The sequence below is a fragment of the Parasteatoda tepidariorum genome, chromosome 10, assembly GCF_982258835.1.
Source record: "Parasteatoda tepidariorum strain Cologne lab strain chromosome 10, Ptep-v5.0, whole genome shotgun sequence".
NCBI lineage: Eukaryota > Metazoa > Arthropoda > Arachnida > Araneae > Theridiidae > Parasteatoda > Parasteatoda tepidariorum.
Window position 1 is genome coordinate 72,705,729 of NC_141764.1, and position 139,959 is coordinate 72,845,687.

Genomic DNA, 139,959 nt, shown 5'->3' on the forward strand with positions numbered 1-139,959 from the left:
AAACAATTTTACATATAGATAAAAAAGAACTATATCTTTGATCGATGATTTTTCTGATGAAGACAAAACACAAATGCTGTTGATCTATTGCAATAATGTATTTTACAACAAAAAAAACAGGCGTATGTCTTGACATCCTTCACCATGTTAGGCGACGTAGACAAGAGGTTAAACACAACCTGCAACCTCATGTGTTTATTCTTTTGACAATAATTCTAAAAATATATATTAAAGGAGGTAAGTGCGAAACATCCTGCATTGAATGTATAAGCAGATTTATGATACAGAAAAAAGGACATTATCAGAATTGCTGTATGTATTTTTAAATAAAAAAAAGTCATTTCTATTGTTTTATAAGCCACTTATACTAATTTAAACTAACACAGCTAAGCTAGGAAGTACTGATTAGACAATAAATAAATATAAAACATTTTATTTTTACCTTTTATGAATGAAGTACAAATAACAAACAATATTCATATTAAGTAAATAAGAAAAAATTATTGTTGATTTATAGAAAAGTCTTTGGGTAAAATCAAGTGCTTTTTTAGAACTTAACCAACGCACAAAAGTTATGTAGAATAAGTACTTGATATTTATAAAATAAAAAAAAATATCCCTATAAATTAGGAAAATTATTTCCACACATTTCCAAATTAATTCTCCAATAAAAGTTCTGCATCATTTAATTTAAAGTAATAGGCGTTCAGAAATAACAACATTCGTTATTTTAAGGAGAAAATATTTGTATTATTAATCCTATTAAAAAAACTATGATTTCAAATTCAATCAAATTGATTTGTATGTAACTTTCTTAAAATTCGGATCTGAAGCTTCAGAATGAAGGTGCTTCTTGAAAAACATTCCTGAGAAACTCTGGGTTTTCTTTTATTTTTCTAATGAAATAACATAAACGATTGTGAATATTGTAAGCTTGGTCATCATTTATTTTTGCAAGCAAGTTGTATTCCTTGTTAAACAAATAAGCAATTTTCTTTTGAAAAACAGCAGTTTTCAGCTCTTGGAGTGCCTAAAATACAAATAAAATAATTAATATTAATACATTACTGTAATCTTTACAAGTATAAAATTTTGCAGTCAAATCAAGTTCAAACATAGTTTAAAATTAAAGTGAAATTTTTTTTCACTTATTTGCTCAGCTTTAAAAATCTGGAAAAAGTATACACGGGGTGAAGTTTTATTAATCTGGGAATTATTTTGTGCCTTTCAAACATAAAAATAATGTACAGCGTAGTGGATTTATATAGATTTTACATTTGTGTAGTAGATTTGTATAGATTTGGTTTAGATTTTACAGCACATTTCATATTAAGTACTCTCAATGGGGAATTTATATAGAAGATTTAATATTATGCGTATTTTGAAAACTAGGTGCAGGACGCAAAAAATAAATATGTAGATATAAAAAAGGAATTACTCAGAATAACGTTTGATCTAATGATCGTATCTTCACATTTTAGAACTCGATTTTAATGATTTGATTGAATGACCTCAAGCATACTAATTAATTTGTACAAATGATATTTTAAGTTACAAAATCAGACGCAAAAAAGTTTTTTCTCTGAATATACATACTTTTTTATTTTATTTTTCATATGGATTTGGATTTCTGACTCTCAAAATATTAGGGGACGCCGCAATCTGAGAAATATAGTCACAATAGCTTGTCAGGAGAGCGGTCCAAAGTTTGGACTTATTATTGTTAATTTTATTTTATGAACATTTCGCAATATCTCGAAAATTTTTTAAGCGATTTGAAAATTTTTTGCGCTCAGAAATAAAATTAGTTTATTCCAAGATAATTCCATGCAAAAAATAACTATTAAAAATTATTCATTCTTATTTTATTTAGTAACAGTCGAAAATCATTTTAAGGAATGTAATTTTACATAGTAACAAAACTTGAGCAAAATTTGAAAAGATCGAAATCAGTCGAATAGTTTGTAAGAAATCCAATTTTAAATATCTAATTTTTTCAAAATTCAATTTCTTAAGAACTAGTCAACCGATTACGTTCAAATTTTGTATTTTACCATTTAAATTACATTCCTTAAAATGAAGTAAAAATTTTTATATTTAAAAAATTAAAAAAAAAATTTTCGGCTATTATTAAATAAATAAAAAATAGTTTTTAAAAATTTTTGTTTTTGCATAGAATTTTCTTTGAATAAACGAATTTTATAATTGTGTTCAAAATGTTTTCAATTATTTAAAAAAGTTCTCGAGATATGACGAAATACGCAAGAAGTAAAAATAACATTTAGGGATCTAAACTTTCGTCCGCACTCCTGACAAAACTATTGGGACCATATTTTCTAGATTGCGGCTACTACAATATTGTGGGGGTTAGAAATTCGAATTAATCGGAAAAAAGTCATGTTTTACCAGAGAAAGTAAGTTTTTATGGGTCTGATTTCGAAATTTAAAATATTATCCACACAAATTAATTAGCATATTTGAGGAAATTCGAACCAAGAGCGTGAAGATCAATTATAAAATCAAAAGTTATTCAGGGTGGTTTTTTTGACGCACTATAGATAAAAAATATAAATATTTTTCAATATGCAAGTATCATACAATTTATAAAAGGTATTAAAGTATTATAAGAGTTATAGAAGTGTAAATTTAAAAAATACATCAAGAAAGCGATTATCCATTTTATCTTCCTTCCAGTAGTCATCATCATTGTTTTCTATAACCATCCACATAACGACAGTTTTCAAGTAATAAGAGGCCAAAATCTTCCAGTCTTCCTTATCTCTCAGAAACTGAATAAAAATTATAATACAACACACTGTAACAGCAGAATTGAAAAATCAATGAACAAATCTACCTCATTTCTTTTGAATTTTTAATAATAAATAATTTTTGACTTGCATTAAGTTTTGAAAATAAATAGTATTCCTTAATCACCGCCTTTAACATATATTTTTAGAATCGTTGCCAACAATAAAGTAAGTTTCAATTATGCCTGGTTATGCATTTAGCGTTGTAAAAGCAAGAAAAATATTCTTTCCTACGCATTTTTACCTTAATCTAATTGAGATTTATAAAAAGTTGAGAAGATTACTAATTCGAATATTATAAAAGTTATTAATCAATGAAAGACTATTAAGTATTTGGAAAATTTTCATCTTACCGTTTTATTAAAATGGGGTTTTATGTCAGAGAGTTGAATTTACAGGTTTGGAGCAGTATTTAAACTAACTCCTAATTTCATTTTAATGTATGCATAAACTAAAAATGAATGAGCTAAAATTTGGTTGTTGTTGAAAAAAATAATAAATAAAAAATCGTGATAATAATCGTTGAGAACATTGAACAAACGTTGAATCATACTTCGACATTGTTGAAAGTTGGTTATTTTTGTTTGATGCGATAATGCTAAGGCAAAATTTAATAAAAGCATACCCTTGTCATGATTCATTCTATATATTATTGATACAAAAAAAAAAACTTTTTTTTAATCTTGCTTTTCTTTACAAGTATTTTAATTATATAATTTCATATAAATAACGAAATTCATTAATAAATAATGGTCAATTAATAGGATAAAAATTTAACTACATTTTTCGAAAATCAGAACTGGCTAAAAAAAGTATCAACTCTTGGAACCCTAGTGTTCTGCGGAACTCCATTTGGGTACCGCTGTTCTGGCGTATGTGCACTGTGCAGTCTAGTTATTCGAAAATCGTAAAAATTTGATTTTTTTTAAATTGAAATTTTGTTTAATTTTCTATTTTGTTTATGTGGATTTTTAAACGTATGAATAATTTCCTAAATAAAAATTTTTATAAATAAAATATTTTACAATTATTTATAAAACTGTTTATTTATAAAATTACTTATGCATGAAAAATCCACAAAAAAAAATTAATCAAAATTTCAATTTGAAAAAAATCAAATTTTGACTATTTATTAAAATTTTATAATTTTATTTTTGATAAATTTCAGTAAAATTTTGATTAATTTTGAAAATTTTATTTACGATAAAATTTGATTCCTTCATCGATCAAATAAAACTAAATTCTACTAGTAGCGGGCAGAAAATTATTCAAATTCGTATCCTCCCTGAATACAGAGTTCCAGTTAAAATGTGAGAGCGAAATTAAGTAACAGAAATTTCCCTTGGAGATAATATTGCCATAAAATCCGTTACTAGCAGTCATGTAACTCTTTAAAAACTTATTTTTTGTTTTGTATCTGTTAGTTTGTTTACGTCGGAAAGTAGTCGAGGATAGTCGACAGTAGTCGAGGTTAGTCGAGTAGTCGATAGATGAAAAAATTTACTTGCTTTTAAGCAAAATGTCAAACTAAGAATTATAAATTAAAATGTTTCAAACTAAACTTTAATTTGTATAAGTATTATAATAAACTAAACTTATAACACTTCAGATTTAAACTTTAATTTGTTTTGTTTCTAATTGGAGTTTGCTAAAAGAAATGAAATAAAACAACCTTTAACAGCTTGATAACAGGTTTAACACAGCCTTTGTTATAAATGATTTTCTTTTCAGCTTTCGAAAAATGGGATCGCCACAAACGTTTCGCTTCCTTTTCATTTATTGGCATCTGTTTTCCAAAACTCGAATAAGGTTTAGGGACAAGATATGCCTGTAAGCATAAATTGCAAGAATGTTATTAATTTCTTTTTTGTTTTTCATAAAGGGTAATTAACGATCAATAATAATTTTAAAAAATTGATCCGCCAGTCTTTGCACCTATACTCATGGAAAAATATGTTTAAATTAGACCGATTATGTGACACTTTACACAGGTAACATTTAGTTTCTATCTGAGAGAAAGGGAGAGGGAGATAGAGAGAGGGAGGAAGAGAGAGGGAGGGAGAGAGAGATGATGACGATGAGAATTTGGAACTATTTTTTTCAAGAGAATCTATTCGTCACATTTAACAAAATATTGTAAAAATTCAACATATAAATATAGGTAAAAAGAGTAATTACTTTGCTAAAGATTGTTATTTTCATAAAACCATCAATAACAAAATCAAGCTATAACGTTCCCAACTTAAAATAAGGACAGTTGATTCAGGATATTCTTCTTACATGGTTAACAATTATATTGCATTAAGAGACCCTAAATCTATTCAGACAGAAATCGGTTTGGCAAAGAAATCTGAAGTCACGAAAGCAGAATATATCAAATCTGAAAGATGCATTCTGAAAAAGGTGTGTTTCACGTTCCAGATTTAAGTAAAAAATTCTCGTCAGTTATTTCCATAACAGAAAATGATGGCGTAAAGAAAAATTGTTAAGGGTAATGTGGAAATTTCTAAAGATGGAAACGTTGTTTTCGAAGGCACAATAAATAATTTAAGGCAATAGGAAGTTAGAAAACTGGACGAAAAGATGCATTAGTCACCAGCGAAGAAAATAATGCAAATTCGAATGATAGAAAATTTAGAAATTTAAACACTGAGAGGAATAAATTAGTAAAACATTTCAACCGCGATAAATTTGAAAACTGATGAAATTAAAAATATTTCTAATCCTTGTGAAGTCTCTGTAAAGGCAAAGCAAATTAGACGTCCATTTTCAAGTGATCGAGAGTAACTAGGCCATTAGAGCTTATAAAAACGGTTTGTTGACTAATAGAACTTAGCACGTGGGGTATGAAGAAACATTTTGAAACATTTCTAGATGACTTCTCGCATTTTTTTATTGTTTATCGAACTAAAAATAAATCAAGGGAACGATAAATTGGAAGAACGATATTAAGGAGCAAAAGGGTTGTCGAGTGTTTCAAAAATTCTCGTTGTGGTAATAGAGGTGAATGTGTATCAAAAGAATTTAAAAACTGTAGTAAATCAAGGGAAATTGATCTGGATTACACCATTCCATATTCTCTTCAATTAAATGGAAAGGCTGAACGCTTGTCTCCTGTATAGGACAAGAGCCTAATTATTTAACTTTGGCATTAAAGGAAGAAATGAGGGGAGCAGCTTTGTGGATTGCAGCTCTGTAGATTGCAGCATGTTTGTTATATTGAAATCTATCAAATGCAGTAAACATAACTCCAGCTGAAATGTAATTTAAGAAAAAACCTGGTTCAACCTGATAGTAAAGTCTGTGCAAAGAATTTGTGTAAATTAGAGAAACTATAAAGCTGAAGTACAAAACGCATATTTGTTGATTATGCGCTAAATGGTTATAGATTATGGAATGAAAAAAACATAAAAATAAGAATTTCTGGCGATATAGTACTTTGCGAACATGCAATATAAGTAATTCAAAAATCGAAGAAATTGAATCTCATGATGAGCATGTACACCTGATAATGATTGTAGAATGTGAATGAGAATGCTTTGGTAACACTGGTTTTAAGGGAAGAATTTAATTCTGAAGAATTAGGGGATAAAAGAGAAAGAAAACATTCGGCACGTTTATAAGATTTGTAAGTTCTTTTCAATTTTTGCAGTAAATAACAGTAACTAATACAGTTAATAACATGTTGAAAATCCATGTAAGGAAAGTTATTTAAAAGAAGGGCAAAAGTTGGAATTCTTTATTCAAAAGATGGTAATGATGATGAACTTCTTGCTTATTGTGCTTCTGACAAGTAGAATATTTTGCAGCAACGGAATGTTGTCGAAAAATAGTCTGCATTAAAACTAGGAGAAAAGAAATGATTGGAAAAAATTTCTGCAACTTACAATGTAGGTAAGGAAAAGTTTAATAAAAAATGGTGTTGTGAGCGAACAGAAAAAAAGATATAAATATGAGATTTCATTTCACAGAAGAAAAGGTTGATGAAGGTTTGATGAATATTAATTATTGTGCTCCGGCAATACACAAATATATCTGTACTAAAGTGCTTGGATCAATTAAGTTTAATGAATTTAACGATAAATCAGCAAAATTAGATTTTTTAAGCAAATTTTTTTTGTATAAAAAATTTAGCTGTTCAGATAAAATAAATTAAAACGTTAATAATTACAGAAGTGTGTTATAAAAATAATTATTAAAGTTTTAATTTTATAAAATAATGTTGTCGTAATGTTCTACAATAGTAAAAAGTAGAACAACCTAAAGTAAAATCTATTCTACGTATGTTTATATGTGTAAATGGTATTTTATAAAATGTTTACCTACGAATAGTGTAAAGTAATCGTACTAAAATACGTTAAACAATACTTACCTCTAAAGTACTTCCTACTCGGTTTTTGACTTTGTCATCAAGACTTGATTCGGGCAATTTAAGAAGACATTTCACAACTGGAACAAGATCAATATCTATTTCTGTGTCATCTGTTTTTGTTAATATTATGGTTCTGGCTGGCCCGGCTTCTTTCGTGCGTATCCTCTAAAATAATTGTAACTGTGAGACTAAAAAAATTGTAATTCTTTTACAATTCAGCTGGTCGTTCATCATCATTAAAGAGTTAGAATAGCACAAAAAATGATAAGTTTTAATGTATTTTTATTGCTAAATATTAAAAGAACTAATAGTAATAAACTTGCCTTTATAAAGAATGCTTTCCGGGTGTATGTTCTAAGAGCTTTGTCTACAACACTTTGAAGCCACTTTCGTACATTTTCTGGAACAAGATAACCACCATCAAATAAAGTTTTTGCAAGTTTAGGATATTTTTCTAAAGCAATTGTGCGGTCCTTCATGTAAATTTTAGCATAGCTTGGTGCTAGTGGTTGATGTACAACCTGAAAGAAATTATTTTAATAGAATAGACGAAATATTCAAAGTCAGTTTTTTGATATTCTTTGGTAATCAATTTTTATTTTATTTCATGAGAGGAGGAAAGGAATTATTAAAAGTATACATTGAGGTGACAAAATTCATGGGATAGCAATAATGCAAAAATACAGATACCAGTAGTATCGCATACAAAATGTATATATGTCTAGTGCACTGGCTGGTCTTATATATGTTTTCAGGTTATCCAGACTGTACTGAATGAACTGAGAATGTTTCTGATGTAATTAGGACCGCAAGGCGAGAACTAGCAGACTTCCAACGAAACATGGTCGTTGGAACTAGATTGATGGGACATTCCATTTCAGAAATAGTGAAGGAATTCAACGCTCCTAGATCCATAGTGTCAAGAGTGAGTCGAGAATACCTTATTTCATTGATAACCTCCCACCATGGACAACGTAATGGCTGACCGCCTGCATTTAATGATCGAAACTGCCATTGTACGCCTAGAATATTGTCAATACTCATTATTGTAGAAAACAAACAAGCTTTCGTGAAAGAACCGCAAGCATCAATGAGGCAAGTGAAATGGACGTGTCCACTAGGACACTGTGGCGAAATTTGGCTTTAAGTAGAATACGGCAGCATGACCGATTCGAGAGCTTTTAGTAAAAGGACGACATTACGCCCAGTGTCTCACTTGGGCTCGTCACCATATTGGTTGGATCCTAGATGAATGGAAAAGTATAACTTGGTAACATGAGTCAAGATTTCAGCTGGTCAGAGTTCATGGGAAAGTTCGAATGTGGCACAGAACCCTATGAAGAGAAGGGCCCCATTTGTCAAAAAGGCTTTGCGCTATCTGGTGGTGGTTTCATGATGGTATGGGCTACTTTTTCCGGGTCCTATGGTCCAATTGCACCGATCATTACCTGCAAATGGGAAATGGTTATGTTCAGCTACTTTGAGACCACTTGCAGCTATTCGTGGACTTTTTGTACCCCCCAAAAAACCATTTAATTTTTATAGTTGACAATGGATCTTAATTATTTACGACTGGTGTGAAGAACATTCTGGATTATTATTGTAGAAAACAACGGATTCATTTCAGCGAATGATTTCACCGTTTAGATTCCCCGACATGAAACCGACTGAACATTTATGCGATATAATCGAGAGGTCAGTTCGTGTAAAAAATCCTGCACCCTCAACACTTTCGAAATTATGTATATTTATAGAAGCTGCATGGCTGAATATTCTTGCAAGAGACTTCCGATTATTTGTTGAGTCCATGTTATGTCGAGTTGCTGCATTTAATAGAGCTAAAGGAAGTCCGACAATGTGTTAGGAGGTATCCCATGACTTTTGTTACCTCAGTGTAAATGAAAGGGTTATTTTGATAGAAGAAACAAAGCAGTAGTTGTTACATTGGAATGCTGGGTATGAACAACTGAAATTCACAATTAATGGTTTTTCAAGGAATATGGCCAAAACAAAGCTACCGTACAGTGTTTCAACTACAAAGACATTGTAATAATCCAGTACAACTTATAGAAGATAACAACAAAAAACATACCTTTTGAAGAACAGAAGATCATCCTCGATTATTCTAAGAGGACAGATTTTTTTTTTAAAAACAGGAACATTAAAATAAAGAGTCACGTATTTGAAAGCTGTTAGTTTTTCTTTATTGGTTTCTTACGTTGAGGGAGTTGCACAACACTTATGAAAAACAATCTGACAGAGGTACAGTCATCAGGTGGAGAAGGGGGTTAGGAGCGACCGGTTTCTTTCCAAACATCTTTTTGTTTTGTTGTTTAGCAGAAAACCTTTGTTACGGGAAATGGTATGGTTGGTTATCTATGAAACATTTCTTTTCGAAAATCGGAATATCGTCACGTCCAACGGCACAGAGATTCACCGAACAACACTGGTTGTCTTAGCACAAGACTGGGATCATGAAGCACAGGAAAATGACAGCTTCATGTCGTTGAAAACCCTATCTCACGGGGGAGTGATGGAGTCGACCCCTTCTTCAATGTGGATGTCACCACACTGATAGAGATGTTGAATACCTCATTCTAGTTCCAGTAGTAAAATCATATGGTTTTATAACCAAATACTGATGTAACGTTAACTGATAAGAAGCATAAATGATGATTAAAAGTTAGTGGTTAAAAAAATGACAAAAATAGAAAATCCAAAAAATCAACTTGATGAAAAGGGTAAAGATGGCGCACGAGGATGCCATTTTTCCAACAAAAAGAATTCCCACCTCATCAAGGAGAGAAGGAAAAAATAAACTCCGTTAAGCGGAGGGCCGCAACCAGTTGACGATTAAATATCGAATGCACCGATCGCCTTGATGCTTGATATTCTTGTGAGCTCGGCATTTGGCCCGAAGGGCCACCAATCGTCATAATCTAGTTGACATAAGCTAAAAAGACATACATAAAAAACAGGAAAAATATACTAATAGAAAGAGGTTAGGAGCAAGCTCCATTTAAAAAATGATGATAATGAGCGCATTTACATGAAGCTGCTTGTCAAAAGTATAAGTGAAATAGCAAATAAGTAAACAAATAATTAAGATGAGCACAGTAATTATATACAGAGTTAGGGGATATTAACACTGGTAGAGGATACAGCTATGTACATAACTAGGACTAACAATGTGTATTTGGTGTTGCTCTGCTAGCACAGCGACCCGGCCGTCCCGGTAGTCACCGCTCGTGCCGGGTTGCACCGATCGCCTTTCACGCTCTCCCTTTTATCCTCTTGCTTAAAGTTAAAGTTAAATTACTTATTTTCAAAAAGTTGAGATGTTATCTCTATTATTTTACCAGCGTTACGGTTGTGACAAACTGACACTGGTCGAATCCTCATGGAAGATGAAAAGAAACCGCAAACAGCTGTTTTCCAAGAAAATGGGTAGGGCTGGAATGTGAACGGAATTTCAGGAAGAGAAAGTCCCCATTGCACTACAGATTAAGGGGCGAGTAAGAATTGTATCAGGAATTAAAGTAATGGATCAGGAAATATTTAAATTGTATCAGAAATTAACAAATTTGGATAAGGATTTTAAATAAGACTTGTGATTCAATAAAAAAAACTGTGACTCGCTGTCACAGTAGTATTGATTGTCAGTTCGTTCCTGATTTCAACGAGATAAATTTAAACAACTGAAATGCTGCTTGTGGGTAATAGTAATATTGAATTGATGCTAGGGCGATCAATAATGTCAGATTGTCAACAGGATTAAAGTAAGTTCTAATATATTTTATACAATAAATACTGTTTCGGATCTTCAAATTTCGTCATGACTTTCACACCACACTGGAACAAGGGATAACAATATTACCGGCATGTCCTATGTGATGTAATTAAGTGCAAGAAATAAGTTAACGTTGTTGTTGTTGTTGTTAATTTACGTCGCACTAGAGCTGCACAATGGGCTATTGGCGACGGTCTGGGAAACATGCCGGAGGATGATCCGAAGACATGCCATCACAATTTTGATCCTCTGCGGAGGGGATGGCACCTCTGCTTCGGTAGCCCGACGACCTGCGCGCGAAATCGAGCACTTTACGGTAGCACAGTTTAACGAGGACCAATACCGCACACCCTCGGTCCCTACGCAGACTGATCCAAGTGGTCACCCACCCGCACACTGACCGTAGCCAGTGATGCTTGACTTCGGTGATCTGCTGAGAACCGTGTCTTAACGATCAGTCCACTGCGGGATAGAAAGAAGTTAACAAAACGAAGGAAGTGCAAAAACTCTTAAGAGGAGAAATTTCGGTATTTCAAAGCAGGAGATATGATGTGCTCATGAAGATTTACACAAAAAGCGGAAAATGGAGGGCTGACAAGGTAGTGCAGTATACTAGGTAGTGCAGTGTCGCTAGGTACTTTCGTAAGACTTATTATGGAAAAGAAATAAAAAAATATTACTAGACCGAAACCAAATAGAGGTAACATTTTTCATGTTTTTAGATACTGTATGTTATAAATGTTTGAAACTTACTTCAAATTCTGATTCTTCAAAAGGTGGTTTCAAAATCAAATTAATGTCAAATTCATCAGGCGTGGAAACGCGGAGATTCAGGTAATAGCTACCTTCGTAACTAAGTTCTTTGAACAAAAGGTTAAACAGTTCATCAACTTTTTTTAGTTCATCTATAAAACTTCTCAAGAACTCCTTTAGAATTTCATTGTTTACTTTTTCTTCTTCCTTATTCAACTTGATCCCTCTTAAAACTTCTTTACATATAGTAACCCCAGGTTGCTTTAATCTTTGAGCTTCAAGAACCCATTTAACTTGCTCCTCAAAGGCGTCTGATTCTTCCTAAAATGTATTAAAAAAATATGCCCATGTATTTCGATTTCATTATACTATTATAGTATGTGAAGAGAGCAAAATGAAAAATGAAATACACTAAATAATTTTTCTAATGATCAGATTTTCACTCATCAGAACTCAATCTTCTAGGTCCCGACGTCAAATATGCTAATGAGTGCAGACGATATGTTAAGTTACAAAATCAGACAAAAAAAACGTGCTTTCTTTGAATAAACATGATCTTTCTAAGCCGAAATCGGTTTTTGGACCCTCTAAACGTGGGGATTAGCCGTGATCTGAAAATATGGTCCTAATAGTTTGGTCAGTACAGCTGTCGAAACTTTCGACCCCGTTTAATGTTAATTTTACTTTTTGCGTCTTGAGAACTTTTTAAGTGAATCGAAAGAATTTTTATCACACAATTTTGAAATGCATCTATCCGAAAATAATTCCATGTGCAATATATATATATATATACTTTTGTTGGACTTTTTATACTTTTAGAATCCTCTTCAAATGTGAAATTTTTTTTCACATTAGAATTTAGTAGTACGTAATGAAAAAAAAACACGATACTTTTGAAATAGTGCTAAAAGCTACTGAGAAATAGCGTTATTAGTTCTAGGCTTGTCAGTGTGGAAATGTGGCAGTGATTCCACAATCCGAACGAAGAATGGTTTTACTCTGAGTGAAGTCGCTTGCCTTTGTGTTGAACAGTGCGAATTATTTTGTTTTGTTTCGTTTATCATCAATGAATTAAAAAATATATGCTAAGATCAGGATTATAGCTAAAATTTTTATTCAGAGGAGGAGGGGCACCCGCTTTTTACAGATGTGCTATCTCACCATTGGTAATTAAAATCAGCAAAAAATAATTTTCAAAAGCAAAAAATAATTTTCAAAAGTTATACTATTATTTTCTTTAATAGTGGTCGAAAAAACATTGAAATAGTATGGTATAAAATTTTTTACTCAATTTAAAGAATGCAATTCTAAATGGCAAAATACTAAATCGATCGAATAGTTCTTGAGAAATCAAAATTTAAATCTATGATATTTTTAAAATTCGATGACTCAGAAACTATTCGTACGATAGCTCCAATTTTTGCATTCTGCAATTTAAAAAAGTGTTCTTTAAAATGATGTAAAAAATTGCATACATTAAAATTCTAATTTTTTTTCCGTCACTTAAAATAATAAATATTTTTTAAAAATTACTTTTTCTGTGGATTACTTTTGGATAAAAGAATTTTATAATTGTGCGCAACGGTTATGGCAAAATGAGCAAAAAGTGATAATGGCATGAAGATGTCTAAACTAAAGCCCGAGATTACTTAGTTAAATAGCGTAATGTGATAGGCTGTCGCCGATCACATGTCGTCTCATGACGTCAATAAACAGTCGCCATTTTGTTGAATGGTTTGTGCAGAGAAGTATATTTGCACTCGATCTTTTATTTTTATTTTCGCTTTTCTTTTTACTTTATTTGTTTCATACTCTTAAATTAATAATGAGAGGTGGTTGCGCATTTGGCGGCTCCAATAAGTCAAAATTAGGTTTTAAATTATATCACTTACCTGTTGAAGATTGCAATAAAGAACGATGGAAAGTATGGCTGCATAGAATTTTTAATAATATTTAAAGTACTGTAGTGATTGGCTCACCGCTAGAGGGCGAGTTAATCGCTAACCCAATTAAAGATATAAGATGGGGGAGAATGAAGAGGAGCCGGCGCGTAGGCTGGTCTTTCCTCGATAAGAGAATATTTTTATAATTCTATGTTGGCCGCTGAGGGCCCTTATTATATACTCATAATTGTTTTGTTTATCGTTGTAAATATTAATAAATAAATATTATTTTGTTGCTGTTACATTGGATATATTTCTAAAGCAATAGTGCACATGACATTGGCGCAGTAGGCGCCAGGATACGAACTGAATCACGTGAGTAACTTTTTTTTTCATATTTTATGGAAAATGGCTTTCCTAGCGAAAGGTAGGAAAGAGGATTTGCAGTTTATTGCTGCTGAATTGGGTGTTGAGAACACCCAAGATTTAAAACTTTATGAGTTAAAAACAGCGATTATTCAGAACACTAATTATGAAGAACATTTTGTTAGAGAAATGTTATCTTCAATAATGGATAGACGAAAAGAAGAAAATGAAGAAATGAAACGAAAAGAAAATATGGAGTTAGAATTGCGAAAAGCTACTTTAGAATCAGAAAAGGCGAAGCTCGATTTGGAATCCCAGTTAGAACGCGAGAAAATAATTTTAGAGAAAACAAAACTTGAGAAAGAATCACTTTTGGAATTAGAGCGTATTAATTTAGAGAAAGTTAAATTAGAGAGTACGCTTAAGAACCCAAATAGTGTAATGATCTCCGAAAATGTAAATATAAATTCAGTCGAGAATTTCATACATAGCATTCGCACTTTAACTCTGCCGATTCCTAAAAGAGCAGAAGGGTGGAATTTATTTTTTTTCATCCCTAGAGAGAGCTTTTAATACAAAAAAGGTGCCCGAAGAATTAAAGGGAGAAATTTTGTTAAATTTAATGGGGGAGAAAGCTGCCAATATTTTGATTTACATTAAGGATGAGGATATAAAGGATTATCAAAAAATAAAAGACACTATTCTTAGAGAATTTGAACCAACGCCGTTAGCTTGTTTGCTAAATTTTCAGAGAGCAAAACGTTTACCGAATGAAACCCATGTCCAATTTGCTTCACGTTTGGCTACCGGTTTTGAGCAGTATTGTAAATTTCGAAACATTAAAAGAACTAATAGTTAGTGACAAATTATATCAATCACTCGATCAGGAAACAGCGACGCACGTAAACATAAAACAGGAAAGAAATTGGTTTAAGCCTTTGATTTTGGGTAAGGAGTGCGATTTATATTTTACATCAAAAAATAAATCTTTTTACGAAGTGCATTCACCTAACGCTAGATTTATCACAAACGAATATAATTCGCGAGACGAAAGGAAATATATTCCCCCTCAAAAGCGAAGAGAGGAATTGAAATTAAAAGAGAATAAAAGAGAGATAAGAAAGTTTTCATGTTATATTTGTGGTGAAAGCCACATGGCCCGTGAATGTAATAAGAGATACCTTAATAAAAAATCCCAAGTCAAAACAGACCCAGCTGTAGTGGCGAAAATCAACGCACAGTACTTAAAACCAGAGCCCATAAGTCTTCACCCATTGAAAAGAGCGATAATAAACGTAGGCGAGCAGAGGATTGATTGCGTAATTGATTCTGCTTGTCAATTATTTGTTATTAATGAGAATATTTTCAAAAACACAGAAGGATTTGAGTACGGCAATATAATTTTAACATCTGCTTTTGGAGAAAAAATTAAAGCTAAATTGATTAAAACTTCGATCTCCTTAGGAAACGTTAATACCTCATTAAATCATCCCATGGAAGTAGTTCTGGCTTTGACCGACAAATTATGTGTGGATGCACTTATTCCACAATCTCTCTATGAGTCCTTATGCGAAATATCTTCGTATAATAATGAAGATAAAATAAGTAATATCGCGGAGAAAGGGAATCCCTCTTTTTCAGAAGAGAAGGCTAATATTTTTTGCCAGATGCCCTCAGGCGAAGAGTTATCTGAGGAGGGGGGAGGGAATGATTCCATTTCTTCGGAAGAATGTTTTATTGCCTCTGACGCGATAAAATTAAAGCAAGAACAAATCGAGTGTTCTTCTTTAGAAAATGTTCGGCAAGCCTTAAAATTAAATAAAGGAAATTTTATTTTAATTGAGAATTTAATTTATCATAAAGATAAAATTCTTAATGAGCCTGTAACTCAATTAGTGTTACCGCGTAAAAGAATAGAAAAAGTAATGAAACTCGCTCACGAGTCTGTTTTCGGAGGACATTTCGGTGTTAAGAAAACTAAAGAAAGAATAAAGTATAGTTTCTATTGGCCTAATAGGGCAAGCGATATTTCGAAATTCGTATTAACATGTGAGGGTTGTCAATTGAGGAGAAAAGAAAAAATAAGTGATAGGTCTTCAATTACACCTGTTCTTCGACCTGAACTTCCATTTGAAGTTGTGAACGTAGATCTGATAGGTCCAATTGAACCTCCATCTGGTCGTGGGCATAAGTATATATTGTGCTTAATGGACCAAATGTCTCGTTGGCCCGAAGCGGTACCACTTCGGTCACTTTCCGCAAAAGTAACGTGTGAGGCGCTTTTAAACATATTTTCGAGGACGGGGATTCCAAATGTGATAGCTAGTGATCAAGGTACTAATTTTACATCATCGCTAACACAAGAGTTTATAAAAAGAATTGAATCGAGTCCTAGATTTTCTTGTCCTGGATATCCTGCCAGCAACGGTTTGGTAGAACGCTGGAATAAAGTTTTAAAAGACATGTTACATCACATCATTAGAGAAGATCCTCGAAATTGGGATAGACAGCTCCCATTTTTACTTTTTGCTTACCGTGAAGTCCCAAATGCAACGACTGGTGTGTCACCGTTCAAATTACTGTATGGCAGAGAAGCAAGAGGACCACTTGCCATTCTTAAATCCTCTTGGGCAGGTGAGATTTTTTTACCTACAAAGGTCACCCAATCAGCCGTGGATTACTTGCAAGAAATGAAAGTAAAATTAGAACTGGCCGCTGAAAATGCTTCATTAGTAGCAGCTGATAAGCAAAAATCTTACGGTGATTATTTCAATAAAAGATCTTCAGTTAGAAGATTTGACATAGGTGATCAAGTAGTGCTGTTAATTCCGGATTCCAATAACAAAATATATGCCCGATGGACTGGTCCAGGTGAAATTGTCAAGCACTGTCCCCCACATTCTTACATGATAAAATTACCAGATGGGAGAGTAAAACAAGTGCATGTAAACAAGATAAGGAGATTTCATGCTAGAGTTAATTCAATTGGCGTGATTTTTGATAGCGAGGACGAATTTGGTGAAATTATTACAGTACCTGAAACGAACATTGGAAAAGTTGTGTTTGATTCACAATTGGACTCAGAACATTTGAGTGATGATCAGAAAAGAAAATTAGTTTCCTTGCTGAGTAAACATCAAGAACTTATGACTGGAAAATTAAAGAAAGCAAATGTTGAAGAGCATAAGATTCGACTCATACCTAACAGTGAGAGGAAGAGGCCTTATATATACCGTATTCCGGATGCTTTAAAAGGAAAAGTAGATGAACAGATAGAAGAGCTTTTAGATGCTGGTTTAATAGAAGAGAGTTCAGCTGAAATTGCCTATCCAGTGGTGTGCGTTAGTAAAAAAGATGGAGGGATGCGGATGTGCATCGACTATCGAGCGTTGAATGCTGTGACTATAATTGACGATTTTCCTATGGAAGATACTACTGAGTTAATCCATACTATAGGAAAAGCTAATGTAATCTCAAACCTAGATCTTCTAAAAGGTTACTATGCTATACCTATGGAGGAAGCAAGTTATGATTTAACTTCCTTTAAAACTCACAATTCTCAATACAGATTTCGAGTTATGCCGTTTGGACTCCGAAATACTGCGGCAACGTTTCAGAGAGTCATGAACAAGGCCCTAGCGCCATTTAAAAGGTTTTCACGAGCATATATAGACGATATTGGTATATTTTCTGATAGTTTTGAAGAACATCTAGTACATTTGGAGTTGATTCTGAAAAGATTAGAAGAACTCAATTTCACTGTTTACCTGAAGAAATGTTCTTTCGCTAAACCAAGTATCAAGTTTTTGGGACATATCATTGGGTCAGGTGAACTCCAGCCAGATCCAGAAAAAGTTCGAGTCATTAAACAACTTCCAAGACCAAATACTAAGAAAGAATTGAGAAGCGTGCTTGGATTATGTGGTTTTTTACCGAGAATATATTCCGAAATATGCTGAATTAGTGTACCCTCTGACAGAATTGACAAAAAAGCGAGTACCGGAAGAAATTCCCTGGAGTGAAGTACATGACTCTGTGTTCTCTCGTCTTAAACAAGCCCTTGCTGAAGCCTCATCACTTCACACACCAGTGCCTGGTAATCCTTACATTATTTACTCAGATGCATCACAGATTGGAATAGGAGCCTGTCTTTCTCAACGCCAAGGGGATAAAACTTCCCCAGTGTCTTACGCTAGTCACAAATTGACCAAAACACAACAAGCCTGGTCAACTACAGAACGAGAAGCTTACACTATTGTGTGGTCATTAAAGAAATTTGAGTCGTTGATATTTGGCTCGGACCGACCACAACCCTTTACCGTATTTAACGAAATGTGCTCCTCAGTCATCTCGATTACAGCGATGGGTGTTCGCTCTTCAAAAGTATAATATAACTTTAAAACATTGCCCTGGTTCCAAAATACCGCATGCGGATGCATTATCTCGTCTGTTTCCAAATACTATGACTTAAATATTGACTGTTTACTTTTTGATAATTTAAAGTTTTTTGATATATATATATATATATATATATTTTTCTTTTTTAAGCTAGTGCTTAAAGAACAATTCTAGTGCTTAAAGAACATTAATTTGTTTATTTGTTTTTCATAAAGTTATTTGAAAACATTATTTTTACTCATTAGTATTATTACATATAATATATTAATTTTGGGTAATGATTAAAATATATTGATATATTGATAAATTTATTAGTATGGCTATTAATCTGTTTTATTAACAAGAATTTCCAGTATCAAGCATTGTTTTACGTAGTTTTGATGGAAATTGTAAAACTTGTGGTATTTTCTTTTACATATGTTTACATTTCATTAATTATATATATTATTTTGATTTTATAAGCAAGTTATAAATTTTAATACTTTAATGCTATGTTATGTTAAATAATTGAGTGCATTATCTGCTTATTGGAAATGTTTTATTACTTGAAGTAACTACATATTATTTGCATTATTTGAAATATTCATTAATATTAGTTTTATATATTAATTTTATTTTAATAATTGGAAAACTTGTTTTAAAATTTTATAATTTTTGTGTTAATATTTGATAATTGTTGCTTTCATGTGATTAATTATAAGCTTACTTTTATATATTTTACAAGCTATTTTATAAAAATATTCAGTGTTCACTTTGATATTGTATATCAGATTGAAAGTATAAATTAATATTTCAATCTTGGTTGGGGGGTGTAGTGATTGGCTCACCGCTAGAGGGCGAGTTAATCGCTAACCCAATTAAAGATATAAGATGGGGGAGAATGAAGAGGAGCCGGCGCGTAGGCTGGTCTTTCCTCGATAAGAGAATATTTTTATAATTCTATGTTGGCCGCTGAGGGCCCTTATTATGGGTCGCATTCATTTCATCGACAATCACTTCATCGACACACCATTTCATCGACACCACTTCATCGACAGGCCGTTTCATCGACTAGGTCATTTCGTCGACAGGCCGTTTCCTCGACAGGGTCATTTCGTCGACAGGGTCATTTTGTCGACAGGGTCATTTCGTCGACAAGTCATTTCGTCGACAGGGTCATTTCGTCGACAGGGTCATTTCGTCGACTGGGTCATTTCGTCGACGGGGTCATTTCGTCGACAGGGTCTTTTCGTCGACAGGGTCTTTTCGTCGACAGGGTCATTTCATCGACAGGGTCATTTCGTCGACAGGGTCATTTCGTCGACAGGGTCATTTCGTCGTCAAGTCATTTCATCGACAGGGTCGTATCTTCACCTAGGTTATTACATCGACAGGGTAGTTTTGTCAGCAGGGTCATTTCGTCGACTGGGTCATTTTGTCGACAGGGTCATTTCATCAACATGATCGTTTCATCGACAGGGTCATTTCATCGACAAAACATTTCGTCGACAGGCCGTTTCGTCAACAGGTCATTTAGTCGACAAGTCATTTCGTCGACATGATCGTTTCCTCGACAGGGTCATTTCATCGACAAATAATTTCGTCGACAGGGTTATTTTGTCGACAGGGTCATTTCGTCGACAGGGTAGTTTTGTCGACAGGGTCATTTTGTCGACAGGGTCATTTTGTCAACAGGGGTCATTTCGTCGACAATATTAAGAGAAAATTATTTTGTAGGCAAAGTCATGCGTAATTTTGAAACTAGTCTTATGATTCTTTTACAATAGACGTCATGCCCCTTGCACTTTTTTGTAATTTAGTATATTTATGATGAAATTTTTTAAGCCTAGCCTGATGCAAAATCTTAATAGTATGTTGAAGTTGCCGGAAAAAAGCATTTCATTTGAAAATTGCCTACTCCTCTATTCATATCACGTTGCAAAAACGAAACATTAATTGTATTTTACACATTTAAGTTGTATATTACACAATTTTTTTCTAATCATATTTAACACATTTGTTTCTAAGATTAATTTTTAATGTACATTATTGTAGATTATCATCGCAAAAGCAATTGCAACAACTATTGTGAATGATTCTTGATGTAGGGAGTGAATGACGGGTGAAATTAGGAAGGAAAAAAAGACGGTATAAAATGAATCTGTAAGATAATGAAACCATGTGGTCGATAGATAATTTCAATGACAAGGTTTTTTCGTTAACAGGCCATTTCAGCTGCAAAAATTTTCTGTCGATAAAAAAGAAAATTATACTTATATAACGTTCCTCCGCAATGAGTAAAACGCATTAATACAGTTTAAAATCTTGTCCAAAAAAAAAAAAAGAGAAGGAAAAGGAACTAACTTTTGCAATGATAACAATGGTGATGTTTACGAAGAATTTAATCCGAAAAACACAAACCTTTTAGATAATTAGCTAGTAAGATTACTTCTTGTTTTATCAAAAATTTATATATTCCCTGTGTTTAGATATTTATTTTTTTCAAGCTCAGTTGATTTTTTTTTGCAAGTAATCGTTAATTTTGTTACTATTGACATATTAATAAAATTTTCTTACATGAAATTTCAATATTTATATATTTTCTCTTTAAAAGAAAGATCGATATAGGAAAAAAACAAACCAAGTTGTATGAGTGGCTATTACGAAGGTTGGCGAGCGAAGTGAGCAACAGGCTGAACTTTATAGTATTATAAAAATCTTGGGAAAAAAATGCATGAGGGGAAAAATAAAATGAAAATCCAACTTGGAAAACATATTGGGAAATAATGTTGATAAATTTTTTGTTCTAATCCTCTTCCTCATGTCTTTGTAAGCTATTCTGCTGAAGAGGGAAGTTTCTGACAATTCTTGTGAAATTTAAATGAAATATTATTTTAAACAAAAATCTTGTTCTCGCATTTCCAGTTTATTTTATTTCTTATTTAATTAATTATTTATAACGTTGTGGCGTTTAATATGTATTTTATCCTATATGTTCCCTAAACATTTATAAGTTCTTTTACCTTATAAAATAAACTTCGTTAAAGTAAAAAAAAAAAAAAAAAAAAAAAAAAAAAAAAAAAAAACTCACAATGACTCCACATCATCGGTATGCGATGCAATCGAAATGATCTAAAAAATGGTTCTAAATCAGAGGAGGGGAGGAAACCTGTCTAATTGGTTTTTATGATCTAAAACATTTGGGGGAAAAACGCAATTTACTACAATATAACAAATAAATTGACTTTTGAGTTTATAATTGAGGAGAGTCATCTATATGCATCTGATTTTATTCCCATTAATGTTTTATTAAAATAAGTTTAGCAAACTTGTTTTTTTACTCAACTATTAAAATGTTTTTCTTTTCGATTTGCAAGAGAATAAAGATTTATTTAAATTAATAAAATTTGCAGGGAGAGTATATATTTTAAAGGCGAGCAATAAGTCCTTTAAAAAATGTAAAAGTGTAAATTTTTAAATATCATGTTTGATATGTGTCCTGATAAAGAAATGTAAATTTTCGTTACCAAAACGAAAAAAGTGGAATTTTGAATGTTGATAGAATATTTTGTAAAATTTTGCCCTTGTGGTTTTTGCTATGCGCGAAAATTTTTATAAATTGTTTTTCTCATTTGTAGTCTATTGAACAAACTTGATATTTTAAATACATATGCATTTTTTATTTTCATTTTTTCTACATTTTAGTTTTGAGCCTCCTGGCTTGTTCAGGCAGAAAATAATCAAAATTTTGATTGGCGATAAGTCGTGCTAATAGTGGTCAGTAAGTGTTTGAAAATTGTGTTTTCATCCTGTGTAGAAAATCAGTTAAAAATTTCAGCAATTATTCTAGTAAAAAATTGGTCAAATTTTAATTGCAAATTTTTTTTTTCTTTTTCGTAGAGTAGGAGTTATTTATTCTTACATTTAAATTCCAAGCTTGACTTTTTGTTAATTTTCTTTTAAGCAAAATGTGTCTAATTTAAATCCTGCAAATAAAAAATGAATTAATTCATCATTTACTTACTACTATTATTATTCTTATTAAATTATACTATTATTATTTAATTATAATAATAGTATAATGCAAAAATAGTATAATTTGATAGTATTAGATTAGAATTGAATAATTAATACTATTATTAAATTCACTATTCATAGAAAAAACATATTTTGTGAAGACCAAACACTAACAGGCTTGCAACGTTACGCCCGTGCTTCTAAACAATTTTGGTAAGGTGAGTAGCCCTTTAAATATTGTGGGAATCTGCAACCGCCTCGGTAAATACCTAAACATCAAGCTTGTGTTCCTATTGTTCTTCGAAATCTCTAATAGTAGTAACGAAACTAAGACTCAATTCGATTGTTCGAATACGCATATTCCTGTCCTAATGTTAAAGATGCTGAACAAAAAGTTCAAAATTGCAATTATAATAATAGTATAATGCAAAAATAGTATAATTTGATAGTATTAGATTAGAATTGAATAATTAATACTATTATTAAATTCACTATTCATAGAAAAAACATATTTTGTGAAGACCAAACACTAACAGGCTTGCAGGCCGTGCTTCTAAACAATTTTGGTAAGGTGAGTAGCACTTTAAATATTGTGGGAATCTGCAACCGCCTCGGTAAATACCTAAACATCAAGCTTGTGTTCCTATTGTTCTTCGAAATCTCTAATAGTAGTAACGAAACTAAGACTCAATTCGATTGTTCGAATACGCATATTCCTGTCCTAATGTTAAAGATGCTGAACAAAAAGTTTAAAATTGCAATTAAAGTGAACATTAAGAAATTACTTTTCCATCATAAAAAACCTAGAATTTTTTTTCTACTTAAGCAGATATAATAATTAGGTTTATGATTATTTTCATTTCTGTGAGAATTCGACTGATGTCTATGTTTTTGTTAAAATTTATGTAAAAATGTTGAAAATTTTTACAGCAATAAATTTAGCTTTCCTCTCCTTGAAATAGTGTCTAAATTTTCATTGTAATATATTTTTATTGCTTTCAATTCTAAAAATATATTTTATTAATTTGATTTGATATTAAAAACAATTTGATTGTTAACGTCACACTATATTAACTGTAACCACGGTTCGGATATCATGCTTGGTAATGTTCTGAAGACAATCCTTACCTATCCTAAAAATAAGTGTCGAGCTATTACGATTTAGATATAGAAAAGTAGATTTCGATACATCAACCGTTTAAACGCTTCTCAACTACCTATTAATTAATTTAAAAAGCGAACTTCTTTTAGTGCAATTGGAACAATAAACCGCCATAAAGAATTTTACTTTAGTATAAAATTAAATAAGTGCATTTTTCTAATTAATAATAGAAATATTTAGATTAAATCTCTAAAATAGTTTCAGAATTACGCATGACACTAGCAACGAAATGACCCTGTCGACGAAATGACCCTGTCAACGAAAAGATCCTGTCGACGAAATGACTTGTCGACGAAATGACCCTGTCGACGAAATGACTTGTCGACGAAATGACCCTGTCGACGAAATGACTTGTCGACGAAATGACCCTGTAAATGAAAAGACTCTGTCGACGAAATGACCCTGTCGACGAAATCACTTGTCGACGAAATGACCCTGTCGACGAAATGACCCTGTCGACGAAATGACTTGTCGACGAAATGACCCTGTCAACGAAATGACTTGTCGACGAAATGACCCTGTCGACGAAATGACCCTGTAAATGAAAAGATCCTGTCGACGAAATGACTCTGTAAATGAAAAGACCCTGTCAACGAAATGACTTGTCGACGAAATGACCCTGTCGACGAAATGATCTTGTCGACGAAACGACCCTGTAAATGAAAAGACCCTGTCGACGAAATGACTTGTCGACGAAATGACCCTGTCGACGAAATCACTTGTTGACGAAATGACTTGTCGACGAAATGACCCTGTCGACGAAATGACCTGTCGACGAAATGACCCTGTCGACGAAATGACCCTGTCGACGAAATGACTTGTCGACGAAATGACCCTGTCGACGAAATGACCCTGTCGACAAAATGACCCTGTCGACGAAATGACTTGTCAACGAAATGACCCTGTCGACGAAACAAACCTGTCGAGGAAACGGCCTGTCGACGAAATGACCTAGTCGATGAAATGGCCTGTCGATGAAGTGGTGTCGATGAAATGGCCTGTCGATGAAGTGATTGTCGATGAAATGAACCAGACCCCTTATTACATACTTGTGGTGTGATCATGGGATCACCACAATATTTTCTTTTCATACTGGGCTGTCTCCAACAGGAGCGCCCTCTTCATTGCCTTTGCAGGATCTCTAGGGCTCGACTCATAGCTCGTCTTTAGAGATTCTTGCAACCGCTAAGGAGGGGACGCTATCTTTTGGAGATAGACCAGTATTCCCCGTGGATCTCGAGCAGTTGGTTGCTTTCTTAAGCAGCAGGATAATTTTTGTTTTTTTATCCCCCTGTGTGCTCTAGAGTTTAATCGTTGATTTTTACCATAATAAGTTTTTCCTTATCTTCTAATTATTTATTTGATGCATCATGTAAATTCAGCAAGAAAACAATTATTATTTCAATGACTTAAATTAAATTACTATCTACTCCCTGGAGCACACAGGGAGGATCCAGCATCCACGTGGTGGATTTAGGCTCGTGTGAATTGATGAGCCGCATACTGAAATGAACATGTTTCTTGAAACCGAAATGAAATAAAAATGCAGAATGAATGCCTTCGTCTACAAAAATCTGTGTTTTTCATTTGAATGGGGATATACAGCATCTAGCACAAGCAGTTGGCGGATGATCTACACCTCATGGCCCTTCCTTCAACCACACCCCTCGACAATACTCATAATTGTTTTGTTTATCGTTTTAAATATTAATAAATATTATTTTGTTGCTGTTACATTGGATATATTTCTAAAGCAATAGTGCACATGACAAGTACTATTTGAGTTGACTTTAAATAGATAGTTTTACTAGTCACAATCAGGTATTTGCAAATTTTAATCTTTTTATTTCTATTTTGAAAATATTTTGAGTGTATCCGGATAATATTCATTGTAAATTTGAGTTGGGAGACTTTATCTCTATATTGGAATTGGCTCTCTCTCTATTATAAACTTGGTCTGTTTATGGTCTGCCTCTTCTTTAAAATTAAAATTTTGAAAATTAATGTTTTTATTGCTTTTCAAAATTATTTATTGGTCTATTTTTGGTTACCAACGGCGATGACGAGAGGGAAGGAGGATCCATTAGGTACTGCAAAAATTTTCAGCTGGTGTGGCCACTCCAAGTGGACCCAGGAAAGAGAAAAGTCCCAAGAATCTCTTCTAAACATTCCTTAGAACCGAAAGAAGAATTAAAGTTTCGATTCTATTAATGCTGTTTCAATGATCAGTCTCGAAGCGGTGGTTGGTTATTGGTTATTGCAATTTTTTAAATTTTCAGGCTTGTTTGCTCAACATAGGCTTATAAACCTTCGTCGAGTAGAAGAGGACAGATAGCACAATAGGAGAGACAGCACCAAGCAGTACCGCCCCCTCTCGAAGCGGAGCAAACGAAATCTCGTTTTCTTCTCTTTGATGTTCTTTCTATGACAGCTCCATTCTTTAATATAGTAGCAGTGTGCTCTTCGGTTACTTTTTCTTTTCCTTTCATTTTTTATTTACATATTTGAAAGGAGCATTTTATTAATCCTGCGCAGGTTTGCATCAGGTCTTAATATCCAGCTCTGTTTCTAATGGTGGCAGTCGTGTGAGCACACACTTTAAAAGGCAGAACAGGCACAGGACTTTAAAAGGAGCAAATTAATTTTATTTAATCATTATGTGATGATGGACGAGAGAGAGTGTGTCACAAACTCGTCGTGCTGCTCCATAAAAGTTAGGGAAAATCTTGCAAAGAAAATCCGTAAAATGTTTGGTGGAATAAGGGAAATCTTAGTAATTGCAATTGGCTTATTTTATAGGTCTCGCGATTCCCATAACGAGCAATGGGAAATATCTTACTTTTAATATAAATGCATACTTCAACCAAAAATAGATGAAAGGACAGGATGTGAATTTAAAAGTATGAGAAAGCGTTTAGTTCTGAATAATAAATCATGAAAAAGATTTGCAGAAAAGGAATAACATAAAAAGATTAATTGAAGCTTCTTATGTTATGTTACATATATCGCTCATGGCGATAGCAGCACAACTCAAAAAATCAAGTTTTTAGATAAGTGGGTTTAAAGTTTTCATTGCTAAGCAAAATGCATAAGAAATGCTTTCGCTTGCTTAAACGAAGATTACCTTCAAGTTGAATTATGAATTGTGCCACTATTGCAGCCTATGAGCTTTATATATATATATATATATATATATATATATATATATATATATATATATATATATATATATATATATATATATATATATATATATATATATATATATATATGGGTCATTCTCACAAAAACAGTCATTTTCATGTCCCCAGTATATTTTATGTTTGTTTTACAGCTTACGAAAAAAAAAATTCAGGGAAAGTGTCCTTCAGAATGCAATCTAACAAAAGAATAAGAATAAAAATAAAATTATCAATTTTTATTTTTTATTTATTTTAGGTAATTAAAATATACCAATATGTCATTCCCTCACTTGTCCCCACTGCTGATTTAAAAAAAGAAAATAATTGTTTCTGAAATAAAATTTTTTTTTTTTACAAATTCGTGTCTTTTATTTCAGAATACTGTAATATAGAATTCAGAAAATCAAGTTTAAATTTAATTTCTGATAAAAATATTTACACAGTACTATTTTAAACTTTGTCCCCAGTGTTTCGCGTCATTCCCTCACAACAATGTTCTTATCACCTGCAATCTTCTTAGAATAAAAATATTTTAATAAAAACTTCAGAAGTTAACAACTGGCATCATAGAACAAAATTGCAGTATGTTTCCATCTTCAACTTAAAGAAGCTTTGCTGTGGAATAAATTTGAATGAATCAAACCAGGTAAAATTTTTTACATTTGTCATTCCCTCATATCATTTTTTAGAGTAAAATAAAATACAACTTCATCGAGAAAGTGGATAATAATATGTTGCTTTCTTGTATGAATATAACTGTATGTGATTGGCTTCAGAAATTAATTAGGCCTAACTGTTATTTTTAAATTTTATTGAATTCGTCATTCCCTCACTAGTGTATAAAGTGAGGGAATGATTCAAGAAGAGTATATTATCAAATTTTTCTTTGTTCTATCGTGCCAGCCAATTTTATTTCCCAAACCTGTAAAAACTATTAAATATATAAGACTAAATTATAATAAATATTAGATATACTTAGTATGTTATCATTTTCAAACTTTAGGTAGATGTAACTTAGATAAAAACATGTATTAAAATAAAATATCATTCCCTCACTATTAGTGTCATTCCCTCACTTTTTAAATAGTGAAAATAAGTAATTTACTTATTAATTAGTTTGAAAAAGAAATTGAAAAATTAAGAAATTAATTTATTAAATTAATTAATTTATTAATTAAATTAATTAATTAATTTTTAATTATTATAAATTAATTAATTATAAATTAATTATTTAAAAAATTAATTAATTTAAATATTAAGTATAATTTATAGGATATATACTTTCTTTATAACGTTATTACATATTTCTATTAATATAAAAAGTTTCAGAGCTTTTTATTCATTTTACTTTTTTGAGATTTTATGAATTGAAAAATGACAGTTTTCGTGAGAATGACCCATATATATATATATATATATATATATATATATATATATATATATATATATATATATATATATATATATATATATATATATATATATATATATATATATATATATATATATATATATACAGTGGTAGCCAAAAGTGTAGAAATTTTTTGAAAGTTTCATGTTTTTCAACTTTGTGTGCTTGTAGAATTTAATAATAAATACAGTATTAAAATATCTGGATTACAAAAAAAGTTATGCAACTAATAGTAAGATCTATCTTAGATTTGCATTTTTTTAAAGTTAAACTTACACAATCAATACTTAGTAGGATAACCCTTATTTTTTAAGACAGTTTCACAGCGTTTTTTCATCGAGTGAACGAGTGTTTGGAGTTCATCTTTCGTAATCACATGGTGCCAAGAATTAACTATAGCTTCAATAAGTTGTCTTTTATTGGATGGACGTTTTTTTTCGTACAAGAATTCTGAAACGTCGCCACAAATTTTCAATTGGATTGAGATCAGGGCTGTTTCCTGGCCATGGTAATATATCTATGCCTTTATTTTGAAACCATGCTTTGCATACTTTTGATGTGTGGCATGGAGCTGAATCCTGCTGAAAAATAAATAGTGCGCTGTTGGGGAAGAGTCCCCTGATGGAAGGTATCAATTTTGGTTTCAGGACAGTTTCGATGTATTTTTTGGCATTTAGGATGCCATCAATTACTTGAATTCGGCCCGCACCATGACATTTGTTGGATTTTTTGTAGTCGCTTCAATGAAATCAGGATGAAGTGCTTCACCTACTCTACGTCTCACGTATTTTCTACCATCACTACCAAAGAGCGATATTTTACTCCAATCGCTCCAGATTACTTGCTTTCATTGATTTTCTGACCATTTAATGAAAGATCATACAGTACAGTACAGAAAATCAATGGAAGCAAGTAATCTGGAGCTTCTAAAATATCGCTCTTTGGTAGTGATGATAGAAAATACGGGAGACGTAGAGTAGGTGAAGCACTTCATCCTGATTTCATTGAAGCGACTACAAAAAACCCAACAAATGTCATGATTTGGGCATGCATGTCTGCAGATGGTGTGGGCCGAATTCAAGTAATTGATGACATCCTGAATGCCAAAAAATACATCGAAACTGTCCTGAAACCAAAATTGATACCAGGGATCTCTTCCCCAACAACGCACCATTTATTTTTCAACAGGATTCAGCTCCATGCTACACAGCAAAAGTATGCAAAGCATGGTTTCAAAAGAAAGTTGAAAAACATGAAACTTTCAAAAAATGTCCACACTTTTGGCCACCATTGTATGTATTAGATAACAGTTATTTTTTTCAAAAAAGCATAAAAATTGATAAATAAAATAGCTGAAATTTGCTTACCCCGGTGAAAGGAAGAAGTACCATTATATATTTTAACTAAAATATTTTTTCGATTTTGTCATTTGTATGTAAAATTTTTATTAAGAATTCATTTTAAATATAACTAATTGTACTTAAGGTTTTAGTAATATTTTTTTTGTAAAAGATCAAATAACAATTAGTATTGATTAAGAAGGAAAAATTTGAACTATTGAGAAAAATGAACTTTTTATTTGAACACTGTTAATAATGTCCATTATGATTTAAATCTCCAAATCATACCACCCCTTTAACCTCATAAAAAACCAACTGCGAAAATTTCAATGAGTTAAAAAAAGTTATAGCAAATTACGAAAGACGAAATGAGAAAGTTTTAACTTATAGATAAGGTATTCTTTTCACTGAATAGAAAAAAGGAAAAAAACATACAATTTCGGAGAGAAAAAAAATTATAGAATAAATAGTATTTATTTATGTTACCTTCAAGAATATGAAAGTAATGATCAATAAAAAGTTGCGTTTCAGAATAGAAACTCCGCATTTCTACGTTGAGAGCTTAGTCACCAAGATGGCGGCGTGTCGCTACTTAATCTACGTACTCAGAGCTTTAGTCTGAACAGAGTGCAGCTACTCCCTATAATTTGAAGGTCAATAATCCGAATTCATCGGGAAAAAAAGTTTTTCTTAAGGGAGAATACGTCTTTGTGTCTGATTTCGTGACTTAGAACACAGTCTGCACTAATTGATTAGCTATTTTAAGGTGAAGCATTCCATCCATCAAAATTGAGTATTAGTGCTTGAAAATCCAATAATTTGATCTTAGGTTATTTAGAGTGTTCACTTTTTTCTGCGTATCGAACATTTTTAAAATTAACTCCTCAGTTATAAATGTATCAGATAATAAAATTATTTCTTACTTCTTCTATCTCTTCACTCCAATTCGACCCCATTACGAATTCTGCAATATTTTAATTGTGTATCCTGTAAATAAGTCAATTTTTTTTTATTATGGTTAAAAAATAATTTAACAAAAATAAATAAATAAATAAAATAAAATGTACATTGAAAACATTAAAATTGTAAATTCATCTAATTAAGTGGCAACCTTAAAGGAGAAATATAAATAGAGTTTGCCCATCATGATAGTTTTTGTCCTCAGAATAAAACCGTGTGATTGGAGGGTAAATCAAGAAAGAAAGTTTCTACCACCCGTTTCTCTTTGTTATTTTAATGGCAGAAAAATCGGTGCAGGAATTCTTAAAATGGGGTGGTTTACTAAGCCGCATTTGGTTGTACAGAAGAATTTGATAAAGAGATATCTTATACATTTCATAGGTAAGTAAATTTTTCCCTATTACATTTTTTTTAATTTACTATAAAAATGAACTTCAAACAAGTGAATATTTTCTTCGAAACATCATATTAATGCTGATTATTCCATTTTATTCATACCAAACTCAAAACTTATGCTTTTAAAGTATCTACCAAATAAATATTAACAAATCGGAACAGAAAGTAACCATGAAGTAATGATTATATAAAGTTATTAGCTTTTATTTTCATCAATAATACATATTTTTTTGTTTAAATTTTAGTGCTAAAATAAAGCAGGCGTAGTGCGTTTAGTCTTAACTCCTTCGTTTAGTTTTATTGCATTTTTTCACTCCATTTAATGTTTTTGAAAGAAATTCTTCAGTATTTTTTTAGTTTCAGCAACTTTCGTTGAATTAATTTTACTTATGAAAATATAATTGCTAGCAGAGAATAGGGGTTCTGAAAGATTGTTACAAAACTATTTGATATATAGTGCAAGGTTTGTTTAAGACTTAAATGTAAGTTCTTTGATTAAAAAAAAGAAGTATTAAAATTGGAAGTATATTCTTAAAATTGAAAGATCGTCAGATCTTTTTAAACTGAAATCGTTTACTCTTTTTTTTATTTATTTATAAAATTTTTTTTAACAAATAGGGATATTAAAGCTGGTTAATCTTATCATAGCATTGATGTTAAATTTAAATAAAACCGGAAAGCTTCAACAGTGAATCGAATTCTTTGAAAAGTTTTTTACGCTATTTTATATTCCCAATTTCTATAGTATTGACTACTAGTCCCGAAGAAGAAGAAATATTACTCTGTAAAAAAGTGTGTATGCTAGTACTATTGTTGAATATATAAAAGATTAAAGCTTAAACGCTTTTTTTTATGTATTTCAATGTCGATAAATCAACAAAAACAATGTATACATGGATGTTTACAAAATAAATTCAGATTTTTCTGAAAATTACTGAATCAAATTGTAATTCCTTCATTTTTTGAAAATTTAAGCAATTTTACAGAGTTTTTACATATTAAAAATTAAAACTCTGAAATAATTTCTAATCTAGTAAATTATTGTCGAAAAATGATACAATTTTTTGTTCCGGTAATCTTCGAAAGCTCTGTCATCTCTTGAAAAGAAGATTTTTTGCTAAATAATATCCTCTTTTTTTGAAAACTGCTGTGAGTTTGCAACAGTTACTCATTACGCCAAGTTTAGCTTAACTTTATCCAGTGCTCTCCATGTTTATTATGAAATTTGAGCAAAATATTAATGTGATATTTTTCATCACACATTATTTTCCACTGCCTTATTTCTCTATGCAAGCTGCAAGCTGACCGTGATATCTTTCGGGCTTAAATGTTTCCAGAATTTTCGCGATGTCCACAAACGGATGTGTTCGTTAGAAAAGTTTTTAGTAAATTCTTTGTTTATAAATATGAGCTATGAAAGCTTAAATAGAATATTTAAAAAAAGTTAAAACAAAATTTAGTTTTGAAAAAAAAATTCTTTTGCAATAATACAAAAATGCCAGTTACATAAAAATTTCAACGTTGAATTTTCTGCTGCTCACGAAGATTTTTTTTCTTTGTTTGAACGACAGCATAATTTTAAGGTTTTTTCTCTAAATTTAGAACAAGGTGCACAAAAATCAGTACCAAAGAAATAATAATTATTGAAATAGCGAATTAATCATTTAAAAAGATACGGAATAGAAACATAACACCTACCTTTAATATTCAACACAAAATAATTTCTAATATCTCTCCCTTATTTTATACTTAAGTAAACGTTTCGTTTTTAACAAAAGATAAAATTTATCTTAGAGAGTTTTAAGATAAGAGAATTTAATTGTGTGAAATTATAATCGCGAAAGCAGTTGTCCATTATTTTAACTTCAGTTAAGAAAAGAAACCTTTATTTTATCATGTAAACGTATTACCATTTAAGAAATGACAGTTTTTATAAAATGATTATGATAAATTTAAAGTAATATTATTCTAAAATTATAAATGTAGAGAAATAAAATGAGAAGGCATCGAACGCTCGGCTTGAATGACAACTGTCGTCGGAATCAACTGCAGCTGGATAAGCAACTGCGGACAACAGCCAACAGAGCATTGAAATCAGCAAAGATTACGATTTCGCGGAGAAATTAATCTCTGTAATTAAAAAAATTAGATAATTTGTATAATATAAAATCTAAATCTTACAAAGAGTAAAAACAATCTGTGGTTGCAGATTGAAATGTCATTTTCCCCCTCTAAAGCACTGGTCGACAATAGCAGATAAAGTTATAAGAACGAGCTACAAAATCAAAATAAATATTTGTTTACGTAATTAACGCATGCGCAATGCAAGATAATGTCTGCGTTGGAACGGCTGTTTAAAGAAACCATGCCTTTACTTTATACTCAACTAAACGTTTCGTTTTTAACAAAGGATAAATTTAATCTTAGAGACTTTTAAGATACAAGAATTTACATGTGTGAAATTATAATCTCGAAAGTAGTAGTCCATCGTTTAAACTTCAGTTAAGTATAGAAACCTTTATTTAACACGCAATGGAAAAATTATATGACTCCATTTAAAAGATGACAGTTTTTATGAAATAAATATGATAAATTTGAAGTAATATTATTCTAAAATTATATTAAATGCTAAAATATTTTTTTTTAATCTGTTAAAATTTATTTTGAATTTTGTGATAAATAAAAACTTAGTTGTAAATATGTTGCAAGTAAATGTCTTTTAAATTAAAAAAAAATTATATTTAAGTAATAAATAATTATTATGTGTTTTGTGAAATTTTTCATACGCAACAAAATTCTAAATGTGGAAATAAATGAACCATTCCTGAAATTAGAGAAAAATTTATAGAAAATCGAAAATTTGATATTGTTGGGATCTTCCATGTAATTCCACTGGCGCTAGTATCGAGGTTGTGATGTAACTGCAACTGTGTTTACATTGTATGTTTCAGTTTCGATTTCCAGTATGTTCTTTTGTTGATGTGTTCTACGTACGTATTGTGAATAAAGTTATTGTTATGTTATAAGTTATCAATATTCGTGCTATTATTGTCAATCATCCTAAATACATATCCCATGCCTTATAATAAACGGTCACAACAGTTTTGGCGACGAGGAGAAAAATAAGAAGAAATAATCAATAGAATTTCAAGATCGTTCAAAAACGAAACTTCAAAATGGATGAAATTTCAAAACGGAAGTGTTTCAAGTAATTGAATTCAGGTACTGTAATTAATTTAAATTTTCAACTATTTTTTCAAACTTTCAATAAATAAATAATGAATGCTGAACAATTCCAAACATTTATTGCTGCATTTAATCAGCAACAACAAGCAATGATAGCACAAATTGAAAAACATTTTTCAAAACAACAGTCTATTGATTCATCAGTAAATCTTGTTAATGTGCATCCTTTTGAAAATTATGATTCAAAACGCGAAAAATTTTCATGCTATTTAGAACGATTTGAAAATTATTGTTCTATGAAGGGTGTTATTGATAAAGTCAAAATTGCTCAACTTCTATGTGTATCTATTGGTTCATCACACTATAATAATTTGGCAGCTTTTCTTGGACCAGAGAAACCAGTCAAACAATTATCACATGATAATCTTGTGAAAGCTTTGAAGCAAATGCTAATTCCTAGAAAAAATGTAGTTGTTTCTCAACATTATTTTTTAAATATATATCAAAAAGAACATGAATCAATTTCAGAATTTGTAGCTGCTTTGCAACGTGATATAGTTGAATGCGAATTTTCTGTGAAATGTGACTGTGATAAATCAGTAACAATTGCAGATGTTTTTCTCCGGGCTCAGTTCATTCGAGGATTGCGTGATGACTGGTTGCGCGAACAGGTGCTACAATCAGATTTAATAACTTTCGATGATGTCTTATCAAAGGCGATTGCTCTGGAGGCGTCCAAAATCGAAAGTAACGAACTCACTCAAAAAGGTTCTCCACGCTCTACTTCTTACGCTTTAAGTGACAATAATAAAGTTTCAAATTTCTCAGCACGTCATAGAAATCGTTCCAGTTCACGATCTAGTTCTCAACGCCAGAAACCAGATTATAGAGCCCTTGGTATTGAAAATCTATGCATCAGATGTGGCAGAAATAATCACCAAGTCAAAAATTGTCGAATTAATAAAACTAAACTAAAATGTGATTCATGCAAAAAAAATAGGTCATGTTAGTAAAGTCTGCATTTCAACTTTAATTAAGATGCCACGAAAGTCAATGAATTCCAGTCCCAGACCTTCTCTTCATGCTGTTTCAACTGAAGTACATGATCAAAATATTACATTTGGTGTCAACTCTATTCACAGCTCTTCACCATGCTATAAAGTTATAGATTTATTTGAAGTTTGCCATGACTGTGACAAATATATCGTCTCTGTATACCACAATGGGAAGCTACAACATTTCGAAGTAAATTCTGGAGCAAAGTTTTCCCTACTTTAAGAAACTGATTTTGAACGTTTAAATTTAAGTGTGCCCTTGGAAAAATCAAGCATTGCTTTTCGTACTTATTCTGAAGATATCATTCAACCCAAGGGGAAAGTGCATGTAAATGTTGCATTTCAAAACAAAAACATTACAGGTGAAATTCATATTGTTCCAGCTGGATGTGCAGCTATTCTAGGCCGTCAATGGATTCGAGCCTTAGAAATCGAACTTTTACAAATAGATGCTAATATATCAAACACTTCAATTCATAAATCACCAGTGTATCAAATCAATCCTCTCAATTCACTTTTGGAAAAATTTTCACCCCTCTTTAAAGAACGAGTTGGTTGCGTCCCTCATTTTCAAGTATCACTTCAACTTAGGGATGGAGCAAAAGCCATTTTTACTAGGGAGCGTGACGTTCCTTATGCTCTCCGGGACCGCGTCAATAAAGAATTGGACTCTCTTGAGGCAGATGGAATAATATCCTTAGTACCTGCGAGTGATTGGGGGTCACCATTGGTTGTCATTCCAAAACCAAACGGTGGCGTCCGATTATGTGTTGATTACAAATGTGGAGTCAATGAACGATTAATTCAATCAAATCATCCAGTAAGAAGGATAGATGATGTGCTTCATAGTCTTCGAAATTCAAGATATTTTTGTAAACTTGATTTATTTAAAGCCTACCTACATTTAAAAGTTGATGAAGATCGATGGTATGATACGGACCATTTCAACACATCGTGGTACGTATCGCATGCATAGGCTTAGTTTTGGAATCAAGACAGCACCATCAGAATTCAATCGCATTCTTTCGCAAATTCTCAAAGGGTTACCAAAAACAGAATCTTACTTTGACGATATTATTATACATGGTGAAACACTTCAAGAATGTACTGAAAATTTAGAAGCTTGCTTACAAAGACTTTCTGACTATGATCTGCACATAAATAAACAAAAGTGCTCCTTCTTTCAAGAAAAAATCGAATATCTCGGACATGTTATTGAATATAATAGGATAAGTAAATCGCCAACAAAAATTCAAGCTGTTCAAGAAATGCCAAGACCATCAAATATTGAAGAAATCAAACGATTTTTGGGACTTGTAACTTACTACTCCCGTTTTATACCAAATTTTTCAACTATATCATACCCCACTTCGACGGTTGCTAAGAAAAAACCAGCCTTGGTTATGGACCGCAAGTTGTGAATCTGCATTCCTGAAACTGAAAAATGAACTTACCAGTGATAGAGTTCTTGTTCCTTTTGATCCTAGTTTACCAATTGTCCTGACCACAGATGCCAGCCCTACGGGAATTGCAGCAGTATTGAGTCACTCTAAACAAGGTGTAGAAAGACCTATTGCTTACGCATCTCGTTCACTTACCAACTCCGAACAAAACTATAACCAATTAGATCGAGAGGCTTTAGCTATTATTTTTTGTGTTACACAATTCTTCAATTACTTATTTGGTAAACATTTCAAACTTATTACTGACAATGAGCCACTAACAAGAATTTTTCATTCTCATAAGGCACTACCACGTATGACTTCAGCACGATTACTTCGCTATGCTTCCTACTTATCAAGTTTTGATTACTCAGTGCAATTCAAAAAGGGATCTGAAAATGAAAATGTCGATAGCCTGTCTAGAGCTCCAATTCAAAAACTCGAAAACTCAGTCGATAAATTTATAGGGGAAGAAGCAAATCAAATATGTGCCGAAAACATTTTCCAGATTTCAAGAGAAAAAATAGCATCTTTAACAATCCAATCTGAAACAAAGAAAGATCCAGAACTCAGCGAAATAATTGAAAGGCTGAACAACAACTCTGAACATTCAGAATTTCCATTGTTTGATGGCATACTTTTTCGAAGAGAAAGAGTAGTTATTCCAAAAAGCTTACGTTCAAACATACTAAAGGAACTTCACGAAACTCATCTAGGAATAACTAAAATGAAGCAACTGGCAAGACAGTATGTTTATTGGCCTGCCATTGATCGTGACATTGAGAATTTAGTCAAAGGATGTGAAGGCTGCGCATTGACAAAGTCTAATCCTCCAAAGGTATCTGTCCATCCGTGGGAATCTCCAGCAGATAACTGGGACAGAATTCATATAGATTATGCAGGTCCATTTGAAAATTACTATCTTTTGGTGTGTGTTGATGCTAAGTCCAAATGGGCGGAAGTCGAAGTCATTAAAGATGCCCCAACTAGTTCAAAAACTGTCCTTTTGATATAAATTTTTTTTTCTTTTCATGGCTATCCACAGGTTATTGTATCTGATAATGCTTCAATATTTCAAAGTGAGGAATTCCATTGTTATTGTTCTAATCGAGGAATATTTCAAAAATTCATCGCTCCAGGACATCCTGCCACCAATGGCCTTGCAGAGCGAAACGTCCAAACCTTAAAGCAAAAGTTAAAGGCTTCTTTTCTTGAAAAATCCTCAATCCCAAGTAAAGTTCAAAACATATTATTCCGTTATAGAGCAACACCTCTAGCTTGTGGACAGTCACCTGCTGAATTATACTTACATAGAAAAATCCGCATACGTTTAAACTCAATCTTTCCTTATCATCCAACACCATCAACAGTTTCCAGTACTCCTGTAAGATCTTTTTCAGTGGGGGAGAGAGTCCAGGTGAGGTTGTTCATAAATAACCATAACGTATGGCAGTTTGGCAAAGTCGTGAAAAAGTATGGTACACGTCATTATTTGATTTTACTGGACTCAGGTCGGCAATTAAAGAGACACATAAACCAATTAAGATCAACATTAATTCCAGAGAAAAAAAAGTGTGTGACTTTTGGCCCAAACCAGTCTTTTGACATTCCTAAACCATCTAAGATCTCCTCACCTACTCAGCCTAGTATTCCAGAACTTCCAACAAATTCCAAACAGGACGTTGTGACAAAACCAAAAAGAAAGAGACAATTACCTATACGCTTTGGGGACTTCGTAATGTCATAGGCATATTTCAAATCTGTTTTAAAAATTTTCAATTAAGTGTATTTTTCAATTATATATTTAACATATTCAATTTTTAAGTAGCTAATGTTTTCAATTAACTGTTATTTCAATTCTAATTAAGTGGGGGAGACTGTTGGGATCTTCCATGTAATTCCACTGGCGCTAGTATCGCGGTTGTGATGTAACTGCAACTGTGTTTACATTGTATGTTTCAGTTTCGATTTCCAGTATGTTCTTTTGTTGATGTGTTCTATGTACGTATTGTGAATAAAGTTATTGTTATAAGTTATCAATATTAGTGCTATTATTGTCAATCATCCTAAATACATATCCCATGCCTTATAATAAACGGTCACAACAGATATTTAATTTATTTGAAAAAGACAAGAAATAAAAATAAACTTATTTTAAATTCAACATGTTTAAGTTTTTTTTTATTTTCTACTCCTTGATTTCTTGATACGCTGATTACTTTTTTTTTCTTTCGCGTTGACCTGCTAATTCAATAATTTGTGTCTAATTTTACGAATCACTGTTTTTTCTCATTCATTTGTTCATTAATCCGGGACTTTTTACTTTAATAAGATTTTTAAACTTAATTTCGATTCAATTTATTTTTTAAGTTTAAAGTGTTCGTTTTGAAAAAACGTTTTGAATTCGATTAATGGCCCTTCTACAAATGATTTACCACTCTATTTGTGGGAGAGGATTAATGAAATCGTAACAGTTTGGGAAGGGGTAAAGGAGAGTGGTATCACGCATTTTGTTTAAAATAAAATCGGTTAACATCAACAAATTTAATATTTTTTTAAACTTACGTTATTTCAAAAGGAAAAAAATGCCATTTTCTTTTGATGGTTTTGTTTTGTATTCATACTTATTCAATTTTCTAGTGAAACATTTTTTATTGCATTAACGCTTTATGGATTGAATAATTAAAATTTAAGAACAATAAACTGGATAATTTCAGATTGGAGCTAATTTATTTAAGCTTGATATCTGTACTGAGTTTTTTTTAAAACTTAAATTGTGAAAGAATTATAATTAAAATTAAATAGAAATAGATTTTAATTATTAGTTACACAGATTTTTTTAATTTCATTCTAATTTGACTGTCTCTTTTATAAGCAATGAACTAATTAATTTAAATATTGTAAGCTATTCTTTTAAGAAAACTGCAAGTGTTACCATCTAACAACAATTAAGGAAACCTAACTAAAATCTGATTACGAAAATATATTTAAAGGATTAAATGCAATGGTTATATATTTTATATTAAAGATTTTTATAAATATATTGATTAATTAGAGGGTTTGGATTTTGAGGCTCTTTGAATTAGAGGGCAAAAATGATTAAGACTATATTTTCTTCTGATTCAGATTTATTGTCAAAATTATTACTCTTATACGAAGAATGAATTTGGGATTTATTACAATGATAAAGGATTAGGTGTAAGTGTGTGTAACGTTATTTTTATTTGTATTTTTGCAACAAAATTAGAAGTGTTTGATTAGTTTTCTAAGCTGCTACTAATCAAAGACGGAACTTTAGCTAGCTTTTACACAGATAGGACACCGGTGTCCTTTTTATACATTTATTTTTCTGACCTGACCAGCAAAAGTATATTTCGGTATTTTTTTAATTATAGAAACAGTCTAATAGTTACTAAAAAAACTAAGATTAACGGAATTTTATTTGTACTTAAAAATAAAATTTCGAAAAAAGTAGTTCGATTTCTTTTAAAAATTCATATTAAAAAATTTATCAATAATTAATTTCGTAAATCAAAGAAGTTTCAACAATGAAAAACTGTTTCACTTAGATCTAATCAAGTGTGAATTGCTTGTAAATACTATCTGGAAGTGTGGAAGATTTTATTTTCAATGCAAAAAGAAACACCTATGTTTCATGTTGTAATTCATAATAATAAAATTTTTAAAATGCTAAATATAGTATTTATCACTTATTTTGATTTAAATTAATATAAAATAATGAAAAAAGAATGAAAAATCTTACTATATATAAAATTCTAATGAAGGTGTCGCAGTTTTCCATTGTTGTCGGTGCATTTTTATTGGCCAGAAAATCACGTGGTGTGATCCAGTTTTTCCTCATTCGTCTCCTTATTGTTTTGGTTGTAGTCAGCATAAAATTAATAAAAGTCATGCTTTTCTATAAATATTTTTGAATCCCTAACTTAAAGTTATTTTCTTGTACTGCTATTATAACGCTTTTAATTCAAGAGTTTAAAACTAAGAGAATTGCTGTCTTTTTATTAGTATTATAATGTAAATCTGCCTTACATTTTAAGATAAAGTTATTTAGAAAGGTGGTCTAACAATTATTATTTTTGAGCAAATAACATTAATATACTGTTATAAATTACAGTTAAAGAGATCTGTTAAATGATTTAGACCTTAAGGATCAGCTTCAATGAGATGCAGGCAAAAAAAAAAGTATTTAATGTATCCTACCATTTGGTAAGTGAAAATATTAAATTAAGGATGTGAACTCATCAAATTTGTTTCAACAATATAACGTTATAACAACATAAATGTTATTTAAAAAAATGATTACTTAGAAAAATCACTTCTGTTTACCAATAGATCTAAATATCTAATATATATAATTCTCTTACGTGGCTCCCAAATTTTGGCTGTATTTCTTTTCCGCCGGTGGCAACGTTTGCTTTGTTTTGCTTACGCTGCTATTTCTGTTACACAGCGAATCAACCCATGATTGCCGCTAAAAATGTCACATGCCAAATCTATCTGAGGTGACTCAACATATAGCGCTTTTAAAAACGGAAACTGAAATAACCAGAGAGCATCAGCTGCGGCAATCTCATACTATTAAGCTAGGCAGAAGTGAGTAGTCTTTGTCGATAGATCTCTATTTTAGTATTTTGTCGAAAGCGCTTTTTTTTCACGAATTTATACATTACGAATTTATTTGACGATTTTTGATTTACATCACGAATTATACTATAGCACATTTCTAATAGGTTTAACGAATTACATGTCATTTATTTGAATTCAAATTTATTTTAATGACTTAGTATTTACTAAAAAGATGTAATTTTTTTATATGGATTTGAATGATTGTTTTGAATTCTTAGAATTGTGTGCATTTGCAATGTACCTAAGTTAGTAGCGAGCGAAGTGAGCTTGGTACGCGAAGAAAACCATATAAGATTGCGTAGCAATTTTCGGGGGTTGGCGAGCGTTAGCGAGCAGGGGGCGCAGCCCACTAGTATGTTTAATAAGAATTCTGTGTCAAAGGGTTAAAGAATTATTTAAAGAGAATCGACTATGTGCATCTCTAACCGTACGGGAGCGTACGAAAACTAACATAAATTTGCAGAATCTCCCTATTGTCGGTCCCGTAATTTTATGTTTTTACAATTTAAATTCAATCTAACGAAAGCAACATTGCTTTTGTGACAGTTCATTCTAGTATGTTGAGGCAGCCTTATGAATGGTTGATTATCTGTAAACAATAATCGGATAAAAATTTAGAAAACTTCCTATGTATCCTTTCGCTTATGCTTCGCTTGCGCGGCGAAGAGTGAACAGGCTTAATGTTCTAGGAAATTTATATTTACGAGTAATTTTACCATTCATGAAAGTTTCAGTAATTTATAAATTCTAACAGGCCGTAAGCCAAAAATAAATTTACGAAAAATTATGTTACAACATACATAAAGCGTAAAGTTTTATTTTATAACCGTCGTTGTGCGAACAGCCGAACCAATTTAGGGTTTACGACTTCTAGTGTTCAACTCCGTAGTCTTGTCGTTTTTAACCCAATCCAGAAGATAAGGGAATTCTTGGAACAAGTATTGAAAAAAATTGCCTTTGTAGAGTACTTTTTGATGGAACTAACCAGCATTTACTCTACATGGAGAGGAAAACCTCGAGGACCTCCCATGATTAGTCTGATGGCAAGGGGACTCTAACCCATGATACGTCAATCACTTAGGATATTTTACGTCAGCACTGCTGTTCGTGTGAACCGGGTGCGGAATTCGTATGAACCAGAGCCATCGCTGGGATTCGAGCCTGGTTCACCTCGTTGGGAGGCGAACGCTCTGTAAAAACTTTGAAATTTTGTCACAAAGATTAGTAGCCGGCATCTTGAAATCATTTATTCAAAAAACTATTAATGCACATCACAGACATATAAAAATATTAGCAAAGATACATCATTTAAAGAAAATCGCCATCCATCTTTATTTACTCTCGACTCCTCTTCTCTTTAGGAATAAAAGAAAGGTAAAAGAAAGTTTTCTGCGCCATCTAGTGGCCATTTTCTTACAGCTCTATCCCCAGAGCCACCTTGGCTAAAGCGAAAGGTTTGCCATGTTCTGAGTGTTATCCCTTATTTAGCTATATTTGTGTAAAATGTCGCCGTTTGTTAATTATAGATAGCTTCACAGCATGCTTGCGGAGTTTTCCGAATTCATTTGTTGCTTGTTTTATTGAACGTTAAACTGAAAGAACGCGTTATATTGTTCACACAACAGTTGGAAGACTTAAGACGAATTTTTATTCTCAACACCATTAGACGAATTATTCCTTTTATTATTATAGATTCTATACAACGAACGGAAATTCAGCTAGCATTTAATAATTATAAAAATCAAAGTAGCACCAGAAAACTAGTAAAATTAAAGTCACGACTTGTTCACCAATGATATTCAAATCAATTAATTCGAAACTAATTAGTTTTCAACACCAATCATTTTATTAGTAATGTTTATATTAACCAATTAAGTTCTTTATTTCATTGGGAGGGAATTCGCATTATATATACAATTCACAATTTTAGACTCAATACAAATCAGTGTTGTTTCATAAGTTCATAAGTCATTCTTTAAACTCGGATATTCCATTGCAGATGAAGTCTTAGAATAGAGGTGTTTCTTGGAAAATACTCCAGAGGAAACGTGGATTTTCGTTTATTTTTCTGATGAAATAAGCTAAACGACAATGAATATTAAAAGCTTGAGCATCATTTAATTTCTCCAGCAAGTTGTACTTCTTGTTGAAGAGGTAAGTTATTCTCTTCTGCTCAACGGCTCTGTCCAGTTTTTGAAGAGCCTAAAATGAAAACGGAATGATTCAAAATAATGCAAGTCTGCAATAATGAGCATTTAAGACACGTTTGAATTGAATAAGTTAAGACTCACGGTGCATCTAAGACACGCTCGGATTTAATGAGTATCTAAGACACGATTAAGATTTATGAGTATCTAAAGACACGATTGAGTTTAATGAGTATCTAAGACACGCTTGAATTTGATGAGTATTTAGGACACACTTTAATTGAATAAATTTTGAAGGCATGCTTCAATTGAATAAGTGCCTGAGGTACACTTGAACTGAATAAAATATAGAAGGCACGCTTGAATTTCATGAGTACCTAACACACACTCGAATTGAAGTATAGAATACACTTTTGAATTGAATTTGTATCTAAGATGCGTTTGAATTGAATAAATATCTAAGTTGCGCTTTATTTGAATAAGTATCGAAGACATGCTTGAATTGAATTAGTATCTAAACCACGCTTGAGTTGTTGAAAGTATAAGAAAGAATGATCCCAATCGATGTCAAGATGTTGGATTAGATGTTTAGTTTTTGGTTGACACTGTTTTTAGGTTGACAATAATGAAACAAGTAATGTATTATTTTAGATTTTATTATATAAAATTATGTATTATTATATTAATGTATTATTTAAGATTTATATTCCTGAATGATTGTTCAATTATCGATTTCATCAACAAGTCAGATACATAAATAAATATAAATCAAGCATTGCACTTTTTGTTCATAAAATCATTATAACTTTTATATTGTCCTATCGTCTCATTCGGTAAGAATAATTTAATTCTCACCTATTTTCCCTCTCCTAGGAAACCTGACAGGAAGGTCGTGCAACTTTTTACCAATTATTAAAAAGAGGGTACATAATTTTTCGCCTCCGAGTATTTTTTATTTCATTTCTTATTTTAAGTTAAAATCCTATGAGACCATTTATTTTATGCTTGTTTCTTTTTATCATATGAATGAGAAAGAAATTACGTTTTCCTTATATTATTATTATAATCATCATCATTAACACCCAAATGAATCAACTAAGTGGTCTCAATTGTTCTTTAAATAATTTTCAGTTGTTCTCTCCCCTCAAAGCATTGTTTTTATGCTCATAAATATAATTATTTAACTTCTTTTCTGCTGTATTTAGATTTTGTACCTTCGACGCAAATAGAACACCGGGCTCCTTTTTAAATATTTTTTTCTGACGCTCTAATTACAAACGAAAATATATTTTGGTATTTTTTTAGTATAAAAACTGTCTAATAGTTACTGAAAAAATATGATCTGCTAGATTATTGGAATTATATTTTTACTAAAATATAAGATCCAAAAAAAGTAGTTTGAATTTTTTTTTGTATTCATATTAAAAAATGCATCAATAATTGATTGATGTATCAATAATTGACTAGAGAAATTTCAATGATGAATAACTATTTCGTATTAGATATAGATAAGTGCAAATTAAAAAACTAATATTATATTAATTAATAAATCATATTAATGTATATAATTAATATAATATTTTTTGATACGTTTAAATTTGTTTGACAGAGAGCGGTGTTTGAAAGATTTTAATTTTAAAGCAGAAAAAGAAACCGATGCTTCATGCTGTATTTCATAACCATAAATTATGATATTAAAATACTAAATATAATTTCCGCTTATTTCAACTTAATGCGAAATAATTAAAAAAATACGAAAAATATCTTTAATAAAAATTTTGTACCAAAGGGAAAACATCACGTGCTTTGTTACAAAACAGATCTGAGACGAATCACACCCCGAAATCGACGCGAACTTAAAAGTTTTAAATAGTTTCTTAGCACTGTCACAAGATTTTTCGCTAACTTCAAAAAATAAATAAATTTGTTTTTGTTTTTTGCCTTTTAAATACTATTGTTTTCTATGTGGCCACTTAAAGATTAAGAAGTCAACGCGAATTCGATTTTCATTTGTCTGAATGCGTTGTGCTCTTTCGAATTTATGACATACCGCAGCATATTAATCCTTTTGACGTAGATTTTTCCTTAAACATATTCTTCATACTTTTCTCATTATTTTGATTCATTTTAAATCAAAATAAGTGAAAAATATTATATTTATCATTTTAATAAATTTTATGAAATACAGCACCGGACGCCGGTGTCTTTCTATGCTTTAAAGGTAAAATCATCCAACGCGCCTCACTTCCAAGAGATTTTTCAAATATTCACTCATTTGCTTCTAATTAGATCTGAAAGAAGCAGTTCATAATTGAAATAATTAATTTACAATCAATATTTGATTGACAAAATCAATTATTGATAAAATGAATTATTGTTAAAATGAATTATTGATAAAATGAATTATTGATAAAATGAATACGAGTGAGAAAAAAAATTCAAACTATTTTGTTTAGAATTTTATATTTCAGAGCAAATAAAATTCCGAAAATCTAACAGATTATTTTTAATGACTATTAGATTGTTTTTCTTAATTAAAAAATATCAAAATGTATTTTCACTTGTAATTAGAGCATCAGATAAGAATGTATAAAAGTGACAACTGCTCCAAAACGTTAAGTAATAACGGTTATAAGTACACAGAATTGTGGATTCAGGGAGGTTTTTTTTGACGCACTATAGATAAAAAAAATATACATCTTTTTCAATATACAAGTATCATACAAATTATAAAAGGTATTAAAGTATTATAAAAGTTATATAAGAATAAATGTAAAGAATACATCAAGAAAGCGCTTATCCATTTTATCTTCCCTCCAGTAGTCTTCGTTATCGATTTCTAAAACCATCCACATAACGACAGTTTTCAAGTAATAAGAGGCCAAACATTTCCAGTCTTCTTTATCTCGCAGTAGCTAAAAATAAATCATAATACAACATATTAAAGCAACAGTATTTATAAAAGTCAAGAATACTATTTAGGCCGGGGTAGCCTGGTTGGTAGGGCACTGGATCCATGCCCAAGAGTTCGAGTGTTCGATCCCTCGAATTCTTGGAATTTTTTACGACGATTTTCTTGGAATTATTACGACACGAGGAGTCCTAAGGCTCCTCGTGTCGTAAATGGTGACTGATGCACATTAAATCTATCGAGTAGCTAAGTCCTCCATGCTCCCATACATATCAAAAGCTCTTGGGGTACTGATCCAGGAGTTTCCTTGTCTTTTGGATTAATTCAAAATTACAAGGCTATGGAGTTGAACATTAGTAGTCGTAAACCCAAAATTGGGTCGGCTGTTCAACGACGGATATAAAAAAAAGAATAGTGTTTAATACTCATTTGAAGACGGAAATATCCGGGCCGTGGTAGCCCAATGATTAGACAATCGGACTTAATTTGCTGAAGTCAGTGTAATGGCTGGCTAGCTTGGCTTGTCCAAGTGTCAGTAAAAACAACAGAAATTATCAAATCATTAAAAAGTTTAAAATGTTAAAAAAAAACTACTTTGTTATTAAATTTCTTTTTAGTCCTTAAATTCCAAAATAATGTTATACTTTGTATCAAATATAGAAAATATTTCTCGAAGTTATTAATTTCTATTTGTAAAACCATTTTGGGACTTGTAAAGTTAGATCTCATCATTCGGCTTCGATGAGAGAACCATATAAGATTTCTTTTGAAATTTTCCTCATAATTGTCTCTCTAACTGAGAATTAATAACCACTTATGAGTTGCCCATCTGTGGTTTGGAGCAAAACACCACGGATTTTATTTAGGCAATGAGATAGATTTATTTTTATTTTGCTTTTATCTAGAAGTAGTTTCATAAACCTTTCAATTATTGAACAAGGACCAGTATTAAGGGGTAGTTTGGCACTGTTTTCAGATAAGGAAAATATTGCCTACATTAACCTCAAGTTCTGCAGCGATACAATGTGCGTAACTGCAGCTCTTAAGAGGACGTTATACCAAGAGAGAAACTTTTCGTCGCAAATTCTCTTTCACCGTCATTACTACTTCAAAATTAAACAGAAAGAAAAAGTGAGTTGAGGCACACCTAAAGAAAGACACGAAGTTTCAATTTCTGAAATAATTTGTTTTTTAAATATCAAAATGCAAACAAATTATTGGATGAGAACTTCTTCTTTGCGTAATCCAAAAGTTGTATTCTCATAATTTTCGTTTCGATACTTTAAAAATTTCTTTTTTGTATTTGAAACTTCATGGTATACTTTAGGTTTGAACTAACTTTTTTTATACTTTAAATTTTAAACAACTTATGAAGGTGAAACTTCATAACCTTTCAATCTCTTCAGAGAATCAGCGACGAAAAGTTTCTCCTGTGGTATGGCGTCTTCTCTGCGATTCTTTGACTAATGCCAAGTTTAAGGAAAGGGGTCGAATTTGTTACCATTGAACCGGTAATTAAGATTATCAAACACATCTCATTTTTATTTTTTTGATCTGACATTTATTTATTGAGATACCTCCAATTAAAATGATTTTTACCCATTTTCGTTTAACGATTGCCGCGCCATCTATTAATTAAATAAAAACTGTAATCAAATTGAGGTATTTTTTTCTGAAAAAGCGATATCTGCAATAAAAAAAGAGGTTCTTACCTAAGATTTCGGGGCTCTTGGCATTCCCGGCAAAATTAAATTCCTAGTGCACTTTAGCATCCAAATAGAGTCTCGGTGCTGCCATCTAGTGTGGCAGAAACTAGACGTCCAAATTAACATGACTAATGGTATCTCACCCATTGTGGTGGTCTTGAAAGAGTGGATACCACCTCTGGAGAACGCACTAGGTCTGCTCATCGGCAAGAGCGATTGTGCAGCTCTTTGGAAATAATAAAAAAACCTAAGATTTCAAAGATACCTACGGGTATTGAGATAAGGGATATAGTTTGGTATAACTGAATGCCTCTTTTAAAAAATATCTCACGCGTCTTTTCTTTATATTTTTGATCCGGTGCTTGTTTTTAAAATATTTCACTGTAATAGACTAAGTTCGAAAAATAGGGTAAATCTAAAAAAAATCATTAAAATTGGAATTTAGTTTGATAAACTTTTATATAAGTATTACTATTATTAAACTTTTAAGTAATTAAAGAGAAAAAATTACCTTCAAGAGCTTGATAACAGGTTTTACACAACCTAGATCATGAATAATATCGTCTTCAGGTTCAGGAAAATGGGATCGCCACAAACGACTCGCTTCCCTTTCGTTTATCGGTCTCTGTCTACCGAAACTCGAATAAGGTTTCGGTACAAGAAATGCCTATAAACATCAATGACAACAATATTATTTGGATTTCTTTTGGTTTAATTTAACCATTAAAAAATTGTCCGAAATTCTTTCGATTTTATTCTAACTTAGCGGTTCGCAATTTTTTTTCTCCATCTATGGAATCTTAAAAAGACCACCCTCTTCAAATCGAACTCAACTGTCAAAGGGTAGGAGACGGACTGTCAAAGGGTAGGAGATTCTAAATATGATTTTAATAATTTTTATTTTATTTTCACAAATAAACTGGATATTTACTCTATTTGCTAATATCTATTTGGTAGCATTACTCTATTTGGTACGATTTTCCACGCCATGTCAGAATTAATTAAATTGCAGCGCATAAATACAATTCAAACTCCTTCACTTTCTCATACATTAATGAGTAGTACACATATTGCACATTTTTAATTTAACCATTGAGTCGACCTGGTGGCCGAGTTGTTAGCGTGCCTGACTGCGGAGCCGCTGGTCGCGGGTTCGAATCCTGCTCAGGGCATGGATGTTTCTTTCTCTCTGTGTTCTATGTCCTTTCTCCTTTGTATGTGAATGCGATCCGTCCTATAAACGGGTTTGTGGTTGTGTGACGTGGCCGACGCTGCTCCACCGCCGTGGCTTCGCCACAGGTTCCCACTGGGTAACGAGAAGAGAGTAGCAGTTTTAGCATTTCTGTGGCCAATGGGACAACCCCCAAGTGCCCGCCATTAAAAAAAATTTTTAACCATTGATTGTCTTATCATGTTAGTAAAAAAAAAAGAGAAATGTCTGAAACCCTTTTTCGTTTCTACAATATGCAAAAAAAAAAAAAAAAAAAAAAAAAAACGCACACTGAATAACTTTTGATCTAATGATCGCATTTTTACGTTCTAGAACTCAATCTTAATGGCTCCAGGCGGTAATCACTAAAGTGCAGACTGTATTTTAGGTTACGAAATCGGACACAAAAACATACTTTTTCAGAAGACATACTTTTTCCCCCCAACAGATTTGAATTTCTGATCTCCCAAAATATAGGAGGTAGTGCAATTTGGGAAATGATCCCAATAGTTTGATCAGGAGGGCGCACCAAAGTTTGGACCCTTAAATGTTAATTTTACTTTTTACGTATTTCGCTATATCTCGAAAACTTTTAAAGCAAATAGAAATTTTTTTGCATACAATTATAAGTATGTGAAATTGGAATTTAGTTTGATAAACTTTTATATAAGTATTACTATTATTAAACTTTTAAGTAATTAAAGAGAAAAAATTACCTTCAAGAGCTTGATAACAGGTTTTACACAACCTAGATCATGAATAATATCGTAGATATTAAGATAATTCCATAGAAAAGATAATTCCATAGAAAAATAACTTTTAGTAAACATATACTATTTTTTCAAATTTTTTTTTCACTTTCATAACTAATTTAAAATTTTAAGTATAGAAAAAGTGAGTTTAGACGAAGTGATGAAGTTTCAAGAATTGAAACGAAATTTTTAATATATCAACAGGAAAATAATTAATGAGAAGATAACTAACAATTACGCAATGGCGAAGTTCTCTTCCAACAATTTGTTTGCATTTTAATATCTCTAAATTTTTTTCCAGCAAATTGAAACTTCATGGATTACGTTAAATTTGCCTAAACTCACTTTTTCACTTCCATAACTAATTTAAAATTTTAAGTATAGAAAAAGTGAGTTTAGACGAAGTGATGAAGTTTCAAGAATTGAAACGAAATTTTTAATATATCAACAGGAAAATAATTAATGAGAAGATAACTAACAATTACGCAATGGCGAAGTTCTCTTCCAACAATTTGTCCAACAATTACAATCTCCATTGATCTTTATTTACTCCGTCATATTTACTCCTGCCATCCATCTTTATTTACTCTCGACTCCTCTTCTCTTTAGGAATAAAAGAAAGGTAAAAGAAAGTTTTCTGCGCCATCTAGTGGCCATTTTCTTACAGCTCTATCCCCAGAGCCACCTTGGCTAAAGCGAAAGGTTTGCCATGTTCTGAGTGTTATCCCTTATTTAGCTATATTTGTGTAAAATGTCGCCGTTTGTTAATTATAGATAGCTTCACAGCATGCTTGCGGAGTTTTCCGAATTCATTTGTTGCTTGTTTTATTGAACGTTAAACTGAAAGAACGCGTTATATTGTTCACACAACAGTTGGAAGACTTAAGACGAATTTTTATTCTCAACACCATTAGACGAATTATTCCTTTTATTATTATAGATTCTATACAACGAACGGAAATTCAGCTAGCATTTAATAATTATAAAAATCAAAGTAGCACCAGAAAACTAGTAAAATTAAAGTCACGACTTGTTCACCAATGATATTCAAATCAATTAATTCGAAACTAATTAGTTTTCAACACCAATCATTTTATTAGTAATGTTTATATTAACCAATTAAGTTCTTTATTTCATTGGGAGGGAATTCGCATTATATATACAATTCACAATTTTAGACTCAATACAAATCAGTGTTGTTTCATAAGTTCATAAGTCATTCTTTAAACTCGGATATTCCATTGCAGATGAAGTCTTAGAATAGAGGTGTTTCTTGGAAAATACTCCAGAGGAAACGTGGATTTTCGTTTATTTTTCTGATGAAATAAGCTAAACGACAATGAATATTAAAAGCTTGAGCATCATTTAATTTCTCCAGCAAGTTGTACTTCTTGTTGAAGAGGTAAGTTATTCTCTTCTGCTCAACGGCTCTGTCCAGTTTTTGAAGAGCCTAAAATGAAAACGGAATGATTCAAAATAATGCAAGTCTGCAATAATGAGCATTTAAGACACGTTTGAATTGAATAAGTTAAGACTCACGGTGCATCTAAGACACGCTCGGATTTAATGAGTATCTAAGACACGATTAAGATTTATGAGTATCTAAAGACACGATTGAGTTTAATGAGTATCTAAGACACGCTTGAATTTGATGAGTATTTAGGACACACTTTAATTGAATAAATTTTGAAGGCATGCTTCAATTGAATAAGTGCCTGAGGTACACTTGAACTGAATAAAATATAGAAGGCACGCTTGAATTTCATGAGTACCTAACACACACTCGAATTGAAGTATAGAATACACTTTTGAATTGAATTTGTATCTAAGATGCGTTTGAATTGAATAAATATCTAAGTTGCGCTTTATTTGAATAAGTATCGAAGACATGCTTGAATTGAATTAGTATCTAAACCACGCTTGAGTTGTTGAAAGTATAAGAAAGAATGATCCCAATCGATGTCAAGATGTTGGATTAGATGTTTAGTTTTTGGTTGACACTGTTTTTAGGTTGACAATAATGAAACAAGTAATGTATTATTTTAGATTTTATTATATAAAATTATGTATTATTATATTAATGTATTATTTAAGATTTATATTCCTGAATGATTGTTCAATTATCGATTTCATCAACAAGTCAGATACATAAATAAATATAAATCAAGCATTGCACTTTTTGTTCATAAAATCATTATAACTTTTATATTGTCCTATCGTCTCATTCGGTAAGAATAATTTAATTCTCACCTATTTTCCCTCTCCTAGGAAACCTGACAGGAAGGTCGTGCAACTTTTTACCAATTATTAAAAAGAGGGTACATAATTTTTCGCCTCCGAGTATTTTTTATTTCATTTCTTATTTTAAGTTAAAATCCTATGAGACCATTTATTTTATGCTTGTTTCTTTTTATCATATGAATGAGAAAGAAATTACGTTTTCCTTATATTATTATTATAATCATCATCATTAACACCCAAATGAATCAACTAAGTGGTCTCAATTGTTCTTTAAATAATTTTCAGTTGTTCTCTCCCCTCAAAGCATTGTTTTTATGCTCATAAATATAATTATTTAACTTCTTTTCTGCTGTATTTAGATTTTGTACCTTCGACGCAAATAGAACACCGGGCTCCTTTTTAAATATTTTTTTCTGACGCTCTAATTACAAACGAAAATATATTTTGGTATTTTTTTAGTATAAAAACTGTCTAATAGTTACTGAAAAAATATGATCTGCTAGATTATTGGAATTATATTTTTACTAAAATATAAGATCCAAAAAAAGTAGTTTGAATTTTTTTTTGTATTCATATTAAAAAATGCATCAATAATTGATTGATGTATCAATAATTGACTAGAGAAATTTCAATGATGAATAACTATTTCGTATTAGATATAGATAAGTGCAAATTAAAAAACTAATATTATATTAATTAATAAATCATATTAATGTATATAATTAATATAATATTTTTTGATACGTTTAAATTTGTTTGACAGAGAGCGGTGTTTGAAAGATTTTAATTTTAAAGCAGAAAAAGAAACCGATGCTTCATGCTGTATTTCATAACCATAAATTATGATATTAAAATACTAAATATAATTTCCGCTTATTTCAACTTAATGCGAAATAATTAAAAAAATACGAAAAATATCTTTAATAAAAATTTTGTACCAAAGGGAAAACATCACGTGCTTTGTTACAAAACAGATCTGAGACGAATCACACCCCGAAATCGACGCGAACTTAAAAGTTTTAAATAGTTTCTTAGCACTGTCACAAGATTTTTCGCTAACTTCAAAAAATAAATAAATTTGTTTTTGTTTTTTGCCTTTTAAATACTATTGTTTTCTATGTGGCCACTTAAAGATTAAGAAGTCAACGCGAATTCGATTTTCATTTGTCTGAATGCGTTGTGCTCTTTCGAATTTATGACATACCGCAGCATATTAATCCTTTTGACGTAGATTTTTCCTTAAACATATTCTTCATACTTTTCTCATTATTTTGATTCATTTTAAATCAAAATAAGTGAAAAATATTATATTTATCATTTTAATAAATTTTATGAAATACAGCACCGGACGCCGGTGTCTTTCTATGCTTTAAAGGTAAAATCATCCAACGCGCCTCACTTCCAAGAGATTTTTCAAATATTCACTCATTTGCTTCTAATTAGATCTGAAAGAAGCAGTTCATAATTGAAATAATTAATTTACAATCAATATTTGATTGACAAAATCAATTATTGATAAAATGAATTATTGATAAAATGAATTATTGATAAAATGAATTATTGATAAAATGAATACGAGTGAGAAAAAAAATTCAAACTATTTTGTTTAGAATTTTATATTTCAGAGCAAATAAAATTCCGAAAATCTAACAGATTATTTTTAATGACTATTAGATTGTTTTTCTTAATTAAAAAATATCAAAATGTATTTTCACTTGTAATTAGAGCATCAGATAAGAATGTATAAAAGTGACAACTGCTCCAAAACGTTAAGTAATAACGGTTATAAGTACACAGAATTGTGGATTCAGGGAGGTTTTTTTTGACGCACTATAGATAAAAAAAATATACATCTTTTTCAATATACAAGTATCATACAAATTATAAAAGGTATTAAAGTATTATAAAAGTTATATAAGAATAAATGTAAAGAATACATCAAGAAAGCGCTTATCCATTTTATCTTCCCTCCAGTAGTCTTCGTTATCGATTTCTAAAACCATCCACATAACGACAGTTTTCAAGTAATAAGAGGCCAAACATTTCCAGTCTTCTTTATCTCGCAGTAGCTAAAAATAAATCATAATACAACATATTAAAGCAACAGTATTTATAAAAGTCAAGAATACTATTTAGGCCGGGGTAGCCTGGTTGGTAGGGCACTGGATCCATGCCCAAGAGTTCGAGTGTTCGATCCCTCGAATTCTTGGAATTTTTTACGACGATTTTCTTGGAATTATTACGACACGAGGAGTCCTAAGGCTCCTCGTGTCGTAAATGGTGACTGATGCACATTAAATCTATCGAGTAGCTAAGTCCTCCATGCTCCCATACATATCAAAAGCTCTTGGGGTACTGATCCAGGAGTTTCCTTGTCTTTTGGATTAATTCAAAATTACAAGGCTATGGAGTTGAACATTAGTAGTCGTAAACCCAAAATTGGGTCGGCTGTTCAACGACGGATATAAAAAAAAGAATAGTGTTTAATACTCATTTGAAGACGGAAATATCCGGGCCGTGGTAGCCCAATGATTAGACAATCGGACTTAATTTGCTGAAGTCAGTGTAATGGCTGGCTAGCTTGGCTTGTCCAAGTGTCAGTAAAAACAACAGAAATTATCAAATCATTAAAAAGTTTAAAATGTTAAAAAAAAACTACTTTGTTATTAAATTTCTTTTTAGTCCTTAAATTCCAAAATAATGTTATACTTTGTATCAAATATAGAAAATATTTCTCGAAGTTATTAATTTCTATTTGTAAAACCATTTTGGGACTTGTAAAGTTAGATCTCATCATTCGGCTTCGATGAGAGAACCATATAAGATTTCTTTTGAAATTTTCCTCATAATTGTCTCTCTAACTGAGAATTAATAACCACTTATGAGTTGCCCATCTGTGGTTTGGAGCAAAACACCACGGATTTTATTTAGGCAATGAGATAGATTTATTTTTATTTTGCTTTTATCTAGAAGTAGTTTCATAAACCTTTCAATTATTGAACAAGGACCAGTATTAAGGGGTAGTTTGGCACTGTTTTCAGATAAGGAAAATATTGCCTACATTAACCTCAAGTTCTGCAGCGATACAATGTGCGTAACTGCAGCTCTTAAGAGGACGTTATACCAAGAGAGAAACTTTTCGTCGCAAATTCTCTTTCACCGTCATTACTACTTCAAAATTAAACAGAAAGAAAAAGTGAGTTGAGGCACACCTAAAGAAAGACACGAAGTTTCAATTTCTGAAATAATTTGTTTTTTAAATATCAAAATGCAAACAAATTATTGGATGAGAACTTCTTCTTTGCGTAATCCAAAAGTTGTATTCTCATAATTTTCGTTTCGATACTTTAAAAATTTCTTTTTTGTATTTGAAACTTCATGGTATACTTTAGGTTTGAACTAACTTTTTTTATACTTTAAATTTTAAACAACTTATGAAGGTGAAACTTCATAACCTTTCAATCTCTTCAGAGAATCAGCGACGAAAAGTTTCTCCTGTGGTATGGCGTCTTCTCTGCGATTCTTTGACTAATGCCAAGTTTAAGGAAAGGGGTCGAATTTGTTACCATTGAACCGGTAATTAAGATTATCAAACACATCTCATTTTTATTTTTTTGATCTGACATTTATTTATTGAGATACCTCCAATTAAAATGATTTTTACCCATTTTCGTTTAACGATTGCCGCGCCATCTATTAATTAAATAAAAACTGTAATCAAATTGAGGTATTTTTTTCTGAAAAAGCGATATCTGCAATAAAAAAAGAGGTTCTTACCTAAGATTTCGGGGCTCTTGGCATTCCCGGCAAAATTAAATTCCTAGTGCACTTTAGCATCCAAATAGAGTCTCGGTGCTGCCATCTAGTGTGGCAGAAACTAGACGTCCAAATTAACATGACTAATGGTATCTCACCCATTGTGGTGGTCTTGAAAGAGTGGATACCACCTCTGGAGAACGCACTAGGTCTGCTCATCGGCAAGAGCGATTGTGCAGCTCTTTGGAAATAATAAAAAAACCTAAGATTTCAAAGATACCTACGGGTATTGAGATAAGGGATATAGTTTGGTATAACTGAATGCCTCTTTTAAAAAATATCTCACGCGTCTTTTCTTTATATTTTTGATCCGGTGCTTGTTTTTAAAATATTTCACTGTAATAGACTAAGTTCGAAAAATAGGGTAAATCTAAAAAAAATCATTAAAATTGGAATTTAGTTTGATAAACTTTTATATAAGTATTACTATTATTAAACTTTTAAGTAATTAAAGAGAAAAAATTACCTTCAAGAGCTTGATAACAGGTTTTACACAACCTAGATCATGAATAATATCGTCTTCAGGTTCAGGAAAATGGGATCGCCACAAACGACTCGCTTCCCTTTCGTTTATCGGTCTCTGTCTACCGAAACTCGAATAAGGTTTCGGTACAAGAAATGCCTATAAACATCAATGACAACAATATTATTTGGATTTCTTTTGGTTTAATTTAACCATTAAAAAATTGTCCGAAATTCTTTCGATTTTATTCTAACTTAGCGGTTCGCAATTTTTTTTCTCCATCTATGGAATCTTAAAAAGACCACCCTCTTCAAATCGAACTCAACTGTCAAAGGGTAGGAGACGGACTGTCAAAGGGTAGGAGATTCTAAATATGATTTTAATAATTTTTATTTTATTTTCACAAATAAACTGGATATTTACTCTATTTGCTAATATCTATTTGGTAGCATTACTCTATTTGGTACGATTTTCCACGCCATGTCAGAATTAATTAAATTGCAGCGCATAAATACAATTCAAACTCCTTCACTTTCTCATACATTAATGAGTAGTACACATATTGCACATTTTTAATTTAACCATTGAGTCGACCTGGTGGCCGAGTTGTTAGCGTGCCTGACTGCGGAGCCGCTGGTCGCGGGTTCGAATCCTGCTCAGGGCATGGATGTTTCTTTCTCTCTGTGTTCTATGTCCTTTCTCCTTTGTATGTGAATGCGATCCGTCCTATAAACGGGTTTGTGGTTGTGTGACGTGGCCGACGCTGCTCCACCGCCGTGGCTTCGCCACAGGTTCCCACTGGGTAACGAGAAGAGAGTAGCAGTTTTAGCATTTCTGTGGCCAATGGGACAACCCCCAAGTGCCCGCCATTAAAAAAAATTTTTAACCATTGATTGTCTTATCATGTTAGTAAAAAAAAAAGAGAAATGTCTGAAACCCTTTTTCGTTTCTACAATATGCAAAAAAAAAAAAAAAAAAAAAAAAAACGCACACTGAATAACTTTTGATCTAATGATCGCATTTTTACGTTCTAGAACTCAATCTTAATGGCTCCAGGCGGTAATCACTAAAGTGCAGACTGTATTTTAGGTTACGAAATCGGACACAAAAACATACTTTTTCAGAAGACATACTTTTTCCCCCCAACAGATTTGAATTTCTGATCTCCCAAAATATAGGAGGTAGTGCAATTTGGGAAATGATCCCAATAGTTTGATCAGGAGGGCGCACCAAAGTTTGGACCCTTAAATGTTAATTTTACTTTTTACGTATTTCGCTATATCTCGAAAACTTTTAAAGCAAATAGAAATTTTTTTGCATACAATTATAAGTATGTGAAATTGGAATTTAGTTTGATAAACTTTTATATAAGTATTACTATTATTAAACTTTTAAGTAATTAAAGAGAAAAAATTACCTTCAAGAGCTTGATAACAGGTTTTACACAACCTAGATCATGAATAATATCGTAGATATTAAGATAATTCCATAGAAAAGATAATTCCATAGAAAAATAACTTTTAGTAAACATATACTATTTTTTCAAATTTTTTTTTCACTTTCATAACTAATTTAAAATTTTAAGTATAGAAAAAGTGAGTTTAGACGAAGTGATGAAGTTTCAAGAATTGAAACGAAATTTTTAATATATCAACAGGAAAATAATTAATGAGAAGATAACTAACAATTACGCAATGGCGAAGTTCTCTTCCAACAATTTGTTTGCATTTTAATATCTCTAAATTTTTTTCCAGCAAATTGAAACTTCATGGATTACGTTAAATTTGCCTAAACTCACTTTTTCACTTCCATAACTAATTTAAAATTTTAAGTATAGAAAAAGTGAGTTTAGACGAAGTGATGAAGTTTCAAGAATTGAAACGAAATTTTTAATATATCAACAGGAAAATAATTAATGAGAAGATAACTAACAATTACGCAATGGCGAAGTTCTCTTCCAACAATTTGTTTGCATTTTAATATCTCTAAATTTTTTTCCAGCAAATTGAAACTTCATGGATTACGTTAAATTTGCCTAAACTCACTTTTTCACTTCCATAACTAATTTAAAATTTTAAGTATAGAAAAAGTGAGTTTAGACGAAGTGATGAAGTTTCAAGAATTGAAACGAAATTTTTAATATATCAACAGGAAAATAATTAATGAGAAGATAACTAACAATTACGCAATGGCGAAGTTCTCTTCCAACAATTTGTTTGCATTTTAATATCTCTAAATTTTTTTCCAGCAAATTGAAACTTCATGGATTACGTTAAATTTGCCTAAACTCACTTTTTCACTTCCATAACTAATTTAAAATTTTAAGTATAGAAAAAGTGAGTTTAGACGAAGTGATGAAGTTTCAAGAATTGAAATGAAATTTTAAATATATCAACAGGAAAATAATTAATGAGAAGATAACTAACAATTACGCAATGGCGAAGTTCTCTTCCAACAATTTGTTTGCATTTTAATATCTCTAAATTTTTTTTCAGCAAATTGAAACTTCATGGATTACGTTAAATTTGCCTAAACTCACTTTTTCACTTCCATAACTAATTTAAAATTTTAAGTATAGAAAAAGTGAGTTTAGACGAAGTGATGAAGTTTCAAGAATTGAAATGAAATTTTAAATATATCAACAGGAAAATAATTAATGAGAAGATAACTAACAATTACGCAATGGCGAAGTTCTCTTCCAACAATTTGTTTGCATTTTAATATCTCTAAATTTTTTTTCAGCAAATTGAAACTTCATGGATTACGTTAAATTTGCCTAAACTCACTTTTTCACTTCCATAACTAATTTAAAATTTTAAGTATAGAAAAAGTGAGTTTAGACGAAGTGATGAAGTTTCAAGAATTGAAATGAAATTTTAAATATATCAACAGGAAAATAATTAATGAGAAGATAACTAACAATTACGCAATGGCGAAGTTCTCTTCCAACAATTTGTTTGCATTTTAATATCTCTAAATTTTTTTTCAGCAAATTGAAACTTCATGGATTACGTTAAATTTGCCTAAACTCACTTTTTCACTTCCATAACTAATTTAAAATTTTAAGTATAGAAAAAGTGAGTTTAGACGAAGTGATGAAGTTTCAAGAATTGAAATGAAATTTTAAATATATCAACAGGAAAATAATTAATGAGAAGATAACTAACAATTACGCAATGGCGAAGTTCTCTTCCAACAATTTGTTTGCATTTTAATATCTCTAAATTTTTTTTCAGCAAATTGAAACTTCATGGATTACGTTAAATTTGCCTAAACTCACTTTTTCACTTCCATAACTAATTTAAAATTTTAAATTAGTTACGGAAGTGAAAGAGAATTTGGACGAAAAGTTTCTCTCGTGGTATGGCGTCCTCTTAACTCTTCTATTAACTTGATAAGATTCAAAATTCATGATATCTAAAAATTATAATAATAATATTTTATTTAAATTGGATTTTTTATTCATATCACAATTTTTTTCTTTCTTTTAAATTAGTAATGGAGGTGAAAGAGAATTTTCCACGAAAAGATTCTCCCTGAGTATGGTGTCCTCTTAATATGTGAAGGATACTTACATCTAAATCGTTTCCGACTTCGGATTCCACCCTGCCATCAAGACTTGATCGAGGCAAGAAAAGGGTACACTCAACAACTGGAACTAGATCAATATCAATTATTGTGCCATCTCTTTTCAATAATATAATAGTCCTGGCGGGTCCTGCTTGTCTTGCACGCACCTTTTGAAACAATTGTAAGACATTTGAATTGATTTGCATTTCAAGAAGTTAATCATTATTAATCACTAGGGGGCTAAACCCCCTTTTCACTAACGCTCACCAATCCCGATGATTGCAATAATTGTTGTTTCTTGGCATAAAACAGTTGAAATTATTCAACTCATTCAACTTATATGTACTAAAAAAAGAACACTTGTGCCGCCACTTCCCAAGTCCAAATCTTTCCCTTATGATACTGTTAAGATCTATTAGTGGACATAAATCGTTTTTCTAAGTATAATCAATTTTTGAAATAACATTTAAAATTGAAAGTATATTGCTATAACAAATTTAGTGTGTTTACAACTGTAATTTAATATTTTTGCTTACCAAGCGGACGGATGTATTTTAAATACAATTTTTGCATTCATCACTTTGTGCGTGGAGCTGAAAGTAAAGTTCTAATTCATTAACGAATCTCTTTAACTGTAATTCATGATAGTACATTAAAGTAATTTGCAGTGGGCCGGGACAGCCTGGTTGGTAGGGTGCTGGGCCCATGTCCGAGAGTTCGTGAGTTCGAACCCCGCCGGCCGAAAACTCCTCGTGTAGTTGGTGACTGATGCACGTTAAAATTCTATCGAGTCGCAAAGTCCTCCATGTTCCCATAACAAATCAAAACCTCTGGGGGTACTGGATTGGAGATCAATCGCTCTCTGATTCAGGTCAAAATTACGATCTGTGGATGAATGAAAGGATGCATGCATGGATCCGCTTTTTAAACAGGTGTGACTTATGATGTGGCTGAAGTCGAATTCTTGGCCACAAATGGCGCCACTGAAAAAACAAGAGTCGCACATTCTGCCTTATTTTGCTCGGTTTCACCAAGCAGGCTTGCCCGTGTGGAAAGTGGCATTAGAACCAACCAACCAGTAGTTTGCACAAAGAAAAACCCGAATTAACCAGACACCGAATTAAATAACTTTTATCCTAAAATGTAACTTAAAATTACGTTATTCTTATAAATTTAATAGGGTAGACTATATTTGAGAGAGCTCCTTGATTCTCGCCAAGTTGTGATAGCGGTTGATCGCCAAGCTGGGCGATGTTGAAACCCAATCGTGATTCTGATTGGTTTAGATTTTAGCGCTATTTTTAAATGTTTAACGGTATATGTAATTTCAGAGGTCCGTTAGTTCTACGTTGGATACCGGCCGGAAGGTTACTTTTGCTTCTGGTCAATAAGATCGGAGGTATGTGGGCAGTCATAAAAAGGGACTTTAGAAAAGAATGTCACCGCCAATCCTGTACGACACACGCCATTTTCGATTCGTATTTCGCCGAATTTTTATGTGGCGATAGAGATACACAGATTCTATTCATAATAAATTTAGACAGAATCCAACTGCTATTAGAAAATTCTTTACATCTAAATCTGAGGATATTCAAGCCTAATGAAGAAGTGAGTTGTTTTTTTCCTTTTCTTTCTGCGCTTACTTCATTAATTTTTGTTTCGATTCAAAATGCATTTTATTTATTGGGTTTATTAATTTTGCTTAGATTGGGTTCATTGCAATTTTATAAAGATTTGGCCGATGTTTTGTTGAAATTTTCCAATGTTTCATTGAAATATCATTATGCTTTGATCGCTATTACTGTTACCCCGGTGTTCCGAGCAAACAGGAATGGCGCCAAACATAAGTCGCCAAATTCGCCAAGGGGCTTATGTTGATGCCAACGAAACTAATATGAAAATTAATGTGGGAAAACTGGATTCTACCATGTGATTTTCTAGGCAATAAAAATGAACCGACAACAATGGAAAACTGTGTTAGATCGTTATGTTTTTACGTTATAGAGAGATAAATAGTTTAGAATATTACATTCAAACCAGTTTTACTTCGTTATTTTATAGCTAAATGTTGGAAACAAGTTTTAAACTTGCCTGTGTACACGATCTTGGAGGAACGTATGTTCTCAGTGCTTTGTCAACAACACTTTGAAGCCACTGTCGTACTTTTTGGGGAATTAAATATCCATCATCAAAGAAAGTTTTGGCAAGTTTAGGATATCTCTCGAAGGCAATCGAATTGTGTTTCAAGTAGTATTTAACATAGCTTGGTGCTTGTGGCTGATGTACAATCTGAAAGATAATGAATCTGCTTCAGTAGAATGGAATAAGATATACTATAATTTCACAAATATAGAAATTCAACAAATACAGAATACCATCAAAAGATGACGCAATAAGCCTGGTTAAAAATGTTTCTAACAGAGAAATTTCATCCTTATAATTATTACTTAAAAGTTCTTGTAAAAATATTTTTAAAAAAACGATGTTGAAAATAGCATTTTCTTTTTCATTTTAAAAGACTTAAATCACTAAAAATCTGATAAATCTAGAATAATCAAAAATCATAATAATAAATAAGCAGAAAGGGGAGATGTAATGGAGCTTTTCCTAAATAGTAAAATTAACACTTTAATGAAAGACAACAAAAGTGACGTACACTCCAGTATAATTACCATGAGCTGAGAGATAGCGAACATGTGCTACCAGAAACTTTAAGAAAATTATGTAGAATTCAGGAGTGTACATAAAGATAGGTGCACCCTCCGAGTATGCCCCATCTTAGATTTACCCCAAAAAAATTTGAATTATAATATGGAACAAAAACATAATAGTGAAGAGATATTCTATTATTCATTTTTATTTTATACAACGGAGGTACGGTTGCTCAGGGGACAGAGCATTCGCCTCCCAATGAGGTGATCCAGGATTGAATTATGGATTTGAAACTCCTTGCCATCATGCTAATCATGAGTCGTGGTTTTCCTCTCCGTGTAGCGCAAATGCGGGCTAGTTCTATTAAAAAGTCCTCCACGAAAGCTGGATACAGGAGTTTCCTTGTCTTCTGGGTTGGATTCAAAATTACAACGCTATGGAATTGAAAATTAGTAGTCGTAAACTCAGAAATGGGCAGGCTGTTCAACGCCAATTAAAGTCCATAAAAAAGAGAAATTCCGGAAACTTGTGAAGTTCCTGCATAAAAATAATGCTAATGAATAATTTGATGTAATATTCCCATATTGAAAAAAATGCGGCTATTGACAGAGATCCTCCAATTGATAAAGAAGTTAAAACTACATAAACTTAGGAGTTAAAAGTTTTTTCCCATGTTAAGCAAACACTTAGTGTATATACAGACCATAAAGTGAACGTTTCAGTTTTTCGCTAAGAATTAAAATTTACAGTTAGACTAAAGAGATGTGCAAGCTGAATCTACCAACGCCATTAACTTCAATCCTATTAATTAACTGGCTGTCAATAGCAGCGTCACGTTTTTGGTGAGACGTTGTAAGTAGGCGAAGAAGAAAAAAACGTTCTGTTGACGTTTGCATCTAAAAAAACACAGAATATTGATGTAAGTAAACAACTTAGTCCCGTTGTTTGAACAGCATCAATTATGGGGAATTTTCGAATGGAGAAATTAAGCGACCGAACCAAATAGTAGATACAATTGTTGATAGGTTTGAGCATAACGATATTATGCATGCATATTTTATTTAAAACTTACTTCGAATTGTGAATCCTTGACAGGCAGCCTGAAAACCATATTGATATCGAATTCATCAGGCGTGGAAACTCGAAGATCCGAGTAAAAGCTGCCAAAGTAACGACACTCGCTGAATAAAAGGTCAAACAACTCATCAACTTCCTTTAACTTATATATGAAAGTTCTCAAGAACTCCTGGAGAATTGCATTGTTTTCTCTGATGAGATCCTCGTCTAGCTTGATGTTTTTTAAAATTTCTTTCAAAATAGAAACGCCAGGGTTTCTGAACCTTTGAGCTTCAATAACCCAGTCATTTTGCTGTTGAGGAGGGCTGAATTCTTCCTGAAATTTAAAATAAAAATATTATACTCTTTAGGAAAAGAATTGTCGTCTCAAGGATTTCTTCACTCTTCCCTTCGTTACCATGGTATAAGCTGATCTTGTTTTTTTCCCACGACAATCTTTCTTCTTACTAAAACGTACTGCCAAGAAAAGAAAAGCACAATTTTCCGTAACCATGGTAACGGAAAAGCGTGAAGAACTTAATATAATAAAATTTTATTACATTAAATTACATTTTCTGAAATCTCTGTATGTAATATAACTTTGAAACAATGTGTTAAAAGATAGGCTTGATAAGATATCGATATTAATAAGCTAAACAGGTTATAATGCATGATTAAGTCGGTAAAGAAATTAAATCACTTTTCTAATCAACTCTTTCGATCAGGGTGTTACAAAAGTAATGATCAACATCATAATTGAAAGTTGTAATTTAATCTACCAATTCAAACAAATTTTACTATGGTTGGAAAGCAAAGATAAAATTGTCATGAAAACGTCTGCTGAGAGAAAAGAAAGATTATATTACAATAAAATAAAAAAGGATAAATAATATTTATTAACTAAAACTTAACAACAAATGATCAAATACGCGGCCCCCATCTTCAATACAGGCATCACATCGGCGACAAAGTGAATCATTCAGGCGAAGGAAAATTTCCAGAATTCAAGAAAATTCCTAGAAATTTCAAGACCATACATGATCACACGATTTTCCCTTCATGGCCCACGTTTTCAAAAACGAAACGAGAATTATCGACTCTAGCAGTCCAAAAACACGCGGGCGTGATCGCAATATGGTGCTCTCGTATTGCATGTCGTATGAGCACGTATACAAACTCTTTTGAATACGTATATTCTCGCGGAAACTCTGTTTGAATTTTGTTAAATAAAATTATATGTTATCAGAAAATTCATACGTTATAATTTAAAAAATTAATGGTTATAAAAATGAATTTTTTTATGCAATTATCATTGGATAAATGAATTTTATAACTGTGTGCTAATATTTTTAAAATTGTCTAAATATTTCCAGAGGTATGGCATTATACGCGGATAGTGAAGTTTGTTTTAGGTGGCTCAAAGTTTTGACTGCTGATGGGATCCTATTTTTTTAATTGCGGCTATTCCCCCTGCAATCTTTTAAAAGTTTGAAATTCAATTTTGTCGGGAAAAAAAAGTATGTTTATCCTTCAAAAATATTACAATTTTTTGTTTGATTTCGTAACTTTAAAATTTTTCATATTAATAATTGGTATATTTAAGATACGCCCCGCAAAGAATCGAGATTGCATGCTAGTAAGCAAAAATTCGATCATAAGATTAAATGTTATTCAAAGAGTCGGCTTATTTTACGACTCTTTTGATTGACTCCTTTCATAGTAAACATTCCAATTCATAAACTAGCAAAAAAATGATATAATTTCTTACCTCATTTTTTTCTTCACTCCAAAACGACCCCATTACAAATATTGTTGTATTTCAGCCCAAAATCTACAAGTCAAAGTTTGGATTGTTATAGCACAATTCAGAATTAATAATTAATTAAGAATAAGAATGTATGAAAAAATAGAATTAATGATAATGGTCGCCAAGCATCGCCACGTCGGCAAAAATGCAACAAAACCGAGTTTTTCATAAGAAATATATACATATGGCGTTATTTTCTCTCTTGAATTACATTAGAATTACGCGACTTTCTAGTAAATTTTCTAATTTAACTGTTTATTTAGAGTCCGTTTTTGATATTTAGTCTCATAACAAAAGAATATTTACAAAATTATACTCATATTTGTAAATTTGCAACAGTAACAATATGATGTGTTTTTTTTTCCAAATATGTTCACTTGACCTATTGTGAAAGTTATTTTAAAATACCAACTTTTTAAACAAACAATTTTTTGCTTCTAAATACAATATTTCATCATCTTTGATTGTATTTTTCTTCACTCATCAAGATAGTCTGTAAGTTATAATAATCATCATCTATCAATTATCCTCTATCATCATCATCATCTATAATCATCATCTATCGCTAGTATATGTAGTTTTTCTAGCAAGAGAATTCATACATGAATGCCTTGACAATTTTCCCAAATTGTTGAGTATTTTATTCCTGATTTTCGGCAACTGATTTTCGTTTGTATTATATTATGTGTTATTTTTTCACCTCGAGATCTTTACTTAATAAGCTCACGCTAAAGTGAGAAACAGCAAGTTTAAAAAGAAAAAAAAATTGGAGTGTGGGAGAGATTAGATGTTGTCAGATATAAATCCTAACATTTATATTGAAATTTTTAAAAATAAAAAAATAGAAAAACTTAATACAATAGAGATAAAAACCCTCCCTATTTGAACTGTCTAAAGTCCCATTAACAAGTAAAATTACTTCTGACATATTTCTTTTTATCAAGAAACACAGTATATATTCTTTAAATAATTTTTCATCTAGTACGGAGGATTATTTTTAAATCCAGGTAATTGTTCACTGTGTTACGATTGACACAATGACAAAATGTTCTTATTATACTGAGCACAGGGGTTCGTTTCGACTGGAGATTAATAAAATAGCAATTAAGGCTCCAAAAATTTATTAGAAGAATCTTCCAGTGTACACAGTTCAAATAACAGTGTAGTCACAGGCTTTACAACCTCAGGCGGTTCGATAAATCACTAAAGAAAATTACAATGTAATAAATTATATAAATATTCATAACAAATATTTTTTTAAGTATTTTTTATAAGGTCGAAGATTTATTTTCTTGTTTCAACCTATATAAATAAGGTTCAACCAATCATGGTCGTGCAACCAATCCGGTTTGAGCTTTTTAAAAAGATGGCAAAACTTGCGTAAATCTTAAAATTTTAGTCTGCAGATCTCAACCGCTTTTTTTTTTTTTAAATTTTGTTGAATCCGGTGCAATTGGCATCTCTGTATATATTAAAAGCTGCAAACATGTATTAAAAAAAGACATAATGTTTAAATTTAATTTGAATTTCTCAAAATAATATTTAAAAAACGGAACATATCACGATACCGTAAAAGCCTGTAATGATTTTTTATTACTTGTTCTATGACGTGTTTTGTCATTATAGCTTTAATTTTGATTAGAAATAAGTTTAGAGACTGTTTAAAAGTAAATAGCTCTGTTCAAGAAAAGGAACAGATGCTTACATTAAGCACGATAAAGAAATTAGAGGAAAAAATATTTGAAAAAGGATTTGTAAATGAATTAAGGTTTTTCTAATATTATCGACCAAAATGTCAAATAAATAATAATGATTGGCATAATAAATTCATCGAGTAAAAAAAATGCTTACGAGATAAACACATAAAACCTACCTTTTGTGGGCCACACAAAATAATTTTTAAGCTTTCTCCTTTCTTTACTATCAACTTAATGTTTCGTTTTTAGAAAACGATAAATTTTATCTTAGAGACACATAAGATATGATAATTCAAATGCGTTAAAGTAGAATTGCAAACGTAGGTTTCTATTGTTTAAATTTCAATGAAGAAAAGAAATCTTTATTAATCTCTTATGGAAATATTATCAGGCTCCATTTTAAATATATCAGTTTTTCTTTTTCAAAAATAAAATTTTATAAAATTATGATAATACTATCATAATTTATTTAAATTTATTTTTGAAGCAAAACAAGTTGATTATAATCATCAGCAAATTTATAAATTAAAATTTAATTGTTTCCAAATTTTTGACTTATTTAAATGCATAAGAACTGATCTAAAACTTTTCTAAATAAATAAATTTTTAAAAAAAAGTGATGAAATTATTATAATAGTATTATAATTTATTTAAAATAGTTAAAATAAACTAAAACACAATCATCAGCAACTTTAGAAATAAAAATTTTAATGTTTCAAAATTTTCGACTTATCTAAATGCATAAAAGCTTATCTAAAAGTATTTCTAAATAAATAAGTTTAAAAAAAAAATAATGACATGTGATAATAAAACAATAATACTGGAATGAACCTTAAATAAATCAAAAGATTATATAATGGAAAAATCATAAAATTAAATAGAATATCATAAAAATTTATAGAAACTAATATAATGTGAGAAAATGGAAATAATGACAACTTAGCACAACAAATAAGTTTTCAAAATCTTACCGGACATTTACTTTTATTTCCTTGATTGATTTAACAGAGCATGACTTGTAGATAGCATTGAAATATTTTTAATTGAATTATAAATGAGTATAGTATTATACCAATATATTATAGCGAATAATATTTCAATGGCCATATTGCCAAAACATAAAATATTACTCGTCTACCAAAATAGCGAATAAAATCTAAACTGAAACTGAAAAAGGGAAGAAAAAAAATAACAAAACAAAATCTTTCTTGATTAACAGTACCAGTGGCGTCATCTGTTATTAAAAGTATGAAAAAAAGTCAAAGCAAATACTATTACAATATATTTAAAAAAAGTTTTGTAGCAAAATGAATTAAACATAATCATCAGCGAATTTATAAATTAAAAATTAGTTGTTTCAAAATTTTCAACTTATCCAAAAGCATAAAAACTTATCTAAACCCATTCTAAATGAATCAGTTTTTTTAATGAAATGTGATTATATTACAAAAATACTATTACAATATATTTAAAATAGTTTTTGAAGGAAAATGAATTAAACATAATCATCAGCGTTTTAATAAATTACAAATTAGTTGTTTCAAAATTTTGAACTTATCTAAAAGCATAAAAACAATGCTATTCTAAGTAAGCGAGTTTTTAAAAAACTAAATGAATAAAAGGTGATAACATTATTAAAATATTATTATAATATACATAACATTATTTTTGAAGCGAAATAAATTGAACCTAATCAATCATCAGCAAATTTATAAATTAAAAACTAGTGGTTTTAAAATTTTACTAATCTAAAAGCATGCATTGAGAAATAAATAAATTAAAAACAGTGAACTTTGGAATAAAAGAAAAATACAATCATTAAGAAAATAATATAAATACTTGAACTTCTGTTCTGATCTTCGTGATTCGGAGATTCATAATTGAAATGCATATTAAATAGGGTTTAATTATTTTAACTACAAAATTAAACGCTATATTGCGTTCTACAAATGTAAAAATATGTCTTTTTATTTTGTTAAAATTTATTTTGAACTCCAGGAATTTATCTTACATTCTGTGATAAAAAATTAAGAAGGTTACTAAATGTTAAATAAATTTTTCTTAAATTTATAATTAAAATATATAAATTTATAATTAAAAAATATTAAGTTAAAATAAAAAATTAAAAGCATATTTTTAAGTAACAGTTTTTTAAACGCGTGCAAAAAGAGGTCACTCTTTAAATTAGAAAAATATCAAAGAATATTACTATTAATAAAAAATATTAGAAAAATATTACTTTTGGCATAATTCACTTTACTTGAAAGAAGGGAAAAAAAGAAATAACCGCAAACACTTAAAAAAAGTTCTACTGTATGTTATATATACTGTTCTTTTGTTAAAAAAAAAAGAAATTATTATTAAAATTATTTATTTTTTTATAAAGTTCCATGATTCCGCTTATTTGAGCTTTCCGTTTATTCACTTATTTTCTGTATATAAATACAGCTGTGATAAAGTTATAATACACAATAATACAATAATGTAATTTGTAAATATGATTTTAATTTTAACTAATAGTTATTGGTTCATATTGAAGATCTAATAGATATACAGGGGTTCAAGTCCCAGCGTTGACACCGCAATATCTCCCCCATTCAACACATGAAGAATTTTTAGTGTCCTGCACTCTCCGATTTGTGACTCTGGACTATTAGAATACGATACTCTCACAGATGGAAGCACCATAAAGCGGAATAACACAAAAAGTCTAGTATTTCTCATTTAAAAAACCAAACCAACTACATTCTACAGTTCATTCACAACTCAACTATAACCTAACGAAAAGCCTAGATCCAATGCCCGGTTAAATTTCGTTTTTACGTAAAAATCGTTGGTAAAATAATTAAATTTCGTTGGTAAAATATGGTTTGTTACCCCTAGACCAAACTAGGAATTTAAGGACCCAGTCAAGCACTATGGTAAGGGCCCCGTAAAACAGAATAATTTTCAATTTTACCATAACTTTAGTAAACTAACTATTCGTTTATTATTCTGTAGCTTGATTTACATTATTTATTAAAACTTTTCTGCGAGCTAAATATAATATTTTAATTTTAAACACATTTTTAATAGACCTAGTAAATGTTCCATTTCAGATTTGTAGAATTTATTAAATTTAAATTATGGGATTATCTTTGTTATTCCATAATATTTTTATCCTTAAAATAGTAACAAGGTCACTTTTTTTCTTAAAAAAAAATAATGTTTAAGGACCGAAAAAAGAGGTCAATTTGCAGACTAAGTGATCAATTTCTCTTTTATCCAATTTGTTTTGCTTCCTTCAAAAATAAAATAAAACATTTTAAATTTTGTATTTCTTTTCAGTTCTAGTTTTTTTCCTCATTCCATTAACTTTTTAATTATCACAGTTTTTTTAGTATATGGTCGTAACTAGAAAATTACACAAAAAAAAAAAAAAAAAAAAATCAAGGGTGAAACTTTTAAATCTTATTTCATCTATAGATTGTTATGTATTCAGTTATTACATTACTCATATTTTTCAATTCGTCAAATAAAAGTTAATGTTGTGACAATACCAAATTTAATAACTTATTTAATAATAAAATATTTTCAGAAAGTTTTTCCAAAAAGCACACTTTTCTAATTCAATTTTTAATAAGGACAGTTTCTACATAAAGAAGCAAATACGTTATTAAACGTAATTCAAATAATAATAAATAAATAAACAAATAAAAGATATATACTTACTTATTGACTATGTCACTAATCATTTTTCAAGCGGCAGTATCTCAGAAACCATTTTATTTACTAGCAGATGAGTGCGAAAGCCACAACAAATATTAAAATGAAAAACAGCGTTGCTATGTCATTTAAAAACTAAACAAATCACTTCAAATAAAAAACCTATTTAGAATAATACATGTTTTATTGCTCATAAGCAGGATCAGGTTGTTGTTTACATAATTCCGCAATACATTCGAAATTAAATGATTAAATAGAAAACTTATTGCCGACATAAGAGAACAGGTAAATTGATATCACACAAGATATAAACAAGGAACTATGATCGACTATTTTGGGAACAGAGATTTAGGTCAATCACAGATAAATAAAACTGTGTTCATATAAAGACCTTGATTGAATGATGGTCCAACTATTTTTTTTGTTTTGTTCCTTTTGAAGACGATCCTCCCTTACTTTATTTTGTTTTAGTCGAAATAATCCAAAGGCTGTACTGTTTCAAAAATAAAATAGGAAAATCTCGTAAAAGCATGCTACTACTACATTATTTTACTAAGTAAGTTTTAACCACTACTCCAAAAAAAGCCTTCATTTATTTTAAAATTCAATTATAATTCACAAATATTGAATCATTATTAATAAGGTAACAAATAATTATTTAAAATGAACCAACTTATATTTCAGATTTATGACTTTATGATTTTTTGCAAGCGTTTCTCCGTTCATGCATTTAGTTTTTATGATAACGCAAAAATAGCATTAAGAAGTTCGAATCATCAGTTAAAACTCTTCCAGTTATATTATTGAGACCATTAGCTACCATCCCTCAGATATTTCGAGAAGTGAAAATGCGAATCCGTTTAAAAAAATTTTTAAAAATACAGAAGAAGTACGTTTTTGTGTCGGATTTTATAAAGTTAAATTAGCATTCGCTTTAGCTAATTGGCATATTTTAACTATTGAAATATTATGGTAGTACCAAATGAGGGAGGGGTTTGTGCTTTGCTTATTTTTGCTGATAAAGGGGAGGTCGAGTTCATAAATATTCTTATGTAATATTTGAACAGCCCTTTAACAGGCATCTCAAACCATAAGAGTAATAAAGAAGAGCAATTATTTTTGAGTGAAATTATCATTGGGTAAAAGAGTCCTACAGAAAATGAAAATCACTATTTTCAAATTGCACCTATAACTTCCTTTTATTTAATTGATAAAAATCTGGATCCATAAAAAAAGGAAGAAGTGAGTTTTTTTTATAAATTTTATAACTTAAATTATCATATGAACTAGTTTTATGGTGAATTGCAGGCGGACTCCTCGATTGCAGAGGAGTACGTTACATAGACTCATCAATTGCACTGGAATACCTAAGGCAGACTCCTCAATTGCACGGGAGTACGTTAGGCGAACTCCTCAACTACACTGGAGTACCTTAGACGGACCCGCATGCCGAACACTCCCAACGTAATAAATGGTGACTGATGCACGTTAAATTTGTCGAGTCACACAGTCCTCCATGTTCCCATAACAAATCAAACCTCTGGGTGTACTGATCCAGGAGTTTTCTTGTCTTCTGGATTGGTTCAAAATTACAAAGCTACAGAGTTGAACATTAGTAGTCGTAAACCCAAAATTGGGTCGGCTGCTCAACGACGGTTATAAAAAAATACATATACTTTAGGCGAACTCCGCAATTGAACTGAAATGACTCCTCAATTGCACGGGAGTACGTTAGGCGGATTCTTCAAATGCACCGGAATACCTTAGGTGGACTCCTCAATTGAACTGGAATACCTTAGGTAGACTCCTCAATTGCACTGGAGTATCTTAGGAGGGCTCAGCTGGTTCCTTAATTGCAAGTTAGCATGTAAAAAGGGGAAGTAAGATTTTGTTTTAAATTCTATAAATTATCCTATGCACTAGTTTTATAGAGAATTGTAGGCGAACTCCTCAATTGAACTGAAATGACTCCTCAATTGAGCGAAAGTACGTTAGGCGGATTCTTCAAATGCACCGGAATACCTAAGGTGGACTCAATTGAACTGGAATACCTTAGGTTTAGGTAGACTCCTCAATTGCACTGGAGTATCTTAGGAGGGCTCAGTTACTTCTTCAATTGCAAGTTCGTATGTAAAAAAGGGGGAGTAAGATTTCGTTTTAAATTCTATAACCTAAATTATCCTATGTACTAGTTTTATAGAAAATTGTAGACGAACGTACTAGTTTTATAGAAAATTGTAGACGAACTCCTCAATTGAACTGGAATGATTCCTCAATTACACGGAAATACGTTAAGCGGACTCTTCAAATGTACCGGAATACATTAGGTGGACTCCTCAATTGAACTGGAATACCTTAGGTAGACTCCTCAATTGCACTGGAGTATCCTAAGAGGGCACAGCTGGTTCCTCAATTGCAAGTTAGTATGTAAAAAAGGGGAAGAAAGTTTTTGTTTTAAATTCTATAACCTAAATTATCCTATGCGCTAGTTTCATAGAGAATTGTAGGCGAACTCCTCATTTGAACTGAAATGACTCCTCAATTGCACGGGAGTACGTTAGGCGGACTCTTCAAATGCACCGGAATACCTTAGGTGGACTCCTCAATTGCACTGGAGTATCCTAGGAGGGCTCAGCTGGTTCCTCAGTTGCAAGTTAGTATGTAAAAAAGGGGAAGTAAGTTTTTGTTTTAAATTCTATAACCTAAATTATCCTATGCGCTAGTTTCATAGAGAATTGTAGGCGAACTCCTCAATTGCACGGGAGTACGTTAGGCGGACTCTTCAAATGCACCGGAATACCTTAGGTGGACTCACAAATTAAACTGGAATACCTTAGGTAGACTCCTCAATTGCACTGGAGTATCTTAGGAGGGCTCAGCTGGTTCCTCAATTGTACGTTAGTATGTAAAAATAATTTTTAAAAAGTTAGAAATGCTATGTAAAAGAAATATAAGCATCTTACTCCATCCTTCAAGCTAAATACAAACTTCGCTTTTCATATACTATTCTTTTTATAATTAACTGTACTATAATTTAATTTCGATGTTTCGACACACTTAAAAAAATCGAGCAATGAATTACAAAGTTTTAATAAGTATTTTTGTCATTCTTACATAAAATATTTTACAAAAAACAAAGATGAGAAATAGTTCAAGCAATGACACAATGCATATAACAAATTTATTAAAATAATTTGAAAATTTTTTTAAACAATATCTTCATATACGTAATACTGACAAATTTTAAAACTTTCGAAAAAATAGTAAAAAAAAAAGTTTTATAAGTTAGGACAAAAAATAATAGAATATACTTAATATTGTATTATTATTTGTCCCTTCTGACTAATATTATTTAAGATGAAACAAACATATAATACTGACATACTTCAGAAGAAAATAATGACAAGATTTCAAACACATATCAAAACATTAAAAATATACAAGTGAATATAAAATGGTAAAAAATATTTCAATGAATAAAAAATTGCCAAAAATCGTAGTTTAAAAAATCATTACAAATCATGGAATAATAAAAAATAATACTAAGTATTATAACTTAAAAAAAAAATACACACACATAAGTAAAAAAAATACACACACACAAATTATACACATAGTTTTCTGTACTTATAAACTAAAAATAATAGAATATAAAATCAATTATTTTTAAGAAAATGTGGATACATGAACATATTTATTTTACACATAATTATTGATCAGAATTTCAAATATACAAGGTGCTCTTTAATTACAAGCAGCATTGAGTTTTTAATTTAACTATAAAATTCAATAAGAGTCTGTGTTGTTTCTTTGGCATGTGCAAAATGCAGTCCTATAACTTGGATTTTCCATATAGTCAAGAATTTAAGAAGGCAGGTTTTTCTTTGAAAAAACTCCAGAGTCGTTTTGGATCATCTTTAATGTTTCTAATAAAAAATGCTAAGCGATTGTGAATATTGGTAGCTTGTTGCTCATTCAATTTTTCAAGCAAGTTATACTTCTTGTTGAACATGTAAGTTATTTTTCTTTGTGAAACAGCAGCATCAAGTTTTTGGAGTGCCTAAAATAAAATAATAAGACAGATTGAATAAATAAACCCAAGAAACTGAAGCGGTTAAGATATCGCTTGATTAAAAAACTTCATTCGCTTAAAAAATGTACAATTTGGAAGCAACAATCGACGTGATTCAAGAGCTAAAAAATAAGCGCCAATTTTAAAGACTTGCCAAACGTGAATGATAAAAAACGAAAGCGATTTGAAATATAAAACGTTAAGTTGCCAAGAAATGTAGAAAAATTAAGGTGAGAAAAAAACAAACAGAAAAAACACAGTCGCTCAGGGACAAGTCTTGAAAATGATCATTCCTTAAATCCATGAAATTATTCATTTCGAGAGGTTCGTATATTTAATTACAGTAGTTGCAAATTTTTTAACAAAATGTTCCTTTTTTTGTGGAAAAGAAATATATATATGTAACAATTGGGTGAATTGCTTCATCTACTTCCTCATTGAAAGACGCCAGCCTGGCCAGGAGGAAAGCCCCGGTATCTACGGTACCATAGTCCAGACGGGAGAAGTTCCGAATAAATTAAATAACTCTTAACTCTTTTCCATAGAACAATCTGATTTAGCATTCATTCTTGATCCGGCAACACTGCGTGTAGGCAGCTCTCACTAGTCATGATATCGCTGTTAAACTCACTTCCTTATTTTTATGAAATGTTAAGTTTCCTTATTAAACTATTGTCTTTTTTCCCCTCCTGCTCCACTAACTCTTATATATATATATCAGGGTGCGTAGCCAAATTATTCAACAAAAAATAAGCACCTTTTAAGCACTTTTCAAGCACTCAAAAAATATTTTTAAGCACTTTAAAAAAATAATTACGCACGGTTGGAAAGTTTTTGACAATTGACTGTTTTATCTTGTTTTAACTGTTATGTCAAAGAACTTTTTTGCATTGTTTTTGACAGCTGTCAAAAATCATGAAATTTCAAATAATTTAAAACGAATGGCGTTTTCAAACGCTACGGATTGACAATACGCCGAAATAAATTGAGGTTGAATTAATTGTGAAAACGTTGAATAGAATAATGTGAACTGTGTCTTTTTGCATAATTCGAAGTGAAAATCAACATAGTAAAGGAAAAATATTATTTTGAAAGAGGGAAAATTAAGCGCTTTTTAAAAACGCTACGCATCTGATATTGTATCAATAAAGCCAAAGCAAAATATATTAATACAATAGTGTGAGGAGCACTCAAAATTTTTTTTTATAAAAATTACAACAAATAAAATAGAACACAAAAAGTAAAAATAACATGTAAAAACAGAAAAAAACAAAAGAAAAAACAGTATAAAATGGACTATAAAGGGAGTGGCGAAATCAGATCAACTTACATGGACGGAAAGAATGATTTAAAAATGTTTTCGCAGAAAGATTGCCAGATTACAAAAGATGAAAACAAAAGCGCAAATTGAGTGTAACAAGAGGGTTTTAAAATGTCTTTCTTACTGCACTGCTGAAGTGATTTGTTATTCTGTGCATTGATTTGTTAGTTACCAAGGATGGGCCCGAAATGGATGTGCGCAAGGTAATATATATATATATATATATATATATATATATATATATATATATATATATATATATATATATATATATATATATATATATATATATATATATATAATGAATGAGGAGCAATAATGGGGGTTGGTGAGCGAAGCTGCTTACTTAATATTAAAGAAAAAAACTGTGAAACCTCTCGGGAACGACCACTCTCTCTGTCCCACAGTACAAAGGCTGTTAATGGAGGTTGGTCGTTCTTAGGGGTTACCTTCATTGACTTCAAAATGTTACCAAAGGTACATGATTTTTCACGAATGATTTTAATTTTATTCAGTGTCATTTTCTTGGTGCAGAAATGCCACTTGCGTTAGTGTCATGTAAACCGGATCGATGAATAAACTGTCAATAAAAATGATCTTTACTCATATAATTATTTGCAAAAACTAATAGACCGATTATGAATGATAGAGTTTCAATAAGTAAACAATTACGTTTCTTTTTTTAAAGTTTGCATTTCATTTTATATCATAAGAATTAGTTAACTTTAAAAGCTTGTACGTTTAAAGTGCTTAGTTTTTCCTAAAATAACTTTTTTTTTCTAATTTAATTTTTTACTCTAAAAATAAATCATTGATAGCAGTTAGTGCCATCTGACTGCAAGGTTGAGGTTGTAGATCTTTTTCAGAGATCGCTCTCTAAATAAGAACAAGCCAATAAAAAATATTTTGAATACGTTTTAATTTATTTATTTGTTCTGTCAATATTTTTTCGTGTTTCCTTAATTAATCTTTTCCGAATTTGGTGCGAAGGATTTCCCGATCCCTGGGAGATGTTTTCATGGTCTCTCCTAAAGATTTGTTTCACTAAGTCTATGTAAAAAAATTCCCTGCCTCCCAAAAGTGGACGTAAAATGAGGAGGTCGTTACATAAGTGGTCTTTCATGGGAGGTTTTACTGTAATAAAAAAAGTTAAATAAAATTAAGAGTTATGTTTATTATATAATTAAAGCATCTGCGTGGAATAATTGCATAAAACAAACACTAAATAACAAAAAGTCAATTAGATTAAAAAGTTTTAATACTTCAAGAAAACGCTCCTCCATTTTGTCTTCTTTCCAGTAGTCTTGCTTACCATTGCTTTCTAAAACTAAAACCTTCTAAAAACCTTTCTTTTTTAATTATTGCATAAAACAAACACTGAATAATAGAGTCAAATAGATTAAAAATGTTTAATACTTCAAGAAAACGTTCCTCCATTTTGTCTTCTTTCCAGTAGTCTTGTTTACCATTGCTTTCTAAAACCATCCACATAACGACAGTTTTCAAGTAATAAGAAGCCAAAATCTTCCAGTCTTCTTTATCTCTCAGAAGCTAAATATAAATTAAGAGGTCACAATTGTAGTGTGTAAAAAAACTGAATAACTTTTGCTCCAATGATCGAATCTTCATGTTCTAGGACTCTTATCTTCATGATTAGAAAGATAGATATGAAATATGCCGATTAATCAGTGCAAACGATATATTAATTTACGAAACCAGAAACAAAAACGTACTTCATCTGAATCAGGGTTGGCAGGTTTTTGACATGTGACAGTTTTTGACAGTTTAAACCATGGTTTAAACCGTCACGTCAAAAACCTCACTGTCAAAAATGTCGAAAATGTCAAAAACCTATATTCATATGTGAAATTTAATTAATACATAAAATTTATCTATTTTTTATAAAGGATAGTGTTTCTAAATATGTTCTAGAAAAAATAAATTTAAAATTTTGATGAAACACTTATATTTTGAATAGTAACCAAAATCTTGTACTTTTGAAAGCTCACATCTTTCGTAATATTATGTATTCATTTTCATGTGTTATTGAAAATCTGCAGTGATATTATTAAGAAATTTATTTATAACCAAATTTAGTGTATAGTATAGATTATACTAAAAATTAGACATTTTTAAAGATAAACATTAGCAGTTTTGTACATTAGACATCTTTTAAAGAAAAATCTTTTTAATATTCTTTTAAATCTACTTAATAATCTTTTTAGCATAAGACAATACAAATTTAAGTGCTTTCTGTTAAATACACAGAGTAGTTAGTGTCGATTTACAGTATATTCAGCCTATTCATTTACTATGCTGAAAATTTAGTTTATCCAAATACTTGTGAATTTCATTTTGCTGAATACTATATATACATAGTTTTGTTGAATATCTAAATATTCAGCTGTTGAATAATTACTTCTTGCTTTCAAGATATGCATTATTTGTATTCTTAATACAAGTGGGGAAAAAAATTAAGAGGTAAAAATTGTTTTAAAATGATAAGTGTAATAATTATAAATAAATATAATAAACAATATGAATTATATTTATCATTATTCCCAAATATAACTACTTTTAAATTCAAATTAACATACTGGATAATAAAGATATTCAGTATAACATTAAAAAAAATTTTCATACACTTGTATCAAGTTTGTATTTATACAACATAACTTGTAAGTTCCTTATAAATATTAGTTATATGCTCCTTATATGTCAAAAATGCATAGTAATAAACTTTTAATTTTCTTAAGTATCAAAAAAAAAAAAAAATTTTTTTTTTTCAAAATATAAATATTTAAAAAAATTTTGTGCAAAATTTTTCTGCACATGCATTTGAATATAAATTTCTGAGATTTTAAATCTGTTGTTTTACCTTAATTTTAATTAAAAAATGTTTTAAAACCTGCTGATTACCTATAGTATAATTAAATTTCAATATAATGCATGACAACTGCTGGTAGTTTTGAAGTTTATATATTTTTTTGGCAAACTTTAGTTTTTGACATTTTTGACGGGTTTTTGACGGTTTAAACCAGTATTATACCCTTGTCATGTCAAAAACCACTTTTTGACGTCAAAAACCCAACCCTGATCTGAATAAACATAAATTTTTTTCCCCATGAATTTGAATTTCCGACCCCCAAAGTATAGGAATAGCCGCTATCTGTGAGATAAGCTTTCAATAGTTTGGTCAGAAGAGAGGTCAAAAATTTGGACCTCTTAATGTTAATTTTACTTTTTCCGTATTTAAACCATATCTCTAGAATTTTTTTAAACGAACTGAAAAACTTTTGCACACAAAAATAATTTGTTTATAATTGTGAAAATATTTATTAAAACTATTTTAATGTATATATTTTTTATTTTATTTGATAATAGTCAGAATTTTGAATTCCAAGAATGTAAAAACATTTTAATTTGCTTAAAAAGTTTTCAAGATTTGGAAAAATTTTCAAAAAAAAATAACATTAACGGGTTCAAACTTTGTACATTTTTCCTGACCAAAACCAATGGGGATCATAGTTCCGAGATTGCGGCTACCCATAATTTGGGGGTCAGAAATTTGAATCCGTCGAAAAAAATGCTTATTTAAGGAGAGAACGTTTTTGTGCCGAATTTCGTAACTTAAAATATCATTGGCATTAATTAATTGGCATATTTAAAATCATCCCCTCAAACCATGAGTCCTAGAATATGAAGATCCGATAATTAGATCAAAAGTTATTCAGGGTGGTCTGTTATTTATTTTGTACACTGTACAGCAAATAAAGAAACAAAAAAAAAGCTAAAAGAATATAAAATACCTTTAACAATTTGATAATAGGTTTTACACAGCCAACATTATATATAATTTTTTCTTCAGGATCAGGAAAATGAGATCGCCATAAACACTTGGCTTCTTGTCTATTGATTGGCATCTGTTTTGCAGAACTCGAATAAGGTTTTGGAACAAGAAATGCCTATAAACATAAGTTACAAGACGGTTTCATTCAATTAAATTAAATGATGGTTTATCTAAGAAATACATCGTAAATATGACTATAAACATTATGTAATATAGAAGCGTCAACACTATGCTTTCTTTTCAGGTATTGCAGTATAACACAATGTTTACTTAGGACGATAATGTTAGAAGAAAAAAAAATAAAGATGCTTTTCTTGGGCAACTTTAATTTTGAAACAGTTTCAAATATAAAAATCAGGATGGTTTGAGGGATGGAGTCTTCTCTCCCTCATGAAGTGACGCGGATGTAATGACTGGTCGATTCTTATACCGTTCTAAGCTTGAACCCGGATTAAGCGCACGCGGGGCCCTAGGCCATACAAATTTTTGGGACCCTTAGATAATTTTTTTTCTCGTATATTTTTTATTTATTCAAATATAAAAGTATTTATACACCGAAGAGCCATAACATTATGACCGCCCTCCATCTATAACAATGGGCTCGCCCAGGTTTTCATGGTTTCTCGCCCAGGAACAATGTTTTCATGGGGCACATTAGGATCCATAATCCTCATAGAACAATCCCTGACGTCTGTAAGCTACTTGAACATAGTTGCAGACCAGGTTCACCCTATCATGGCAACAGTTTTTCCTGTGGGGGATGGTGTTTACTAACAGGATAATGCACCATGTCATAAAGGTCGAATCGTCATGGATTGATTCGAGGAACATTCCAGTAACTTTCAAGTCATGTCTTGGCCCCCAAATTCACCTGACTTTGATCCAATAGAGCATTTGTGGTCTTACTTGGAAAACCAAATTCGTGTTGCAACGCTACCCACTCGCACCAGTTGGTGAGCGCTTGGTACCAGATACCTCAGACTACCTATCAGCACAGATTTTCCTCTCGATGCAACGCAAATTGGTTAGTTCTACGAAAAAGTCCACCATGAATGCCAGTTTGCTTCGGTTTTTAATCCATGAGTTTCTTTGTCTTCTGGGTTGGGTTCAAAATTACAAGGCTACAGAATTGAGCATTGACAATCTGAATTGGGTCGGCTGTTTAGTTAGGGTTATAAAATAAAATAGAATATTTGATACAGGAATAGCTTTCGCTTTCCGATTAGATGACCAAGATACGAATCTCGACAATGGCTGGTTGATTCGTGCATTGGTTGATTGATTTTAAATTCTCACGCCAACCTGATATAAACTTCCTGTCGTGATAGACAGATTCTTAGGTTAGAGCCCCCAAACCATAACACTAAACGAAGTATGATTTGAAGAATTTTTTTTTTTTTTTTTTTTTTTGTACAACGCAAAACACGCATCTCTCATTCATTTGAAAAGTTCGCCATTCAAAAGAGTTTCTTCCTAATGTTCCCTTGTCTTCTGGATTGGGTGAAAAATCACAAGGCTTTCCACGAACTAAAAATTTCATTACTACTTTTTGAGTATTTAGCATATTTTTCAACTGGGCATATGCTTTCGAAATGGAAATAAAGTAAAAAAACATTAATTGCCAAGTTGCGCGGTAATAAAAAAAGTTTTAATGAGTACCTGAGCTTTTTATTTCACATAAACTTTATAGTTAGAAATTACTGGAACACTATAATAACAAGTAAAGTCTTGGTGATTCTGATTAAAGTGCAGATAACCATAACATTTTAAACAAAATCAAAATATGAAAAAATAAATACTCAAATAGCATTAATAATAATATTTTCTTTTGTTGAGGGGTGGAGAAGGTGGGGAGATGCTTACCTTCAGAGTTTTACCAACTTTGGCCTCTACTCTGCCATCAAGATAGGTTCTTGGCAAGATAAGAGAACAAGATACTACTGGAACGAGATCGACATCAATTTGACCACCGTTCATTTTCTTAAGTAAAATAGTTCTAGCCGGTCCAGATTGTTTGGTACACACCTTTTGACATGAATAGAATAAAAAAATATAAATATAGTTAATATATTCACAATCATAAAATAAATTTTTTAAAACTAAAAGCAGAACTTGTAATCATTTGATCATCAAAAAAGATTTATTGCCGATAAATTCTTGACTAACTAGAGTATTTAAATCTTATTTGGGCGTCAGTGACTGGGTGATTAAAAATGTTTTAACTGTGTCCCGAACGCTACAAACAGTTATTGTCAGACAAAAAAAAATTATCGTTAATCAAAATTTTCAAGGGTTCTATGTTGGATCACAGTGCAAGTTTCAATCATTTCCAGATTGCCACAAGTAAAATTAATATCGACATTTTAAAGACCACAAATAATTTACCGTCAATAGCAATTTCTAACTACTTTCCGACTAGCTAGAGAGTCCCCAATTTTTTTTTTTTTTACTACGGAATCCTAAATAAAAAACTTTGTTTCGGCGGCACCCCGACTTTATAAATATAGTTAAGATAATTGTGAACGTTATAACTATAAAGGCCTATTTTAAATAAAATTATTAGAAGTAGGGTAAACTAACCAGTGAAGGAACACTGAAACTTCGTTTGCCTTTTAAAAAATCATATTAATTTCAAAATTCGTAATTTTAGTTAAATGACAGTGTCAACATATTTATTACTAATTGCAAATTATGTAAAAAAATTGTAGAGAACTTACATAATATTATTTTAAAGTTTTGGAGGTTCAAATAACAAGTAGTAAGAAGACCAAGTGAAGGAACAGCTCTTACCAGTGAATGAACACCCAGTTAAGGAACACTTAATTTCAGTTATTTTTTAATGCTCTTTATTAATTTAGAAGCCATACAAATATTTAAAAACAAGCCTATTATTGAAATTATAACATATAAATACTTGGAAAATGTTAACTTTTTTTTGTAATCATGAATTGAAAACTAAAGTGTCAACATATTAACATATACTGTTTATTCACTGGGAAATCTATGCCCAGTAAAAGAACATGCCTGTTCCCTCACTCGTTAGAAGTTGTTTTTCGTATTTTCAACATACTTTTGATGTGGAACATCACTAAAAGTACAAGAAAATTAAAGTTTATCTTTTATTTTCATTAACTTAGAAAAAAACCTGTTACACCTGTTATGTAAAGGAAAACTTGTTCCTTCACTGGTTTTTCATCGTTGGGTGATCCAGTAAATAAACACCCCCTTATACCTAAGCTGAAAATGAACAAAATAAGACAAATTGTACTTTACTTCGAAATGAAAACTTAAAATAACTGCTATTAAACGTTGAAAATGGTTAATAGGAAAACTTATCTCTCTTTTGGTATAAGTAAAATTTATCACCTTTTGAAATTTAGACCACTTTTTGACCTTCTTTCCCATTTGTCAATGAAGAAATGTTTCTAACAAAGATGGAGATGGCTCAGCTATATACTAAGTACAGAAAGAAACAATCCTGCAAATGTTGCAAGCTCATAGGCGCCTGACGGAGAGAGAAAAAGGGTGAGACCGAGACTAACATGACAAGATGCATTAAGGAATATTGTAGTAGAGCATGATTAACTGAATGGGAAAAAGCGCCTTGCCTACAAGAAGTGTGTGGAGAAATATACTCGAGGCCTTATGTGTCAGTTCGGCACGAAGAGGATAAGTAAGTAAATTAATTATAAGTCGAAGAAAACGTAAATAATAATTTTAAACTTGCCTGCATGCACGATCTCGGTGGAGTGTATGATCTAAGAGCTTTGTCAACTACACTTTGAAGCCACTTCCGTACGCTTTCGGGAATCAGGTAACCATCTTCAAATAAAGAACTAGCAAGTCTAGGATGTTTCAACAGGGCAGCTTGATGGTTTTTCAAGCGATACTTTACAAAGCTTGGTGCCTGCGGTTGGTGGATGACCTGAAACAAAAGTTAATTTTCATAGAAACACGCATTAAAATAATCAATCCCCAAATTAATTTATTCGAAAATAGGTTATTCATTATTTTTTGATAATTGATCTCATAATTGGTGAATGAAATGGGCTCCAGGTGGCGTAGAACAGAAATCTCTACCTATGGCTAACACTTCGCATGCCTTCACCATTAGAGCGTAGAGAGTCATAGGAGAAGGAATTACGTTAGTTTCTGCTTTGATTTTCAACTAGATAAAAAAAAATTAAGTTAGGAAACTATACAGAACTGAAAACTACATTTCAAAGGCATGGAATCGGTCTTCTCCCCAGATGGCGTATTCGAGAGTCGGATCGCGAATGATTAAGTGTTGCAAATCAGTACTTGCAACTTGAGAAGTGATTATGCCCAATCGTAATTTAAATCAGATTTAATTGGATACCGGTAAGCGACGTCAAGCTTGTGTGTCGAACCTGATTGGCTTCTGAACCGACAAATGCCGTGATTTACCTACGATGACGTCAGTTGCAGGCATCCAATTATATTAAGTGTTTTTGAGGAGAAAATACTATTGGCAAAAAAAAAAAAAAAATGGAGATGACATACCTTCCAACTACTACGGATATTCTGTAGTTTTACACAATATTTTTTCTATGGATAGCAAACCCAATTTATTGATATTTTAATAAATGAGAATAAAAATAGTTTTATCCATTACTACCAATAAATAATTCAAACCATTATATTAAAGGTTAGATAAAGAAATGTTCATGCTCTCAAATTCTAATAAAGGTTTCTAGCTATCATAATTCTTAAAAATTTTCACTGCCAATGATTAATATAGTTCTTTTTACGTTTGTAATAATTTGTAGTAATAATTTTACCTTAGTATGACTTCTTACTAGAATAGAAATCAAGTTAAGAAAGCACCATTAATAAGTTAGCAATAGGTTCCAACCTAATTATTACTACCAAATTTTAACTATATAATTTAGGATATAGTTTAGTGCAATTTTGCAAAAAAAAAATCCATCTTGAAATAGTATGCGGTATTTTGGAAAAATTTATAGAAAATATTTTATTAAAAAAAAAATTAGGTTACATAGTTACTGTTAATAGGCAGCTAGATGAAACTAGGATATAATATGGGATAGTAATTACATCAATATTACTTGCTAAGCAATAGTTTGAAAATATAAAATACAATTCTTTTCAAAATAATAATAATTTAACTATACATAATTTCAAGATTCTAACTATGATTTATATTATATTTATAGACAGTTTTAAAGATTCCTTTTTCGACAAAATTAAATAACTGAGCCAATATTTTACTGGAAAACAAAGGTAATTTGAGTATTTGTGCATAATTTGAAGTGCAACACTTAAGTCTAGTACAAACTAGAAATTTAAAACAAAAAGCTGAATTCATTTGAAAAGAACATCGAAAATTTATACATTTCAAAAATCAAAACCAATATTCTACGTTAGAGGTAATTATAAATTAATGTAATAAAAATAAAATGATTCCGACAAAATTATACTCTTGTTTTTCCTTTCTTAAATATAAAGAATTAATCTTAAATATAAAGAAGAACTCTGTTGGTGGTATTTTTCATTACTTAACTACTCTATAAACTTCATAACTAAATTTGTATTAAAATCATAGTACAGGGTGTTTATAAAGTCTTGAACCCATTTTGATGTTTAATAACTCATAAAATAATAAGATAGATTAAAATTAATAACATAAATGGTTAGATAGACTCAAAAAGTTTCCTGACCCTTGTCAATAAACTTACACGTGTGCTCCCTTCGTCGCACGGAGAATATCAAGTCGATAGTCAATTTCACGCCAGGTAGCGGCAAGCATGTCGGCATCCACAGAGGCTATTGCGGTTGTAATCCTGGCTTTTAGGTCATCAATGTTTGACACGATCCTCCTGTAAACGTTGTCCTTTATAAATCCCCAAAGGAAAAAGTCCAGCGGCGTTATATCAGGTGATCTGGGTGGCCAAGGAATTGGACCTCCTCGTCCAATCCATCTTCCTGTCTCATCAGTCGTATACTTAGACATGTTGGAAAACTTCGTATTTCCGCAACTAGAGGAGCTTCAGCCACATGTCTTTTTGCAACAAGATGGTGCACCACCTCATTGGGGCATCATCGTTTCGTAGTTCTTTGAATGACCATTTTCCAGGAAGATGGATTGGGCGAGGAGGTCCAATTCCTTGGCCACCCAGATCACCTGATATAACGCCGCTGGACTTCTTCCTTTGGGGATTTATAAAGGACAACGTTTACAGGAGGATCGTGTCAAACATTGATGACCTAAAAGCCAGGATTACAACCGCAATAGCCTCTGTGGATGCCGACATGCTTGCCGCTACCTGGCGTGAAATTGACTATCGACTTGATATTCTCCGTGCGACGAAGGGGGCACACGTGTAAGTTTATTGACAAGGGTCATGAAACTTTTTGAGTCTATCTAACCATTTATGTTATAATTTTAATCTATCTTTATTATTTTATGAGTTATTAAACATCAAAATGGGTCCGAGACTTCCTGTATATTCCACATAAAATACTTGCTATGAACCAGATATTTACTCGTTAAGAATTTAATTTCATAGTCAAAATGATAAGTAATAGATTAAAAAATTTAATGTCCTTAGTCGTAGATTACAGGCTCACATTTGACAGGATGCCTGGAACCTTGGTCTCCCAATCTCAAAGCCACTGGGAGTTCGGAGAGTATGTAAGATACGTTTTGATAAAAACTCTTAACGATAATGTTTGAATGTGAAATATACCTCAAATTCTGAATCATTGAAAGGTAGCTTGAAGATCATGTTGATGTCGAATTCATCGGGCATCGAGACACGAAGATCCGAGTAGAAACTGCCAGTGAAATAAAGTTCTTTGTACAAAAATTTGAACAGCTCGTCCTCTTCTTTCATCTTTGCAACGAAGGTATTGAGAAAATCGTGCAAAATTTGATTGTTCTCTTTAATGAGAGCATCATTCAATTTAATGCGTCTCAAAATTTCTTTTAAAATAGAAACTCCTGGTTTCTTAAATTTTTGGGCCTGAGCCACTTCTACTTTTTGGTCTGGCATTGCTCTGGAATGAGGCTCCGAATCTCCCTAAAACAGAAAGAAAAAAAAGATAAAGTGGCTTACTTTTCGCTCGAAGAATGTAAAAATATTTCGACATTTTTTACACATTTTAAAAATATTTAAACTAGAATGCATTATAAACATAAAATATAATACAATCCGAATTTGTTATTAAGCATGTCAAGTTTGGCTAGGTTGAACTCAAAGGGTATTTTAAAATAAAAATCCATTTGAAAAATCCCATAATGGTGCCCAGAATTTCAGATTGTTCAACAAAAACTAAATAAATAATTTATTTATTTATAAACAAACAAAAAAATAGAATTATATTTAAGAAACTTATTTCTAAAAGTTACGTTGTTTAAAGAACAATTTATTTAAATTAACAAAAGCTTCTAACTGACTAGCATTTTTCAATCTCCTTTTTTTTTCGGGAGGGGGGGGAGAACTACGCTTTCTTAACGCCTAGTTTATTTCACACATACATTGCCAAATGAATGTACAATGCTCCAAAAAAAAAGGACCATCCTGAATAACTTTTGATCTGATGATCGGATCTTCATGTTCTAGGATTCAATCTTAATAGCTCGAGGAGATGACCTGCTTATATGCTAATTAATAAGTGCCGACGATATTTTAAGTTACGAAATCAGACACAAAAACGTACTTTCTTTAAATAAACATACCTTTTTCTCTACGGATTCGGATTTCTGACCCCCAAATTATAGGGGGTAGCCGCAATCTGAGAAATATGATCCCCATAGAGTTTGGTCAGGACAAAAGATAATTCAATGCAAAAAATGATTTTTCATATATATTTAATATTATTTTATTTAATAATGGTCGAAAACTTTTCGAATTGTAAGGTATACAGTTTTTTAATTCATTGTAAAGAATATAATTTTACATGGTAAAATACAAAATTTGAGCAAAATTGGTTGAATAGTTCCTGAGAAACTGAATTTCAAAAAAAAAGGCCCATGTTTAAAACTATTTCTGCTGAAATTTTGTATTTTGTCATGTAGAATTATATTCTTAAAAATGATGCAAACGTTTATATACCTTACAATTCAAAGTTTTTTTGCATGGAATTATTTTTGATAAACTAATTTTATAATTGAGTGCCACATTTTTCAATTCGCTTAAAAAGTTCTCGAGATATAGCGAAATACGCAAAAAAGTAACATTAACATTAAAGTGTCCAAACTTTGCAGCGTTTTCCTCACCAAACTATTGGAACCATATTTCTCAGATTGCGGCTACCCCCTATATTCTGGATGTCATAAATCTGAATTCGTCGAAAAAAATGTATGTTTATTAAAAGAAAGTATGTTTTTGTGTCTGATTTCGTAACTTAAAATATCGTCGGCACTCATTAATTCGCATGTTTGAGGTCGACCCTTCGAATCATTCAAATTAAGTCCTAGTATGTAAAGATCCAATCATTAAATCAAGAGTTATTCAGGGTGAGTCTTTTTTTTCTTCTCGGCGTGCTGTATAATAGCAATAGAACCATTTTGTCCATACATTTTCAGCTACCTTACAATTCGTACTTAAAGGTATATACGAATCTTTGAATCCTCTTATTTGTTATAATACTGTTTGAATTAGTTAAATTTCTATATGTGAATGCTTATTGTAAGTCCTAAACAGAAAATTTATTTTTGAAGTATATGTTATTAGGATTTTAAATGAACAATCTTTTCATATATTTTCTAACTTTAGCGTAGTATATAACATATTATTGTGAGTCAAAATATAAAATTTTATTCAAATAATTCTACAACTACATAGGCATACTGAAAAATATGTAATGATATAAAATTTACTAAATAAATAGAAAATATTTAGTGAATTAACGGAGAATGAAATTTTTTCATCATGTTGTTTCACAGGTCTGGAGCGGCATCAGTTTAGTTCTTAAATTTATTTTAGTGCAAGTATAAATTGAAAATGAATCGACTGAAATATATACTGGTGGACAAAATTAATAGATGGAAAGCATTTTCGCACATTCATTCGCACATGCAAGATACCCGCAAACCGCTTCATGTGTTTGACAATGGTTCCGTGAATGCCCAGAGGTACAGGCAGGAGGTCCTAGAGCCCTATGTGCGTCTTTTCAGGGGCGCTGCTGGCCCTGAGTTCATTTTTATGGACGACAATGCGCGACCACATAGGGCTCTCATGGTTGATGAGTATCTGGAAAGCGAGGATATCCAACGAATGGGTTGGTCAGCCAAATCCCCTGACCGGAATCCTATTGAACATGCTTGGGATGCTCTTGCGAGAGCTACTGCGATGCACCAACTTCCCCCCAGAACCATTCTGGAATTAAAAATTGCTCTGGTGGAAGAATGGGAGGGTCTTCCACAAGTCCTCCTTAACTCCCTTATTAACAGCATGCATACTCGTTGTGCATGCTGTCTGTCTGTCAGGGGTGAATATACACCATACTAGAGGCAACACACACTGCACAAGCCTCACTTTTATTGTCATCTTTTATCCTTAAGTTCAGACTACATTGGATTTATTGGCAATAGGTCTTGCCAGTGAATGGCACTTTCATTTTTGTTTTGCATACTTTATTATCATGGAATAAGCTATATCCATATCAAATTTTATTTATTTATATTCAGTATTTTTTTTTTTAGATATTTGGGAAAATGTCTTCCATCTCTTAATTTTGTCCACCAGTGTAGTTCTCATTGAAATGAAAACAAAAAAAGAAAGAAATAACCGTTACCCGCCTCCCTTATTTTTTTGCTGAAAAAAATGCAAAAAATCAACATATTTTTTATTTTATTGATAAATACAAGGAACTAAAACAAAATATAATACACAAGTTTTAAGTTGACATATAATTTACCATCAGTTTTTTATCCCCGAGTCATCTCAAGCAAATGAAAGTTAAATATTAGTCTTAGTATTATAGTTTTTAAATTAAGGAACAACACAAAGTGATACTTTCCAAACACCAGTGAAGTTGTACACCATTTTTTTAACTCTTTCTTTTCAATGTAAATTAAGCTACTATCGTATATACAATCACACAAAACACGTGTGTAGTCCCAGAATCCAACAGCAAAGCTCCCAAACAAAACTTGGCAAACTTCTAATTACAGCAGATTATTATTATTATTTTGCTTCTGGTCTATTAAAAACATGGTAAAACAAAACGCACCGACAAATTCTGCTACGCCCGAGTTTTCTCGGGATAGTATATATTCGCAATATACCCGAATTAACTCGGCATAATCAGGAAAGTGGTTAAGAATGATAATCAGAGAAACATATTACTTCATAGTTAAATTTGATTATTTTTATTTAATGCGAAATGCTACTCGAGTTTTTTACAAATCAATATATTCTTTCCATAATTCATTCAATATGTAGTTATTAGAAAGAAGAAAAAGCGTTAAGATATGTCTTTCTTCTTCATTCAATTAAATAATTTCTTAAAAATATCAGAAATATTAAAAAATAATAGATTATTAATGGGATATAAATTTAATTACAGGTTTCTAATATCATAACTGGTTAAAAAAAAATTCATAACTCCCGGAACCCCTGAGACCCTTCAACGGAACCCCACGATTCCGCGGACAACCATTTGGGAACCGCTGTTTCAAACTAATTCAAACATATCATTAGGTCACTCGCTGTTTTAAACTAATTCAAACATATCATTAGGTCACTCGCTGTTTTAAACTAATTCAAACATATCATTAGGTCACTCGCTGTTTTAAACTAATTCAAACATATCATTAGGTCACTCGCTGTTTTAAACTAATTCAAACATATCATTAGGTCACTCGCTGTTTTAAACTAATTCAAACATATCATTAGGTCACTCGCTGTTTTAAACTAATTCAAACATATCATTAGGTCACTCGCTGTTTAAGACTAATTCAAACATATCATTAGGTCACTCGTTGTTTTAAACTAATTCAAACATATCATTAGGTCACTCGCTGTTTTAAACTAATTCAAACATATCATTAGGTCACTCGCATGTTTTAAACTAATTCATACATACGTGGGTGATTGTGAGCCCAAATCAAAATTCCGGAAAATTTCTTGAGTAAAAAAGAAAAAAGTTTAAATCAAAAAATTAGAAAGAATTTTAAACAAGGGTTTTTCCTTTTTTTTCAATATTTCTTAGTTTATTTAAAATATATTTAAAATTTTACGCATACCTATACCATTTACATGTACCTATGATGACCTGGAGAGATAATTGAAACTTACAAATATGTCTTTCTTTCTTGAGTTTATGACTATAATAACTATTTACTGATAAAAAATGAATATTAATATTGAATATAAGCTTATCTGGCTCTCCCTTACAAGCAAATAAAATAAACTGTGTTTTTAAGTTCCACCATTGAAAATTTGATTTCCGGAAACTTCCGGATCACGGTTAGCAAAAAATCCGGAAATCAGGATTTTTTCCGGAGCACAATCAGACCTGTACATATCATTAGGTCACTAAGTAGACATTCCATCCATATACCGTCTATATATTGCATAAAAAAGTAACAATCCAAAAAATAATGTGAAGTTGCATTTCAATATTTTAATGGCATTCTAGAATGTAACTGCGAATAAAGAAAACAGCGGTTTGGTTCTCGAGTTAAGTATGTGACGTCATAATATGGGTTTCCTGTTGGAGAGCGAAAAAAAGAGCACAGGAAGAGCACAACCTTATCTGTCAACTAACCTTGATTATAAGATAAGCCATTGAAAACAAATATCGAGTTAAATATACAATTTTATTTTATATTTTTATAACCCTCGTTGAACAGCCGACCCAATTTTGGATTTACGACTGCTAAAGTTCAACTCCTCACCCTTGTAATTTTGAACCCAGAAGACAGGGGAACTCCTGGATCAGTACCCCCAGATGTATTATTTGTCATGGGAACATGGAGGACTTTGCGACCCGACATATTTAACGTGCATCAGTCATCTTTTACTACACGGAGAGTCTTCCGCCGGCGTTGATCAAACCCACGACCTCTTGGACATGGGCCCAGTGCCCTACCAACCAGGCTATCCCAGGTCTAAATATACAATTAAAAGAAGAAAAAAAAACATCGAATAAATAGTGCAGTTGCTGAATATGCAGATTGTGTGATAAAAAATATTCCCTTACTGTTTCAGTTTCTTCGCTCCAAGACGATCCCATGAACAGTTATAGAATAGTTTTATCTGCAAATAAATTATAATTTTTTGCGATGCAATGAATAGTTGATGGTTGAAATATTTATAAAGAAATACCATTGAGCAGCATCAACATTTAAAACTAACTAAATCGGAACAAATTGTCAACAACAAAATATTATTTTACTACGCAGAGGTAACAAGTGTTGGTAACACCATAGATGAAATTATTTAAAATCTTCTTCTGATTTTTGTCAAGAAAATTTAAAATTTATTTTTAAAAAAATACCACTGGTGTCTTATTAGTATGTTTTTTAAACATTCATACGGCACTAATGATCCGCGTATATTAAAGGAAAAATTGAATACAGAAATATTTGTTTTTTTTTCTTAAACCACTGCTAATATATTTTATTTATTACTTGAACATACCTTCTGTTTATGTTTCTTAAATATTTCATTAACTTTTAGAATTTCGTGAATCTGGAAGTTTATGGTTTTGTGAAAAAAAGTACTCATAACTTTGTAAAATAGGGTCCTGTTATAGTCAATTTGTGAAAAATCTAGCCATAATTTTCTAATTCTAAAATTAGCGTAGAATTGTGTTTCTTCGGTCAGGGTGTTACAATTATGAATAATCGAAAACATGATCTTTTTGAGTTAAAAAACTTGAAACCTATGTCTTTCAAAGAATAATTATGTGTTTAAAATTTATTAATTAATGACGTCACCGATACTGTTTTTCAAAGAATTTTGAGAAGGTTCAATTTTTAAAAGCAAGAATATAACAGTGGGTCTGTATTAAAGATAAAATATTTTTTAAATGTCCGTTTTTACGATAAAATAGTTTGTGAATTTTCAGTTTCATAGTAAAATAATTTGTTAAGGGCATGTTTTTACATTAAAATAATTTTAAAAAGCGTAAACTTCTCCTCAACAGACTGATATATATCAGACAGCTCCATATTTTTTTTTTCTTCTGAAGTCGAATAATTACTCTAATTGTGTTGTAACGATGTTTTATCACCACTTTTTTATTAAAATGAAACATTTTATAATTTTTGTTTAATTTTTTTAACTTATCATAAAATTAATCTCATAAGAATCAATCGTTCATTTGGTACATTATCTATAATAAGGTTATCAAGTACATTATCAGGGGTCTGTTAAGAAGAAAAAGAAGAAATTTGGGTCCGTTAACGGACCCTTCACCAAATATCTTTTCATAAAAACGGACCCTTCGCAAAATATTTTAACTTAAAAACGGATCCTTCACAAAATAATTTATCTCATAATCGGACCCTTCACAAATTTGTTTATCTTCATTATTGTTTTGTTAATCGAATAAACCCTTCCAGGGCCGTTTTATCCATTAAGCACTGTAGGCAACTGCCTAGGGGCCCCTCCACGTTCCGGGGCCCTGGGCTACAGAGAAAAAAATTGACCATGTTTCTTAAACAGTAAAAATTTAATTCGAAATTTCAACGACGATTGTCTTGCTCTGTACATTACATCGACGCTATTTTAGTACATTTCTGAACGCATTCCAAATTAGATATTAATATTTTGGTAGTTAGTTCATATATAACGCAGTAATATAATCGCAAGCAATTTTATTGCGGTAATTTTAACGCCGACTAATCAGATGACTATACAGCAAGAGCAGCGTTTTTAACACAACACGCTTGAAAAACGCGCAAAATTCTACGTTGTAAATGCACACTTACTGTTCTGGTATCTACCATAGGTATGTATATTCTAAACAATTAAACTTCGAACAGCAGTCGATCTTTTAAAATCGCTTTTAGATTTTTTAATTTCACAGAGAGAATTATTTGACGACTACGAGACTAAGGCAAATGAGAAAACTGATACTCAATACAGTAGGGGTGCACAACCTGCGGCCCGCGGGCCAAATGCGGCCCTTCGACTACTGAAGTGCGGCCCGCGAGAGCTTCTAAACACAATAAAAAAAATTTTAAAAATGGCAATTTTTAATCGCACTTTTAAGTCATCACGTTTTGGCACAATCAATTTTAACATATTCTTTAGTAAATGTACGTTTAACGCGCTTTCTTTAAGCCGATTTTATCGTAAATATAAATGACTTTTTAAACAGTTATTTCCGCTTTTCTACGTGATTTCGAAAATCCCGAATTTTTATTACGACGCGAGTTTCAGATCGCAAATTTAACTAATCACTTTTTGTGCACTTTATTTGTGACAATTTCATCTTAAATCTAAGTGATTTTTTACCCTTTTTTTCTTTATTTTCAACAATTTTTTTCGGCAGTTATTGCTATGCGTTCCCACGTATTATAAAAAATTCCAATTGTTCAATTACGACATACAAATTTTAAATCATGCATTTGACACTCTTTATTCGTGCTGAGTTCAGCATCAATATATTTTTTCCCAATTATTTCTATACTTTTCCACATGATTTTGACGATCCCGTTATTTAACTATGATGTTATTACGACACGTGATTATTAATCGTGCAATTAAATAATCCCTCTTTGATACGGTATTTCAGCACAGTTTTATCTAAAATCCTAGTTATTTTTCCTTCGTTTTCATTTCCGCAACGAATATGATTTGGTCGAATGTGGTAATGAATTGTTATTTGATCAAAAATCAAATATTCGGCAAAAAAAAAAAGAAGAAAAAATCGATTGAACGCCGTACACTTGGGGCCAAATAGCAAAATCTTTTAGCAGCATAGCAACACTGAAACTAAAATTTCAATGCTCAGAATAATATTTCCTGGAAAAACGTTTTCATAAATTAACTCTAAAAAATAAGGCCAATCAAGAACGTTGAAAATGTCGAAAAGTGAAACAGAGAACATAAAAATCGATCTTAATTTTTGAAAATTTTCTTTAAAGCTGAGCATCTCAGTTTTTCATTTACCAGAAAAAGCAAAGAAAAAAGAATTAAGTCAACAGAAATGCTATTAAAAATTACTACGTTATAATGAAAACGTCTAAAAAAATGCTTTTTATTATTTAAAGAAAATAAAAAGATAGAAAAAAAGCGTTCTTAATTTTTTAAATGAAAATCTTATGCCGAAAATCTCAATTTAAATTCTTCTCATTGCCATAATTTTAGAAGAAAAAAAATTGCTATAAAATAAGTTTTATTAGTAACTTTATTTTTAAAAAAAATGCTGAGTCATAATAAAAATGCCTAAAAAAAGAAAAACAGAAAAAACAAATATTCCTTAGTTCCTGAAACAAGACTTTAATACTGAAAATCACGCTTTTCTATGTTACTGGTTATTTATATTACACTACAGGGAAAGAGTGATAATAAACTCAATTCTCAAAGTATCGAAAAAATGACAAAATTGACTTGTCTGATTATAATTTTTTTTAAAAAAAAGTAATATCTATAAAAATTCAAAAATAAAAAAAAGCTTGGAAAAATACATTTCTAAAAAACATTCGACCGAATATATGACTGATCATTCAACCAACTGAATTTTTCACAGAAGGGCCAAATACTCGTTACATCCCTCCCTAATTTAAATGCAATGTTATTGCAACTTGAGAAATTCATAAAATGACGGAAAACGTGAATTTTTAAACTGCTCACTGTTTGTAGTTTAGATTTCAATTTTTTGTTGCTTAAGTGATCTTTTTCGATGAAAAAAAAAGGGAAACTGTTTACAATATAAAAAAAATCTAATAATTAATAAAATAAAATAATAAAGTACATTACAAAATAAGCATTGAATTTTATTTTGAACTATCACAGTTTTGCTTTTATTTTAGGCTTTTGTTTAAAACCTATAAATTTTCTTCAATTGAAATATTTAATTTGAATTTATATTACTTAATTATGATTAAATCTTTTCCTACTTTCATTCTGTGGGCATTGCAGTTTTTTTTATTTATCAGAATTAAATTCTAAAATGAATTTTTGTATTGCATGATATGATAAAAGAAAAAAATTCTTTTCTTCAATGTTTATTTATTTTGATAAATCTATTGTTCATATGATAAAAATAGCAAGTTTTTTTTAAAAAAAAAAGTATAAGTTTTTTTATTTTTGAATGAATTCTAATAATGGAACACTACTAAGTTATTGATATTACTAAGGCTATTGATAAAAAAAATGGAACGCTAATGTTTGAATAAACATTACTACATTTGTCATTAACATGTCTAAATACATCTGCGGCCCTTCATTAGCCAACCTGCTGTGCAAGTGGCCCTTCACTCAAAAAGGTTGTGCACCCCTACAATACAGTGATGAGAATCAGCGTGTGCGAAAAAGGAAAAGGCATCACGATGACGGACCTGCAAAAGAAGTTGTGCTCAGAGGAAAAGAGAAATTAAAAGTTGATACATATTCGCCAGTACTAGACATGCTGTGTACAGAACTGTCGCGGCACCTAGAAGCTTACCGGGAAAAAAATGATCTGTTTGGGTTTCTAACAGATTTCTCGACAAAATCCGACGCTGAAATTAGACAGGCTTGCACAAAGTTTAAGGAACATTATTTCGAGGACATTAAGTCTGCGTTTATAGACGAAATGGTGCAGTATAAATACTTCATCTTACAATTAGAAGACGCCGGAAAAAAAATTGTGCCTGCCGAAGAGTCTTACAAACTGATTATTGGTAACATGGCACAATCAACTTTCCCGAATGTAATGACAGTTTTGCAAATAGTATATAGAAGTCTAATGATTACAAACGCCACTGGTGAACGAAACTTTTCCAAATTGAAATTAATTAAAAACTGTCTTCGTTCAACTATGTCTCAAAACCGTTTAAATTCATTGGCCATAATGGCAATTGAAAATGAAAATGATGTATTGGAAAAGGTTAACTTTCAGGATGTCTTGAACGATTTTGCAACAAAAAAGTTAGAAGAGTTAATATTTAAGCTTATTGTATGATTTTTTTTAAATGCATATATTAATTACTTATATTCTTTTCGTTATTTTTTAAACTTTAATTTTTTTAATTATAATTTTACAGTGTTGAGCATAATCTTGTATGTCTTTACAATTCAAAAACTCCTTGAAAAAGTTTTTTTTGCAATAACGGACCCTATTTGCACAAATTCACAAAAGCGGACCCTGGTTGAAAGAATGTGACTTAACGTTTATTTTATATTCACAAATTACGAGTAATATTTTAACTATTTTACAAAAACGGACCTTTCACAAAATGTCCGGACAGACCCCCTGACATGTTAAAATACCCGGAATCAAATCAGACATTAATTCATGCAATTGTTTAAGTCGTGTTTTTTCCCAATGCTCTTTTTATTTGCCTTTTTATCTTTTTGAACTTTTTTCTGTGGTCCTAGTAAAAAGTGTCACTCATTGTAAAGAGTTGTGACGAAATTGTTTAGCTGTTGTACCCAATGAAAACAAATTCCATTGAAATTAGTAAAATTTAAGCAATATTTCATTTAAATTAATGAAACTAAATTAGTGTTCTTTTAGAATTAATAAAATTTAAACAGTATTCTATAAAATTTGCTAAAATTTAAATAGTATTCTTTAAAAATTAAGCAATTTTTTTATGAAAATTTATTTTTGTCCATATCTTAAAAACCTGACGTGATAAAGCAAACGGTTATCAGGTTTATAATCAGCATACCAAACTGCGTTACAAAAGAAAAAAAACAATGCCAGATATCTATAACTTGTTTATCAGTGTAATTATTTAAAACTATTTTTTACATGGAATCTTTGGATAAATGAATTTTATGATTGAGAGCAAAATGTTTTTAATACGCATAAAAAGTTCTCGAGATACGAGGAAATACGCAAAAAGTAAAAATAACCTTAAGGGGTCCAAACTTTCGACCGCTCTCCTGATCAAAACTATTAAAACTATAATTCCCTGATTGCATCGAAACAATTATTTATATTTTTCCTCTCGAAGTTAAGCTGTTGTCGTAGGCCATTAAGGAAAGGGGTGCGATTCTTGTTCTCCTGTGGCGCCATCTATGGCCAAGAATTCGACTTCTGCCACACCCATACGTCTCACCCGCTTATAGGGCGAAGCGATTCATACATCCATTCATTCATCCAAGGGTCGTAATTTTGACCTGAACCAGATAACGATCAATCTCCAATTCAGTACCCTCCAGAGGTACAATTTGTCATGGGAACATGGAGGTCTTTGTGACCCGGTAGATTTAACGTGCACCAGTTACCATTTATTAGTCTTCAGTCGTCTGGATTCGAACTCCCCATTCTCACGAACGTGAATCCAGCGCCCTGCTAACCTGGATATCCCAGTCCCTCTCGAATTTAAGTGTTAAAACTAAATGAAATTCGAACGGCAAACACTGTTAACGCAAAATCGAAAGTGAAAAACTTTAATAAACAGAAATGCAAAATTTTTTTAAAATAAAATGTTCGTTAAACAATTTGTGCTTAAAGCAATCTCGAAAATGTAAGGCACTATAAAAAATCCAGGTTAAAAGAAAATAATTATCTCTTTTAACCGCTTTGAGCGATTTCACAGTTAAAGGACAATCAGAAATTAAAATTTTACACAGATTTTTAAAGGACGTGAATAAAATATCTTTTATGCATGAAGCTTTAGTATTAAGATATTTGAGACATAGATCTATATTCTCTAAATTTACAAATTTTTTTTAACTAATATATTAATTTATTTCATGAGTCACACGCGCAAAATTATTTAATAACCGCTTTTCTACAGTGAACATCGAATTAAATCAACTGAAAATTTATTGATCAACTAAACATTAATAAAAAATAACACGCTTTTAACATTTATTGAAATATAAAAAAATCAATACATTTAACTACAAGATATTTTTAAAAAAACAAACAATTAAATGGAATGTTAATATTTTGAATAAAAATTTACTTACGGGAAGAGTAAAAACAGAAAATCGCACAAATTTTTTTTAAACTAATCACTTTATTTGATCCCTATGCCTCAACCTTTATCACACTTCCGTTTCGATTTTAGGAAACGTGATACACTTATTTCTGTGATAAGACATTCAAGTGTATCAAACGAACCAATGATCTAATGTTAAAATTCCAGCAACGAAAGTAGAACTTCGTTTATCAGTTTATGGGAATGCTATCAGGTTTTATTTAAGAGATATCAGCTTTATGATGATATTTGGTTTAGGGTTCAAAATTTATAGTAGATAGTGGGAGTTTAAATACGTATGTAGATAGATAGTGGGAGTTAAGAACCTCTTGACCACCTATCAGTCCCTGGATATCAGTTTTATTTAAAGAATAGAATATCTATAAAATTTTCAACATATATATCGAACCTGAAAATAACCAATCGCCACGTGGTGAGGTAACAAAAAAAAAGTGGCGACTTTAATCAATTTAACTCCCGGTCACTTTTCCCATCACTTTTTTTAAAAAAATCATTTGAATATTTCTAAGTTGCAATGTATATGTTGTCCAGAATGGCCGAAATCAAAATAATGACGACTTTCACCGGTGAATTGTTTAAAATTTGATACTTTAAAAAAAGAAAGAGATAATTTTGTTTATAAAACTTATAATTATCATAATTTTATGCACAAATATTTTGTTGATGTGTTAATCGTTGCAAAAATGAACGATTACTGTAAAAAAAGAAAAGATTTAAACTTGGGAATTCAGAATGCGTGATTCAATAAGAAGTCATTAAATTTGTTAACAATCTATAAAGTTATATTGTAAAACATTTCAAATGGTTTTCATCTCTCTCGATACATTATTAAAAAAATAAACGATATAAATATTATGATTTATGAGTGTCAACATCTGATTGCTATCTATTATTTATTTTATTTTATTTTTCCACTTATTTGTTAATTTTCTTATCAAGTCAAGCGGGAGCTAATAAAAGGATAATCTCGAGAGAAAATTTTTTTTGTTGACAATAATAGATAAATAATCATTATTTGATGCAAAGTAAGTGGGAAAATTCAGGAAAAATTCAGTTATAAATTGCAATAACTTTCGAACAAATTTGAATTTCGAAGTAAGTGGAAAAGCAAAAACAAAGACGTCGGATTTTTATTGAATATGGCCGTTAATTTAACACGAAACTCTTTAGTTACATTTGAATGAACAACATAGCAAGAGATCAGCCAATAGCTTTTTTTTGTTACTTAAAGTTTAACAGTTGCTAATTCTCGGAAGAATCGTATCTTAATTTATTTTATTCCATTCTATAGAATTCTTTGCACATTTTTCCTACCTACCTTTTTATTTTCAAGTTTCTAAATCACTGGCGGCCCGCGATGCCTCTTTTTGTGGCCCGCGAATTTAAATATATTAGTTATCATTTTTTTGCGGACAAATTTCGTAAAAAATCTATATGGGTTTAAAATACTTTTCTTTCGCTAAAAAAAATCCTAATTTTTTCGTTTCGGTGAAATTTAACATACCAACTGTGTAAAAATAAAAAAAATTTTAAGGTAAGAATCTACTTCTTACTTTAATTTGTAATTCAATACTTTTGTTTTGTACAACTTGATAAAAGTCTGACGGTAATATTTAATGTTCCTTCAAACATAAAAGAGTCCTATATAAAATTTTGATAAAGTTGCGGCTCGCCATTTGACTGGTGTTTTTAACTGTGGCCCCCGGCCTCATCTAAGTAGGAAACCCCTGTTCTAAATGTAACGCAAAGCAAAACAAATAAATGAAAGAAAAAATAAATTAAAAAGCCACTTGAAATTGAAATAACTTTCGAACAAATTGGAATTAAAAACAAAATACAACTTTTATTAAAATTATAATAAACATGGCCCTTTCATATGTCAAACTTAAACTCCGCAGTTGAATTTTGCGGTCTGTAGAGCGGTCCGCATAGTATTTTTATTCCATGTTTAACCAGGGGTCTGTCCAGACATTTTGTGAAAGGTCCGTTTTTCGAGAAATTGTGAAAAAATTACTCACATTCTTTCAACCAGGGTCCACTTTTATGAATTTGTGCAAATAGGGTCCGTTATTGCAAAAAAAAAAAAAATTTTCAAGGAGTTTTTAAATTGTATAGACATACAAGATTATGCTCAACACTGTAAAATTGAAATTAAAGAAATTAAATTTTAAAAAATAAACAACAATTGCTCCTTCTAAATTAGAGATGCAACATACAAATATTTGGTATTTAGCCTATACTGCTGAACGCAGAATATTAATTTCGGACGAATAATGGAAGAATCGTCTGCCGAAGACAAAACTTAATTCGTTTACATCCATCTTTCTTGTTTTCTGCCCTGGAAAGGGTTTATTCGATTGACAAAATAATAATGAAGATAAACAAATTTGTGAAGGGTCCGATTAAAAGAAAAATCATTTTGTGAAGGGTCCGTTTTTAAGTTAAAATATTTTGTGAAGGGTCCGTTAACGGACCCAAATTTCTTCTAAACAGACCCCTGTTAACAGTTTATAATTCTCAAACTATTTATCGAATGCCAATTCCTTTTTATTTAATAGATGTACATTTTCTGCACACCTTCGTAATTTCAAGACGTAATTTAAACTTGCGCGACAAAACAAAGTGTAATGCTAAGTTGAACACCCAAAACTACGGCTGCCCTTAACGATTTTTAAATTTAGAAAAAAAAATTTTTTAAACATAAAAAAAATAAATCAAAAGCTCTGAAATTAAACATGAGTTTATATAATAGACCAGGGGTTTCCAACTTGCATGAGGCCGCGGGCCACAATTAAAAACACAAATCAAATGGCCGGCCGCAACTTAATCAAAATTTTATGTAGGACTCTTTTATGTTTGAAAGGACATTAAATATTAAAATCAGATTTTTACCAAATTGTACAAAACAAAAGTATTGAATTACAAATTAAAATAAGTAGATTTTTAAAAATATTTAATTGCATATTAAAAAATTCGGGCTACAGTAACTTTAATGTGCACCCATGTATTAAACAATTAATGTGCAACAGATATCTATTTGTTAAGATATAAAACTTTAAAAAGGTTGGTATTAAAACTTACATAGTAGCACACAAAATGTTCAATGAGAAAATTGAGGTTTGTCTGCTGCAACCACCAGAGAATAGATATTTACATTTTAAATTTAAAATTTACAAATGTGTGCGTAAATATTTTCGTCCAAAATGAGTGGTTTCAAAAAGTTAAATCGGTGAATTTCTCCGAGAAAATTTCTGATATACACATGCTAAATTATATTCGCAAAATACAAAAAAATGAAATAAAAAACAGTATTTTTGTATTTGAATAAATATTTTCTTGGATGCAAAACCTGAGAAATAAATTTTTTTGCACCGTTGATATGTTAAATTTCACAGAAACGAAGAAAGTAGGTTTTTATTAACGAGAAAAGTATTTTAAACCCATACAGATTTTTACGAAAATTGTCCGCAAAAAAATGACAACTAATATATTATAGTTAAACTGGTCACAAAAAAAGCTTCGCGGGCCGGATGCGGCCCCCGGGCCGCCAGTTGGAAATCACTGTGATAGACCGTAGAAATAAAAACGTGAAAAATTAAAATAGATCAGCTTTTTTTTTTTTTTTTTTTTATCTTCAGTGCGCTGATTATGAAGAACAGAGCACGAAGGACAGATTATGAAGTAACAGTAACCACGCAACATAGTAAATAATACGAAACGTAAACATTAGTCTAAAATAAAATTGGCAAAAAATCAATAAACAGTGAACAGAATGGGCTTTCTACATGAAGGCTGTTTTTCAATAGTTCTGTTCCCACATGAAATAAAGCTTTTTAAAGAATAATATACTATCGTATCTTTTTTTGAATTCGTAATAGTTATTCATGTAAGTTAAGTTTTAATGCAGCGCACTCTATGCTGATTAGGAAAATTGCACAAAACATCAATAAAAAGAAATCCCGCAGTTTTGTGAAAATGAAAAACGTTTGTGGACTCATTTTTTAAAATTTATTATTTGTGCTCAAATTGGGTAATTTGGGCTCATAAAAATTAGCTAAAATTGAAAACTATTCACTCATGGATTTTTATCCATGTAGAAAATCTTGCGAAATTAGAAATTTAAAAAAAAGTTCAATAACTTTAAAATATGTGCAAGCTATTAGACCGTAAAACTCAGATAATCTATTACGGTATTTATAGTTTAAAATTATAGCTTAACATCAAGTATGAGGCACTTAAGCTCAGACACGGAACTAGGTGACAATATTTTTTTTTGGGGGGGGGGAGACTCCAATTTGATTTTGAAAATTTCTGCATACATATATATAATAATAATATAATTCATTTAACAATTCAATATGTAATTATTAATTCAATATTTTATAAATAATTGAATAATTTGGGGGTCTAGACCCCTTAGCTACGTCTATGCTTAAAATATGGGGCTTTAATTTGACTTGGCGAAAGATATTCAAAAAACACCCTTGAAGGTGAACAACCCTGTACATTTTTATAAAGAAAATATTTTTTTTTAACTATTTAATTTTATGCAGGATTGAGAAGTTGAATCACAGAGATCTAGAGATGCGAAACATAAAATTTATTTATTTATTATAAACTTTTGCGAACTTTGAACTTTTTGTGATGGCTTGTAGTAATCATATCTTTCTTTGATTAATTAAAAAAAATGTGTCATAAATATTATTGATGTAATTACACGTAGGTTTCGTAGCTTCTGATTAATTGAATGCAAACTCTGGCATTCGAAAAAAATACTCTAAAAACCAGAGTTTAACAATAGATAAAAAAATCTATTTAAAATAAAAACTCCTACACGCAATGAAAGCTGCATCTATTTTATAAATGCTGATACATTTGTAATTAAATCCGATGAAAAGTGATAGAAATATGGTATTTGCTTGTAGTGTGTCTAATTACTGAATTCCTTATTTTTTACATTTCTTTTTATTATTGTGCTTATTATTAAATTTTTATTCCTCTTCTCTAATTGGACTCCTTCGTAGAAATTTTGGAAATTATATTTTAATGTAAAACAATCAAAAATCTATTTAATAGATTATCAGAAAAAAATGGTACTTGCACTCCAGACATTAAATTTATGTAATTGTATAAAGAACTAAATACACTAAACATAGCACCATATTTTCAGCGTGGTGTTATTTATGTTTAGCATAACATGACTTTGTAGTATGACAAAATCGCTGCCACCATAATATTATGCTCAATTAAAAACAATATTTTGGTATTTTCAATTTCAGCAAGATGTAACATATATTATATAAAATGTATAAAAGTAGAAAATTTCACTGTTGTGTGAATTAACTTGACTCTTGTAAGTTAGTAGCGAATTGGCTCGAAATTTCCAAGCCATTCGACTTTTTTAACAACCTTTCAACCTTTTTAACAGTAAAGAATCAATTACCCCCTCCTCATTCTCATTACTATACCAACTGCTAATTTGTCGTTTTTTGTAATATATAGTCTTTAAAACAATTTTTTAGTTTTTTTTTTTTTTACATTTTTGTTAAACTAGTTTTAAGATTATATTAATTTAAGATCATATACTTTTAATTTTAAAAGCATATTATTACATGTTCGCACAATTATAGCAACTGCTACTGTGAATACTTCTTGATACAGCTAGTGAATAAAGGTAGAAAAGAGGAAAAGGAAAGGAAATAATAAATTAATTAATCTGCTTATTAATGAATGGCCAAATAATTTTAAATATAATTAAAAAAAAAGCTTATAAACGTACAATATGTGATACGGTAGTTGAGAATCACAGTATTTTTAGATAATGATTATTATATTATTTTAGAAAAAAGAATTTTCTTTGAGATTATCGCGAAAAATTTTTTCACCAGGAATAATGGGAACGATTTCGAACTTTTCTTCGATATTATTAAATTAAATTTAAATTCACAGATAATTCTTACCGTGAAATAATTAAATATTTTAGCACTAAATTTTTTTTATAAGACTTTTAAGAAATTCAAAGATTTTAAGATCTAGAACAGGGCTGTCCAACTGGCGGCCTGCATGCGGCCCTCCAACTCATATTCTGCGGCCCGCCAACTTCTTATTCAGGCTGATCGGCCTCAGTTTTCTCATTAAAATGTAAGCAAATTGTTTTATAATCCTTCCGTTCCATTGTTTTATAATTAATAATTCAACTATTAATTGTTATTGTATAAGAGGTTATTGTTCAACTTTTTTAAACTGCGGCCCGCCAGGTGATCAGTGACCAGAATTCTGGCCCGTGGGCTCTTTGCAGTTGGACAGCTCTGATCTAGAATATGGCAAACAATGAACTAAAATAAATAAATAATTGTAATATTTAATGTCTTTATTTTTCTTTTTTTGAGAAAAAAAAAGAATCCAGGAACAAGGGGAATTCCCTTTTTTCAGAATAATATTATATTCATACCTAATCGGTTGCAATCCTCTCATTACAATATATTCAGTAAAGTAGATAATCGTCTAAATTTACCTAATGTCAAACAATTTTCCAGAAAATATTTGAAAAATCAAATTGGACTATATACAATTTATACAACATAACTAAAATTAGACCATTAGATATTTACATAAACTAAGATTTAATTAAAAGAATAAATTTAACACTTTATATCTAGTCTAAATATAACAACAAACATCAATTTCCGTTATAAAACACTGCCACTAAAAAAAAATTTGCTAAAAGAATGCAATGTTTGTACAATGATAACTTTCAAAAAAAGTTTTAATTTTCACATTAATAATAGAAGGATTTTCAACATGCCTAACTCATAGGGTCGAAAAGGTTATTAAAATATGGTTTATTTCGTCTGTGAAAGAAGTAAAATAGGAATAGCAAAATTAAAGAGACATATTTATTATTTTGATACTTTGATTGTTTGACTATCGAAAAAATATTAATATTTTAAATAAAGTGAAAACTGAAAAAAAATTTGTCGAACTAAAATAGATGTTAATTTTATAAAATTTTTAGTATATTTTCTATTATTAAAAAAAAATTGTCATTGATTGGAAGTTTTCCAGGAAACGAGATACCTAAACATTAACAGATTTAACGTAAGGAGAAAATCCCAATGTTGTTTTGGAATTCTAAATTGTGCGGGAAAAAATAAACCTAAAAAAAAAAAAAAAAGAATAAATCCTATTTTCGTGTAAAACCAAAGAAATTAGAGTAAAAAAAATAAATTTTTGACTTACGTATAAAAACACTATCACTTCAACTTCACTTGTCTGTCAACGAAGAACACTTATTTAACAACACGATCGTTAATAAAGCCACTCATTGACAATGAAATCTGATAAAAGTTCCAATATGAAATCACCTATCTGTTGTATCAGCGGTATCAAACAATGACAATGAATGGCGAGGTGAAAAAGTTTCGGTTTGAAAGGCGCGGAGATGGGTGTGTAGGTGCTAACTGAACTGGGGCGACCTCTTACGGGTGCATTTTTATTTTTTATGAAAATAATAGGAAGTGAGTCAGGAAAGAGAAAATATGAAAGAAGTCTTAGATATTAGCTATTTCCTGATCTTGTTATTATTTGCTTGATATTATTCAATCAGGGCTGGATACGCGGTGCCCTAAGCCATTCAAATTTTTGGGGCCCTTAGATTAAATTTTTTTCTCGTATATTTTTTATTTGTTCAAATATAAAAGTATTAATATATCTTTTCATTTAAGAAAGCATATTTAAAATAAAAATAAATAATAATAAATTAAATTTTACTTTATTTTATTAAGTTAGAGCTAAAAAATAAACATAACATTTTGAAAAATCATTGTTTTTCTTAATTTTTTAAAATTTATTTTCAAAAAAATCCATTTCAAGGGGGCCCCTAATCATATCCAGCCCTGTATTCAATGAATTATAATTAAATGGATAAAAATATATAATTTTAGAGACTGCAAGAGGTAAGCGGTGTTTGTTATTTATGTTTAAAAAAAATTAGATATCAACGTTTTTTCTTCGAAATAAAACTCGAAAAAAATCGATTTCTTATTATCGTATTATTGTGTTGATGTTTGCTCTAAGAAATACAATTAAAAAAAAAACTTTACTAATTAAAATAATAAATAATTTATTTTAAAAAACCTTTTTTTAATAACATTACCTTTAATAAACCTTTTTTTATGACCTTACTTGTAATAATTAATTTTATGTGTTTTGCGAAATGCAAAGAATAAATCAATCGAACATTTTTAGTTCTAACTAAGTCTGAAACAGCTATAATAAAATGTAATAAAGTTATGAATTTAAGAAAGAGTTAGTAAATTCAGGTTACTATTTTATTTTTTATAAAATTAAAACATTAAATTATTCAATCATTAAAAAGAAAAAACGACTATTAGCAATGGATTAAAATATTTATTAAATGATGTGACGAATCCTTTTCTCTTCATCTGTGTTTGTTTATAACAGCTGTGTTTGTTTCAGCGGGGAAGGGGGGGGAATCGCATTTTAGCATTTGCTTACCTTCATTTATAAATTAATTCGATATTGAACGGTTTATGAATAATAATCAAAATCAACTGATAAGTAGAAGCTTTTTTATTTAATATGTATATGTTTCAATATTAAGAAACCTGTAGAGATTTTTCTTTTTTTTTTTTTGGATTTGGAAAGCTAAGTCAGAGACTACACATGCATGGCGAGTCCGGAAGTCACGTGATTTTATTGTGAAACTTTACTTCTAATATCACGCTGAGACCGACTGTAATCGGTAAAGGGGGCGGTATGCTCACACCGGCTGTATACAGTTAAATCTCTCGGGAGAGACCCACTCTCTGTTCCATAGTAAAATGGGCGTTAATGGAGGTTGGTCATTCTTAGGGGTAACATCAAAATGTTATCGAAAGTACATGATTTTTTTCTCCAAGCAATTTTAATTTTAATCTGCGTCATTTTTTTTGGTGCGGATATGTCACTTGTGTTGGCGCTATGAAAACAGGTTAAAGAATAAAATTTTTGCGTCAATGATAATAATACCTACTGCTTTAATTATGCGTAGAAACAAATTTACCAACTCTGAAGGATAGAACTATTTTAAATTATGTCTTTTTTCTTTCTTTTTTTTTTTAATTTTCATTTTATTTTATATCACAAAAACGAGTTTACTTTTATAAAAATGAGAGGTTTGTTTGTTAGAGATGCTTTTTTTTTCTAAAAAAACTTTTTTTTTTCTAATTTAACTTTTAACTCTAAAACTTGAGGCCGTGATAGTCTGGTTAGCAGGGCGTTGGACTCAAGTTTGTGAGAACGGGAGTTCGAATCCAGCCGGCCGAAGACTCCCGGTGTAGTTAATGGTGATTGGTGCACTTTAAATCTGAGGGGTCGCAAAGTCCTCCATGTTCCCATTATAAATCAATACCTCTGGGTGTACTGAATTGGAGATTATTCGTTCTCTGGTTTTGGTCAAAATTACGATCTGTGAACGAATGAATGGATATATGAATGGGTCCGCCCTATAAACATGTGTGACGTATGGGTGTGGCAGAAGACGAACTCATGACCATAGATGGCACCCCCTCTGCCTTAATGGCCGACACAGACAGCTCTAAAACTATATCATTGACAGCATCGTCTTTAGTGTACTCTAACTATAACAAAAAGTTGTCAATCATTTACAGAGATCGGCAGAAAGAACTTTATAAATATTTTGAATAAATTTAAATTTACTTCTTTGGTTTTTGCTTTTTTAATTTTAATAATTTTTCGTGTTTCCCTATTTCACCTTTTCCTCATTTGGTGAGGAGGTTCGCCCGGTCACTAGTAGAGATTTTGATTGTCTCACCTAAAGGCTTTCTTAAACACAAAGTTTATAGAAAAAATTCTGTACGTCCCAAAAGTTGTCGTAAGTAGAGGAGCTCGTTACACAGGGGTAATCTTTCCTGGAGGCTTCACTGTATGTATATATAGATAAAAATTTTACCTTTAACTCAGAAAAAGACACCGGCCAAAGTGTCCTATATTTCATAACCATAAATTATTAAAAGGCTAAGCATAAGATTTTTTCACTAATCTTGACCTAAACTAGTACAAAATAAAAAAAGTATAAAAAATATGTTGAATAAAAATTGTACGGTTAACGGAACGCGAAGTCTACCGGTGTTAACCATTAACGACCACAATTATTGACGAAAATGTGACGCATGAGATCAGGCCCTGCCGAGCGAAAAAAGGGCCGACTGGGCATAAATATTAAAAAAAAAAGAACCCGACTAATGTTATAGGAGTGGGGTGCCGTGGCACAATTTTAACCTTTTTTGCAACATTAATTCAACAAATATATATTAAAAGCCACTAGAAATATGAAACTAATCGCCTACAGACGTTTAGCAACCATGACCCTTTAAACAACAAAGAGATTAAGACTGTATCTTCATTCAAAGCTAAGGTTACAGTAGCCTAAGTTCTGCCTGACTAAAATTATCAATCGAAATTTGCTTTTCCCGAAAGGGCTAAATCTTGTAAGAGAGGTGCAAAGGTTTCATTTTACATTTTATAAACGTCGTTAAAGATATCGACCTACCCTATGTTGAGTTTACGACTACTAACGTTCAACTCCATAGCCTTGTAATTTTTAACCCAATTCAGAAGACAACTCCTGGATTAAGTAATGGGAGAAATGTGCCTTCCTATAAGACTTTTCGATGGATCTATCCCGCATTTGAATTAGATGAAGAGGAAAAACATGGAAACATCCTACGGTTAGCCAGGTGGCAAGAGTACTGTTTGTCTAAGATAGGTACTCTGACCGCCACTAAGTCTGCGGTAGTCTGGTGCTATGGAAACAAGAAGAGGGCATTTTAGGGAGGGTGACTTCAATGAAGAGATCTCCTTTTCTTTTGCCGAAACCAGTCCTAAAGAAGGACCCCGCATCCCCACTAGAAATAATCATACCTCGTTACCATAGTCACCGCCACAGCTCCAGACGAATGTCTGGCAGAGTACCTATCGTAGACAAACAGTACTATAACCCCATGATCCGTCTACCACTAAGGATATTTTACGTCAGCACTGTGGTCAGTGTGGGCCATGATCGAAATTCGTATCGACCAGCCATCACTGGGATTCGAACCCGGAACACCGAAACAAGCGCTCTATCTCCTAAAACACCGCTGCTCTGGTGTAAGAATTAAAAATATTATAGAGGGATTAATGATGAAAACAAGGGGGGGATTTAAATAATCTAAAATAAATTCATTTTAAGATGTAACTTAAAAAACGGCCAAGAGTAAAACACAAATGCATCTTACTTTCACTAGAAAAAAAATTGGATTTTTGAAGATTTTAATTTCTTCATTTCTCTTTCCGACATAAATATCATATGGTCAACACTTAGCGATTTTTTTTTCAACCGTGGAATTTATTTCAAGATGGTTTCATATAATAAAAAAAAGGAATTATATTTTTTGAAAATACCGATATTTGCTATTCACAAGCTCGGAATTTATCAAAATGAGCATTTTAATTTTAAAGTACAATATTAAATACCGAAATTAAGTTTGAAACTGATTTTGATAAGAGGATACTTCTGGCTTCATTTCAGAATGTTTTCTTTTATACTCAACTACATAAACAAACTCAGATATCGATATTCATGGAAGAAAAAGTGAAACTATTCTATAAAAATAAATTAGCTTCACTATAAATATTTCATTCGTGTTTGCGTAAAGTCACTGTAAATATCAAATTTTAATTAGATGAAAAATTACTCTTAGCTAAAAAAAAAAAAAAGTGCTAAGAAATCGTGAATGGAGAGTTATTCAGTTATTGATATATTTCTTTCAAGGTTTATGATATTTGATCAAAATATTTCAACAGAAATGTCTCATATTTGAATGTGTCGTCAGTTGTAAACAGAGGAGCATAACGAATTTCATTCATGATGTATTTTCATACTCATCTTTTTATTGAGTTAGTTCTGAGATTTATGTCCTGTTACATGATGTAGATCTAAACTGATAAAATTCATCTTTCTTAAGGTAGATAAATTAGGATTTTTTTTCTCCAATTTGTTATAATGAATTGAAAATTTATAATAAATTTTTAGCATGAGTAAGAGTACCATATGTATCCTTTGTTGAGAAAAGTTCAGGCCCATGTTTTTAGTTTTAGTGGTAATGTGAACAAACCAAAACCAACCTATAGGCTGTATTTTCAAATATCTTACAACGAAACATGATAAAATTTTGCAGTTATTATAAACTGTCATATAAAAAAAAATTAGAATTAAACCTCAAAATTACTAATTTTCAAATAAAATTGTATTACAAACACCAAAAAATAAATAACAACAAACTGTTCAATGTAGAAAGATGAACAAATTAACATATACTATGATAGCCATGAATTAAGTTTTAATATCTATAAAACAAATCTCTAAACTTAATAAAACTTAAATGAGCCCTAGAAATGTGTTGTCAACGCGTGCCCACATAGGACAGGGTTGGTTGAATACCTTAAAGTCAAAAATATTTAGACAATGTAAAGGCCAGCCAAATCTCCAGACTTAAATCTCATAATGCATGCCTGGGATAAACTTGACACGAAATAAATCATGTTCACTTATAATTAAATAACACTTTCATTATTAAAATACTACAGTTGAACTTTTATATTGCGTATTTTTTTAATCCCGAAAAATTATTCCATTCGCTTTTCTATAAAAAAAAAAAACTTTTTTTAGTCAAATACTTATAAGATGTCCTCCTATTTCACGAAATATTTTTGATAACGAAAAATTTTTTTCTCTCCAGATTTCTAGAGTTTTTTTGAGATCCAATTCTTAAAAACCTTTTTTAAAAAATTTTATCAATCATTTCTTGCTGCCCTAATAAGAGATTGTTAGAAGAAGAAACTGCCTGAATTACGGGGAACAAAGTTTTTGTTGCATTTATACGAATACTTGATCGTACCTGATTCCGGTGTGCCAATTTCAAAACGGAAATTATTTTTGCTTCCTTTTACAGATTTTTTTAAAATGACATTTTTAACCAATTTTTTAAACAAAATATACAAGTTTTATAAAGTTATATATAAAAGGGGGTCACTTAAATGAAGTAACAAACTTCAAGGAGGGTTGTACATAACAAGGATTAAAACTGCGTCAGAACCCATGTGAAAGTAACTTAAGATCTGTTAAAAAAAAAATTTTATGCAACAAGAAACAAATCGAAAAAATATTTCCTAATGTTTTCTACTTGTAAAGAAGTAGACATGTAAGTTGTGTGCATCGATAAAAATACCTTCTCATGAAATAGCAAAGACCTTATCTTTTTAATGATTTCAAAATATCTATTATATATAATTCTCTTACGTGGCTCCCAAATTTTGGCTGTATTTCTTTTCTGCCGGTGGCAACGTTTCCTTTGTTTCGAAAACACCAAAGCATTCTGCCTTTTAATGATGTGTTTCTGATCTAATATATATAATTCTCTTACGTGACTCCCAAATTTTGGCTGAAGTACTTTGTACAACTAAATAAGATTCTTTTCACAACAGTTAAATATTTACTTTATTTTCTTCATTCATAGAGAAAACAGTCGGCAAAGAATTCTGTTAGGTTAAAATACATTTCACCAAAAAAATAATGAATTCTAAAAGAAATAAAAATAGACAACTTAAAAAATAAAAATGCTGTTGCTGGCCATAGAATTTTTTGAAAGTTAACTTAGCAACATAAATCAAAATGACATAAAAGCGAAACTAGATCAAAATTATGATACCTGAGCGCTTGACGTAACAAATCCTTCAATTCTAAAAGTGTTGTATCGCCAAATGCCCAAATTAACAATTGTGTTGTTAAAGAAATTCTGTAAACAGATTTAAATAAACAACCTACTTCCACAACTGCTTCTTGAAGAACTTGGTTCATTGATTAAAAATATTGTTTTAATTTTACAGTACTAACTTTATTTCTACTTTCATTATTGCTATGATCCTCTTTCATTACATTTTACAACTTCATGCTAAATTTGAGGACTTTAAGTTGTTTTGTGGTTGAATACTGACATTTAGAAATGTGTACGTAAAAAAAATAATATTTAGAGGTTAAGAGTTGCCTCAGAAAAATTTGAATTGTTGACATTGAACTTAACAATGGAAACAATCGTTTTTGTGAAAAATTGAATTGTATTGTTGACATCAAAACTAAAAATATTGTGTTTCAACTTAACAATACTACCTTAATTTATACTTTAGAATTGCCTCGGAGAAATTTGAATTGTTAGCAATGACTTAAACAAAAAGTTTTATTTTAACTGCCAAATACTATATTATAATTTTAACTTTTTCTATGACTATACTCATGTTCTTACTCTTTTCTTTGTTTTTTTATACATTTTATTTTTTTGTGATAAAATAAAAAATTTATAGTTGTTCTGCTTCTGAACACTGATAAAAACACGAAATGATGGGCGTCATCAACAATCAAAAATATATACATTTATTTTACAAATTCCATATTATTAAAGTGGTACTCTTCAGAGAATTAAAAATACAAAATTATCTTCATCAAAGCCGATGCTTTACATCCGGCGTTCAGTGGCAGACTACTATTTCATATTGTTTTGCAACACATGGCTTTAGCCCTCTTGTGGGAAAGACTTTAAAACAAAACTTACAACGGTTACTTTTCTCAACAACTGAAATTTAGAATAGTGTGATTAAGAAAAATATGTGAACTGTTTGCAATTTCAAATTAATATTGAAATGTACAGGTTTAGAATTTTCTACAGTGAAAAGTTTTCGGAACTTCAGTATTCAAAGAAGTATACAAAAACTAGACGTTAAGAACGTATCCAATGAGCGAGCATTGGATTGCGAAGCAATCCGAAATGAACTGTGAAAGCAGTTCCAAGGGTTGGTGAGCGCCAGCGAGCAGGGGGCGAAGCCTCCTAGTATATATATATTTATACGGAAGTAGTTAGTGTGGAAAATAATAATGTAGTTATGTGGTGATTAGAAAAATTGCATCTGAAGACAAATCAGAAAATGATATTTACGAAACAGAAAAATTTGAAAACGTAAGACATTCGCAAAGTTTAAAGCAGGGGTCTGTCCAGACATTTTGTGAAAGGTCCGTTTTTCGTGAAAAAATTACTCACATTCTTTCAACCAGGGTCCGTTATTGCAACAAAAAAATTTTTTTTCCAACCATTGCGCAATCCCCAGAAAGCTTAAATTATCCGCAAATGTTTTAGTGAAGATAAAATTATACATTTTCTTATCTTCACGATATGTCGCAATAGTTTATATATATATACAGGGGTGCATTTCGTGAAGGGTCCGGTTTTCGTGAAATTGTGAAAAAATTACTCACATTCTTTCAACCAGGGTCCGCTTTTATGAATTTGTGCAAATAGGGTCCGGTTATGGCAAAAAACTTTTTCAAGGAGTTTTTAAATTGTAAATAGATACAAGATTATGCTCAACACTGTAAAATTATAATTAAAAAAATTACATTTTAAAAAATAAACAACAATAGCTGCTTCTAAATTATAGATGCAACATACAAATATTTGGTACTTAGCCTATACTGCTGAACGCAGAATATTAATTTCGGACGAATAATGGAAGAATCGTCTGCCGAAGACAAAACTTAATTCGTTTACATCCATCTTTCTTGTTTTCTGCTCTGGAAAGGGTTTATTCGATTAACAAAATAATAATGAAGATAAACAAATTTGTGAAGGGTCCGATTAAAAGAAAAATCATTTTGTGAAGGGTCCGTTTTTTAAGTTAAAACATTTTGTGAAGGGTCCGTTTTTAAATTAAAATATTTTGTGAAGTTTTTAAGAAAAGATATTTTGTGAAGGGGCCGTTAACGGACCCAAATTTCTTGTAAACAGACCCCTGTAAAGTAAACGTATTTAAGTAAATATACGTGTCATAAAACTTGTAAAATGCAGCTTAGTTATTATTTTCACTAAATTCTAAAAAATATTTGATTTTCGATAGCTCAAATTTTCAGTGCTTCGAAAATTTTAGTTATTAATATCGAGGGTCGATTGCACTCTTAGAAATCGAATTCTACATTTCGACGAGTCAGGAATCTTTGAGCTTTATTTCGTTAATTTTGAAAATTATTTCGTCACGAAATCACTTGAACTCTCAAATGACGTATGACGAAATAAAAAGTATGACGAAAATATTTCCTCAACTCGAAAGATTATTGTTGTGGAAGTTTTATTAGAAGAATGAAGACTAGAGACGATAGAAAATAAAGTGACGGACAAGCAGACCGGCCTCTATGGTGAAAAAGTTGGGATCGTAGTAGTAGGAAGATCACGGGTTTGAATCCCGTTTCGGGCACGAGTGTAATTTATGGAAAGTTAAAATGCAATAGGCGCTATAAGATTCGTTTTTTTTTTTTTTTGAAAAAAATATTATGACAAAATATTTCTTTCATTTTGACGAAATTTGTTTCCTTGAAGAAATGATTACAGTTATTTTGTTACTTAGACGGAAATTTTGCTCGGAGCATATACCGGGAAAACGTTTCCATCAAAGAAAATTTCGTGAGATTTGAGTATCCATAAAGTCGTTGTTATAAATATAAAATGTTAAATGTGTTTTAATTTACGAAGACGTTTATTTTTGTTTTTCAATAAATAAAGCATGGAATTCCCCAAATAAAATAACTATTAAAAATAGTTTCAAATTTTTAATAATAGAGTAATACAGTTTATAAGTGATTATAGAAAAGATGAACAAACAATACTTATTTTTTTTAGAAGAACATAGATATTAATACAGCATTTTTTCTTCTTTAATACACAAAATCATAAAATTCGAAGAGAAATTTTATGCACAATTAACAAATTATGTGCATAGCTGAGAGTTATGATATTATTATCATAACTTTCAGCACAATTAATTTCTATTAAATGAATTAATCGGCATAGTGAAGAAGTATCAAAGTTTTATTCAATAAGTGAGGTTTCTTAAATTGCGTTTGAAATATTAATAGAAAGTTGCAATAAGATTTATTTCTGAATACAAACTGCAAAAATATAAACATTTTTTAAAAAAAACTATAATTTCAAAAAGTTATTTTTTTAATGCTTAAGATTTTTTTTAATTTCTATAAAATCTCATTTATTAAAAATCAAAATATCTGGAACAATAAAATTCAGTTAGAAGGTCATTAATATTATGATAGATAGACAATTAATATCAGCATTATTACAAGTACTTTATTAAGAGCAGATATTTTAAGTATCTTTTTACATTATAAAACTGTTACCAAGTAATACTTATAGTTATGTAAAAGTATATTACACAAAACACAAAGTTAAAAATTAAACAAACATTAAAATAATACTGCAACATAATTTTCTTTCCGTATAACTAAATACTTAGCTTAGGGAAAGTAGTTAAAATTTGATCTTTTTTCTTTTAATATAAAAAGTTAAAAATTTTTATACCGTTGGGATGCCAATAACTTTTTCCAAGTTTCAAGTAACATTTACCTTCTATAAACAAAAAACATACATAAACATACCGCAAATTACCCAAACGACTAATTTTTTATGAGTAAAATGATTTGATTTCCAAAACTCTATTAAATTGGTGACAAAGTTTATAAGTTCGAAAATTTCAGTTGAAAAAGTTCAAGTATATGAATTTATAAATAATTAACATTTTGACTTGCTAGTTAAGTATAATAGTCAAATATTATAAATTCATACAAACATCAATAAACGTCAAATATTATAAATTCTAAAAACATCAAACCCTTTTCGAACGCAAGAGGAATCGAACGTCCTCAATTGTTTCTTAGGCAATCAAACTGGTTTTAATATTCTTTACTTCACTAGTCATCCTATAGAATACGATAATGTTTATTTCTCATTAAATTACTAGCCCTACTGTGTATACTAGGAAAACTTTTTAATAACTTTCCAAAAATATATGTAATAAGGGTGGTCATTTTAGGACACCCTGTATTCGCTAAAAATGTTCGATTTATGTTGATTATGTAAATAATAAATTTACATATCTATATATTAGCTGGAAAATTTTATGATATTAAAATAATTGTATCAAAATTTTTAGTATAGTTGTCCCAGCAAAAAAAAAAAAAAAAAAAAAAAGAACTAACAAAATCTCTTTAAGAATAGAGTATGAATATTTTTGTTGGATGTATTTAAGGATAACAAAAAAAAACTTTTTCAAAATATTCTTCTTAGGTAGTTTCTATCCCGATTTATGTTTCGAATGAAACTATTCAACCGATTGCTGATATCATATGCTTCCTGATGACCGATCTTTTCAATCAAGTTGCAGTCAGTATTGAATATGTATGGAATTTTCTTCCGTCCCACACACTCGGCTAGTTTCTCGAGTGCCTAGAATGAAATAAATTAATAAGTGACTCATGTGTTAATAAGTAAAATTAATATCAAGGAGTTCAAACTCTCAAAGCCAAAATATTAACGTTAGTTAATTGAAGAGGTTTGTAGAAGATTCTAATCAGCGACGTACTAATTAATTTAGAAACATCACTTTGGAAAATATAGCTAACCAAAATAAAGCCTTGCACAGTTTTGTTTCAAACAATGTTTTTAAATATTTGGTTTCCCTAATAATCTAATTTGAGAAAAAAATGAATTTATAAATCCATGAATAAAAAAAGTAAAGCACTCTTGCAACCCCCCGAGTTGACCAGGGGTCACTATAATTTCGTTCCCAATGTCATGATTGTGACTATGTGGTCAGCATTGTGCACAGGCCGTCTTGAATTCCGTCATTAATCCCGTCGATCTAAGGCTGGGTGGGTTTCAAGCCGCCATTGAGGATCGAACCCCAGTTCTTCATAATAACAGTTCAGTGCCTTATCCACTAAATCACCGTGGCTCGAAAATTCATACTTATGACGTATAAATTCATACGTCAGTGCCAATAGGTAATGCATTTATATCTATATATTACATAAGTTATAAATTTATATTTATATATATGTTATGAATTTATCTATTATATATTGGAAAAAGTAAACAAAAAACAACAAGATATGAGCTAATTGATAAGCATATATTAGTTAAAAGAGAAATATTTAATTTAATTTTAAAACATCAACTTCAACATTTATATAATAAAAAGTAATGCACGGAATAAAACTGGAAACTGTTTATATATCTGTTGTTCTCTTAAAATCAGCTAGTAATACAAATTTTGGAAAATAAATATTTGATATTTAAAGCCGTCATCAGCAAGTCTTCAAACCTAGAAACTTGATTGTTTTCAAAATTTTACGTAACATGTTCCCTTTACTTTCGATTCAAATATCATTTACAACAACAGAAGTAATGAGAAGTTATTTAATTGAAATTGAAACGATTGGGGCAATAAAATTATAAGCCACAATTTCAAAACGTTCTTTGAAGGTTGTCTGATTAAAAAAAAAAAAAAAAAACATTGTATTTGTACGCCGCAAGATGTTTTGGACCATTGCAGTACTATCCAATCTGGTATTCACAAACCTAGGGAGGGTCATTAAAGTAAAAGTAACATACACATAAAAATAAAAATTCTCCCCCATTGTGGACTGATAGTAGGACATGGTTGTCCCTGGCAGCGAAGGGCGATCACTTTGATCAAAATGCACTGTTTTACCGTAAAGTGTACACCGTAAGTGTCTACAAGCGAAATAGATTTCGCGTGTAGACCTTTGAGCTATTTAATACGAAGGGAGGGGCACTTCTCAGAAGATCAAAATTATGATGGCATGTCTTCCAATCAGCCTTAGAATTTTTTCCCAGGCCGTCGCCAATAGCACATTGTGCAACTCTAGTGTGACGTACATAAATTACAACAACTAAAAAAAAAGAGTCGTTGTGGCTCAGGGGATAGAGCTCTCTCCATCTAGTGATTTGAACAAATCCCAGCGATGGCTGGTCGATTCGAATTCCTCACCCAGTTCGCACCGACCACAGTGACGTAATATATCCTCAGTGGTAGACGGATCATGGGTTTAAGTCCCCTTGCCTTTCCTTTCCATGTAACGCAAATGCGTGTTATTTCAATCAAAAAGATCTCCAGGAGGTCAAATATCTCTCAATATTTGATCCTAGAGTTCCCTAGTCTTCTGTATTGGTTTCAAAGTTACAAGGCCAAGGAGATGAACATTGGTAGTCCTAAACCCAAAATTGAATCGGCTGTTCAACGGCGGTCATAAAAAAAAAAACTGTTCCAAAAAACACGTACTTTCAAAGAAATTACAGTAGTAGTGCTAATTACATTCCGTCTTGTGATATAAACAAGTAAAGGGATAGGGTGAGTTTTTTTTTCCTTTAAAAGTTTGTTCTCCCGAGACTTAATGATAGAAAAGTAATTGTATTCAAGTGATATGAGACGATTCCTGTACATAGTTTTTAGCGCCACCTAGCCTTTTTTTTATAAAGTAAAAAGGTCGAAAAAGAAATTAATATTCGTAAGGCTTTTCTGTCTATTATACTTACTATTGTTTTATTTAACAAGTTTACGGGGTCGCAGGGCCAAAAAGACTGAGCAACACCGGGCAGTAGGGGAAATTTCAGAAACATATTATAGTATATTAAATTACTTGGTATAAAAATACCGGCTTTTGAAAAAGCTAGGTACTTTAATTTACGTCGCACTAGAGCTGCGCAATGGGTTATCGGGGACGGTGTGGGAGACATTCTTGAAGATGATCCGAAGACATACCATCACACTTTTGATCCTCTGCAATCTTTTTCGTGAGGCCACTTACTCAATTTAGACATCCTTTTGATAAAGGTGGCTTATTGCTAGATTGCCCCAAAATCTTCAGCTGTAAATGTAAAAAGTCTATGTGAATATTAAGAAAAACATAATACTTCAAAAAATCTTTCTACGATATGATTTTCTTTCCAAAAGTCGGATGTTCCACTGTTTTCAATAATCATCCACATTACGACAGTTTTCAAATAATATGAGGCTAATATTGACCACTTCTCTTTATCTCTTAGCAGCTGCAAAGAACATTTTTTTTATTATGTTGCCTTGCTCTAATTTACACAAAAATTCACAAAAAAGACAATGACTTAACAAACGATTGTTTCTAAATCCGTTGGGGGAAAAAGCTGAAATTGTATGCTTGCCAGTGTGTATCTGGGCAAGTCATACAGCATGCAAAAAAAAAAATCGTTTATGCGAACGGAATATGACTGGGGAGTATGAACGGGAGTTAAAATCCAGCCGGCCGAAGAATTGGTGCACGTTAAATCTATCAGGTCACAAAGTCCTCCACGTTCCCATAACTAACAAATTATACCTCTGAGGGTACTGAAATGGTGATTGATCGTTCTCTGATTCAGATAAAAAATAAGGACACAGTTTTATGGAAAAAGTAATACCCAATAGTGTCAAAAAATATTTTTGATGAAATTTTTTTTAAATGTTATGAAAAGTGAATCATGAAAATTTTCCTACTCCTTTCCGTACGATTCTTCTTTTTTGAGGGAAATGGTGTTGGTTTGATTTGGAGAATAGATTGACCTTATCAATTGTTTCAGGATTGATCTTATTCGATTGAGTGTCAAAATATAAATCTGAAACAATGCATCACTTGCCTGTCCAAAAGATATTCGATTCTCCTCTTCAGACCATCCCTATTTCCGTCAAAAAATAGGGAAATATCCTGAGTGGTAGACGGATCATGGATTAGAATTTCCCTTGCCGTCAGACTAACCGTGGGACGTTCTCGTGGTTTTCCTCCCCACGTAAAGGAGATGCGGGGGGGGGGGTAGTTTAATCAATAAGTCCTCAACAAAGGCTAATTTCTTTCACTACTTGATCTATGAGTTTTCCTGTCTTCAGCACTGGGCTCAAAATCAAAAGGCTACGGAGTTGAACACTAGTAGTTGTAAATCCAAAATTGGGTCGGCTGTTTAACGACAGTTATAAAATAAAAAAAGAGAAAAGCATACAGGAGAGTGTTCAGAGATATGTTTATCATTTATAATAAAATGATAAAGTTTTGTATGAAAAAAAAAATTTGTGTATTAAGTTTTCGGAGAAGAAGTCTTAATTTTACTGAACTAAAATTAAAACATTTCAAACCTGGCTTCTAATCATAAGCTTTAAACAAAAAATTTATATTTCAGCGACACTAAACTAGAAGGAAGTGTTAAACCTGCGATAATAACATATTTTGTGATAAAACGCTGACACAAAACGAACGACGGATATATCATTTATTTTATTAGAAAAATATATTAAAATATGTTGCACCTCGGTATTGTCTGTGCGCTCTTATCATCATAACCTTACCTTTACTGCAAAATAGAATCTAAAATAAATTTTGTTTAATAGTGTATAAGTATAAAAGTAATCTACTGTTACTAGGATAGTAATTTTTTTTTAATCCGCGTGAAACATACGTCACTGATAATGAAATTTTAAGGGTCAATAAAAACAATAAAAATAAAACATTCTTTCGGAGATGAGCAATTATATACATCGACTGCGTATTTGTGACGCATCAAATAAAGTGAAGTTTTTATTGTTTAAAAAAAACGTACGTGTTTGACTTTTACTAAATCTTAGAATAAATTATTGAGAAACGTTTTGACGTGGGAAAATATCATAGGGAAGTTTTTTTTTTGTCTCCTTGTTTGTTTGTTTGTCTGTTCACATTTGTTCTTGACAATTTAGCTACACTGGTGGACAAAATTAAGAGTTGGAAGACATTTTCCCAAATATCTCAAAAAATACTGAATATAAATAAATGAAATTTGGTATGGATATAGCTTATTCCATGATAATAAAGTATGCAAAACAAAAATGAAAGTGCCATTCATTGGCAAGACCTATTGCCAATAAATCCAATGAAGTCTGAATTTTAAGGATAAAAGATGACACTAAAAGTGAGGCTTGTAGAGTGTGTGATGCCTCTAGTATGGTGTATGGTCACCCCTGACAGACAGACAGCATGCACAACGAGTATGCATGCTGTTAATAAGGGAGTTAAGGAGGACTTGTGGAAGACCCTCCCACTCTTCCACTAGAGCAATTTTTAACTCCAGAATGGTTCTGGCGGGAGGTGTGGCGCATCGCAATAGCTCTCCCAAGAGCATCCCAAGCATGTTCAATAGGCTGGCCAATCCATTCGTTGAATATCCTCGCTTTCCAGATACTCATCAACCATGAGAGCCCTATGTGGTCGCGCATTGTCGTCCATAAAAATGAACTCAGGGCCAACAGCGCCCCTGAAAAGACGCACATAGGGCTCTAGGACCTCCTTCCCGTACCCCTGGGCATTCACGGAACCATTGTCAAACACATGGAGCGGTGTGCGGGTATCTTTCATGTACGAAAATGCCTTCCATCTCTTAATTTTGTCCACCAGTGTATTTGATTGCATTTGAAGGGACAAAACTGCCTTTAAAAATCTTTGTTAATAAGGTAAACAGTAAAAATAAATTAAGAAAAAATGCATAAGCAATATAAATTTTAGTGCTAAAATTTATTCAAGAGACGAACTAATTCAGCCATCTAACTACTATTATATTATTGCTTAGTGGACCTTTCTATTTCTGTAAATTTTCTAAGCGGGAAAAAAATGAAATTTTTATGGAAAAAAAAAAACGAAAACATTCGTTGAGAACTGAGATTTTAATGCAAAACAATTTTGGGGAATGGAACTTTTTAGTCTTTCTATTTACCGATAAGAAGTTTTATTTAAACGATATTTTGTTTTTAAATTGAGTTTGATCATCCCTCAAAGTTCTAAAATCCAAATCTGCCAAAAGGATTGGTACGTTTATCCAGAGAAATTACCTTTTTGGAATCTGATTTTGTAACTTAAATTTTCTAGAAACACACTAAATAATTAGAATATCTTAAGAGCTTTTATTAAACCATGAAAATCGCATCTTCAGTATGTAAAATTCCCATGTTTAGCTCACAAGTTATTTCGCAGAGCATTTTTTATTTTTATTTGCGCATTGTTTTCTTTTACGTACTTTGAGAAATACTTGTCAAATTTGGAATAACAAAGAGTGCCATTAAAAAAAATGTACCTTTAGTAGCTTTATAACTGATTTGGCACAGCCTACGTTGTACATAATATCTTCTTCGGGTTTCGGAGAATGACATCGCCACATTAGTCTAGCTTCGGCAGATAATGGATTAGGTGGTTTAGGTACGAGAAACGCCTACAAACATAAGCCAAGCAAATTTTAGGTTTGAAAAAAAAAAGAGCTTTTATTACCTAAGAGACATCGGAATGCATTAAATCTCTAAAAATGAAAAAGAAAATATTTGGTTAATAATGTGTGAATATTGTAGAAAAAAAATTAAAGTACTTAAGCGACTATAAATTTCTCATTAAGTTATAATATAGAATACTATCGAACACCTTATTTAAAATAGAAAAAAAAATTTTTTTTTTGCTCAACATTTATAAAATATAAATAACATAAAATAGTTTGATTTATTCCTGTTTATGTTTTTCATTGATAAATCAAACTGCTAGCAGGGCCCATTAGGCCATGGCCTGGGCCCCCAATGATTAGGGGCCCCCTTAAAAATATTTTTTTGAAAGTAAATTTTAAAAAATTAAGAAAAACAATTATTTTTTTTGAAAAAAAATCAATTCAAATAAATATTAAGATAATTTTTTTAGTTCTAATTTAACAAAATAAAGTAAAATTTAATTTATTATTATTTATTTTTATTTTAAATTTGCTTTCTTAAATGAAAAGATATCTAAATACTTTTATATTAGAATAAATAAAAAATATACGAGAAAAAAATTTAATGTAAAGGCCCAAAAAATTTAATGGCCTAGGGCCCCATCCGGCCTTGATTGCTAGTAAAGATTTCTCTCAAAAGACAAATGACATACTCTGCTTTTATTGTAGCTTTCCTACCACTATTTTCATTAATATATCATAGAAACCTTTCTCAATAAAACACCTGTGTAGAGTAGTTACACTAATTGACTAACAAAGCATTGAAAATTTTGACTAAATGATTAGGGACAGAAAACCGTACCGATTTTGCCAAGTCCAGAATCTGATACTTTAATACCTTATCAACAAGTCTGCATGGAATATTTAAAAATAAGTATTGGTTTTAAAATTGCTTCAAATGCAAACTTGGGAGGCTTACAACGAGATGCAAACAAAGTCATTGCGAGAGATATTATTATTGTTAAAGATTTCATTTAACCAAGAGCGAAATGGGTATCCCAAATAAAAAGAAGACTAGCGTCATAGAATTTGAAATATACTTACGATAGCAACGCCACTATTCAGGATTTCAAATGAAAGTAAGAGCAGTTATTTTAATTGAGTAACTTTAATTCGCATATAAGAGTATTGAAAGTGAATGAAATGCTGAACTAACAAGGATGCTTCCAGAACTACGCCTAGTTCTAATGAGAAAAGGTGAACGAAATGCGGACGTTTATCGTCTAATGGTCGAACACCTTCTAGGACTACGAATACCGCATCCGGCTTGCACTAACCACAGTGCTGACGTCCTCAGTGGTAGACGGATCATGGGTTAGAGTCCCCTTACCATCAGGCTAAGCGAGGGAGGTTCTCGTGGTCTTCCCCACCATATAACACAAATGTGGGTTAGTTCCATCAAAAAGTCCTCCACAAAGGCAAAATTTCTCCCAATACTTGATCCAGAAGTTCCCTTGTCTTCTGGATTGGGTTCAAATTTACAAGGCTACGGAGTTGAACATTAGTAGTCGTAAACCCAAAAATTGGGTCGGTTGTTCAACGTCGGTTATAAAAAAAAACGGCTATTCCCAAATAATTTACATGAGTTGCGTATACCAATATCGGATATGCCTTTACTCTTTGTAAATAGAATCAAGACTCAAAGTTAAATGATTTCTTCACCCCCCACACTTTTCCCTTTACATTTCCGCGGTTCCGGCAAATCTTGCTTTACATTTTAATAAGAAGTTGGATTTACCGAAAACATGGTAATAGAGAGGAGAAAAGTGTAGAGAGAGTGGAAATCGCGTAACCTTGAAACGCCCGTATTATTAACAAAAAGTACAGACCAAAAGAAAACCCTCCGCTAAATTCATTTCTCCCGTTGATAAAATGATTAGTGATAATCAATAAGTCAAGACTGTGTAGCCCTCTGTCAGAGTATAAAAGAATATTTCAATCATCTACTGCCACTGAAATTCGCACTATTTTCTATTTTTTTGGACGCTATCTATCGAGCACTACTTTACATTCACCATAAATACTGTCATGTGAACTGCTTATTCAGTTATACATAGTTTTCAATGCACTCCTCTTACTGTCCTTCATAATCCTGTAGTTCTAAAGCTATCACTTTTTATTTGGATAAACCACTAAGTATGTTAAAATATAAAATTTACAGTATTCTTTTCATTTTTTTTTTACTTGTAAATTTCTTCCAACTTTGGCTTCGACTCTTCTGTCCAGGCTAATGCGAGACATATTTAGAGTACAACCAATGACTGGAACAAGGTCGACATCAATCTTTGCATTATTATTTTTCACTAAAGTTAAAGTCCGGGCTGGACCTGATTGTCGTACCAATACCTATAAAAATAGCAATAATTGTAAAAATAGTTTAAACCTATGCATCAGACAAAAGCAACGGAACTCCCATACGTATTTCAAGATTTTAAAAAAGGGACTAAAACAGGTATGAACCAAAATTGAAACAAGGAAGTCAATAAATGAAAAGGAGAATAATTGTTTTGCTAATAATTCATTTTTAGTACGTAAAGAACTTAGGCAAGTTAAGTAAATTAATACAAACACGAAATGAGATTAACTGAACTTATTATCAACTGGTTAGTGCAGGCGTTATTTCAGGCCGTTTATGACGGTACTGTTTCTGTCAAACTGGGAAAAATCTGCTAAAAATTTTGAAAAATTAAGGTCCTATTTATATGAAAAATAGGATTCCTTCGACCAGGTTCCTAATAATGTAAATATTGCTCATTAATGCAAAACAAATATAAATATGTTTTACAAAACAAAACAAACTTGTCTTTTAATATAATTATAAATTAAAAACATCATCAACTCGGTTTTTCAGGGAAAATTTTTGTAAAGGGACCATTTTTATGTAAAATTGGAAGTAGAATTTTGTCAGTTTTTATAAATTTTGAGTACAATGCAAAACAAAAAGATATCAACTTTTTTTTAAAAAATTTTATATCAATTTTCAGTTTTAAACATTCATTCTAATTCTAATTTTTTAAACATTTCATTTTTAAATTTTCATTTCTTCCGCACTATTCCTAATAATGTGAGTATTTCTGATGAATGCAAAACAAATGTGAATATGTTCTTCGAAACAAAACAAAAAAACTTGTCTTTTAATATATTTATAAATAAAAAAACATCATCAACTCCAGAGAAAAACTTTTTGTGAAGGAATCTTTTTTATGTAAAATTGGAAGTAGAAGTTTATCAGTTTTTATAAATTTTGAGTACGATGCGTAATCAGCCTTTTTTTAAAAAAAAATTATATCAATTTTCATCTTTAGGTGTTTCAACCCACCAAAGCGCTTTGAAAATTAAAATTTCGTTTTTTGGCAGCCCATTCAGGGATTTTAAGACTATAAAAAATCTATTTGGGAGACGTGAATTTTATGTTTGAATGTTGAATAAATTATCCCAAGAAATTGAAGCATTAAGATATTACATGATTGAAAACTTCTTTCGCTTTAAAAATATTCGCCCATTTTCAAGACTTGCCAGGCATGACTGTAAAGAAACAAAACATATCTTTTTGTTTCTTTACATTCACGTCTTGAAAATGGGTGCTTATTTTTGCAGCGCTTGAAACATGTCGACTGTTGTTTCGTAATTGTATATTTTTTATGTGAATGAAGTTTTCAATCAGAAATTACATTCGAAAAGTTTTCATTGTCCTAAAGAGAACGAAGATGTCGAAATGCTGTCGATAAAACTATATATATATATATATATATATATAGTTCGTTCACCAGGAGTTGGCACGTGGCTCCACCTCTTCGAACGCAGAGCTCATTTCAGCGAGGGAAAGAACATATCTTGAAATTGAGACAACCCTTAACGCGTGCCAAACGCAAACAGTGAATTATTTTTAGTCACTTGCTTCTCGTTATGATCTGCTCTCTGGCTAATTAAATATATTTTAAATTTAAAAACAGCTGTTATTCCACCAAAATGTCTCCAAAGGGACAAATTATTCACTCAAAAGAAAGAAATATCAAATTTATGAAATATTTAATGTAGTGATAGTGGGGCATGTTCTACTTTCCATCCAAGTTTTTTCTCCCTTAACCAATCAACGCCTTAGGTTTTGTGACGCCAACAAGCAGTCAGAAAATTATGTCATTTTGTTGCCTGTTTTCATATATTTTAGTCCAAATAAATTGATCTGTTGCGGTTTATTTGTGTTATTATGATTTTATTTGAATTTATTTAGTAATTTTAAACTTATGTAAGTATTATTTTATAATGTTGAATATGAACAATGCGCAAGTTTTTCTTTCAACGAATCAGTGACATTCAAGAACTTGGATAGTGTCGACGAATCATCCAATTTCATGGACAGAGAAATCCGTCCAATTTCTCGGATTCAAGAACTTGGACCGTGTAAACAGGTCTTTAGTCAGGTTCTGTCTATAGATAAATTGAGTTGTTTCACTTTAATAGAACGATTGATTAATTGATGAATGAATAAATGGAGAAACAAAGCTTACCCTTTTAATTGTGCTTGGTCTATTGTATGATTCAAGAGCTCTGTCTATGATGCTTTGAAACCATGCTCGAGCCAGATCGGATATTAAATAACTGTTTTCAAACAAAACGGTCCCGCCGTGTCCGGATTTAGGTACATCTGATTGATACTTCACAAAATTCGGCTCATTCAGTTGAGACGTTATCTGAAAGAATGTTTACATCTTTTCATTTCTTACTTTTTTTAAAAAAGGATGTTCCGTAATCATCGCTATTGATATATAACATTCCTTTTTTTTAAATTCTTGTAAGAAATGAAATCTGTTGCAGTTACCAGAATAAAAAAACCTTTTATCTTAAGTAGGGGAGAGTGGGGTCAATTGTAACAGGGTACGATTGTAACAGAGCAAAAATTTCGAGTGTCGGGTTCTAGATTTGATTCCTAGGTGGCGCACAAGGTGTATTTAATAAATCTACATGTACACACCTGCTGGCAACCATTTTTATGTACTTTTGAAAGAGTTACATCACGAAAGATATTTTCACGCTACGCAAGTACTTTTTTTGGTATTAGAATATTATATTGTAACAAAGTAATTTTATTTAAACAAATAAAAATTATTAACCGAATATGTAAGTGAACACCTTAATTAACATTTCAGTAAAAAAAAATTAGTTTTGTTAATTAACTAGCATTGTTTTTAACAAATGAAGCTGAAATGGCGTCATGGGGACGTTTGTAACAATAAGTAAAGGGGCGATTGTAACAGCTGAAAATAAATAATCTTATGTTTACAAACCATTACTTAACTCTTTAAGAACCACCAATAGTTTCCTATACCATTCATATTATGTTGCATGTGCATTATTTTATTTGTTCCCTTTCACAGCATAAATTAAAGTTTTTAACCCCTTAAAGTTAAAAGTTTAACCCTTTAGGTCTCTGCTCATAATTATTTTTACTATTTTTCCTCCTAAAATATCACTACTATATTGATCAATAAAAAAATATATCACAACTATGATAATATGTATAATTGACTATGTTTTAGTTGAATTTATGAACTGTTACAATTGACCCCGTAAGTGGGGACAATTGTAACAACTGCACGACTGTCAAAAATTGTTAATAACTAATATAATAACATTTAGAATAAGGTATATATTTATTTTCTAGTAGAGAATAGTCTACTTTATTCGTCTGTCAATTAATACTAATAATATATTGGATTTTTTGTTAATTAAAAATAGTTAAGTAAAAAATGTTACAATTGACCCCACTCTCCCCTACTAAATAAAATAACATAAATGTAGCAAAGAAAAAATATTGCGAAACAAAAAACAAATAAAATTTTATTTTATTTAAACGAAAAAATCTCACCTTGTGAGAAAAAACACAAAAAAGAACTTCAACTAAAAGGAAGAAAAAAAATTCCTGAATTCTTTCAAAAAACGAGAAAACGTGAACCACCAATACAATATGTCCTTTTTTAATTTCGCGCTTTTGCCAACCTGATTAAATAATACTCGTTAATTTTCAGCAGCAATTTAAATTATGTTCTTTGCTGAGAATAATCGTCTGCTACTAGGTCAATCTTCAACAAAATCAAAGTAAAAGCAGGGGCTCCACAAACATACATTTTTGGGATGAAGTCCCATTTTGCTGAATAAAATTCACAATTTGATTGAATCATACATAAACAAAAGCAAATATACTTACTTGAAATGGACAGACAATTGGCGAGACTATAAATCACTTTTATAGATAACACAAAATTAATGATTTAATTAATTATCTTTGTCAGCGCAACAGCTCCTTGAAGGCCTTAGCTGCCTCAACAGCTGACACACGCCAGCGGCTGCTATCCAAGGTAACACCCTTCCAAATTCTGATCTTTCGGGTTTTCATGTCATTTTCGATGTCGTTGAGCCATCTATTAGGGGGTCTAATTCTGGGACGTGACCCCTCGGGGTTCTTAAAGGTGACGATTCTCATGGAAAAATAACACAATATAATAACATATAAAAATAACATGGAAACATAGATTTTCAGGGCTTCTCCATAGATGGCCCAGCCATATCAGCCTATTACTGCCGATTATTCGAATAATTTGGGGCTGCTTATAGAATCGGTAGAGCTTGAAGTTATATCTGGTTAACCAGCATCCCCTTTCTTTAATTCCGCCAAAGGATGGCTCAGAGGATCTTTCTTTCGAAGGTGTCCAGTGACCGCTGTATATCTGAATTCAGGGAACAAGTTTCGATTCCACAAAGCAGAACAGAAAGTGTGGGTGTCTTATAGAGTTTTAATTTTGTTTTTCGGATGAGAAGATTCGATCGTAATTGTCTCCTCAGTCCAAAGAAACACTTAAAAGCTATTTTGACTCGATTCTTCATTTCTGCTCTAAGTGTCGTTAACAACAGTGCCAAGGTATTTGAATTCGTTAATCCTTACATAGGTATAACTATCTATACATAAAGAAGCACTGTAATTTAGAGTTAAAGAAGAAAATTCCTACTTAACAGAAAAAGTTTCTCGTTTTTATTTAAATAAGGTTAAAAGAATTTCTATGTTCGTATTTTTTTTCCTCATCTTTTCTTAAACAGTACGAGATGCTCAGATGTAACTGTGCCTGATTGTAGGGAAATCCCATGCCCAGTACAATAAACTGTCATGGCAATTTTTAATATGATGGAAAAGTTATTTCAGATTACGCCGCGAGTTTTTTTTCTTCTTTTTTTTCTGATTTATGATTTTGAAGGTAAGATAAACGTGTTCACAAACTACAACTTGACTAAAGTGAAATTCTCATCTCTTTTTTTGGAAATTTAAAAGCACTATTTAATAGATGGTTTCCTAGCCCCTATTCTTGTTTGTTGAAACTCGTTCGTAATTTTCTCCTGCTTTTCTCGTTTTCCGCCTCTTTCAATGTCTTCCGAACTGATGAAGGAACAGAAGCTATAGTATGCCTGCTTTTCTATGTGATAATATTTATGCTTTTTTCACGTTGCTTAGCATTATTAATGGTATATTTTCACTTTCCAAAAAAAAAAAACAGTCTTAGCACTTTTTTTTGTCTTATGCCTGTTTAGGCAGTGGGGGTGCGATTGTTCCTGTTTTTCAGTGGCGCCATCTATGGCCAGGAATTCGACTTCTGATACGCCATTCACACAACCACAACCCATTCATAGGGCGGGTCACATTCACACACAAAGGAGAAAGGACATAGAACACACAGAGAGAGAAAGAAACATCCATGCCTGGCCCGGGATTCGAACCCAGGACTTTTCTAATGAAAGGACAGTTCCCAGCCCCCTACACAGGCCGGTCGGCGTCTTAATACTTGGGTTCCTCAATAAAAATTACGAATGGCAGAAGAAAAATAAATTTTAACATTTAGAATATTATATTGAGCCTTACCGAAAATTCACCGTTTTTAAAAGGCATATCTATTATTAAGTTAATATCAAATTCATCAGGTTGAGAAATTCGAAGATCTGAATAAAAACTTCCTGTGTAGTAGGGTTCTCTATACAACCAATCAAACACTTTATCAACTTCCTTCATTTTGGGAACGAAAGTATCCAAAAAGTCACGTAGAACTTTATTATTCTCTTTTACGAGCCCCTCATCTAACTTGACTTTTCCTAATATTTCATTTAGGATGAAAATACCACTGTCTGGATTCCACATGTTTTACAAGCAGCGTATAATTCACCTTAAAATAAAAAAAACAAGAATTTTAAAGGTTATTTAACAACTGATAAGACAATAACAATGATTTATTAAACAAATAGTGATTTTGAGCACACACTTCGAATACGTTAAATAATTAGAGCACATAATAATCTAAATTGTGTAAAAATAACTCAAAAGCGTAATTTATTTGAACAAGCATATTCCGTTTTTGAAGTTTCAATAAATGAGAGTGGACACAATATTTTTTTTTTCTCCAATGCCCACCAGGAGAATGACCTAGGTCATATAGGCATCTGAAGAGCAGATTTGTTGACCATTCTTTCAGGGGAACCATATTAGGTGAGTTAACGTTGCTCCCACAGTAAGGACAGATAGTGCAGAGAATGAAAGAACATCCATGCCTTGCCCGGGATTCGAACCCAGAAACTTTCTAATGGAAGGGCAGTTCCCTGACCCCTACACAAGCTGGTCGGCGTGGACACAATATAAATTTATTATATTCAATTATATTCAATATTCAATTATATGCAATTCAAATATTCAATTATATGCAATTGTGTTGATTAATTGTGTAACACAAAATTTCTTATTTTTATGTCTTGTTTCAAAATTAATTACCGAAATAGCAAAAGAATAATAAATAATACTAAATATAAAAAAAAAAATTCACGGCATTAAAAATTATTCCCTTACAAAAAAAAAATTACAAATATAATAAGGTATTTTTGGTATGTAAGTTGGGTATGTAGGTAGATACTTAATTTACGTCGCACTAGAGCTGCACTATGGGCTATTGGCGACGGTTTGGAAAACATCCCTGAGAATGGTCCGAAGACATGCTATCGCAAATTTGATCCTCTACAGAGGGGATGACTCCCCGCTTTGGTAACACGATAACATGCGCTCGAAGTCGAGCACTTTACGGTAGAACAGTTTAACGAGGACCAATACCACGCACCCTCGGTCGTAGGCTGGTCAAAGTGGTCACCCACCCGCTTACTGACCGCAGCCAGTGATGCTTGACTTCGGTGTTTTACTGGGAACCATGTCTTTGTGATCATTCCATTGCGGAACCTTTTAAGGTTGATAGGTTTAAAAAAAAATATATACCTATGGTAGAAAATGAGGTTGTGTTTTGCACCAAAAATAACCTCTTCCATAAACCAAAATTTCAACCTTATTTACACCTCATAAAATCAATCTCATATATGATTCGGTAATACTTTTAGTTAAAATTGGCTGAAATATTTTATACCAGAAATAAGTCAATTTGCTTGATGTGTAGAAAAAATAACCTATGCTATAAGCGGAAAAACATTCTCTATAACCTGATTTCACAGGTTCATCAGTTATTACTAAAGCCCGGAATTTCAGGCAATAAAAAATGCAAAAATAGGCAGGCAAAAAGGCATTTAAAAAGCTTGAAATAGGCACTTAAAATTGGAGCAAAATGGTAGTTGGTAATGCCTAAAAGCCCATATAGGTATCCAAGGTATAAAAAAAGTTGCTAGAAGTATCCGGTATACCTACATATATTTATTTCACTCGACTGTCGTAGCAATAGTACAAAAGAAGTGGACATAATTGCACAAAAAAAAACTCAACTGCGTAGGTGCGAAATAAAAATTGAAAACTCGTACTTACAATAATATTGTATGCAGATTTATTCTGATGATTGGTTGTTGTTGCACATCACAACTAGATGCTTTTTCAAATTTTCGAAAGAGAAATTTTGTCTCCTGTCAGTCAATATAGTTTTAAACAAGGAGAAGGATCTTTCTACTTCGACAGAAGTTATGGGCGCGTACCTAAAACAACTTGCCATGGTAGGTCGAATCACCAGAAAGTACTTTTGCAATGTCCTTGATGCATTCAAAGTCTGTATTTGCAGAGATGACGTTTTCACATTTCTTCCTTATTATGTCACCAGATGGTCCAGGCACAGACATTAGTTCTTCAATAGTATTGTCGAAAATCTTTAGTGACTCGGACAAAGACATATTTCTTTTTTCCATGTGTTCAATAGCTCCAGGGAGCTTCCCAAAATAAGTTGAAATAAAAGTCAGTTTATTTTTAATTTTAGAACTGCTAAGCAGATTTTTACTTTTTCTTATGGATATTGCCTCTTCATCCGAAAAACTGGTAAGGACTCGAGTAACTTCCTCAAAATTTGTGCAGTAGTATGAGACTGCTGAAATCCATGTTCCCCATCTCGTAAGGATCGGTTTAGGAAGTAATTGAATGTCTGGTGCAATTTCTTTGAACACTTGAACTCTTGAAGGGGCTTTCACAAATACTTTTTTCACACTAGAAACAAGCGAGTCTGCCTCAGGATAGAGATCTCTTACTTCCTCTGCTATCCTGTGCAATGCATGAGCAAGGCACGATCATATTAGGAAATAAAACTTTTAAGGCATTTCCAGCTTTTTTCATGTAGGAGGCTGCATCTGTAAGAAATAATAGCACTCTTTCATGCTCAGTATCATTTGGCCAAAGTAAAGCCAGTGCATTAGTGAACAACTGTGCTATTGTAGTACTGTTAGTCTTTTGCAACTGTTCAGATGTCAACAAAAAGATTTTATGTTTTTCAAATGGGTCCATAACACCAACAATAACATTCGCAACATATCGTCCAGTTACATCTGTCGTTTCATCTATAGATAGCCATGTGTTTTTCGTTCCGATTTCATTTTGAATAGCTTTAAGAACTTCGATATAACAGTCATCTAAATAAGTTTTCCTTAAAGTTGATTCACAGGGCACACTTTAATTCGTATATTTTTGGAAAAAAGCTCGTATACTTTTTTCAAGTTTCCACAGCGGAATGCCGGCATCTACAAATGATCTGCATAAATCCATTGCAAATTCCGATTGTCGAGAAGATAATTGAAAACAGGTGGGAATCAGAGTCGATGTTTTCCCATCTTTTTTATCTTTTGCTGTTTTATGCTTAAATTTCTTCAAGTGCTGAGATATAAAATACTTCTTCTCAAAATTTACTGACTTCTCGCATGCCTTACAAAACAGAATGCTCCCATCAGTAGAAAACACATCCGACCCAAATTTTTTCACAAAACTGTCCAGTTTTTTGCTTGTGCAGGCTTTTACTTCAGGCATTTTAGAAATAACTAGTATACTAGAAAACTTTTTCGTGCTCCTGCTACAATGTGCTCAACCAGCATGGTGAATTCGTTTTGTAGATAAGAGAGCATACGAGTTATTCGATGGTGTAGGCTATATGGGCCGCAAGTAAGAATAAATTCTATTGACTGTAAGTAAAAATAACTCCAATCTTTTTACTCCCTTTCTCTCTCTCCTTGCAAAGCGCATCGGGCGAAGGTGACGCCACGTTTTCTGACGCCACGACGAAGGTGACGCCACGAAGAGACGGAGAGAAAATATGAATAAGACAAAAGGAATAAAGTCCTAATCTCTATAAATGCATTACAATACGTTGGATGACTGTCAACCATTTCTGTACTTCAAAATTTCTTCATTTTGCGTTTATGCTCGGTCAAAAGCACAAAAAGCTTTGCATAAAAATTTTAAATTAGACAGAAATAGGCATTTATGAACAAAAGGAACGAAAAAGGCATTTTCAGAAGAAAACGTTTAAAAAAGGCAGAAAAGGGCATTTATGGCATTTTGACTGAACTTCCGGGCTCTAGTTATTACATATGAAAAATGATTGCATATGAACAGATTATTAAATTATAGTTAATTAGATTTTTATCATTACCTTTATTTTCTAATTATAAACGTCTTGAAAAAAAGTCTGAGAAAGAAGCACTTTACGATGTTATATTGAAATTTTTGACCGTTGTGTACAAATAATAGGGGGGGAAACTGGTACCCACAGAGAAAAATCAAAGAATTTAATCATATGTTTCTTAATCCTAACTTAATCAAAGAATTTAATATGTTTCTTAATTCTAATTTAATCTACCTGAAAAACATATTTTTTGATTTTATTTTAATTAATTTTTTTTAAACAAATTATATTTATTTCTTTATTTATATTGTAACTAAATTTTTGTATCAATATAATTACTTACTTTTGTTCATATACATTCGCTAGGCGGAATAATGAATGTGGTATTCGGCATTTTAAGGAATATTCGACCAGAGATCGAATAACGAACAGAAACCGAACATTTAGAGCATCCTAGCAGCTAAAAGAACGTTTGTAGTTTTTCTGACAGTTAAAATATTTCGTATATTATAAAACATCCATGTTGATTACAAGTAATATAGAAAAAAAAAATTTAAATCAATTTTTACTTAGGTAAACAAAGAAAAGTTTTATTTCAGGTACTTTTTATGAAATAATTACAATTTTTTCTCTCATATAAAACTAAAATTAATTAATTAAATTTAATTAACGAATTAATATTTGAAAAAACCGTATTAACATCAAGTGAAAAATTACAAGTTTAAAAAAATGTATTTGAACTTGATGTATTTGAAAATGTCTTTGAGTTTTGTCTAATACAGGGGCTCTAAATCTATCTGACACAGCGAATATAAAACAATTGGGTATAATATAGCCTACGTCACAGGTTGTGTTGTTCCTACTAAATTTAACCCATGAACGGCATTTTCTGCGAGCCTAACTTCAAGCCACAAATAAACAAACGAAGTGTTCGATCGTTTAAATAGCTGCTCGCCAGATTTTATTGCATTATAAAGAAAAGTTATTGAAACTAAATACAACTAAATAAACAACAACAACTAAAACAAATAACAACAACTACTAATAACAATAACTAAATAAACAACAACTAAATTCCATTCGTTTAGCATTGCGTCATATGTTGTTCCTACTAAATCGAAGTAGTTGTGTTTTTTTCATATTATACCCAATTAAATATTTAAATGTGCGCCTTATTCTATTTTTTTGTTCAAATGGAGCTATAAGCTAGAAATGATCACTGATGTTATTTTTAAAATATGTGAAGAACTGAATCGCTTATACCAAAATTTAAAACAATGACTAAGCTTAACCAATCAGAAAATTCCATTTCGTTTTTCTCTCATCCCTATTTAATGAATGAATTAATATTTGAAAAAACTGTATTAATATCAAGTGTCATCCACTACAAATTTTAAAAAAAATATTTGAACTTGAGTGGTTGAATAAAAAGTATTTTATTAACGATTGAAAATTTGAACAAGATATAGGGAGAGTGTTAACTAATAGTAGGAATTGAATAATACATTTTAATAATAAGCAACTTATATTAAGAAACTACTAAAAACAAAATATCAAAACATTTTACTAATTTGTTTTCAAAAAGCGAAACTAAAATAATTGAGAAAGATATCTTTGAAAGAAAAAATGAAATAATTTTACATACCGAAGATTTAATATCTCTCTTTTTCCAAAGGAAAGAAACAATTGTCAGAAATTAGTTCCGATTCAAATGTTTTATTTTGGAAACCTCGACGACTCTTAAATTATCGGTTACTTGATAGCGTGACATGATTAATATTAATTTAATCAATAGAAATCAGGGAAATTTCCCTTTAATTTAACGCAAATAAAGATAGGGAATTTACCCTTTATGAGTAAAGTGATTTAAATAGTATGTAGCTTTATTGTTATCCACATTTTTTTTATTATCATTAATTGCATTCTTTCACGAGTGAGGAAATAAAACACAGCGTAACTTAGATAAGATTTACACGTTCTGAAAAGTAACAAAATTATATTCTTTAAAATAAGTGTTAACAATAAATTACGTTTAGAAAATCAGATACAAAAATTTAATTTCTATGCATAAACATATAATTTTGCTGATGGATTGAGATATTTGACCTGTATTTTTAAAGTAGGATAGACATTTCTCAATTACAGGGTGCGTAACCAGATTTTTCGACAAAAAATAAGCACCTTTTAAGTACTTTTTAAGCACTCTAAAAATATTTTTAATCACTTTCCAAAAAAAAAGTCATAATTAGGATTTATGCAGTAATAACAAAAAAAATTTTTATCGTTTAAAGTTCTTAATTTATAAACATGTAATCAATAAAATTCAAAAACATTTTTAAAAACGTTACATAATCATGATAAAATAAGTAGATTCTGATAAATATTGCAGAGAAAATTGTGAAAATCGTGCAATTTTTGTAATTTAGAACGACAATCGACACAGCAAAGAAAAAATCTCTTTTTAAAAGATAGAAAATTAAACACTTTTTACAAAACCCGAATAAAAAAGAACCTTTAAGAGCTTTTAAAAATACGTAAATCAAAAATAAGCACCTTTAAGTACTTTTTGGAAACGCTACGCACCCTGAATTACTTATGCGCCGATTTAATTTTATTTTATATTTCATAACCGTTGTTGAACAGCTGACCCAAAAGGGGGCATCCGGGGGCACTCCGAAAGTTCGAAGCGAGCGTAACAGTTCAATTACATGAGCAAACATATTCAAAATTTTCAAATTAGAGTTTTAACAAATAGGTAGAATATTAAATATGAAATCCAGAAAACAGTGCTACTTAGAAATAAACTAAATGCGAACAAACATTACAAAGAAAATAAACAGTAACAATCAGAAGAGATATTGATGTCGCATCTTCAGTAGGGGTGCAAAGTTAATAAAAGGAAACAATTTCACAAGGAAAATATAGGATGTTTTTAACTCAGAAAATAATTACAATAGTCAGAAAATAATTCACTACTAATGTTCAACTCCGTAGCCTTGTAATTTCGAACCCAATCACGAAGATAAAGGTTCTCTTGGATCAAGTATAGGGAGAAATTTGCCTTCGTGGCGGACTTTTGATGAAACTAATCCGGACTCTAACCCATGATCCGTCCATCACTGAGGATATTTTGCGTCAGTACTGCGGCCGGTGCAAGCCGGATGCGGAATTCGTATCGACCGGCCATCGCTTTGATTCGAACCCGGTTGACCTTATTGGAGGGTGAACGCTCTATCCCCTGAGCCATCACGGCTTGCACCGATTTCATTGCGATTTGCATACTTCACCAAAAAAGATTTGAATAGCAATTGTTAGAAAAAAATTGTCTTCGTTTTGGTCAAAAATTTAACAAGGCTACATTTTCTCGAAAATCCATGTGCTACACTTTCCCAAAAATCATAATTTTTAATGTTAATTTTTCAAATATTTTTTTATTTCACAATATGGAATTTTTTTTTCAGTCAACTGATTCTGCAATGTCTCGTGGGAATGCTTTTATTTATTTATTTATTTATTTTTTCGAACGGCAGGTACTGAACTTTCGTTCTTCACCTTGGAAGATGCCGGAAGTGTTGCTCATTTAAAGTCGTGCGCTTTATTTGTCTTTCGGAAAAAAAATCGGATATAGAATTATATCAGAACTATTGGATCACGTGTCAAAACATCGCTTGAGAAAAAACATCCGATGACTAAACAATCGCGGTGACATTGAAAAATATCAAAAATTAAGTACAGTGCGCCAAGGAAAGAAAGTGAATACTCTGCACAATATTTTTATCCCCTAAACAGAGCCGCATTAAGCGTAAGCAGGGCCCTAGGCCATTCAAAAATTAGGGACCCTTAGATTAATTTTTTTTTCGTATATTTTTTACTTATTCAAATAAAAAAGTATTTATATATCTTTTCATTTAAGAAAGCATATTTAAAATTAAAATAAATAATAATAAATTAAATTTTAATAAGTAATAAATAAAATTAACATTATATAAAAAAAATTATCGCATTTTATTAATCTATATTTGAAATTGATTTTTTTAAATTTATTTTCAAAAAACCATTTTAAGGGAGCCCCAAATCATTGGGGGCCCCAGGCCATGGCCTAGTCTGGCCTAATGGGTAATCCGGCACTGCCCCTAAAGCCGGATTTTCACGTGTTAGGGCTAAATTTTAATGGCTCGAGTTCCTATCAAATTGTAAAATTACGACATTCTAAAAATTTGCTTTATATCTCCCGAGTTCATTTCAACATGTGTTTCGTTTAAATTGAAAGTTTAAACAATTGGCGCTTTAGCGATTGAAGTCGGCGCAACCGATAACGTGACAGAGCTATCTTGGCTCAGCTGATCCTCATGTTGAAACACTTGTGCTACCACTTTTTTTTTCTTTTTAAAAGAAATAGTTATTTCCAAAAATCGCGAAGCATACGTGGGTTCAGGTAAAACATGAATAAATATAGCTAGATGTAACATTCATGCACGAATAAATTAGTTAAAAATCAAAATGTGAAAATAACATTTCATAATAAAATAAAATTTCGGAGAAAAATACCTCAATAATTAAAAATGGAAAAATTACGGTTAATAC

General features: G+C 31.1%; 4 protein-coding genes and 1 long non-coding RNA gene across 15 annotated transcripts in view; all 5 read right to left on the minus strand.

The window, feature by feature from the left end:
• Window positions 1-417: 417 nt before the first annotated feature.
• On the minus strand, window positions 418-33,131 carry LOC107447082 (cyclic GMP-AMP synthase-like receptor). Of its 3 annotated transcripts, none has more exons than XR_015429599.1 (8): window positions 32,515-32,851; window positions 30,384-30,447; window positions 11,723-12,043; window positions 7,503-7,700; window positions 7,180-7,344; window positions 4,480-4,635; window positions 2,658-2,815; window positions 418-1,030 (listed from the first exon to the last, which is right to left on the minus strand). XR_015429599.1 is itself a non-coding variant. In XM_043052282.3 (8 exons), the coding sequence occupies exons 2-8, from the start codon at window positions 30,414-30,416 to the stop codon at window positions 836-838; spliced, it is 1,200 nt and encodes a 399-aa protein (XP_042908216.2). In that variant the 5' UTR covers window positions 30,417-30,447; window positions 32,998-33,131; the 3' UTR covers window positions 418-835. The 3 variants fall into 3 exon arrangements, 2 of the variants coding, with proteins under 2 accessions (XP_042908216.2, XP_042908222.2); XM_043052282.3 differs by lacking the exon at window positions 32,515-32,851 and adding an exon at window positions 32,998-33,131 and having other exon boundaries at window positions 2,658-2,789; XM_043052288.3 differs by having other exon boundaries at window positions 2,658-2,789; window positions 32,515-32,913.
• Window positions 33,132-42,975: 9,844 nt separating this feature from the next.
• On the minus strand, window positions 42,976-49,704 carry LOC147803022 (uncharacterized). Its single transcript, XR_015429600.1, has 3 exons — window positions 48,422-49,704; window positions 46,077-46,208; window positions 42,976-43,348 (listed from the first exon to the last, which is right to left on the minus strand). It is a non-coding gene; the product is annotated as an uncharacterized LOC147803022 (long non-coding RNA).
• Window positions 49,705-50,943: 1,239 nt separating this feature from the next.
• LOC122272286 (cyclic GMP-AMP synthase-like receptor) lies at window positions 50,944-71,203 on the minus strand. Of its 4 annotated transcripts, none has more exons than XM_087152996.1 (8): window positions 70,886-71,203; window positions 65,439-65,501; window positions 63,687-64,007; window positions 62,054-62,251; window positions 59,968-60,129; window positions 56,396-56,551; window positions 54,051-54,182; window positions 50,944-51,322 (listed from the first exon to the last, which is right to left on the minus strand). In XM_087152996.1, exons 2-8 carry the CDS (start codon window positions 65,469-65,471, stop codon window positions 51,128-51,130), a joined length of 1,197 nt encoding a protein of 398 aa, XP_087009122.1. In that variant the 5' UTR covers window positions 65,472-65,501; window positions 70,886-71,203; the 3' UTR covers window positions 50,944-51,127. The 4 variants fall into 4 exon arrangements, with proteins under 4 accessions (XP_087009122.1, XP_087009123.1, XP_087009121.1 ...); XM_087152997.1 differs by lacking the exon at window positions 70,886-71,203 and adding an exon at window positions 68,157-68,342; XM_087152995.1 differs by lacking the exon at window positions 70,886-71,203 and adding an exon at window positions 68,146-68,341.
• Window positions 71,204-73,953: 2,750 nt separating this feature from the next.
• Window positions 73,954-106,713, minus strand: LOC107453300 (cyclic GMP-AMP synthase-like receptor). 4 transcript variants are annotated; one of them, XM_087152999.1, is made up of 8 exons: window positions 106,470-106,607; window positions 92,318-92,373; window positions 86,854-87,186; window positions 83,850-84,047; window positions 81,986-82,147; window positions 80,082-80,237; window positions 77,689-77,823; window positions 73,954-74,939 (listed from the first exon to the last, which is right to left on the minus strand). In XM_087152999.1, the coding sequence occupies exons 2-8, from the start codon at window positions 92,348-92,350 to the stop codon at window positions 74,736-74,738; spliced, it is 1,221 nt and encodes a 406-aa protein (XP_087009125.1). In that variant the 5' UTR covers window positions 92,351-92,373; window positions 106,470-106,607; the 3' UTR covers window positions 73,954-74,735. The 4 variants fall into 4 exon arrangements, with proteins under 4 accessions (XP_087009125.1, XP_087009124.1, XP_087009126.1 ...); XM_087152998.1 differs by lacking the exon at window positions 106,470-106,607 and adding an exon at window positions 99,199-99,360; XM_087153000.1 differs by lacking the exon at window positions 92,318-92,373 and having other exon boundaries at window positions 106,470-106,713.
• A 9,213-nt stretch (window positions 106,714-115,926) lies between these two features.
• LOC107453297 (cyclic GMP-AMP synthase-like receptor) overlaps window positions 115,927-139,959 on the minus strand; it is a 25,098-nt gene continuing 1,065 nt past the window's right edge. Inside the window, exons 1-7 of one of the 3 annotated variants that reach the window (XM_016070069.4) lie at window positions 137,021-137,141; window positions 131,385-131,682; window positions 127,987-128,169; window positions 125,663-125,824; window positions 123,305-123,439; window positions 120,119-120,253; window positions 115,927-117,628 (exon numbers count right to left, since the gene is read on the minus strand). In XM_016070069.4, coding sequence (XP_015925555.1) covers window positions 117,452-117,628; window positions 120,119-120,253; window positions 123,305-123,439; window positions 125,663-125,824; window positions 127,987-128,169; window positions 131,385-131,657 — 1,065 coding nt within the window. In that variant the 5' untranslated portion in view covers window positions 131,658-131,682; window positions 137,021-137,141 and the 3' untranslated portion in view covers window positions 115,927-117,451. Of the gene's footprint in view, window positions 117,629-120,118; window positions 120,254-123,304; window positions 123,440-125,662; window positions 125,825-127,986; window positions 128,170-131,384; window positions 131,683-137,020; window positions 137,142-139,959 lie in introns of those variants that run through there. The other 2 variants (XM_016070070.4, XM_087153002.1) reach the window with 2 other exon arrangements.

Bases quoted from the DNA above. Each gene is read 5' to 3' on its own strand.
- LOC107447082 (XM_043052282.3), bottom strand. From the start codon at position 30,416: ATGGGGTCGAATTGGAGTGAAGAGATAGAAGAA. The intron at 7,345-7,502 runs GCAAGTTTATTA...CAATTATTTTAG, and splicing joins GGAAAGCATTCTTTATAAAG to AGGATACGCACGAAAGAAGC. The intron at 1,031-2,657 runs GTATTTTTTAAA...TTTGTATTTTAG, and splicing joins TGGATAATCGCTTTCTTGAT to GCACTCCAAGAGCTGAAAAC.
- LOC122272286 (XM_087152996.1), bottom strand. From the start codon at position 65,471: ATGGGGTCGTTTTGGAGTGAAGAAAAAAATGAG. The intron at 62,252-63,686 runs GTAAGTTTTAAA...ATTATCTTTCAG, and splicing joins TCAAGGATTCACAATTCGAA to ATTGTACATCAGCCACAAGC. The intron at 60,130-62,053 runs GCAAGTTTAAAA...TTGTTTCAAAAG, and splicing joins CTCCAAGATCGTGTACACAG to GTGCGTGCAAGACAAGCAGG.
- LOC107453300 (XM_087152999.1), bottom strand. From the start codon at position 92,350: ATGGGATCGTCTTGGAGCGAAGAAACTGAAACA. The intron at 87,187-92,317 runs GTAAGGGAATAT...TTTCTGTTTTAG, and splicing joins GGAGCGAAGAAACTGAAACA to GGAGATTCGGAGCCTCATTC. The intron at 82,148-83,849 runs GCAAGTTTAAAA...TCATGTCAAAAG, and splicing joins CACCGAGATCGTGCATGCAG to GTGTGTACCAAACAATCTGG.